The 123,623-nt window shown below is 32.6% G+C and overlaps 8 protein-coding genes across 8 annotated transcripts; 4 read left to right on the top strand and 4 right to left on the bottom strand.

Moving 5' to 3' along the window:
- Nucleotides 1–26,934: 26,934 nt before the first annotated feature.
- Nucleotides 26,935–30,009, top strand: LOC106720493 (BTB/POZ domain-containing protein KCTD9). Its single transcript, XM_014515209.2, has 6 exons — nucleotides 26,935–27,575; nucleotides 27,889–28,088; nucleotides 28,848–28,983; nucleotides 29,191–29,265; nucleotides 29,459–29,577; nucleotides 29,861–30,009. Exons 1-6 carry the CDS (start codon nucleotides 27,011–27,013, stop codon nucleotides 29,975–29,977), a joined length of 1,212 nt encoding a protein of 403 aa, XP_014370695.2. The 5' UTR covers nucleotides 26,935–27,010; the 3' UTR covers nucleotides 29,978–30,009.
- A 647-nt stretch (nucleotides 30,010–30,656) lies between these two features.
- LOC106720478 (methenyltetrahydrofolate synthase domain-containing protein) lies at nucleotides 30,657–41,003 on the top strand. The gene is made up of 12 exons (XM_045684013.1): nucleotides 30,657–30,851; nucleotides 33,996–34,218; nucleotides 36,384–36,544; nucleotides 36,898–36,984; nucleotides 37,445–37,533; nucleotides 37,629–37,703; nucleotides 38,023–38,138; nucleotides 38,647–38,764; nucleotides 39,398–39,559; nucleotides 40,216–40,305; nucleotides 40,384–40,434; nucleotides 40,770–41,003. Exons 1-12 carry the CDS (start codon nucleotides 30,812–30,814, stop codon nucleotides 40,986–40,988), a joined length of 1,431 nt encoding a protein of 476 aa, XP_045539969.1. The 5' UTR covers nucleotides 30,657–30,811; the 3' UTR covers nucleotides 40,989–41,003.
- Nucleotides 41,004–45,484: 4,481 nt separating this feature from the next.
- LOC106720479 lies at nucleotides 45,485–47,502 on the top strand. The gene is made up of 4 exons (XM_045683898.1): nucleotides 45,485–45,553; nucleotides 45,757–45,930; nucleotides 46,356–46,511; nucleotides 47,326–47,502. Exons 1-4 carry the CDS (start codon nucleotides 45,485–45,487, stop codon nucleotides 47,500–47,502), a joined length of 576 nt encoding a protein of 191 aa, XP_045539854.1.
- A 476-nt stretch (nucleotides 47,503–47,978) lies between these two features.
- On the bottom strand, nucleotides 47,979–56,537 carry LOC106720499. Its single transcript, XM_045683897.1, has 11 exons — nucleotides 56,445–56,537; nucleotides 56,056–56,285; nucleotides 51,575–51,809; nucleotides 51,205–51,416; nucleotides 50,647–50,829; nucleotides 50,258–50,413; nucleotides 49,927–50,099; nucleotides 49,399–49,470; nucleotides 49,022–49,045; nucleotides 48,625–48,648; nucleotides 47,979–48,286 (listed from the first exon to the last, which is right to left on the bottom strand). The coding sequence occupies exons 1-11, from the start codon at nucleotides 56,488–56,490 to the stop codon at nucleotides 47,989–47,991; spliced, it is 1,653 nt and encodes a 550-aa protein (XP_045539853.1). The 5' UTR covers nucleotides 56,491–56,537; the 3' UTR covers nucleotides 47,979–47,988.
- A 783-nt stretch (nucleotides 56,538–57,320) lies between these two features.
- On the bottom strand, nucleotides 57,321–60,600 carry LOC106720480 (the record flags this gene model as incomplete). Its single annotated transcript, XM_014515195.2, has 9 exons — nucleotides 57,321–57,456; nucleotides 57,605–57,682; nucleotides 57,865–58,037; nucleotides 58,295–58,486; nucleotides 58,733–58,900; nucleotides 59,266–59,483; nucleotides 59,711–59,793; nucleotides 59,960–60,111; nucleotides 60,478–60,600. Coding segments are annotated over 9 exons (1,323 nt in total), but the record flags the coding sequence as incomplete, so codon positions are not given.
- Nucleotides 60,601–61,893: 1,293 nt separating this feature from the next.
- On the bottom strand, nucleotides 61,894–66,435 carry LOC106720482. Its single transcript, XM_045684038.1, is given in 9 exon segments — nucleotides 61,894–61,985; nucleotides 62,221–62,393; nucleotides 63,053–63,205; nucleotides 63,563–63,733; nucleotides 64,160–64,377; nucleotides 64,733–64,798; nucleotides 65,124–65,289; nucleotides 65,712–65,857; nucleotides 66,377–66,435. Coding segments are annotated over 8 exon segments (1,041 nt in total). The 5' UTR covers nucleotides 65,715–65,857; nucleotides 66,377–66,435; the 3' UTR covers nucleotide 61,894.
- A 1,377-nt stretch (nucleotides 66,436–67,812) lies between these two features.
- Nucleotides 67,813–72,339, bottom strand: LOC106720483. The gene is made up of 8 exons (XM_045683896.1): nucleotides 72,294–72,339; nucleotides 70,760–70,854; nucleotides 70,393–70,544; nucleotides 70,064–70,140; nucleotides 69,648–69,874; nucleotides 68,966–69,139; nucleotides 68,566–68,721; nucleotides 67,813–67,989 (listed from the first exon to the last, which is right to left on the bottom strand). The coding sequence occupies exons 1-8, from the start codon at nucleotides 72,337–72,339 to the stop codon at nucleotides 67,813–67,815; spliced, it is 1,104 nt and encodes a 367-aa protein (XP_045539852.1).
- Nucleotides 72,340–72,940: 601 nt separating this feature from the next.
- Nucleotides 72,941–111,887, top strand: LOC106720502 (T-cell leukemia homeobox protein 3). Its single transcript, XM_014515219.2, has 3 exons — nucleotides 72,941–73,554; nucleotides 96,878–97,106; nucleotides 111,451–111,887. The coding sequence occupies exons 1-3, from the start codon at nucleotides 73,011–73,013 to the stop codon at nucleotides 111,743–111,745; spliced, it is 1,068 nt and encodes a 355-aa protein (XP_014370705.2). The 5' UTR covers nucleotides 72,941–73,010; the 3' UTR covers nucleotides 111,746–111,887.
- The last annotated feature ends 11,736 nt before the right edge of the window (nucleotides 111,888–123,623 follow it).

Below are 123,623 nucleotides of genomic sequence, written 5' to 3'. Positions count from 1 at the left end.
ATTTACTTTATTCAAAGCTTTCGGCAACGTAATTATACAACAACAAAAATTGACCCATTGATAAATAAATATGTTTATAAATGAATTAATTAATTCATTGACTTTCCAAGTCAGGTTAAGATAACATATATTTATACTATGTTTGAGTTACAGCTATAATTGTAATATAAATGTAATAGTTATTTTATAAGCATTTTGAAAAACAGTATGCGTTATTTTTAATCTAAATCTTTTTTTTTTTTTTTGTAAATCTGTACAGTTCTAACGATTTTTGTCGTTAAAAATTATTTCTAATTTTTTTTCTTTTTTGGTGTGAATTTAAAAGCTGCATAAAATGTTGATAAGTGATAAACCTAATATAACTAATATTATGTACGGATAAATTGATGGATATTTGATAGAATTTATCTCCAGAACGGTTCACAAATGTAGAGTATAGTCTGGAAGAACATATAATGCAACATAAGTATCACGGACGGAGTCGCGTGCAACATTTAGTAAAAATAAAACTTAATGCTTCTTATAAGCCAGTTTAGCTTATAGTCCAAGTTGCTAGTAAAAATAAGCCAACGTATTAAAGTTTTGAGTAATTTTTAATTATAAAATTCCCAACGCTGACGTTCTGTGATAAAATATGAAATATCTTAAGTTTATTGCATACTTAGAGCAATATTAGTGTTGTTAAAATAATACCGTTAGCAGAATCCATATAGTGAAGAGTTTAAAGTTTTAATTTAAGGATAATATAAATTATAAAACCTTATTATATTAGTAAACGAGAAATCGGCCACCTGGTTCTACTAAAATAGCAAAGTGACCACTGCCCTAGACTTGTGGTACAAGTACAAGTTAAGAGTAGAGGTTACAGATGCGTTTTACATTACAAATAAGTTTGACAATCACTGGTTAAGTGATTGTCAATTTCAGATTTCTTTCACCGCCCCCTTTGAAAATCAATTAAATTTCAGAGCCCCCTAATTTTTATTCAGTCCTAAAACTAAGAAACCACAATTTCATTACTTTAATTAATTTCAATGCCCCCCATTTTTTGGGCCCCTTATCGCCCCCTCCTAGGTTTCAAACGCCCCCAAGGGGTTATCGCCCACTTTGGGAAACACTGACCTTAACGGACAGAGGACGTGCAGAAAGGAAAGTGAATATTTCCCATATTTCCCTCAGAAAAATAACTAGAAAACGTAGAGTACAGAAAGAATTTAATTTGCCCTTTTTCTACAAAAAAAAAACATTGAAAAGAAGAATATGAAATACTCTTTGAATGAAACAAAAGAAAAATGTTATTGACAAGTCTTCAAAAAGTTCTCGGCAAACATATCAGAAGGACAAAATTATCGTTGTTTTTTTGGTGTATAAATTATTAGTGTATTTAAATATTTCAAAATGGTTTTCGGACTCGGAAGAAGTAAGTTATTAAAATGATAAATAACTATTGAAAAAGTTGAGCTTTTTAAGAAGTGTTGTATTTTTAAATTTGTACAAAAAAAATTGTCTGTATTTGTTTTTTATCGTTTTTTATTTTGCTTAGTAGGTATCAGACGACAAAATATATTATATATCATAGTAATTAATACTTTATTATAGCTAACAAATCCTTCCAAATTCATCAGGTTGACACAACTTTGTATGTATGAAATATGAAGGTGTATATAAGTGACCCTCTTTATCCCAAATGTATAGATCGAGATCTCCATTTTCTCCTAGAATATTCTTCGCAGTTATCACCTGATAGTCTAATTCAATAGAAGTCATATTTGTTTTACTGACTGACATTCTCATTTATTGTTTACGGATTTATTTTGTAAAGTTTTGTTGTAAAAATTGATGATACAAAAATGTCAGTTTTCAATAAGTTTACAGCGTCATAAAGGTATTTTTTTATATAGGTTGTGATGATTTCGCGTTTATATTGAATTTGATTATAAATGGAATGTCATCTTTTTAGCACGTTTGTATGTTTTTATGTATGAGAATTTATATGCAAGTAAATTCCAATAAGTTGTCTCGAAGCCTAACCTAAACCGATTTTGAGAAGTGTCATGGGGCTGCAGTCTGTCGTTTTTTTTTATTTAAATTTATAACCTTTTTAAAATACTTTTTTTTTGTATACGTAATTAATTCTTGCCTTTATTTCTAGCCAAATCGGAGCCATGCAAAATGATGGCGCCATCACCAGAAAAGCTGAACTTAAATATGTCTGTATTCAGTGTAATATCTTCCCTTTTACTCTGCATGTGTGATATATTAAATGGAATTTGCTATGTACTAATCTTTCTATGCAGCGTTTGTTTACAACTTCTTTATTGTGCACTGGCTTGTTGATATCTAAATTGTGTTTCAAGAATAATTTTAATTGTAACTTAAAGTTAAGACAAATATGTGATGTATTGTAATAGTTCCACACTGTCTTTAGTATATATTGATAAAAATATTACTTTCTTTTATTAGTAGTTGAAGAATGTTTGTTTTTTGAAGAAATCAAATCGAATATCTACCAAAACTCTTACTTTAAGAATAGCGAGGCGATAGGTTACATAAAGAAAAAAGGTGATTCGTGTCATATTTAAATAAGGCTATCTGAACCGGTGGGAATAAGTCAAATTACAACAGCGCACTAGCGCCCCCCTGTCAGCATAAAAAGTTACAAGATCCTCTTTGTGCAGTTGCAGTATCATTTTCTGTATAAATAGGTTTTATATACGTAAATGGGTTTTTTTGGTGTAAAGATACACATTTGACTTGAGAAATTTATTGAACTTTTGCAGACTCATGTAATATTATAATCAACTCTTAAACTAACCAGACTCAAAACTTCTTTTTCATCTTTCTTTTTCCGATGACACCTGTCAACTATCTTGTTCGCGCGCTTCTCTAATTAGGCATCCCACCAATCAGAGAGAGCAAGTTTTTTTACTCTGTCGCTTTTACGCCACACGTAACACGTAATTTTTTTTTACATATGCTGACAGAATCAAACGCGATAGCAGCGCCACTTACCAGTTATGACTTATGACTTATCCGCCACAGCACTTTATTGACATTATCAGGTAAACGCTAGAGAGCTGTCATAATTTAATTTGACTGGCCAACTGGGTCAAATAACGTTATCTCACTATATATGTATTCGCATATTTTATTGTTGTCTCTGACAAGTATCACAGCAGTTGAAATCCACATTAATAATATCTACTCACGAGGTAAATATGTTCTGAAAACATACTATAGTGATCATACGTGTTTCTAAGAACACTTTGTTTTCGACAAGAAGATATACGAACACAATCCAGTGGAATTGTTAAACTACGAACAGACAGCAGTAAATCGACAATGTTTATGTTAGTATGTTTTTCTAAGAAGCGTTAGACGTTCCACTTTATATATTATCTCAGTATTGACTCGTTGCTATACTTTAAAACGTTACAAGGATAATTATTTGAGTTTTAGTGTTTATTTACTTATTGTATTTATAGATTTTATATATCGTAAGCTTCCACTGAAACACCTGTAAGAACATTTTTATTTACATTGTAAGATGGTAAATGAGCAAGCGGACACCTGAATTTGCCGAAATTGCGACCCGCTGCTTAGACATCCACAATTGAAAATGCGTTGCCTTTAATTTCTACCGGACAATTCGTTTAACAGATGTTGTTGTTGTTGGCATCCATCACTGTTAAAAATCTATTTTTCCCAACAATGATACACAACATGTGTTTCGGTAGAGAAATCTGTCGGGTATAGCCATCACAGCTCTAACCTACATTTGAGCAACTAAACTAGAAGGCTATTGTGACTGATGGATCTTGCTAAATTAATGTGAATGTTTAGATGGATGTTTGTTTGAAGGTATCTCTGGAACGGCTCAACTGACCTTGATGAAATTTGGTACAGATGTAGAACATAGAACTGAAAGAACAGATAGGCTACTTATTAAGCTTTTTTTAAATCTCGCGGACGGAGTCGCGGGCAACAGCTAGTTTTGAAATAAATATAGTTTATGCTCTAGTAACTTTTAAACTAGATTTTTTTTAAAGTTGACCTTCAACGGCTTTCATTATAAATGGGATACCTAATAGTTTCAATGGTGTTAGACTATGGCATATTTTATTATCTATAACAAGTCTGTGATCACATAATCTATGATTTATGATATTTTAACAGCGCGTCCTAAAGTGAGTTATTGTAAAGCAATATGAGAGTTATGGTCGTTTCACGATCGTTAGATACTATTTTATTGACCATTATATTGTTACAGTAGTGAAACAATAATATTGTTATTTTATTACTCCTTTACGAATATATTGCTTGTATTAATCACAAACAAACAGACCAATTAATCAATTCAAATAGAACCTACATTAATTGTAGAGCGGACATCCAAAAACTTATTCTACAATTAACTAGCAGTTGCCGGGGACTTCATCCACGCGGAATTTAAAAAATCTAGTAATAAATATAGCCTATGTCACCTCGGAATAGTGTTGCTTCCCAACAATGAAAGAATATTTCAAATCGGTTTAGTATTTTTGAAGTTTACTCAATACAAACGAACAAACAATCAAATCATTCCTCCTGATAAAATTACTATAGATGGGTTAATATTGATAAGCGTCGTTAAGTTCATTACAAAATGAAACGTACTTTTTATTGCGGATTTTTTTAAAAATGAATTTAATAGTTATTAGATTTTTCCAGCAAAAAGAGTCAAAACTTTTCACTTAATAATAAGCACTGAAAGTATCTGTTATAACTATGAACAACTTTTTTTAAATAAAACTTACTCCTCGTCTATGATTCGAATGTAAAATGATTTCTGTGAGACGGCAGATTGTAAATTTGCAATTTGCCGCAAAGTTGAATCTTTACCGGATTAAATTGTGCCGTCAAACAATTTATTATAACTACAACTTTATTTCAATAGATTTATTACATTTTTATTTTATGTGGTTGAAATAAAAACGTTTAATTGTTATATGCGAAGTCGTACAATCGGACTACACTGTACTATAATGTGCTATAAATAAGTAATTATTGGATTTAAAAATATTATCTTATTTCCTTGTCACCTTATCGCCTTAAAATCTGAAGCGTAAAAAGATAAAAAAAAAATTTGAAACACGTGTCATATCACAGGTAACAACTAGTTATTGTATTTTGAGTAAGAAAATCCTTAAGGTAAGGTAATCAACAGTCCCGTTTATTTGGTTAAAGTGAATAAAGAATTAATAAGAAAAATTCAATAAAATAAAACTTATCCTATGTCTTTATATATAGTTCGGTAAATAGCGTGGATCTGGGATCAATTTGTATAATAACACGTGTGTTTATTTCGTAATCAGCCTTAACTCGTGATCGATTGATTAATGATCAGATTAGACAATTTAATTAGCTACCTTAATTAATGTGAAAATAAATATAATATCACGTTCATAAATGCGGATGAACATTTATAAAACCAAAATAATTATAAAGTCTTTGCATCTCTGACAACTCTATTTAACTAAGTTTAGTTATAAAAGTTGATCACAGTTATTAAAAATTCCTTCTCCTTCTTAGTAAGCACTTATCGCTTCATCAATTTGAACGTTTATTTTAAAAAAAAAAAAACTTTTCCCAAGACCACGTCTCCACTAAGCTTCCTAAGCTATCACTTTTTATCGCTTTCGTCAATTTAAGTGCGCTCTAACATTTACTTTGAAAGTTTTCCAATGTCTGGATGAAATAAATTTAATGAACGGTAAAATGTGATTTATTTACAAAGTTCAAATACTTCAATGGTTGACGACTCAAGTTTTTGCTAATATTTTTGCTGGGAAATTAGTACTAACATCACTTAAAATCTAGCGGCATATTATACTCGTATTTGAGTGAATGTCATATCATCTTAATATGTTTAATTTCTTTGAATCTAAACAATACCAGATTTTTTTTATATAATAAGGTGGCAAACAAGAAAGCGGCCTCCTGAATAAAGCTGAAATAGCGAAGGAACTGCTGCGTTGCCTACCTTTATTTAAGAAAGGAGGGTATGCGCATAAAGAAGATATTTCCCCTTACAGATGTTATTGTTGCTGACTTTACCACTATCTAGGTCTACTCCAAATACCTATCGTTTAATCTACCCACTAACATTTCAAACTTTAGCTTTCCATTACAAAATGGAACACGTTATATTTTTGTGTTGTTAGCAACGTAATGAACAAATAGACTTGCCTAAAATCTTACCTACACTAAAATGTAATTTTCCTATTTTCATTTCGAAGGAAAAGATGTAGTTAATAAATCGCAAATAAAACTGCACTTCTGTATTTATGTGAATTGACGGAAATATATGTTTCAATAAAGTTTCGATGCGCTGACTGAGATGTTTATTTTTAAATCCGAACTCCACTTAAGTCAATGTAGAACGCACGATATCGATTACATGTATAGACTAGGTACTCGATCTGGCATCGCACAGGAAGCTCACAATATCTAATATATAAAATTCTCGTGTCACAGTTTTCGTCACCGTACTCCTCCGAAACGGATTGAACGATTCTCATGAAATTTTGTGAGCATATTCAGTAGGTCTGAGAATCGGACAACATTTATTTTTCATACCCCTCCCCCCATTTAGATTTTTTTTTAAACGGCGCGCGGACGTAGTCGCGGGCGACAGCTAGTATTATTATACACGACTGACAAGAGAGTATTTTTTCCGGTATGTTTATACCTATTACCCGAATAAAAAAAATACTTATGGGTATATGGTATATATATCACATGTAAATTCTATTATGAAGTCCTAGTCCTAGAGCCTAAACAACTGAAACTATAATATTTTAAAGAGTTTGGTAACACTTGATTCGTATTTTCCACGGAGTTTTATTGGATATGATTTGCCGTAATTACCCGACTTGATTAGAACCTCTTGATAACCCGATGAGCACGAAAACGGCAGAATCTTCTGCAAAATTTCTATAATAATAACGATATCAAGGAAAACATTGTTTTCTAAAACGCCGCAATTTAAAGACAGTTTCTATATTTTCTATCAATTCTTTAATCCATTTTTATTTTTACATTTTTACATGAATCACAGTACAATGAACATGAAGCGATCATTTAATCAATTTATTTTTACAATAGCCATGTCTTTTAAAATTCTGTCTAAATAAAAACAGTTTTATATTTCCTCTGTGCATCATTAAATTTTTACGATACGTTAACAATTATAACCAGTTTATTTAGAACCCTATGTGATGGCGCTTTGAGTGGACAAAAAGAAGAAAATCTTTTGCTACGCGTGTCATTATAAAGCATTTTGTGGTCTGTTGCTGCTATAAAAACGTTATTCTGTTATTCAATAAGGAAAAATACATTTTAGGGAACGTAAAAAAACTCGTTATTCTGTTGGAAATTAAAATGCGAGATTATATTTTTATCTATACAGTTAACAAAATTAAAAAGTAGGGAAACCAATTTTTGTCTATCCGCAGGTTTGCGTTTGGTCCTTGTAATCTCTGAAACATTTGGACCCATTTTGACGGGAATTATATTGGAAAGAACCTTTTTTATGGGGGAGTAACATAAGCTATATTTGTAATTGTAATATACTGAAAGTCGCGAGAAGAGAGAAACCGTGCCTTGTGAGTAAATGTTCATTTTTTATTAATAAAATTTGAAAGTTAAATGAAATATTACTGTTTAATTAACTTTTAGTATTTAAATTAAACCCATTACCTTATCATAGATTGATCAATGTTTCGGTAGACATCTTTAATTAGTTTATGTGAAAAAAAATCTTGTTTCATTTTATTTTTGAACAAATTTGATATCACTGTGTTTCCTTGTAACATTATGTTGCTATCGCTAAAGCGTAAATTAAATAAATAATAGTGATATAAACTTACCCTCTAAAGCAGTGAATATAATACCTCCAACTATACTATAAGCTGACAAACACACGAGCAGTAACAAATGAGTGAACCATTTCTTAGACAACCACTTTAACTTGTTATAAAACCAAAACGCAAACTTTTCGCCGACACTCAAACTAGTCTTAGCCGTATCCATAGTAAAGTCTTTTAAATCTTCAAATTGTTTAAACATAAATTTCGATGCTTTATTTTGATATATTTGCATGAACTCATTATGAGAAATATGAGGTGCGAATTTTGCATTTCTATATATGATCGAAGGATTATATTGCGGCATTTTAATAGATAATTCGGGATTTCGCAGTCTCTTCGGTAAGGACGGTCTTAAAGTTTCTAAAGTGGCCATTTCGTTTATTGAGTACGGATATTCTAGTAAACGCGCACGTCCAACTATATAGATGAAGCTTCCGAAACTCTCGTGTGTTTTGACTTCGGATAAGCAAATGTACAAAAATATACTGCGGTTGAAATGTACTGGTTCAAACTGCTATCATAAAACCTAGGAGTATAATGATGTATTTTAATCCCGTGATACCAAAAAAGTGCTTTAATAAAAATATACCAAGACCATATGTTATAACATGTAGTTTTTTAAATAATTTTCGTTAAATCTCTTAAGCCCGCTATACATGTTTTTTCATTGCACATTAACTGCACATATTTAACTGTATTTTCAGTTAAGTTGTACAGTCCTCAGTTTTAAATATAAGTTATAAATCGAACTTGTGTTACCGTCTTTATTCATTGGTCTTCTGATATAAAATAAAATCTTAAATAAACTTCAAATGTAATAGAACATATCTAATCACTTTTTTACAATTGCATTTTGTTTTTCTGTTATCAACTTCCCATAAAAGGTTTTGCTGATATACGATACTTGACTATAATGTAATTTAGAACATTCGATAACTTCCTGATTAACGGAACTCAATCTTACTAATATTATAAATGCGAATGTTTAGATGGATGGATGTTTGTTTGAAGGTATCTCCGGAACGGCTCAACCGATTTTGATGAAATTTGGCGCAGTTGTAGAACATACTCTGGAAGAACACATAGGCTACTTATTAAGTTTTTCAATGCCGAGCAGACGGAGTCGCGGGCGATAGCTAGTGTAATAAAAAACTATACGTGCATGATATAGAACTAGCGTGGAATGATAAAACCGTAGTGACGTCATCGGGTCGTCAAACTAGTAACACATGTATTAAAACATATTTTTTTTATTTAATAAGAGGTTTGACATGGTTTCATACAATGGAAACCCATAATAAGTGTGCATTGCGTACATACAGTAGGTTTTTATAAACAAAGTTTTGATTATAAACAACGAGACAAGGCATATTTTCTTTTAAATATTTTCTTTAAAAGATAGTAGAAAGTATTACCTGGTATTTTAAAAGATTTTAACACTCTTCTGGTGTAGTTTAGTGCAATAAATTCCAACTGCGCTTTGGAACCATAACTTACATGAGACGTAAGATTTTAGGATGCTAGCGCTTAATTTTTTTTTAAATCATCTTATTTACTATTAAGTTTAAAATTAAATAAAAAAGTTGTTTTCGTAAATTTTATGATATTTTTAGAAATATTAAACTTAACTCATAAATAACACACACAACTCACGCCTGTAACCCAGAGAGGTCGGCAGAGATTAAGGACCACAATTTGGCGAATCTAAACGAACCTCCGCAATTTACTTTTCGCCATTTCGTGAAACTGAACGTGACGTGTGACATTTTCTCCAGGGAATTCACACATATGAAACTTCTTTCAATGTTCAATCACGATGTTTTCCATCACCGCAAGAACGTGGGATAAATGTAAATATGTAAATCGAAAATCGGAAAATACATTGGTACATGGCGGGATTCGAACCTAGGATCTTCAGATTACAAGTCAAGTGCTTAACCCTTGAGCCACCGACGCTCTAACAATTTTTTTTCTTAAACTTTCTCACCTTAAAGATTTCAATTAAAAACAAGACATAAAACGACTTTATCTAAGCCTAATAAAAACTACACAGCCTTCAAAATTTACAGTTAATATATTTAGTATCGATTATATAACAATAATTCACTGCAGTTATCAAGAGAAAATAAGTTCTGTAACGACGTAAATTATTCAAACTGAGAAAAATAGAGTTTAAAAATGTGGAGTGTGAAATACTTATTTAGGCTAAGTACATTTTGTTATTCTTTTACCTTTAAAAGAATTACAGGTTTAAAAAAAACGCATTCTCTACTAAAACGTTAGTTTATGAAATTACTAGCTTTTACCCGCGACTCCGTCCGCGCGGAATACAAAATAGAAAACGGGGTAAAAATTATCCTATGTCCGTTTCCTGGTTCTAAGCTACCTACCTGCCCACCAATTTTCAGTCAAATCGATTCAGCCGTTCTTGAGTTATAAATAGTGTAACTAACACGACTTTCTTTAATATATATAGATTATTATTAGAAATAGAAATATTATTAATCGCATTCATATTATGAAATTAAAGGATTATAAGATAAATAATCGTTAAAAAATATACAATAATTTAAATTGAAGATAAATTTTGTGTAATCCTCGCAATACACCACGCATGTCTAAAAATACCATAGAGTTAAACACATGTCAGAACAAATTGTGAAGCGAAACTATTTCTTATTAATAGCAAAATGTTTATAAAAGGTTGATGTACTGATGAACTCTGAGATTGTTCCTATTAGCATGAGTTTTCACTGACAATAACACTAATAATTACATATTATTGTCTCAATTTTTTCGAGAAGAATGAAAGAGATGGCAGTTTATTTTTATTAACGCTCGTTTGTGGAAACCCACTGTTATTACACTTCATAGAAAATTATGATAACAACAGTTGCATGATTGAAATAATAAAGGTGTTTTTGCTGTGCCAAGTCGGAAACTAATGAAATTGTATGGTATAAATATAAATGCAATTTTGAAAAATTAAATGAATTTCGAATTCTATTCTTCTTTTAGAGTCATGGGGTTTAAGGTACGGTAAGTTCATGATTTTCTTTATAATTTATGCATATAATTATCTAATATATAAAATTCTCGTGTCACAGTTTTCGTTGCCATACTCCTCCGAAACGGCTTGACCCATTCTCATGAAATTTTGTGAGCATATTCAGTAGGTCTGAGAATCGGCCAACGTCTATTTTTAATACCCCCCCCCATTTAGTTTTTTTTTTTAACTGCGCGCGGACGGAGTCGCGTGCGACAACTAGTTTCTTTACATACATACTGATGTAATATGTCAAAATATGATAAAGAATTCAAATGATGTATGATATATGTACGAAAGTAAGACACAAAGATAATCAATCAAACAAAAAGAAAAACGTTTTTATAAATTACTTGATGTTAAAAAGTAGTAAACATGTTTTATATTACTTTATGAATAAAGACATGTAGTAAATAGATTCGCTGTCTCATGCCTTGCTCTCTAAATAAATTATACAATGTCTAGCTTTCAAAATAAATGAACTTTATACTATTTCGATTTGAATCTTTTCTCGCTTGAATGTTTCTTGCTTCTTGCTTCGACGGATTCACTAAAACGTATTTCGAAACAATATAAAATATTGTTCAAATTGAGATTTAGACAGTACTCTTGTTATCTTACTTCTGTTATAAAAAATATTTGATAGTTTTTTAACGATTCATTCAAAAACTACTCAACATATTTTGAAAATTATTTCACTGCTTTGAATTTTTCTTTAATGAAATATTTAACAATTAACCTAATTTATATTACCTTTATGACACTCCGAGAAAGGATACAAATGTAATAGAATCTCGTATAACAAATTAGGTCAAGGTCAAAGTTCAGGTTACAGGAGCTCATATGTGTGATATACCATTGAAAAAGATCTTGTTTTAATAACTAATATATCTTTTAAAATATTTTTGAGTTTATTCTAAACAAAAATTTCTTCACTCATATGACGATTCCTACGTAAACTATTGTAAGTGTGAAACTCAAATGCATGACGAAACGTTAACACGATTAATTAAGACATGTTAAAAATGAACATAAAATAGACAACAAAAATCTACAATTCTTCTTTTCAAATTTACACAGAAGTTAGTTTCTATTAAATTAATTTAATAAACATAAAGCAGGGGTAAATCGCATATATGTGACTTACGATGGTCTACGTAGGAGCCTTCGATGTATTAATTAAGCTATAGATATAATTTTACATAATTGTATATGAATCCACAGTAAAATCGGTTGCTTGTGGTAACATGGAAACCGTTTTAGTCCCGTGACCTATAAAAAGTAGGTAATACGTTTTATGAATGTGGACGAAGTAAAAACATCGTTAAATTTCTTTTCTATGTTCGTTTTCTTTACGAATTATTTCCGTTCCCAGGTAATGATGTTTCTGGTACTGTTTTACAGAAATTTTGTTATTTCTTTCATTGTAATGCGCGGTTTAATTTTTACGTTTTACAAAATAAGAATTATTTAAATATAATATTTCGAAACTAAACCAACTAGTTGTCGCAAGAATCAAGAAAAAAAAAATATTTGATTGAAAATAGCTTGTATGCACTCCTTCCGCACAATAACTTAAACTATGTCACATTTCTAGTTCATACGATCACGCAATTTCCTTCAAATTGAGTACGAAGTTTTCACTTCACGCATTAATGTTATACTAAAGAATCAGAATAAGCGAGAGTCATTGCTCGGTTTTAACAAGTAAGCGAGAATTTTGGGTAAGAGAGAAACCTTTTTAAGCGAGAAAATATTGCGGTCCCTTCAACTCTCGCTTCAAGTTCAACTGTATATAGATTTCTATACTTCGCATTTATAAATTAATCTGGTTGAAAATTACACCTCTAAAAAGGTTATATTACCAGCTCCTACACATGAATCCCATCTGGCTCTTATTAATGTATTGTTCGGATTATTTCTAACAAACAATGACTCGCTAAAATTTGTTACCGATGTACGAGCTTACCCTTGTCACGTAAAGGCTTATTATATAAGATTAATGAATTGTGGATTGTATTTGTTGTGGTTCTAACTGCAAAAGCGTGAGATTTATATTTTAATAATTCTTTTTTTTTAAATTAAGTTAGAAATACTAGTGTTAATAATTTTAAGATTAATTCAACTGTTTTTATAAAATATTAGCTATTGTCCGAGTATGCACAGAATCTAAAAAAAGGAGAAGTATCTCACGTATTAATCAGGACTATGTTTTATATCTGTGTCATATTTCATTAAAATATGTTAAACAGTTGCGTAGTTATCGAGTAAGTCAAATATATAACTCAGGAACCGTACACATTTCCGTAATAATCTGTATTCTTCCACGCTTCGTTCTACATCTGTAACAAATTTCATCGAGATCAATGCAGACGTTTTGGAGATGCCTTCTAACAAAAATTCATTTTGTTTTAACTTAGAATTAGATATTTTTGATGTAAGAATTTTGTAATTTTAAAGTATCTTATCCCAAAAACATGTTAGGTGGAATGAGAGGGCGGCCAAAGTGCCCATAAAGAAAACGAACAAACATCCATCAATAAATCCAAACATTCGAATTTATGATAGTAGTAAGATTACTATTTATTTTAGCTAAAGTATTGCTTGACAATGTACTAATGTTATAAAACATTTCTAATAATGTAAAAGATGACTTCATAGACTTTAGGGATCACCAAACATCAGTTGACCTGTTTGTTTTTAGCGTTAGTCTTTTAAAATATATTACTTAAAATACAGAGTAATGATTTGTTAGAAGCGACAGTCAACGGGTGGTCATTTTTAAAAATAACCTATGTAGAAAATAACATACTCAGACTGTGAGTCAAAGGAAATTCCTGTAGAGATTTATTACCTTGCCAATATTATTTACTTTTATAGTTTACAATATGACAGGTTTTGGCAGGAAAAGGATGTTTGTAAAATACGAATGGTCCTCGAAGAGCGACTGTAAAAGATAGATATAGCAAACAAAAGTACTTAGGTTTAGCATTTCTTAGTCACCGTTTCTTACTTCTCTGTCATAGTAAATTTAAAGAGTAGCAATAAATAAACATTTCCCTGACCTTGTCCTACTTACGAAGGATCATTGCAACAGGTTTCCCTCCTCCAAATCATCTCCATTGTCACCCCCTTCTTGATCATGTCACCTTTCGCTTTTCACGCAATATAGATTAACAATAAATGTATTAAAAAAATATAAATGTTTCACTTGTGGATATATTATTTCTTTGGGTTTAATAACAAAGTAGCCGTTCTATACAAAATGTAAGCCTACATTTTATGACGTGTTAAAACTCGATGTTGTCGGCTCTCAAGCGATGAACGCTTTAAAATCACCCTTGTTTCCTTCGTCTAGTGCTCTAAGTGCTCGCGTTTTAAAAACGCTGCCTTATGAACATAACACATGGAAATGCATTTGTTTTATGTAGGTATGGCAAAAGAGTTGGGCAATGCAATGTTCATATATGTAATTTTTTTTTATGACAAACAACCTATTTAAAAAACAATTTCTAATATCTCCTTATCTCTGATTACGAAATAAATAACAATTGAATAAATCAAAACATTTTATCTATCTATACAATAGATAAAATTGTATTGTCTGTGTGTTATATAACAAAAAAAAAAACTATAATAATTTTTTTATAAAAGAAGGGGACAAACGAGCAGCGGGAACACCAAGGTGTTCATTGAGGCCATAACATCCGATTTTTTAAATTTCTGACTATCTATCCGTAAGTCCGGTATTGTTTAGGGTAATATCCGAAACGGCTGTACCGATTTTGAATGGAAGGAACCTAATTATAAAGCTACTTTTTATTATAGGCCATTTTTTTTTTGTTTTTGATTCCGCGCTGACAAAGTCACGGGTGACCTAATAAGCCATTATTTGAAATACTATACCCGAATATTTTTAGATTCGTGAGAGTTGTAGGATGTGCTATGGAATTTGTGGACAATTTTATACTACATTTTTAAAGTTGTTGACTAAAACTCATCTCTGAATATTATTTTGTTACTTACAATTTCTTTTTTAGAAATAAAAGCTACTTAAATGGTTTAGAAACTTCTATAATTGAAGAAATCTATCCTACACTTTTTTGACACTAAAAATATTACTGATTCCGCGAGTTCCTCCGTGAAAAAACTCAGTAAGTAACCTATATATAGGTAGATTCTATTTAGATCTAACTATTTAGCCATTTACGAGTGCCAACAAACATTCTCTTTATAATATCAGTAAGATTTCAATTCCATTCGTTTGCTTAAAACGGTATTAACATTATAAATATCAAATTTATTTACATTTATAAAGCCGAAATGCTTAACGATAAAATGATTACAGATTATAAAAGCTCCTTTCCCTCAAATAAATGGAAGAACGTTGTTCACTGCGATGGATTTACTCAAAGATTGCAAGCATTAAAATTTCAAGGGTCTAATCCCTTAGAAAATATTGCTTACGTAATACAAACACGCAGAGAAATATTTTGTGACATATGAATAAGAAAGGAATTTTGAAAGAAGTTTTTAATGACTATTTTAAAAAAAGAATCGACTATGGTGTTGCTGGCTGTTGCTCGCGACATTGTCAAGGTGAAATTAAAAAAGTAGCCAATGTTCAACCGTTTCAGAGATGATACGGGAAAAAACGCAGACTCGCGGACATACAGACAAAAACTAATTAAATTAGTTTGTCATTACAAGTAACGCAATTACATCATGTGCACGGATTATATGATTGTGTTTTCGAATACAGATATTCCAATTGTTTTACTATATACATAGACTAGCTTTTACCCGCGACTCTGTCCGCGCAGAATAAAAAATAGAAAACGGGGTAAAAATTATCCTATGTCCTTTTCCTGGTTCTAAGCTACCTGCTCACCAATTTTCAGTCAAATCGATTCAGCCGTTCTTGAGTTATAAATAGTGTAACTAACACGACTTTCTTTTCTATATATAGATATACATATTTTATTCCGTCAATATTTTTATAAATAAAATAATAAAGCGTGTTGTTACTGGTGTAAGTATTTTTTAACTTAAAGTCAGTAAAATTTTAATATCTCGCGGTATCTCAAAGAAAGTCGACTGCGGTGTAACAAGATTTATCCATTTGGTGAGAACTGAAACAGGTCGCTGAAAAGAGCTTTTATAACCTGTAATGGTTTTATTCAATAGACTTTGAGGCTCGTTATTACTTTAAAGGTGTCGTTAAATAAATTTATCAAAATTTTCAACATATTTTGAATAATATTAAGGGTAATTGTATATTTTTTTTTAAAAGTAACGTAAACACAAATTCAGTTTTTTTTTTTAATAAATACAAAAAACTTATAACAAAATACCAACACAACGTCAATTCAACGATTAGGTTCGCAATGTCCCTTCTATTCATATATTATGTTGTGGAATATCTTTATTCTTAGTTAGATTCTTATAATAGTCAACTTCTTAACAATTAACTCATACAAAGGTGATTCGAAAAACCTTCTTATTTCTCTCTTTGGCTTTTTTAATCAATACAAAAGTAAAGCAAATGGCTCACAGCTTTCACGAAACAATACGGTAAGCCGTTAATTTTCATTGGTGTCGGCGTCGACCAGCGGTGGCGTGTTTTCCATTTATTTAAGTCTATTTAACGAGTAATTTACTTTTACGTAGTGCTACTGAGATTTTACGACTTTGACCGCAGTTATTACATTTACGTGCTTGTTAATTTATTAAAAAAAAATTTTTACGTCTTAAGTTGGCAAACGAACAGCGTTCGCTCCGCTTGATATCACCACAGATAATATAGTACTATACTTGTATCATTAAAATATAAATCCAAAAATTATTCGGAACAAACGTGGCCTTGCTGACAGACATATAGACAGGCAGATATATTTTTTTTAATTTGTTTTTCGTTAAAGGTAAAGTAAATATATCATGTACACGAAATATTAATTTTCTTTTCCATATTACATACAGACACTCCAATTTAATTAAATGTATAGATGAATTATTCACGAGGGGTAGGCTTAAATAATTCCAAATCAAACTCTTTCACAACTTACACAAAGTACAGAACAAACACACCTTATGTTTGTTTTCAAATTTTGCACAGTAAGGGCGAAGTGTTAATTAGAGCTAATGTTCGTGAAACTTACGTTGTTTAAATTGTACGGGCAAGTTACTGAATTTGCCTTTATTAGGAATATGTTACAATGTCGCAATGTTTAAACTTTATACAGCGAATTCATAAATTTACAATTAAAATGTTTACAATTTTATTTATTATTTTTAAGTCACTAGACTCTTCTGAATACAAACGTAACGCATTGTTTACGTGTTTTTGTCATTGAGAATTCGTTCATGCGGCCCGATTTTAATTTGCCCGGGTATATCCCGTTGGGACGATCGAGCCAATGGCAAAAAAATCATACATTCATAGAATCAATCGAAAGGTCGATTATCCCAACAGGAAATCGTATTTCCAAATTTTTACATTTACAAATACGTAATGACTTGGTAAAATAGATATCGAATGAATGAATTAATAAAATGACGCATTTAATTTTGGCTATTTTTAAATATAGCTGCTGAAACAAGTACAAAAATATAATTCATTCTCCCAGAAAAATCAGAGAATCAAAACATTTTAGTGATATTGAATGGACAATATTATTCTGACATATGTAAAGTTGTTATAAAATGAATAGAAAAAAATTTTTACTGTCCACATAAAATGATGACACCAGTAAAATATTGATATTATATTAATACCACCTTGAACTAAATAACGACACGTAATTACATAGTTATTTTAAAATTGTACAGAAATATAATACGCAAGGTTCAACATTTTATTTATAACATGTACGTAATTAAAAGTCGCACGAAAATAAGTTTGTAGAATGAAAATAAAGTTGTTAAGAAATTATATATTCACGATAGATTCGTAGAAATAATAATTTAAAAAATAACACTACATTATTTTTAAATATAAGTACGCAAAAAGTATTAAATAAAAATATCGTTTATTCTAAGTGAAGTACCTACTCCAAAAAATACAGTTAGAAACTGTTTAGTTAAACACGGTTTAACCCTTTGACCTCCGATGATTGACACTACTGCCGTCAATTTATAACAGAGTATGTTTTACTCATAAACATGTTTCACCAAAATTGCTTCCAGTATAAGTAATTTGTTATTTATTTATCAAGATCGCATTCTTACGCATAATAATCTTACTAATGTTATAAATGCGAATGTTTATATGGATGGATGTTTGTTTGAAGGTATCTCCAGAACAAAGGATCACGCTGAAATTTGACACGAATGTAGATTATAGTCTGGAAGAACACATAGGCTGCTAGTTTTGTTTTTTTTTTATTCCGAATAATTTATGGTGAGGCCCTAAAAGTTTCGTGGAAATTTCAATACGTCCATTTGTCTAATTATTTTATTTAACTATCGAAGAACTGTAATACGAACATTATATATAACTTAGTATAAAGTGGTGATGTTATTATACTCGTAGTAGTACAGTGGAGGAGCGTAGGAACAAAAACTGATGAATAATATTTTCAAATTTTTTTATGGTGCCAATTGGTTTTGAACCATGAACTTGGCCATATTTTTTACACTTTTCCACAAAAACCAAAAATGAGACTTATTAGTTTTTGTTCAGACGCTCCTCAATTAGTAATAATAACATTTACACTAATACTGGTGCTGTAACTTCTATTACAATATTATTTTTGCGGTCTTAGTAAAACAATCTGGCAGTCTGTAACATTAACCATTATTTAATGATGTTATAGTACGACAAATTAAACTGGCCCGGTGAGAGAGGCGCTTCGGCTAGGTTAGGTTAATTCTGTCGGAAGATATTTAAAATCTTTTTATAATTGAACATGGGAAATAGCACACAAGACAGTTACAAACGACAATATTGTCTCATTTTTTGATATTGACAGGGGGTGTCTATGAACTAATTAAGAGTTTTTACTTAGTTTCACCTGTCTCGATGGTTGCCATCAAATCTTGCGAATTAAATTTGATCCACTTACCAGTTACCGATTGAGCTGTAATATTGATTATTGCTCTTAACGCGCAACACTGCAATATTATGTTGAAGTGGTAATAATCTGGTGTGATGGGACTGGAATGACGGGCCATAGGAACTTTGCAATGAAACGTCATCGAGTTTCAGCTTACTTGAATCGTCTTGAGTCGCTTGTTTTTTATATTTTTAATTCTTTTAATTAACAAGAACATAATAAAAGCTAATTTAAAAAAAATCTTTTAATTTTATGTTTAGCTTCTCTTATGCCCACCGGGTCAGATAAGTTTGTTTTACTATACAACTCCATAACGAACTTGTAGCTTTCAGGCTAACAAACGCTGCCTATTATCATCAAACTTTGTACGGTAAAAGCCAAAGAGGTTCAACTTCCCGGCATTAAAACTTTTTGCCGATAAAGGGGGATTCCCTTACATTTTGAATATCGAAAACTTAAACGAGCATTGGCTTTAATTAAGAGTTTACTTAGCTTTATATTGATTAAACATAAAACAACTTTATTGCTTTTAGTTACAAATTTTGTTTGTGTTATAGTAAAACTTTTAAATAAACATCTATTTGTCTATTTCTAAGCAAATCTACATTTGAATATAAGTGGACTATAGAACTTTGTCAAGATGGAGGCCTTCGAGAAGACCTGTAAGAAATGTCTTATGAAGTTGTCTCACACTAATTCTGTTGAATCCTCCTAAATCTAATGACATATTTCCCCAAATTTGTTGTTCTTCTAACCATGAATTTTATCGAAACACCTGAACAAGTTGCCGGGGCTATCTTTATTATTAAAGCACCTTACAACTTGGCCTTTAGATTATAGCAAACGTAGAGTGACTAGGCCGCTTCACCACTAAACATCAGTTAGAAGCGATTGCTTGCGACTTGATCAGTGCGGAATTAAAAAATAATGTAGCCTAAGTTACACCCACACATATTAGTTATCACATCATTCGGAGAATACCCGACATAAATTCGGATTTGCAGACAGATAGAAAAAAAAGTATTAATTGGATTTCATCTTTCTCGATATGTGATTTTTTTGCAGACACTCCAATTTTCGCGCCGTCGAGGGCGGCCAATGTGAACATGTGGCAACATGTTCACATTGGCCGCCACGCGTTTGAAATCAAATCAGTTAGTTTAACTTAACATTGCAAGTGAAGCGCGCGCTACGCTGCTATTTCAACGTGAACTCTTGCGTAGAACATCATCAAGTTTAAAATTAATAACCGTTCCCGCGCCCTTGAGTCAACGTGAACAATCACTTATAGGCCCAGATAAACTTGTCGCAATATACTTTGTTCAGTAGTTTGTAACAGTGAAACTTCACAATAATATTTATACGTGGCGCCTCTCTTCTCGTAATAATTTGCCGAACAATATTTTTAGAAGCGTGGGCGACACGTAGAAGACACTGTCATCGAAATTTCGTGAACGTTGACAATATTATTCGGTTAAATGTCCACGTCACTTTTCCAAGAAATGTGTCACCTTAATTATGTCATTAATGTAAAAAATAAATATTAGAAAATTGAATGAGGATTTGCAGATCTATAGCAATGTTTAAAACTATAGCATTATTTCTTGCGCAATATTTTTATTTTATTTGTTATAAGTAATTTTTTGTTCTATATATGTTTATTATTAATAAATACTCGTATATAACGATATCGTCGTAAAAACAAAATAAAAGCTAAAGAAAACAATATTATTTTGTCAGAAACAAACATAAGAAGTATACAAAATTAAGGTTGAATTTCAAAGAATCTTCGGAAAAAGCGTAAAATTATATGTGACGTTAATGAAAATCAACGACCAAGAGAGTTTCAAGGAAACGTGTGAGTCAACCTCTTATATTCAAAACTTTAAAGCTTACACGTCGTTTCATACAATTATTTTAAGTGACCAATTTTCACTAAAACGAATTTACAAAGTCACGAAAAATCTTAACTTATTTACTTTTATTTTATATTAATTTAAATTTAAAAATAATTTTTGATCCTACAGTCAAATTATTTTAAATAGTTTCGTGGGACGCAGTTGTATTTCCAAGGTCAACACTGTCAATCTATTCATAATATCTTTTTATATTAACTATTAAATTTGTAATAAAAACAAAACAACTGTGAAAATTCTGCAAGAAAATAATATTTTTAAAGTTCTTCTTCTTTCATTCATTCATTCATTCATTCATTTCATTATTTATCGCCACAAAAATAAGAGCGTCTAAATACAGACTAAGATACTTTTTTGTCTCCTAAAGTATCAAGTTTAATGAAAACCGACTCTTAATTAACTTCGCTATTAATGTTAGCGAAGCTTCCAATTTTCTCATTATTTTATTTAAGTAATCTTCTATTTACATTTAAGATATTATAACTCAGCATATTTATTGATATTATATCAATACTATTTAAATAAACTTAAAACAATTATTATTCGGAAAGTCTAAAGTAAACTTATTAACTTCATATATAAAGTTTAGTATCCTATAAATGGCCCAATATCTTCCCAAATAAAACTATAATGTTATCACCTCAACAACTTAACGTTAATTTTAACAATCATACCGTTTTATTTTTAATAATACTCAAACTCGTCTGGCATATCACTTAGAAAATTTCATCACGTAAAATCCAACCATAAAGTGCAGTTTTATTTTCCAACTTAATGTTTTAGGAACGTCAAATGTTGACGTAAACTTTTGCACCATTGAAATTCGATGATACTTTTATAACGGAATCTTTTTATACCACTGACTAGAAATTAATCCCAAAATATACCTATAAAAAGTTCATTGACTTTATATCTACCCATATTTATACGATAACTAACATGAAAATTATTTTTATAAACAAGTCACGTTTATTTCGTGTCATTCACTTCATATTAAGTAGCTTCTTTTATACTGTAGCGTTATAAAACTGGCCGGAAATAAAGAATAGAGGTGTAGTGAGCGTTAGTTACACGGAACGTTGAATCAAAATCCTTATTTGAAATATAATTGTTATCTCTGTTTTGTCAGAGATAATGAGAGGGATGTCGATATGTTTTATACAAAAATTTTAATCTTAGAAACCCACAATAAGTGAGGCTAAAAACGAGCAAGAAAATAAAAAGATATAAATGTACAGATAAGTAGAATCGTGCTATGAAATTATTAATTTAACACATTTATTTTATTTATCCATTTATTGTGTAGAAACTAACAGCAATTTAAAAATGTAACAAAACACTTTTCGATTTTCATGTCACTGTGTGGGCGATATTTTCCGTCAGTTTTCCTTTCGCTCAATTTTCGTGTATGGCCCTTGAGTATTCCGAACACCGATAAATGTTTGTTTAACCGCATAGCAAAAACAAGGTAAGGTGAAAAGGTTGAATTAGATTATCCACAAACACTATCCAAATATTTTTATGAAAAGGTAAAAGGAAAAAAATTAAAACAATGTTTCCTGTATTCTTTTCTTACATAGAAAGTAATTACTAAGGAAAGTAAAAAGCCATTCGTAAATACGGTGCAAATGTTTGTAAAACAATTCATTACCGTAGTAATAGACTGTTTACTAGCAAACTACAGTATCGTAAGTGCATCACATTATAATTGTTTTTCGTAAAAGAAAATATATTGTGTAATAAATTAAATATATTGTGCAAATTTATACTCACCTTCTAAAGCTGCGAATATTCCAGCACCAATAAGAGTATACAACGCCAAACATAACGTCAAAAAGAAATGAGTAAACCACTTTTTGGATAATAACTTTAACTTGTTATAAAACCAAAAGGCCGACTTTTCACCAGCACTTAGTCCGCTTTTGGCCGTATTCATAGTAAAGTCTTTAAATCCTTCGAACTGTTTGAACATGAACTCTGACGCTTTATTATGGTACATGTGTATAAAAGGGTTATAGTAAGGATTGCCATGGGGATCTGAGATATGAGACCCGGGTGTTGTTGGTGGCTTGTAATACCTAGGACTTAATCTGTATAAAGACGATGCTGTTTGTGGACCTCGAACAAGAGTCGGAGTAGTCGCATCTGGTATTTGAAGGGTTATTTTAGGTCTTGACAACCTTTTTGTAGACGGACCCATAGCTTCTACAGTAGCCATTGATGCCCGAAGTACGATGTTTGTCAAACGATCTTGGCAAATGTTGTAGCGCCGGCGTTTTGTAGCGTTTATGAAAATTCGTTTTCACAAAATTATCACTGTGTAGACGTCCGCGAGTGGATGTCGAGACTAGACTGGTATAAATAACTAAGGGAATGCTTCCCGTTATGTCATCCATTCGGGAAGTCACCACGCTCATGAAGTGTTCCAACAAAATTATTTCAAGTCTTCAATGAGATTATTGCACGGATGGGTTATTGTACGTTGATATACAACGTGCTAATAGACCCATTTACATAATTTTATCTTGGATATAAACCGATAACGCGTCCTATAAATATTTACGTTTGCATGTTCATCATATCCGAGTACTCTTGCTATCTAAAAAGTTAACATATGAAATGTTAGATTTTGGAAAACAATTGCACGAAAATCTAGTGACGTCAAATTATAATAAAGGCATAATTTACTATTTTAAAATATAGTTGAATAATAAATAAAATAAACAGCCGTCAAGTAATTACGCGTTGCGTCTAATGAGCGTGCGAGTCAAAAGCCTCTTGGAAGTTCTTCGCCAAATCCACTTCCCCTTCCCATGATTTCTTTATAAAAAAAGATGAGAAGAAAACGTAGTCTAAAATTAGGTCTCCACTCCAGCAAGCACACTTATCAGACGAAACGCGAAATTGCCTCCACTTCACGCCTGTCCTCTGTGTGTTCATGGTATTCCACCGGTCGATCCGGCCTATACACAACAAATATTGCTGTCGCTTGATCGACAATTGTTAAATAATTATGCATTATAAACAACCCTATAGAGTTAATTTATGTATTTTCTACATCAATTAAAACTTCTATTATAAGTGCTTGTTATTACACACCAGAATTTTAAGGCCAAAAATACTAAAGCCAAAAAAACCGGCGGCTGGGAAAATAAAACGAAACATAACAAGCTCGGATCTCTCCGTTTTCTAACTACGATTACACCTCAGCTGAAAATTTTCTGTTTAACTTCACCAATTAACTATTATTTTAACTAAGCAGTAACGTAAGCGTGCCAACTCGTCAGAGATACCGAGTTAATTGTCTTTTTTTATACTAAGCATAGTTGCAGTTTAGGAATTTGGGTCAAAGTAGCGGTGAGCGCCAGAAATTCTCTCGAATGCCAACAAGTTATATTTGGCTAGACGGGCTATTATATACTCGTCCATCAATGGGACATCGCCTTCTATTTGTTTGAATTATTTATTTTAATTATTTATGTACATAAGTATATTAGTAAATAATTCGATTTTTTCAAGCATTTTTTTAGTTTCACCTGTTCCGATGTTTGTCATGTCTTGCAAATTAAATTTGACCCCCAATTTTTGACATCCTGGTTACTGATTGAGCTGAAATTTTGCATACATGTGTATATCGCGTGACACTGCAATATTATAACGGCATGGTGCTGATCTGAGGAAAGATAGGAACTTCGAATTGACATCATACAACCTCATCTAGTTTGGGCTTATTTATACGACTAATTAAATTTTTAGTTCTTTCTAACAAGAGCTAAATAAAAGGTTGTTTGTTTTATTTTAGTAAGTTTTTAAAATTATTATAATGTATTTCAATAATACTTTTGATTCATTCGACGTTTCCACAGATTAAGTATGTGTTCCGAATAATTTTCATGATTCACAAATTGAACAATAAATTATCGCTCGGTTCTCTTTGATCTTTTCGTTAAATTAAAGGGAATTGCTCCAAACATTATGGAACACTATATTCTCCTCGTAAAAGTACAGTTGTGACAATTTTTTACGTTGGCATTTATTTTTAAAATGTTGATTCATATTTTACATTCGTAACAAGGGCATAATTATTTTTATCAAGGGCATTTAATTTAAAAATATTCAACAATAAAAATCATTAACACACGTACTTACCGTATTCAATCACAAAAGTTTCATAAAAAAGGTAGTGTAATTTCTTTCGTTGTACGTGAAAGAAATTAAATTCTGCAGTAGAAACCCGGAAATTTATTCGGAAGTTAGATAAGTTAAGTTAAGTCCTTTTATCTATTTATCATCTCTTTTGTGAATTAGAGCTGAGCATTTTAAACTTTTTGCAGATGTCTATTGAAAAAAAAAATAACTTTGTGTAAAAAGCATCATATAAGTTGTAATTTTATGTGTAAACTAGCTGTCGCCCGCGACTCCGCCCGCGCAGTTAAAAAAAAATGAAAAATAGATGTTGGCCGATTCTCAGACCTACTGAATATGCTCACAAAATTTTTTGAGAATCGGTCAAGCCGTTTCGGAGGAGTACGGTGACGAAAACTGTGACACGAGAATTTTATATATTAGATATATAGTGAAATATTCTCGGAAACTATGTCAATAACATTTAAATTAAACATTTATCAGATAGATCAGAGGGTAACAATTTTACGAGGGCCATCTGCAGTCACATTTTGTACGATGCAAGGTATTGAACGGTTTACGACTGTTATTACAATAGACACAATTCATGTTAAATGTTTATAGTTAGTTTATAATCTAACCAGCAATGGAATACTTATCCGAATGTTTTATTATTTAGTTAGTAAAATTGTGAAATTGGTGATAAAATAGTTTGCCATGATAACTTCGATTGTTCTTCTAATGTTGGTTACACTATGGTAGGAAATAGGAATAGGCGATATTTGCACCATATTGGAATATAAGAACATTAAAACCTTCGTGCTAAAAGCTGCAAATAGTCATAAAAAATCATTTTGCGTACTGCCAGTATAACCTGCCGAGCCCGTTTGTAATAAAAACCTTTTACTGCGGACCGACTAATTGGAATTGGACCCTAGCGCACAATAACCAAATGTTGTGTGTGTATTAGAGGTTTTATAAATATACAGAGTACTGTACCTAGTAAGTTACACCACCTACAAAGCCTTTTACAAATACATACGACGTAGTTTACTACTTACATATTTCAGTACGTAATTAAATCATACTAATATTCTATATGCGAAAGTTTAAATGGATGGATGTAAATTTGGCACGAATTTAGAACATAGTATGTAAGAAGACATACTAATTATTAAGTTTTTTTTTAAATTCCGCACAGACAGCCAGTAAAAACTAAAATAGCCTATGTGTACTTCAGACTATGTTCTACATCTATGTCAAGTTTCATCAATATCTGTGGAGCTATTCTGGAGATACGTTCAAACAAACATTTTAATAATATGATATATAGTAGTAGTAGTAGTATAGATATTTAGTATGATAAATTCCGCGTGGACGGAGTCGTGGGCAACAGCTAGTAAATAAATATTGCCAAAAATAAAGTGATACAACACAGGTAACATTATATTATAGTGCTAACAAAAGTAGGTTATAAATAATTTAATTCAAACAAAGTCAATTATATTTTTAATATTAAAACTTAAGCTTTGTACGTTTAATGTTTTCTAAACTGTGTTTCTTGCTAAGGAATTTTACATGAACCCTACTAAATGTGTAAATGATTATACTAAACACTAATAGAAAATAAATAAGTAAAACTAGCTTACTTACTTACTTAGCGTACTTAAACAGTTAAGTCAAAGAAAATTCATAAATGTAATTTGCAATATTTTTAGAGCTATAAAGATAAACACTTTAGTTTCCTAAACAATAAACAAGATTTTTTTTTAAAGGAAATTTAGTGGAGCGTCCAGAGTAAGCTGTAGGTTCTGATTGCTTTTGCCGATTGTTGAAACGTCAAATATGAAATGTCAAATGTCAAAAAAATGTCAAATATCAAATGTTTTATTATTGCCTTCATCTCATCATTCCGTCAATAGTCTATTTGATCATAAATTTATATTCCTTACAATCGTAATGCGACGTGTATATGTTTATAAAAACAAATGTGAAGATGATGGAAAACTTATGGCTGTGGAAGATTCGATCGAAACGTTCAAATCGCAGATATCCTTGCATTTCAATATCGGGAAGGAAAACTTAAAATTATACTCGTCAAATGGTTGTGAGATTGTAGACCTAAGGGTAATAAGAGATGAGGAGAAACTGTACCTTTCTTTAGATACAAACTCGTCTGAATCGTGCGAGACTGTTACTAATTTAGGTTATTTTAGTCAATCAAGTATTGACAGTGAACGCATAGTGTCCGATTGGATAACGCTTAATGTTGGTGGAAGACATTTTACAACGTCTAGAGGAACACTTCTAGCTAAAGAACCTTTATCTATGCTTGCTCGTATGTTCGCTGATGATAATAATGTATATTTGATGAATCCAAGTGCCACAGATTCTACAGGCGCGTTTTTAATAGACAGAAGCCCGGATTATTTTGAGCCAATACTTAATTATTTGAGACACGGTGATGTTATATTAGATAAACATATTAACCCTAAAGGAGTACTGGAAGAAGCAGTATTTTATGGTACTTGAATTTAATATGTTATAGTAAGTAGAATATGGAGTCAATTAAGTCTTTTATGTTACTAAAGTTTATTGCTGTTTATAATTTTTCATTACTAATTTTTGATTGTGATCATCATTTTACATAAATGTGTATATAATATGGATAACATTATATACCTAAACTGAGTAACTTTCTACTGATGGCACACTTACAGCATTCTCTCATTCTCTGCGGAAAGAAGACAACATCCTAGGCAGGATATTATAAAATAAAAATACTTATTTTTTTAATATACATATTTCAATAACATGGATAACAATAAACTTTTCAGGTATTGATTCCATGATACCACATTTAAATCAGTTGATAGAAGAGTCTACATCAAACAGTTCCAGTAATCATTGTCTAACACGGAAGGATGTTGTACGGTCAATTATATTGACACCTACAACTTCCGAGTTAAGGTACCAAGGTGTTAACTTGGCAGGAGCTGATCTAAGCAGACTGGATTTAAGATACATTAATTTTAAGGTTTGTTATTTATCTAAGACTAGAGAAAATAAGACTTAAAAAAGCAGATCTTGTAAAGAAGGTTTTCTTTTTGGATGATAGTTTAGGGAAAATTATAGATTTAAATTTAATCTAAGGTTTTCTAGTTATTTTTATTAAATCAATTAAAGGTTCGAATCTAGATCTAATCACAAAAAGAGAGTTGGTGGTGTAATTGTTAAGTGCTTGATCAAATTGGACTTAAATCTATATTAGTACATGTGGGATCAAATTTGGATATATATCCTATGGTTTTCCATTTACAAATTTAATATGTAAATTTATCTACATTCTTACAATGAAGGTAAACATTGTGATGCAAACAGCAAATCTCAGTGAAGAAATTCAAATATATGTGTGAAGTTAATCAACCTAACAGGGCTGTAGTTGACCTTAGTCACCCCTAATTAGATTTGGCTCCAATCCCTGAGCTGATGACACACAAACACATATTTCTATCAAGCCATGAAAACAAACTTAACTCCCGCACTCATTGTTGGTTTCCGAGACCAAAATCCCTATTTAAACATATAATCATCCCTGTAACTACTTTTGACAATAGCAAAATATACAGGGATTTTATTCTTAGAAACCAATAATCACTCATTTAATAATTACTTAAATAAAACCTACTTATTGTAATAAATACAAAGCACTTCATTCACCACCAATAAATTAATTAAGTGTACAGACTTTTTGAACAGTGTACACACTATATACATATAAATATAACATTTCTAGTATGCATGTCTGTCCGGGTGTAACTTGAGTGGAGCGAACTTATCGCACTGTTGCTTGGAGCGTGCTGACTTGTCTCATGCCAATCTTGAGGGTACACAACTTTTAGGCGTAAAGGCATTATGCGCCCATATGGAAGGTATATTTATTTTAATTTTTTCTTTTGATTTTTAAATAAAATAATTCACTTCACTATCCTTTCAGATCTTGATGTTACAAATAATTTTCTAAAGCCTTTTTTAATAAACTCGCTGACTATGTCCTAGTCACTCCTAATTTAGGGTACGCTCCGAGCCCCTCAGTGAGGATGAGTTGTACTGATGAGGATTTTTTTTTTAAATTTCAGGTGCAATCTTAAGAGGTTGTAATATGGAAGATCCTGCTGGGTCGCGGGCTGTGTTAGAAGGAGTTAACCTAAAAGGTAAATTTACTAATGCCACACTGACAGTTTCTTAATGCTTACTTAAACAAACCTTAAGTATAGATTTCTCAGACAAAACCTACACTAAGGGAGGACACTTAATGACTAAGTGCTTTAGTAAGACTATGAATTTGAAATTATATTATTTTTTTAGAATTGTATAAGTGTGTTGTATCATTATTGTTATTTTCAGGTGCAAATTTAGAAGGAAGTAACATGGCTGGTGTAAATTTAAGAGTGGCAACACTAAAAAATGCCAACCTTCAAAACTGTGATCTCAGAACCGCTGTATTGGCGGGTGCTGATTTGGAGGTATTTTATTAAAAAAAATTAACACTACTAAATAACAAGTCACCTTTGATATCTACTTTCAAAACACTTTTACAAAAATAGATCACTATCCCTCTTAATATCATTGATAAATATGAGATGATTATCTTTACAGGTTTTTGTTACTCAAAACATCAAATCTGCTGCTGAATTTTTACCTAATAATTTCCTAATTTAACACAAGACGTTTTTGAAGTAGTAAAGTTTTATTTATTTAAATCAAAAATATCTTGATTTATAACAGAATTTTTGTTATAATTTTCAGTGCTGTGATTTATCGGGCAGTGATCTTCATGAAGCAAATCTCCGAGGGGCAAATCTAAAAGATGCTGCCTTCGAGTTAATGTTGACACCACTACATATGTCGCAGACTATACGCTAATATGTATTTAAGATCGTAATTAAGAATTGGTTATACACTTATTGTATTTTATATTTATTTGAATAAAATTTTATTTGCCTTGTTTTTTACTATTTAAATAAAACAATATGTTCTTCTATGAGAAAACTACATCCCAAAATTATACAAAATCCTATATTGGATTCAAATCAAATCTCTTGCTGTTTAAATGACATCCAATTTAAATTTAGTTAGATTGGCACTCACTCCAAACATTTTGTATTTGATCTCGACGTAATTTTGTGTGTTATGAGATTAGTTCGACACGAAATCACACTGACTATATTGAAATATGTATAGTCATTGTGTTCATATCTCCACCAACAGCTAACTGAATTTATGACTTACAAAATAAAACAACATTAAAAATAAATTATAAACCTGGCTTGGAACTTCTCGCCAGGTTAGTTATAATTAATAAACATTAACAGATTTTTATGGTCCGAATTATAAATCAAATATTAATTTAAATAGATATAATAGATAATTTTATAATTATGTATATTAATTTAAATATTAATTAATTTAAATAGATATAGAATACATTTTCTTTTTAATAACAATAAAATAATATTTTGCATTCAAGTTAGAATATATTGTGAAATCAAAACGCAGCTTTTTACTTTGATGGTTGGTACCACTGCAATCTGACTGAAGCCGCGAAGTTGGTTGCAATTGTTTTTTATTCGCGTTCTATTTTTGTGTGTGACGGTTCTGTCCGGCAAAAGGATTTGATTTTCCATTTAATTTTGATGATTTCCCTTTAAATATCGCCGGATATACACCAACATCCTCCCGATTGCGAAAAATATTAAGATGCAGAACGGAGAAGAGACAGCGGCGCCGGTAGAAAACAGTAAGTTTCATATTTGTTGTCAATATTTCAATGTCTTGTATACACTTTTCCTTTGTAATAAGGTGGAAATATTCATTGTTAGATGCTATTTTATTGGTTTAATTACTTATTAAAGCGCTCAAAAAGCATTTAGACAACTTTTTTTACATATACCCTCGATTAGAAAAGAAAACATTGAGAACAGCGAATATTTCGCAAGGCGTACACAAATAAATGTATTTAGAATCTAGTATAGCGCGGTAGTAATTTTACTTGCGTTTAGTGTTTCGTGCATCGGTTCAGTAGTATTTGGGTGGTTTCTTCGCTTATAATTATTGATAAAGTGGGCATCTTAATTGGAGTGTGAAACATGACTCACATTCCACATTTCTACCCACTATTATAAAAATGCAACTGATTTATTAGGCTGAATTACGTCGGTGCCGTTCTCTTTTCTAGATTCGCAGGCTTACAAAAAATATATATATATTCATTATAAATTGGACAGTATTAGTATCATACTCAATTATTTTATCTCATTTAAATCTCAATTAAAGATCAGAGATGTATGATATGATGATGATGAGAGGGTACATAAACAGCTGCTTATTGTTGCATTTGCTTCTTTTTTATTTTGCTTCCTTAGTGACCCCCTAACAACTCGTGTGACAATCTAGAGACTAAACTAAATATTGTTATCCAATAATATTTAGTTTGTAGCTTATATTAATTTAGTTTATATTTCTTGTAGTTTATATTACAGGTTTATGGATTGTATATTGATGGTTTACTTTTGTAACACATTAAATTTAAAAAATATATCTACCCTAAACATTCATACACAACTTCTAGATCTTTTACTTAAGCTTTACATAAAAATATTATGGTTTATAGTATTCATCCACACTCTACTACAATCTTTTCAACATGGTTCATGTCTACAACTAATAATGTACATATACATTATGTAACAGTGATAAACAATAAATATTTACTATCACTAGTAACCAAGTAAAATAGAAATTTAATTATCAACATGTAGAAGATAGAAATTAATACATAGAAATTAATATATTTGCTGATAATGTTGTAGTAACATACATATACTTTAATATATTTGCTGATAATGTTGTAGTAACATTGTAGAATCTTATAATATGAAATATGACTAATTACAAAATATGCTATATTCCGATAGATTGCAGATTTCTTGGATTACCCTCACTAAAAGGTACTGTTTAGGGTCAACTTTTCAAGATAGTGGAATAGTTATTGCTATTGTTAATGCTCGGTTTTCATATCTTGCAATCTTTCTAAAATAATAAGTGTGAAAGTTTAGATTGATAGATGTTTGTTAATTAACTTAAAAACGGCAAAATGGATCCATTTGATATTTGACACAGACATAGATTACTTTGTAAAATAATGCATAGTCTACTTTAAGTTAGTTTTTAAATTTCGATTGGAATTAAAAACTCGGGGAGGCTTTTTTTATAAAAGTTAGTATTGATATAAGTATGATGATGAACAACTTGATGAAACTTGACCTTTTAATTCACTCTTACTTAGTTATTTAACTAGCTATTGTAGGAGGCTATAACCACATGAGGTGGTCCTTACAATAAAAAATAAACTAGAAACTTTATATTTAAAAATGTTCATTACTAAAGGTTTTTTGTAATGATGAAGTTAGTGCATATTTTATATTTAGCATAATGTTTAGTCACAGTTAACTTTATGTTTAATAATGGCACATATACGATATCTAAAATTAAATGTTTTATGTTCATAGAATACCTATGTAAAACTTATAAATTGTAAAAAATCAATAAAGCTTTATTATTTATTATTATGACTAGATTAATGTTAAGAAACATTTTTCAAACTATAAAGGTGGTAACGCACTGGTAATTTTATATATTTCTTGTAGGTTGAGTTTCTAGTACAATCATATTTCCATCCCTAACATTCTCTTTGAATATAACAGAGATAACAAATATGTTCTCATACAGGTGTCATGTATTTTGTCACGTTTTATTGTGGTTCTGCGCTAACATTATGTAGTCACCTGTGCATATATGAACAAGTGTTGAATTACTGTACGCGACCTTGATACTAACGCTTCAAGTTTTTTTTTTAAATTCTTAGTGTAATGAGGCAATGCTCCTCTTTATGAAGTACATATTATTGAATTTTCTGAAATAATTATCTGTTCACATAAATGTAATTTATCCTTTTTTACTTCGATACTTTAATATTGGTATTGTAAATTATTCCCTTATATAACGAGTATGCTGAGAGTTAATTTTTTTTTTTAATATTGGTACTATATAAAATTTATACCAACATGATGATAATTTGTCAGGAGTACTAATGCAAAATATTTGCATGCATGTAAAATTACCTACCCTAATTTGCAGTGAAAATTAAATACATAAATCGCGATTTAATTACAATTTTGTATGCATTGAGTGGTATGCGATAAATGCAATAGTTACGCGTAGTAAATTGAATATAACACGTTGAATACCTCACATTGACTGTAATCATATATCAAACAACTAAAGCTCTTATGCTATACAAAATAGAGTTGAAATTAGCGATACAGGAATGTCTTATAAGAATTACTTCCTACGGATGTTGCGAATATTTTTTAATTACACCTACGTAGTGTTGCGTAGAAATCTTTAACATACAGTCACTACATATTTGTTCTTATCTATGTTTTGAACTGCAATGTTATAATGTCACGGCTTTAAGGTGCGTTTTCACTGATAGTGGCTTTTATCGCCTTGAGATGCGTGTGCGCCGATTACTTTGCAATAAATTCACCTTTAGAGCTGTGGCTCATTATAATATCTGACGAATAGATTAATTTAATGACCTCATCTGTACTATTTTTAATGTTTACTTTGTATAAAACCTCTTATAATTTTTACCTAATGTTTTTCGCGAATATATTTTAAAATAATTCCTCTTCCTATGCGTTCTCTCCACTGCCAAATCCACTTTCCCTTCCCATTATTTTCTTATAAGAAAAGGATGGTGTAGGAACATGGACTAAAATTAGGCCACCAGCTTGAAAATTAAATGGGTTCGGTTGCAAGCATTTGGCTATGGGCGTATACATTTAATGCAATAAACTATCATATTTATTAATTCCAGTTCCGGCAGTAGTTCCCGAAGAGGTGACGAAGCAATCTTTCCGGATCAAAGTATGGCGTCACTTGGAGAACAATGGTCTGGCGATGTTCCCCCGCCCCGTCTTCAATCGGATCCCTAACTTCAAGGGAGCACCCGAGGCAGCAGCGAGGTTGGCTGAACTGGACGTTTTCAAGAATGCCAACACTGTAAAAGTGAATCCGGATAAACCACAGGAGCCCGTCAGGTAAGTTATTTATTAACTGTCTATTTTAAGTGTAGATTTTTCTTAGAATTTCAATTTCATACATCGAACTCGTATTATTCACCGGAGATACATACGCATTTTTTTAAACATCTAGTTACTATGAAATGAAAGGTTCTGGTTTTTCTAATTTTTCCGAGTTTTTTATTTTCATAGTTAATCCATTTATAATATGTATTAATAAATATATTTTTTTTTATAAAACTTGATATTTGTCATTTGTTTTTATTAACATGCCTTATGTAGTATACGTATTAAAGTTATAATATAAAGGAAGTGCATTGGCCAAGAAATTAGACGGTATTTTCACAACGCGGGTCGGTGTAGCACGCTATGTTCACTGCATTGCTACTGAAAATTGATCTATTCTATTATAATAGAACTAGCAGTTGCCCACGACTTAATCAGCGCGGAATTAAAATCCTGTAATAAAAATAGCCTATGTCATGTGGGGATAGAGTAGCTTCCGAACAGTGAAAGAATTTTTCAAATGGGTTTAGTAGTTTAGAAACATATTTAAAGCAAACAAATAAACAATCAGATCTTTTCTATTTATAATATTTGTATAGATAAGTATAATTTTGATTATAACAATAGGAAAATAAATCGTGTGAATAATTTACAATTACTGAAGTATTTAATTAAGTCCTTTTTCCATCAATTTGGTTAATTGGAAGAATGAATAGGGCTAGTTTAGTGAATTTTAAATAAATTAACTACTAATATGATTTTCTCTTTAATTAAAATAAAACCACATAAATAGAGATAAAAATAAGAAATATGTACTTTTACGAGACCTACAACTATGTTACTATTTACTTAGCTTACTAATATCATAAATGCGAATGTTCAGATGGATGGATGGATGGATGTTTGTTACAAGGTATCTCCAGAATGGCTCAACGGACCTCGCTGAAATTTGGCATAGATGTAGAACATAGACTGGAAGAACACATAGGCTACTAATTGTTTTTTTTTAATTCCGCGCGGAGGGAGTCGCAGGCGACATTTAGTATTTTGTAGTTTTAGAAAAGAGTTTCTAAGTTAAGATTTAAAATTAGGACAACCTACGCGTTAGTAAGAATTACGTTTATAACAATTATATAATACCGTATATCGCGTTATATCTAAGCGTGTTAGCTGAAGCATATTGTTTTTTCTTCAGTTTAATCCAACCGCTACAATACGTTTACTGCTTTCTATGTCTCATTGCCTTAAATTAAAAACACTAAGAAATTTATATAAAGATGCACGAAACGAAACTAGACTCTTAGTAACTACTTCGTAAATTTTTAGTAAGTGGGATCTCGTTTGTGACGTCGTAAGACAGCTCTCCTTTTATTGCATGAGCAGTATTTATAATATAAATAAAAACTAAAACAACTGTGTAATTTCTATTTATATGGCAATATTATAAAACATTATATTTATATGATTACTTATGTATTGATAACCTTAATGTTACGCAAGTGCACGCGTTTGTAATTAATTTTATTTAATAATTTAAATACAGCTTAAGTTATGCCGGCAACAAAATATTTACCAATTTACTTTGGGAGTTCCTTAGAGTAGGTTTAGTATGAAGAACTGTTTCTAAGGAATTCTTTCTTCTTCTTCATCAAACAACAGTTAGTGATGACAATTTTTTTTCAAGTGTTAATAGAAAAAAAACAAGACGCTCTATTAGGAATACATTTTTAGTTAGAAAGTTCAGTAGTTCATCCATTACAGTTAGAAGTTACCTTTAGTTCTACAATATTAGAATAGGTTTATTTTAGTCGGCACTGTCTAGTCCCTGAGGATTGTGTCACAATAAATGAATTCAAACAATCGAATAACAACCTTCGGTAGCCGTAAATAGTGTTGTATTTTCCTCGTAAGGTGCCAAAGTAAAGGCCGCATCCCTAATTTGGAGACTTACGTTCTGCCCACTGATTTGATAAGTAGGTAAAGTCGAACAGTCGCGACAAACAATGTTTGATACTTGAATATATTTTTGAAATGAAATTGCGATTTGCAATACATTAAAAAACTTAGTATTTTTAGATAAAATTGACGATCCTAACTTAAGAAATAAGTCATTAAACAGTAAATGGTGAATGCCAAGAAGTGGAGAACAACTAGTACGTAAAGGCATTTATCCACAGAGTGATGTGTCTGGAGCAGCAAAAGACTCTATACGTTCCCGTCCCACGGCTGCAGACGGGCTTCCTCAACAGGATCGTACTTCCGGAAGGTGAACCCGGCAACGCGGCGTACCGTAAGGCCGTGTCACGTAACGGCATGGAGGTCTACGGTCAGCCCATAGGTAAGATAGCGCAAACATCAAAACTATTTGAACAGAATTTGCACCATTAAAAAGATTTTTCAGACAAAGTAAATTGTAGCTTACAAAAGTATTAAGATTGTTCAAATTTCATAACTTATCTGGAAGCTTGTACAAGTATCAAAACAGTTGACAGACAACATAATAGTAAGCTGGGAAAGTATCAAAATACAGACTTCATTACAAAACACAAATATATTTTTTACGGGACAGTTTAAAGCACAGCTACGTTAAATCATAAACAATCAGAATTTTTTATTATTAACGTGTTAATAGAAATAAGAGGGATGGCAATATATTGTTGTCAAAATTCTTTCGGTCTAATATTTGTTTAGGTATTGAAGACACTGTGACTTTGGACTTGGTGGTAATGGGCTCCGTGGCTGTCTCCAAGGAGGGTTACCGTATTGGTAAAGGGAGAGGTAACTAACACTATTATCTATGTATTTATTTATGTCTAGCTGCCTGCGACTCCGTTCGCGAGGTATTAAATACCTATTAAGAAACCTATGTGTTCTTCTAGGCCAGTGATTGTCAAATTTATTTCTTTCACCGCCCCCTTTGAAAATCAATTATATTTCAGAGCGCCCCTAATTTTTATTTAGCCCTAAAACTTACAAACCACAATTTCATTACTTTAATTAATTTCAATGCCCCCCATTTTTTGGGCCCCTTATCGCTCCCTCCTAGGTTTCAAACGCCCCCAAGGGGGCATTATCGCCCACTTTGGGAAACACTGTTCTAGACTATTCTACATCTGTGGCAAATTTCATCAAAATCCCTTGAGCCGTTACGGTGATACTTTCTAACAAACATCTATCTATCTAAACTTTCGCATTTATAATATAAAGTAAGAAGTATATTTCTGTGTCGTATCACCAGGTTACGGCGATTTGGAGTTTGGTCTCATGATGCACATGAAAGCCATCAAGCCAAACACATTGGTGGCGACCACTGTTCATGATTGTCAGGTGATCATTTTATTTATTTAGATTTAAGATTTTCATTATTTCGATTCTAATTTATAGACTCTACAAGCTAGAATAATAAATATGTTTTATTGTAGGTATTTGACACACTTCCAGCTGAGTTGTTTGGTCCTCATGATGTGCCCATTGATCTTATTGTCACGCCAACACAGGTAACTATATAGCTTTATTATTGAATTTGTTTGTATTTGATAATCTCTGAAACTAAGTGTTGAATTTCATTCATTATTTTTGTATTTTCTAGCTATAATAATAAGGAAGGTTATTGGTTATTTAACAATACAATTTGATGTACTAAAAATGCAAAAAAAACAGCGAAACTTAACTTCGCTTTCCCCATTCTAGCACTATTTCGCTCATTCAGCGGTCGCGCGGCATATACTCGTAATCAACGCGTGGATTCCACGTTATATCCACAGATTTCCAGAAGTTTACAACTGTGGCGTGTAAATATATTAAGATGTTGTACAGGTGATAGAAACACAGCGCATGAGCCAGCGGCCGACGGGCATTTTGTGGCACTTGCTGTCTAACAGACGTCTGGAACTAATGCCCATACTTGGACAGCTCAGAGAAATTGAAATGCTGTGAGTTTTTTGTATAGTCTGTCGTCATCTCCATTGTCACCCCCTTCTTGATCATGTCACCTTTCACGCAATCCATTTATCTCTAGGTTTACCTCTACCGGTGTACTTCCACACTCATACTTAACATTCTCCTTGCTACATGCGATTCTTCCCTCTTCATAACATGCCCATACCACGCTAACCTTTTACTTCTCAATTTTTCTACTACCATTGCTACTTTCAGACTTCTTCTAATATACTCATTTCGTCTTTTATCCACTCTTGTTACTCCACATATCCATCTTAACATTTTCACCACATGTACTCTCTGTTCATCCGTCCCTTTAATATAGTATTTTTCATATGTGTTGTCTGCTCAGAATACAATGTAATGTGTAGTGGGATACAAAGGAATGTGGGGGGAAGGCACTGTGCAGCACATGACCTTGACCTTGATGTGACCTTGACATGGATAATGGGTATATTGGGTTGTGTTTGACATGGTGTTAGATGAGTTGTGTATGTGCAGTGCGGGTCGCTCGTGTACGCTGAAGGAAGTGGACACAGATGTGGAGGAGCGCAGTCAGGGCCGGCCACGTCGTCCACGTCGTCGTACTCGCTCCAGCAAGAGTCACAGCGAGGGCGAGGTAAACTTATTCAATAAACAAGATAAAAAGTATTAAAACGTTAATTAATAGCCTATGTTTTCTTCCAGACTATGTTCTACATTTATGCCAAATTTCATTAAGATCTGTTGAACCTTTCAGGAGATACCTTCAAACAAACATACAACCAAAAAACCATCCATTTAAACATTCGCATATAATAATACTATGATTAACGTGATTAGCGATTTAGAGACTATGTTATATAGATGTCCCAAATTTCAATTAAAAATATGTTGAACTGTTGTAGATTTATCGAGTAAATATGTGAATCAAAGGTATCCTACGGGAACCGTATACATTTCCGGAATTATAAGTAGCCTATGTGTTTTTCCAGACTGTGTTCTACGTCTATAACAAAATTCATCGTCATACATACAGCCATTCTGGAGATAATTTTTAACAAACATCCATCCATCCATCTAAACTTTTGCATTTATAATAGGATTTTTTAGATTTAGTAGGATAAGATTGACGGATATGATTTTTATAATATTTTAGAGAAAATATTCAATTTTTTTTGTATTTGTATTGTAATGTATTTTTTTTTTGTATTTTGCGTTGTAAAATTTATATGTGTTAAATCTTATGGGTTTTTATGTGATATACCTGTAGGGTGGCAACACCACCGAGGGTGAGGAAGCAAAGACCGGCAAAGCTCGGCGAGCTGCTCGCCGCCGTCACAGCACCAAGTCTAAAGACGGCAAAGAGGGCAAGGACAGTGAGAAGCCGCGTCGCCCGCGCAGACCTAGACCTGACATTGAATTCTCTGTCAAGGTAACTGTCATACAGCTACAGCATCAGCTCGACAGGTGAAATACCACCACCACACAGAAGACTGGCGTCAAGTGGAAGTCATTCCAAGTACAGTCTGATGAGTGTGGTACTGGAAGTCTTATTTTAGTTCTCTTCCCCTTCAAATCTTTTTCTCATTAGGAAAGGATGAGAAGAAGTGGATTTGGCGAAAGAGGGGACGCATAGGAAGGGGAAATATCCTCTTTCTGTGCGTCCCCTTCTTCGTTGATAAAAGACGCATTTGCATTTGCGAATGTCTATGAGCAATGGTCGTCTCTCTATTTCGGCGAATTCAGATGATCGTTTTCTCGTTTGCCACCGTTTAAAATAAAAAAATGGTACCACGCGGAATTCACGACGGGTGAACGCCGCGGTCATTCCGCGTAAACAACGCGTCGATGCTGCGACGAATGCACTGCGCATAATGTTTTCATTTAGCTATTATATCTTTTTATGGATTTTTCTTCCGAATTTGTTTTTTTTTTTTTTACTTTCATCTTGTTTGAGGTGGCCGGGCGCAGATGGCGCTTAGCATAAAACTAACTAGGTTTTAACTAAGTAGTAACTAGGTTCGATGCTCTGCTCGGACTGTTACTTATTTGTGAACTTGTGTAAAATCTATGTATTAATTTGTCTAGATATCTAACATCAGTCCAACAACGCGTGTGCGGGATCTGAAACAGGCGCTGTCTGAGCGCGGAGTCAAGCCGCAGATCATGGTGTGGAAGGTACACTTGCTTCTCTTCTATCATCTTTATTTATTTATCACCAAAACTAGAATAAAACCTTTGAAATGTCATTTTCAGGGCTTCCGTGGATTCTGCTACTTGCATTTCTTTAAACCGGTTCCTCAAAAAGTAAGTTATTTTTAAAAATCTAGGTAATAAAATAGAAAAAATACACATCGTGGTGCATACCCGTGGTACACGTTTCTATGTGTGTTTATTTATAAATCCGAATTTTTTATTTTTTTTGGGGCGGCGCCATGCCGCCCTCTCGTTCTCCCCCTGGCGTGTTTTAAGCCAGAGACTTTAGGGTTCTTTATTATAATCATAACATTCTTACGCTAGTTTCTTATATATATTACATGTTTTCTAAGTACCAAATTAAAACATAATGCTATATAAAATAAAATAAATGAAATTGCTATCTATTTACAGTTTAAAATTTCTTAAAATCCGATGTATTATAGGGTGAAGGTGACAGTGCGCCTGCAATCAATATGGACAGTGTGCTGAGTGCGCTTGCACAGATGTCACTGGGAGGTAGTGGAGGAGCTGCTGGTGCAGCTGATGATGAGGACAAGCCGCGTTTACTGTGCGTTGAGCCCGCACCACCCCGACAGCAACCCCCGCAGCAACCCCCGCAGCAACCCCCACAGAAGGTGACGTACAAACAAACATATGTATAGTTAAATAAGTGAGAGATAGAAAGACTGAGAAATAGAAAATGCTATGAAAAAAAAAAAAACAAGAAAAACTACAGTTTATAACTAGGTTTTCTAAACCGTCATAAGTCAAATTATGACAGCTCACTAACGCCCCCCTTGTTTTATATACAAATATAAGTATTTGATTTTTTATCAGGTTTATTTTGAAAAAAAAAAAAATAGTGGTTAAATCGAAAAAATACGGCTTACGATAATCTACGTAAGAAACTATTGGTATTATAAGTTATAGAATCTTAATTTATTCGGATCAATCAAATCTTTTCTCTTTATTTATTTCCGACAAGCATTTCCTCGAATGCAAGAAATGCTTGTCAGCAGAATTAAAAAAAAAATCTAGTAATAAATTTTATTACTAGATTTTTTAATTATATTTAACTAACTTTTACCCGCGACTCCGTCCGCGCGGAATAAAAAGTGCACACAAGATAAAAAAAGTTCCTATGTCCGTCTCCTAGTTCTAAGCTACCTCCCCATCAATTTTCAGCTAAATCAATTCAGCCGTTCTTGAGTTATAAATAGTGTAACTAACACGACTTTCTTTTATATATATAAATTGTCTATGTCAACCAGAGATGTGTAACTTCATAACGGTGCAAAAAAAATTCAAATTGATTCAGTAGTTTTGGAGCAAACAAACAAAAAATTTGACGGGTGTTAGAAGCGAGAGAAACAGTTTGTGTTATACTTACTAACAATAGCACTGTATGCTCACCAACAGAGACAACAGTGATGTGTAAAAAAACGCATCACGAGTTAACTTGTGACCAGTCAACAAAGTGTTAAATTATTATATGAAAGAAAAAAAAAAAGGAATTATTTTGAAGGAAATTAATTTAGTCGACGACATTTTTTATCGTTGTGTTTGCGTTGGCGTGCACCTGTTTATCTTCACCGGGTCGTTGGCATCGCGTTCATTAGAAAAATCTATTTGGAGACATTTTGATTTCACGTAAACTACATGTTCACGACTTTTAAAAGAAACGGTGTAGATTGCTTTATTTGAAAATATTATCAACAGTTTTGATATGAGATGATGAAAGTATAATGTTTATTTAACCCCCTTAGTGTACATTTCTCATTTTAAAGCTAAACTAAGCGACTCACTTAGTGGCGAATTATAATTAAAAGCCTATTTTATTTGAACAGACGACAAAGATGATACAACTACCCAGTGAATTACCAGAAGACTTTATGATAAACTGAACATCAGGTAGGAACAAGAATTATTAAATACTATTTTTAACTTAATTCCTTTAAATAGTGTACTAGCTGTCGCCCGCGACTCCTCCGCGCGGAATTAAAAAAAACTTAATAAGTATTCTTCCAGACAGTTTGATATCTATGCAAAATTTCATCAAGATCCGTTGAACGTTACGAAGATACCTTCAAACATCCATCCATCCATATAAATATTCGCATTTGTAATATTAGTAAAGCGACTAGTCAAATGGTCTATCGTTTGATACACATTGAAGGAATGGTAGTAATGTCACCCACCATTTTGTAGAGGCGGCCATCTTGCGAAATGATTGCGAGAAGACGCAAATCAATGATAAAAAATACTATCAATCCTTTTGTCTATAAAGGGTAGAAATGCATATGCAACCTTTAAATTTGATGTAGATGTCTAAGGACAGAGGTCATTTTGCTATTTTTAGCCGACTTCAAAAAGAAGGAGGTTATCAATTCGACTGTTTTTTTTTTTACACATGTTACCGCGAAACTCCGCCCCTGGTGGTCCGATTTTGATAAAAATTATTTTAATCGTAAGTACTACACTTGCAGATGGGTCCCATTTTTTTGATAATTTTTTTAAAATAACTAGAAGATTAGTAGATTTTGAGTTTAGCTTCAAAATACGTTGCAAAAAATTAGGGACATTTTTGCTTTCAGCGCTTACGTAGGCTAAATATATAACCTACATAAAAATTATCATTTATAGTTTTCTCACAATAACCATTTTTAGTAACATCAAGTCACTCGTTTGTCACCTTTTGCTATAAAAAACTAAGAATATATACTGGTTTCGTTTATTTACAGGTTCATTGAGTCCGCGGCCGCGTGACGTCACGAATGATACGCACACGAACGTCGCTTGTTGGCACGGTCTCTGTCGCATTCCGACACTTATTTCTATTAGTTTTAGGGTTCATTTTGCCGAGCTCACGGCAATTTGTGACAGCTTATGCTTTCCGTGCAGTGTTGCCAGCTGACACTTCGTAATTTACTTCCAATGTTTTAACTTTTCGTCATCAATGTATGTTGATATTAATAAATTAAAGCTAATACTAATTTTATTTAAAAAAAACTAAATTTCCAGATTTTTTTCGATCATAATTGGAATGATTCTGCCAAATTCCCTCTGTTAACTGGTAACACTGAACTCGTAGCCGATTGGTGAAAAAGCCATCTTGTTTTGAATCTCTATGATTTTGCATTTTTTTTTAATTATTAAAGATATATAGCGGTGTTAAAATTTTATTCGATTTTATATATAGAAGAACAAATCGTTCTACTATATTGTTGACTAATTTTAGACTTTAGGGCGATGGGATTACGGACGCTTTTTAACCGTAGAGGCTATTTCTTTTTAGTTTGCTCCTTTCTTAATACGCTTTGTCCCGGTACTGTGATCTTTAATTGGATATTTAAAAAGATACGCCTAACAGAGTTGTATATTAAATGTTTTTTTTTTTTCTCTAGTCTATTAGATTTTATTAGAGATGCATAATATAACTTTGTTTCATGTTTTAATAGATTTTTTTTTAAATATATTCTATGCATTCTTCCATAAAGTGACTACATTTTAGTGATTTTGTAGTAACTATTGGATATAAATAACTTTTGAGGTGCTTTTGAATACTGGAGTCCAAATCTAATTTAAAAATTGTTTTATAATGGATTTGATTAGTGTATAAAAGTTATTTATTTCTCTTTTTTTTAAAAAAAAAGTAATTTGGACTCTGGTGATCTTTCTCGTTGTATATTTGTGCCAACTCCGAATATGGATTAAAATAGATTACTATAGTATTTGTAGTGTGGCAATTGTTGATTTAAATAAACGCATGGGTTTACTAATGTATGTCTGTCTGTCTGTCTGTCTCCCGTTGGTATTTATATATTTGTCCTTTTCAGTAGACCAATGACTTGTAGACCGAGTTGTTGGTATGAAATATGTTTGATGGATGCTAAATTAGTTTAATTATAAATATCTTTGCTCTTTTTTGTTTCTTTTTTTTATTTTATTCTTCTCTCTTTGTCTCTTTGTCTCTTTCATCTACTTGTCTATGGTATATCATCTATGGTTTTGTCTTTGATTCTGTTTTAAAGACGCATTCATTTTCTTGTCCGTTTCATATCTACTTTTCTGAGCCTTTGTGTTAGTGTTTTCTAAAGCGTTTTAAGATTTTTTTTTGAAAAAGAAGGAACATTTTATAATATTTTTTTATATACAGAGTGTCATTTTTCTTAGACAAATTTAGACTGCGATTGATTTATCTAGAATTTATTGAAGTTGGAGAGAGACGACATATATTTAGTAACAACCTTTTGCGCATATTTAAATCTTTGTTTAAATAAATTTTAGAGCTAAACTTTAACATATCGAATGTGTGAACGGATCTTTTTTATTTTTAAAGCCTATTTGAGATTTATGTCAAATTTATTTTTTTAGTATTAAAATTAGTTAAGACTTGAAAAATTATAACTTGGCATTAAGATGAAATTGTTTAAAACAATACAACTAGTAATTGTGTAATTGAGAAATTTGGAAAAAAATTATATCCAGATTATGGAAATATTTTTCGAAATTTTTCCGTTGTATTTTTGCAATATATTTTTTTAATAAATACCATTTACTATAAGCTTTATTTTCCGTCACAGTCGTGTATTTGTGCACATTTAAAATAATTAACATATAACTTTGCGTTTAAAGCTACTTACGTTGGTATGGCAAGCGTGGATGAGCGTTTTTTTTTTTTGGTTTTGTATTTTTTTTTAAATAAATTTATTTAACACTTTTTTTTTTGTTTTTTGTTTTTTTTTTTTATTATACCTTAGGTAACTTGAAGAAACTAAATGTTGTGATGAACCCTTGCCGTTAGATTGAGATTTTAATTAAATTCTATTTTTCTAGTGAAAGGCTGTTTTATTTTTACCAAAAAAATATTTTTCGCACTAGCAACACGTATATTGGTTGGTAGAGACGACACTGTTATGACATTCTTCAGATGGGAAAAAGAGAATATAATTATAGTTAGTAATAATTATTAATTTCATTTTTCACTTAACAAGATGTTGATAAAAATTTATACATAATTACTGTAATTTTTAGTGTAACTGATTGTTATCATTTCATGAACATGTTTTTAACATACGTAGCAATCAGATGTAACACGCGACAGTTGATATAAATTGAGTAACAAATGTTAGTCTTCATCCAATATATCAACGACAATATGATTGTCTATTTAACATTACTTGTTATTTTTAGTTTGTTCCAAGTGATTTTGACTGAGGATACCGAGGTGAGAATTTCTACTTGTGTCTACTCCAAGTTTTTTTACTCCAAATAAATTGGAGTAGAAACAATTTAGAACAGTTGTTTCTACTACAACTTGTTTCTACTTGTTCTAATCGATTCTACACCTGCTAGTTATACTATTAGAAATTAGTTGAAATATTTCATCAATTAATTTCTACTCCTACTTGGTACTTCTATAACTTTTAGGATATCATCGAAGAATACGTATTGAACTTCGATTCTGGTCTATACGTGTGTGGTGATGAACAAAGTAAGGCTTACTTCGACTGTTCGCGGGTTGAAGTGAGTCGATATAATGAAACTACAACCGCCATGTCCGGTGTAGCTAGATTACTTAAAGGCATGGACGAAAATACGCTTGTAAGTATAATATATGTAGCTATTTTATATAATAAAAGGGGGCAAACCAGCGGTGGGAACACCGATGTAATCAAGGCTACCCATGGACATCCGCCACACCAGAGGAACTGTAGATGCGTTACCGGCCTTTAAGGAAATGGTATGCTCGCTTCTTGAAGTTCCTTAAGTCGTGGTTTGGAAATACCGCCCAGGACAGACCGTTCTACAATATGGCTATGCGAGGCAGTAAAGTTCGCGAGAATCGCATTGTTGTGGAATGCTAGCCATCCAGGTGGTGTGGATGGTACCTGGCAGTCTATCTTATCGTCCGACCGTGTCAATGACGAAAATTTTATGAATAAATTAATCATACAAAATACCATACACACCACATACCATAAAATAATCTGTATACAGAAAGTAATAATATTTCTATTACATTCTAGGTCGAAGCATATGTGGAAAAAGATGTTTCAGGTCGATATGAACTGGTGATGTCTCATGAGATTTGCAATATTTGCGATGAATTGGGCAACGAAGAGAGCAATTACTATTCATATATTAAAGACATCGAATTGCCGGACTCTTGTCCTTTTCCACCAGTAAGATAATAAACATAATTATTCATCATCAGCTCACTGATACGTCCCCACCGAGTAGCTCGTAGCCTATACTAATTTAGGGGTGACTAGGACTGCACACATATCGTTGAACTACTCCTCAGATATGTGCAGGTTGCGTCACAATTTTTTCCTTCAACGTAAGAACGTCGGATATATTAATCGAAAAATACATTGGTACATGGTGGGATTCGAACTCAGGACCTGCAGATTGCAAGTCAAGTGCTTACCCCCTGTCCATATGTATATTCAATATGTAGATATTAATGAGGGAGTGATGGCTCTAATGACGAATTATAAATCGGCCTTAAATAAGTGAAAAAAGGAAAGGAAGATGATCATTTGCATGAATAGCTATAGGCATCTTTATACATGGGAGTGATGAAAAAAAAAACAGTACCCACTGTACCTGGAAAGTCCAATGGACCACGATATTTTTGTCGCTTTTACAGTTTTAACTCAAATTTCTCGCTTATAGAAGTCGTCCCTCGGAACCTGACAACGACTCTCGCTATAGAAACATCTCGCTTATCCAAGTTCGATTGCATATTTCTATCTACGTCCCTTCTGAGAACTTCTGTCCTTCAAATCTGAGTTACTTGTTGGAAAGAATATTGGTTTAAAATTTTACGTTGATATTAATTTTGTACGGACTATCTTTTTCTCTATTCCACTGTAGTTGCACTTGTATTACTCGTATTACCTATTGCCGTCCCTTTCAATCTCTGATAAAGTAGAGACTACAATGTGTCAAGTATACAATATCTGTAACCAAAATCTATAATATTGTTTTCAGGCAGAATATACCATCACCGACTTAGTCATCGATACAAAATACCTTCCAATGAACAAAGCAAACGAAGGACGATACCAAATGACTCTTAACTTCTACGACAGTCCCAGTAGAGATTGCACTGGACCGAAAACTTTTAATGCTTGTCTTAAAGTCGATATGGTTATTGAACCTAAATAAACCTTTGACTTATGTCGTGATAAAGACTGTTTTATTTCATTAATATACTAGCAGTAAACTAGACAGCAAGTTATTCTTCGCTTCGATTTTATGGTTTGTGATTTTATTGGATACCGGTATAGTCTTCACGCAGCGCGTCTTTACCACTTAACTCACTCTGAGTGGTTAAGTGGTCTCCCTCAGTGTAGTTTTAGTATGAGAAATCTCGTCTTTAAGGGAAAAAGGTCTTCTCCCTCAATGAGTTAAAGATTTTGGTGTAGTGCTGATAAAGTTAAATTTTTTTAAGGTAGTAAAATTAATGACAACCATTTGATTTTTCATTGGCTTTTCCGTCTCAATATCTTTGGCAAAACAGAGATAATATGTTTTATATAAGGATTTTGGTCCTGAGACCTGATTTCTGAAAATCAACGGTTTGTGGTATTAAATTAATAATATGCTAAAAAATAAACTAAACACATCTATTACACTTTCATTTTATTTCTTTCAAAGATCTTCAGGATCATTGACATTATCATCACGACTGGATTCATAGAATGTATCGTCTTTATTCTGTCTGTTACTAGATTTGCTATGTTTTGACTTTCTTCTTTCTTCCTTTGTCTTTTTCGGGTGTTTGCTTGTATGCTTATTCTTAGTCTCTTTCTTCTGCTCCGTCGCTTTCTCATCCTTCTTGCTTCTTTCTCTTATATTCTTTTGTTGTCTTGATTCTTTGCTATCGTCACTATCACTGGATTCATCGGAGCTTAATTTTTTGTCTTTACGATTAACGACTTTAGGTTTACTGAAAGATTAAAACATTTCATTATATTTATGTTAATTTTAGGCATTGTTCGCCACATTTTATATATTGATAAAAAATTTGATAATTAAAGTAAAGTAAAACAAAAATACTTCTCTCTCAAGGAACTTGGTTCATCACTGTAACAAGTAGAATTAATAGTGAGCGTGAGTATAAAAAATATTGCTTACCTCGATCAAATAAATAGAACTAATATGAATTAAGTTTTCATAGTTTTGTGTATAATAATTTGGCGCATAATATGCTTTTTCTGCATGGTTTAAATTTTTCAGTTCAGAGAAAACATAATAGATTTTATTTTATTTTTGTTGTTCTCTTACCTTCCTTCTGATTCATCCTCTCCGCTGTTAAATGAAAAATGGACAAAAAAACAAAACAATCAGTATTCAATGTACTTGTTCTATGATTAACTATGATGAAAAAAAGAGGGAATGCACAGAAAGAGAAAATTTCTCCTACATATGCGTCCTGACCTCTGCCAAATCCACTTCCCTTCCCTTTCCTATCCTTTCCTTTTGTGGGACGAAGAAGAGGACTAAAATTAGGCCTCTGGCGTGAAACGTGAAATGTCTTCCACTTCCCACCTGTCTTCAGTGTGGTCGTTGCATTGCACAGAGCGGCTCATCAGTTCTAAAGATGTTATTGCGGGCTCTAGCATTGACAAACATTAAAAGAAGCTTAAAAATATTACAGTATTTAATTATATGCACTAAATACCTTTCGTCTCTGTTGTCATCCTCACTGAAAAGATTAATTAAAGTGATGAATTAAAGAGTTGATATGGTAAAAAGTTGACTACATCTTACTAATATTATAAATGCAAATGTTTAGATGGATGGATGGATGTTTGTTTGAAGGTATATCCTGAACGACTCAACGGATCTCGATGAAATTTGTCATAGATGTAGTACATAGTCTGAAAGAACACATAGGCTACTAATAAAGTTTTTTTTTAATTCCGCGCGGGGCAGAGTCGCGGGCGACAGCTAGTGGTCGATAATATTAAACTTTGATAGTTTAATATTATCGACACACAGCTATCTGATATCTAGTAAATGGTCCAGCTTCTTAAAGTTAATAAATAGTTTTCTTACTCCACATTATCCCAGTTGACCGACCATTCTTCGTGAGTAATACCTGAGCGGAAAACACGACGACAATTTTCTCTGAAAAATTAAATTACCTTATCTTACTTATAATATAAATTAAAAAGTTTAGATGGATTGATCGATGTTATTACCTATCTCCAGAATAGCTAAACGGATGTCGAGGAAAATTGGGTATAGGCGTTGTGTAAGTATACATAATGGCTTGGTGTCCAATTTATTTTTTTTATATCATAAGGTGGCAAACGAGCAAGCGGTCACCTGAATCTGCGAAGCGACCGCTGGCCATAGACATCCGCAATTGCAGATGCGTTGCCTACCTTTAATCGACAGAGGGATCGACGCAGAGAAAGAGGATATATCCTCTTCTTATGCATCCCCTCCTCCGTCAAATCCACTTCCGTGGAACGTGAACTAGAATTAGGCCTATTTGTGAAATTCTAAATTGTTTAAACTAAAAGATTGCTCTATTAACTATAAACTAATTATAAAGAAAGTGTTCGTCTAAATCCTTACTCTATATCCTTGGTGATGGCGCACGATATGAACTGCCTGTTTTTGAAGACGGAGGTGTAAAGGAAGGGTCCATGGCAGCTGTGCGACTTGGGGTCTATCTTGCAGGCAGATATCACACCGATGACACGCTCCTTGCCTTTATACTTCACTATGAATGGACCCCCGTGGTCGTTCTGGATAATATACACTCGTATAAATATATATATCAAAAGGTTCATGGGTTTAACAAGATCGCACTAACAAATTATAGGTTGAACCTTGTTTATACCAACACCGATGGCAAATATACCGATTTTGTTCTTTTCTGTTTTCTACCTTTGTACTACTTTACCTCACAGAATCCTCCCAAGCTGGTCCTCCTAGCGGTATAGTCGTCGGGGTCGCGCAGATGTCTGCCGAGGTCGATAGCGAAGTTATCACTGTTAGCTACATCATCTACATCTACATTTCGTCTGTTCTCCATGTCTGTGCAGTTTGCATATTTTTTCTGCAAACAAATTTACAGATTCAGCTGCAACTCGCACTAATGGAATCGAATGCACCTCACAGAAAGAAGCGAAGGTAAAATAAGACGGAAAATTTAGTAGACTCCTAAAACGTTGGTAAATGTTGCATTTAAATTTAAAAGTGTTATTCCTTAAAATGCTTCTTTGTTTTTTTTTATTAGACACATGACTGCAACTTCACGAGCCGGATAATTCTAAATTCAGTTATACTTACATCGCATACCGCGCTGATGCGTCTCATCACATCTTTGGTGCAGACCATGTACTGGTTGATGATGGTGCGGAATTTCTGTGCCCACTTCTTGGCGCATTGCTCGTTGTCCATTACACATACTTTGGCCTCTTGCAAGTATTTCGCGTTCTCTGGTATGTGCACTGATTGACGACGGTAGACTCCCTATAGAAAGCAGTTGTTTTAAAATGGATCAATTATGTTTTGAGGTTACATTTACGTAGATCGCGTCATGCAGTGTTCGTTCAAACTTTCTTATTCGCCTACGAATACTAAGCAATATATTTCATTAGCTTACACAATCTACCCTAAGTTAGGTTAGGCGACTAGTCCTACTCAACCACGCTGGCTTTCGGATTGTTATAAAATCATGTCGATCGATTTCTGCTTAGGATCTAACATCGTTCAGCAAATTGTCACCATAAGAGCTACAATTTACCACATATAGAAGTATATTATGACTAGTTTTCGACCTAAATGCATTCCCGTCAAGTGCCAATGTCACCGTAATGGGTACTAAATAAACTTCCTCAAGTATACCTCTCTAAAAGTATTGCCGCTGCCCCAACCGGCGATGTATCCTTTAGTTCCGGCCTTCTCCAGTTCCCTGCTGACGTTGTTGTAACAGACAAGGTCGGTAGCGAATTCGCAACCCGTCTCCACCACACCGAACTTGAAGGGCTTATTAACTTTCACTATTGCGATATCATTAGATGACCACTTAATACTGTCTTGGAAGTCGAATTTGTAGTCTAAGAAGAAATAAATAGAGATTAATTCTTAGTACGTCGTTAATGTAATTGATTATGAAGCTATTTTGATTTGTGCTCAGTTATAACAAATTTCATCCTTTCGTAAACATAAAACTGTCTAAAAACTGTATTAAAACATTATTTAACTGTCTACTTACTTTTAGGTATGCACTTCCATACGACTTTACGACGATGCTTACAGACACAGTTGTCGGATTTATAATCGAAGCTATCTACGAATTTTGTAGTACCCGACACGATGTAAAAATGTTCAGCATCTTCCACACAGGCCGCAGAGGTCAATACGTAGTAGTTAGACAGTATCACACCGCCACACAACCAGCCTTTGTACTTGTGTGCTTTTGCTGATTCTTTTGTTAGTTGCAAATAAATCTGTATTGATTAAGAAAATCGTACAGTAATTTGAATTAATATCACCATGTTTCAATTGTCTTAACACGTTTATAAGAAAATATTCGTATCCAGTCTTTCAAAATGTATGAGAGAGAGTAACATTGGTGTATTACAAAAAATATGACAGTGAAGACTAAAAAAAAAGAAACAAAGGAAATAAAAATTATGACGTTGATAGAAGGGAAGGAAAATTTTAGAAGCAATTTCATAAGGAACTGATTTATAGTAGGGGAGCCCACGAGGCTAAATGGGGATTTACTCGAGCATCAAATTTCAAATTCAAATTCATTTATTACATATTTTTACAAAAATCATACAATTTTCACAAAAATATATACCATGCAGAAACACATAGATTTATCATAAGTCAACCACACAAAAATTCCTCTACGCTATAGATACCACTTCCAAGCAATAAATTATACAATCCCCGTTTAAATTGTCTGGCATTCAACATCTTCAGGTCATTTGGTACCTTGTTATAAATTTGTATACACATAAACAAACAGCTATTAGTATATTTAGTAAGTCTAGGATTATCTTGTAGTACTAATCTAGAATGGTCACGCCGGTTGCGAACAGTAAATAATTCTTTATGCTTCCGTACAAACATACATATCTCATAAATATAAAGTGCTGGCAGTGGTAGTAAACCTAGGTTTTTGAACGCGGGTCGGCAGGAATCTTGTGTGTGCAGACCACACATCGCTCTAATACATTTTTTTTGTGCTACAAATGCTCTATTTCGATCAGTGCTGTTTCCCCACATTATTAATCCATACCGCAATATTGACGCAACATATGCATGACAACACATGAGAGCTGTTTTTATGTTTGTTATATTTTTTATTTGTTTTAGCGCATAAACGAACTTATTCATTTTTATAGCTACATCATTAACGTGTAACTTCCAATTTATATCTTCATCTATGGTTACTCCTAATAATTTTGTATGCGTAACTGCTTTTACTTTTGGTATATTTAGTTTTAAATTATGTTTATTGTTATTACTTTTATTAAATTGTATATATACAGATTTACTAAGATTAATTTTTAGATTATTATTGTCAAGCCATTTTATTAAATTATCTATTGTCATATTTATATTAGTCTCGTGGTCCTTTATTGTGTCGTGTTTTTTATTAGAAGTTACTATAATTGAAATGTCATCGGCAAACAATACACATTTGTGATTAGTAATATTTATAATGTCATTTATATATAAAAGAAACAAAATAGGGCCAAGTACGCTTCCCTGTGGGACGCCACATTTATTATGTCTATATCTAGATGAGTACGGTACAAGGTCCCTGTTTCCATTTATTTTCGTGATAATAACTTTTTGTTGCCTATTGCTAAGATAAGAGGATATCCACTGGAGAGGGGGTCCTCTAACACCAACTTTTTCTAATTTTTGTAGTAAAAAATCATGTGAGACTAGGTCAAACGCTTTAGATAAGTCAACAAATAAGCCTGTAGTCAAGTAGTTATTATTTAGGTTTGATATTATTAATTTTATGAGTGTATAAATAGCGAGGGTAGTTGATTTGCCTTTTTGAAAGCCAAATTGTTCATTACTTACAATGTTATTTTTATTGCAGAAATCTATAAGTCGCTTATACATACACTTTTCATATATTTTGGATATAATCGGAATCAAAGTTATTGGTCGGTAATTGTTAACATCACACTTCTCGCCTTTTTTAAATATGGGTTTAATAATTGATAGTTTAAGTGCATCTGGAAAAATTCCGCAGGCGAAAGATAAATTTATTAGATGTGTTAAAATTTTAGTTATATCGTCAACGCATTTTTTTAAAATGTTTGTGTTAATTTCATCGTAACCTTCAGAACTTGTGTTTTTTAGTAATATTATCTCATTTCTAACTTCACTCTCCGTCATAGGTCTAAGAAACATCGAATTAACATTTTTACTGCTGCAAAGCAATGCTTCTTTTGTGTCATGTGGTGTTTCATGTATCGAGTCTATATAGTGATTGTTAAAGGCCGTAGCTATTTCTTGAGGATCTGTGACAATTTTATTATTAACTATGATCTCTTCTATAGTATTTTTGGTATTTGGATTATTTATTTCATTTTTAATAACGGCCCAAATGGCTTTATTTTTATTTTTATTTTCAGAAATATACTTTATGTTGGCAATCTTTTTCGATTTGTAAATACATTTTTTTAAAAGACCTGAGTAGACTTTGTATTTTGCTTTATAAGTATTGTTTTTATTTTTATAATATTGGTATCTCAATATTCGTTTATTTTTGCAACTTATTTTAAGACCTTTACTTATCCAATTTTGATTCTTTTTAGCATTAAGATCTATCTTTATACGTAATTTTGGAAAGCAGAGATTGTAGAAGACACGGAAGAGGTCATGAAACTTACTAAACGCCGCGTTAGCGTCGTTTTCCGCGTATACATCGGACCAGGATAAGTTTTGAAGGCATTCTTTAAACCTTCTAACATTGTCTAAACTATAATCTCTTTTATATAAAAAATATATGGTACGTTTTTGAGCTAGGCGATTCAATGGGAAGCTTAACAGCTGCGCTGTGTCATGATCAGATAGATGAAGTGGTAAAACCATAGCATTCGCATTTGGGATGTTACTTAAAATATGATCAATGCAAGATGCTTTACGTGTGGGCACATTGATGTGGAGCTTTAAATTATAGTTGAGGGATAAGTCTTTTAGATTATTAGTTACATTATTTTCTTTAAGTGTATTTATATTGAAGTCACCCGCTATAACTATATTTATTTTCGATTTATATTTTACGTAAAAATCATGAAGCAGTTTATTTAACTTTTCTAAGAATTGCATGGGATCTGATTGTGGTGTTCTATAAACGCAGATAATTACTAACTTTGTATTTGTTATTTCTACGGCGCAGACTTCAAATGTATTCGGCGCAGCATAGTTTCCTACAAAAGCTATTTCCTTAAAGTCCAATCCCTTTCTAACCAAAATACATGTTCCTCCTCTTTGTGTTTGTCTAGAGAAATTTGCTGCCATATTATAACCCCAGATTTTTATATACATCTCATACCCTTTTTTTATAAACGTTTCAGAAAGACATATTATATCAGGTTCATAGTCTTGTTCTCGTAATTCCTGCATAGTTACTTCAATTAATTCTTTTTTCGATAATACACTTGCAATGTTTTGATGTAAGATTCTAAAGTTATGTTTTGTTTTTGCATGTATATTCTGAAGCGCGAAAAAACCTACTTCTATTTTTTATAACAGAAAAATAATAGGGTATAGTCCCCTTTTTAACAATTGGATTTGTTTTGGATACGCTTTCTATAGATTTTTTAAAGTAATAAGGTATCGTGCCTTTTTTTGGTTTATTTAAATTTTGTTTTAATTGTTTACTAGAATTAGTATTAGCAATTTGCTTTCTTATTTCTTTTGGGTTTAAAAATTTATCAGCATAGTCCCAGCTATCGATTGTGTAGTTTATATTTTTGATAGTATCCGGTAGTAGTTTAGAGCTTTTATAATCTATATAGCAAGAGTTTCATCGTAGAGACCTATTGGGATGCAAAGCTTAGATGATAAGAAGAAAAAAATGTTATATGATATATACCTTTACATCAGTGGGGGAAGCGGCTATAGATTTTTAAAAATGTAAAAAAAAAAATTTTTATCGAGCGCGTCAGATTTTCTAAGGGAGTGTTAAGTGCACCAAAAAAAGCTCTCATTCACTAATCTGACGATTTCGATGGGACGCAAACTCGCGGTCATTTTTATAATGTGCAAAAAATTCGCCATTTTGAAATACTCAAGCGCGTCAGATTAAGATATATATGGTTTATCTTTATGTTCTAAACGTAATGTCTCATAATCTGACGATTATGTAGAGGGATTCGCCTGATTTGACAAAAAAAAATTAGAAAAACGGTTCGGCCTTATACATGGGCCCCATGTTTTGTGGAGGTACTTAACCGGGTACAAGGTATCCCCCTGTATATTAATCTGCCGTGCTTTAGGAAATCCCGAAATCCCCGCTTGGGCTCCCCTACTATTAAATATTGTTCGTCTTGACCATCCAGCTAGAAGATCCAGAAAACATAATCTATATACCTTGTCTTGCAATTTCGAATTTATAGTCCGTCGGTCGTCGGTTTATTCTCAACGGCCAGTCAATGATCAAGATTATAAAAATAAAAAAAATACAGTCGAATTGATAAAAGATTATCTTACCATATAAGGTCTTTTTCCGATTGGAACTCGTTTGCTGTACAAGATTCTTCGCGTGTCTACAACAGTTGTATTTTCATACTCCCATCCTTCGTCTGGTATATCATCTATTTCATTTATAGAGTCATTGGCGTTTTCAATTGTCTTTGTTATCACGGGATTTCCAGTTGTAGTGGGACTACTAACTTTAGTCACATTTGTGCTGTTAGACGTAGGTATTGGTGATACCAAATCTGTGGTAAAAGAAAATTCATTAGACATTTTAGTGTTGATAATTCTTAATTTTTTGGAATACCATTGTGTAGAGGATTTTAGAAGTTTTTCCATCAACTAAACAGATTGACATATATTGATTACTTAATAGTTCGAATAAAAATTTAAAAACATCTTACCGAATATCCAATAACAGGAAACCAGGAAGAAATAAAATTTAGACATGTCAGGTTACAAATTCAATCGTAAAAGGGATCTAAATTGGAAAATTGTTATAAGTTATTTTTTCATTAAAAATATAACTAATTATTTGCACAATTTAAAATTATATGCATCAATAACTTTAATTAATGTAACTATTTTTAATTAAAAGAAATTAACTTCTGACGAATGAAACACTGAATCGAAAGATAAGATTTTATAGAAACTTATAAAATATCACACAAAGATTGAAGTTTTTAAATTCTGTCTAATTTCAACACAAAAAATCTTAGTTCTAGTATCAATCTGATCAGCAAAAACAATAGCTTGTTTGGTGAAAAGATTATAAGCAAATACCGTCGATGAGTAAGCTAATAGTAGGAGTTGGTTAAGGCAAATATAAAGGAAGTGATTGACACTAATGTAAATTAAAACAATGGACTCAAAATTCTGATGAGAGATATATTTTTTATCAGCGAGAAACGTAGGCTGTTTTTTTTTTATTTATCAATCTAGTAGGTTCGCTCTAGCGCAAGTCATTCTAACTCCAATGGCTATGGTATTGATAATTTTAAGTTAAAACATTTTGTTAGTTTGCTTATTCCGTTAAGAAATCTATATATATAAAAGAAAGTCATGTTAGTTACACTATTTATAACTCAAGATCGGTCGAACTGATTTAGCTGAAAATTGATGGGGAAGTAGCTTAGAACTAGGAGACGGACATAGGAACTTTTTTATTTTGTGTGCATTTTTTTTATTCCGCGCGGACGGTGTCACGGGTAAAAGCTATTTTAAATAAAATGTATGTTTTATTAATAAATTTTATTTATGTGTAGAAACATTAAGTAGATTTATTCGATTGTTGTTTCGTTTGCGGATCTCAGTATGAATCCTTTCCTGGGGAATACTTTATCATCTTTGTCTTGAATTTTAATATTCGATACTTCTATGTTAGATATATTCTCTGTTAATTCGTTCTTTGCAGGTCTGAAAATTTTAGAAACAATACGAGTTAATTGTTGCCATTCTAAAAAACTAAAATTAAGAAAGGAGTCTGTGACACTTGTTTCAAAATCCTAAAATTCAAATCTTTAGACAATTCTAAATACTTCTTTATAAATGCTAAAAAATTTACCCATCAGGATGGTCTTTCCAGGAAAAATATTGCTCTTCATGCGTCACTCCAGATCTGAACTGACGTCTGCATTTCTGACTGTGAAGTTAATATGAATTTTGAATATCTTACAGAAATATTAGAAGACAATCTATGGGAATTATTATGTCCATTACAAAACTGTACTAGGACAGACTTCAACGTAACTTAGATAAATTGGGAGGAGTACAAGAAAAAATAAAGGGGGTGAAAACTGTAAGAGATTTTTAACTTCAACTTACTCAACTTCCTTGTAAATGGCGCAGGATATAAACTGTCTGTTTTTAAAGACACTCGTATATAGGAAGGGGCCATAGCATTTATTCGAGTTTTCCTTCACCAGGCAGGCGGATATGACGCCGATCACGATAGCGTTAGTACCTGTGCCGTAGATCAAGGGACCGCCATGATCGTTCTGGAAAATATGACGCTTACAAATTAGAAGAAGTGTAAGCAGATAAGATAAGAATATAGGTTGTACAAGGAAAGCTCTTTAGACAAAAATTATTGTCTAGAGCTAGATATTTGAATCATAAATGATATTAGAAATATATACACGTTTTGGGTATAACCTTTCAAAAACCATCTAAAAGCAATAGACTTTTAGAAGACTGTTTGATAGATAGGCTTAGTATCAAGTGTTGAAATGAATTTATTAATAACGTGTTTTACCTCACAAAATCCACCTTCGAGTCTCCCATTATGAAAACTTCTTCTATCCACAGAACTATTGCCTACAGTTTCATTATGCAAGGCCGAGTGCATTGAGAAATTAGTTGGAACTTTGCCGGTTCTTAATTTAATATCTTTACGTCTCATATCTTCCTCAGAATAGTCAATATCTTCGCAATCAACGTACTTCTCCTTAAAAACAGAAAACAAATACAATTTTCATTTAGACATTATGTTAGAAAATATTCAAACTTAAATCTAAGATCTTCACATGATCATTACTATATTTAGTAAATTATTACGATTGAAATTTGAACAAGGGACAACTAGATTACAGACTGAAACAGAACAAAAACAAACCTAATTTATTTTAAATTCCACGACAAGAAGTTAAGGGCGACTGCTAGAATTTTATAATTATCTAACTGTTTAACTTACGTTGCACATCTCAGATATAGACTGTCCGATATCCTTGGAGCAGATCATGTAGTTTTCGATGATGTTGTGATATCGTGTGCCCCAGCGGCGTTTGCATCTCGATTTTGATATTATCTCAACATTAGCTTCTAAAAGTGTCTGTTGATTGTAATTTCTGCGGTTCACCCACTGTTAAAAGGCAAAAAAAAAAATATACACATTAAAGATTTAACAAAATATGATTATAAACCATAAAGAAAGGTATTGTCAGGATAAGATATACCTATACTAGTTGTTGATTTTAAGAAATCATCAAGCCAAACTGTAATTATCGTTACGAGATTCTGCAAATTAGTAAGAGTCAATGACACCTTACTTGCCAAAATTAAATCGGCCGTTTAGGCTATTAGGAGGTCAAAAACACTACGTTCCTGAAAATACCATGCTTATCCTGAGCCAGAAAATTTAAGCGAATCTTAGTTACATTCCTGTCATAAAAACTTCTATTTCTACAGCTGCTTGGCTTTAAAGCCATAAAGAACAAAATATTTTACATCATTGTATTTTGAAGTTGTCCCCCAGCCCGCAATTTGGGCGATGAGACCAGGATTTTCCAAGGCGTGGCTTTGATTGTTGAAGCTAATAGGCCTCGGTGTAAACTCGCAGCCGCGAACTCGACGCGTGAAGTCAAAACCTTCCTCGATCTTGACGATCGCTATGTCGTTATTCATCCATCTAATGTTGTCATTTTCGTGGCCATCGAAGACATAATCTGAGTACAATATTACCTTATGAATAACAATGGTACTTTTAACAATGAATGATTATGTACCAGGAAAGCTAGCTGACGTGCGGGTATGCGTACAAGTATTAATATGAAGCGACAAACGCCAGGAGAACTTCACATGGAAGAAAATTAAGTCTTCATCTGAAGAATGTCTCTCATGTAGCAAAATACCAAAAATCCACTCGTTAATTGTATTTTAATACTAAGCTTACTTTTCGGTATACATTTCCACGTTGCCTTTTTAGCACCATTTTTGATACAAGAACTGCTGAATCTATCGTCTTCCTCTGAATATCTGAAAAAAAAAGGTCTGTACTACTTTCGTGAACCGAAGAATGGAAACGAATTTAAGCATCTGTCAGTGCTATCCGAGCGACCAACAAAAAAAAACTGTCATGTATTACTGAACTAGTACTTGGAGGAACTACCGTATCCTAGTCCTAACGTAGTTAACTTATTACCTGTAAGTTCCAGATACGACATAAAAGTGTTGTGCGTCTTGAATACATGCGGCTGATGTCAGAATATATTCCTCGTGAAGTATCACACCACCACACAGCCAGTTGCGGTAGTTTGCTTTTTTCTTCTTAGTTCGTGGCATCTTTAGATACACCTACAAATATAGAAGGTTTTAATATAAAATCAAAGGTTGTTCTTCATAAAATACTCCAGTATAAGCTGGCATCAAACATTGTCTTTACTTGCTCTTAAAGATCTCAATATTTTTTTAAAATATTCTTTAACTTGTTTAAATGTTTTAAATTTAAAATGAACTTATTCACTACTATATTGGTAGGATAGTCCTCTTAAAAGACAAGGTAGCCTATTTAATTCATAGATATATTCATCCTTGATTTTTTTTTCAATTGTGTATGCTTGCTTTTCTTTGAATCAGCTCTTTCTGTCTGTTCAGCTATTCTGTCTTTTGTTGTTATTTTCCTTTCTATGTAAGACTTGAATAAATATGTTGTAAACTTACCATGTAAGGTCTTCCATCTGTAACTTCTGTCCCTTGAATAATTCTTCGTGTATTATTTAAAATATGTTGTACTTTTTCTGGTAATTTCGTCGCTGTTTCTATACATTCAACATGTACAACTAAAAAATATGAATTAATTATTAATTTTTAATGTAATATAAATTAAATTGTTTTAATGCAAATTTAATTATCTTACCTAATATTAAAATAATAAAATAATTGAAAAGATAAAAAATCATATTTGTTTTTCCTACATTCACGATGTTTATAAACGAGTTTGGTTAGACTTTTTAAAATAATTGTTAATTTAACGCTATGAACATGACTTAACTAACGCGTGACCATTTTTCATTAGTTTTAGAAATTAAATACTAGAAATCTACACTGAGAATCTTAGGGACTAATAAACAACTGCATCGCAGCTAAATTTTTAATCTATAAAAATAGCTTTTAACAATTTTATGTAAATATATGACTTGGTTGTTTATTTTGAGAATTTACAAACTAGCTTTCGAATCGAAAATAAACTTAATTAGTAGCCTATGTGTTTTTCCAGACTATGTTCTACATCTATGCCGAATTTCATCGAGATTTGTAAAGCCTTTCTGGAGATACCTTCAAACAAACATCCATCCATCCATGTAAACATTCGCATTTATAATATTAGTAATATATAATAGTAAGAATAATTTTTCTTCTCCCTCTTTGTACGTTCTAATTTACTAAGGATTTTTAGTTTTTGTTCAATTTTAGGCGAGTTAAAAAAAATCGATATCGAGTATTTTTTAAAGTAAATAATACAAACCAACAATATTAACATTTTTATTTTAAAATTAGTTCTCAAAACGTTAATGTTAACCATTGCCGAATCTTTTATCGTTGGTTTCTGAGATCAAAATCTCCGTATAAAACATATTGTTATCACTGTTTTGTCAAAGATAATTTGAGGGTTGACGATATGTTTTTTATAGTTATAGTTTTTGTGGAGGGGTACACCGGTACAGGTAGGCCTAGGAAGAGATGGATGGATTGTGTGAAAGGTGACATGATCAAGAAGGAGGTAACAATGGAGATGATGGCAGACATATTGATTTGGAGGATGGAAACCTGGTGCACCAACCCTATCTAAGTGGGACAAGGTCAAGGAGATGATGAGTTATTTTGGTGTCAGAAACCAACGATTAATTACGCAAGAGTTACGTTATTAGTTTTTCTTAGAATTTTTTCTCTTTTCCGTCGCATTGGATTTATTTCTGTTTCATAACTGGTAAGAAAACAACATAATAAGATTTATTACAATAAATTATAAATAATTTCATTCCAAAAATGTATTAAGTTTTAGTTGAGGAAGGGATTAGAGTTGTAGAAGATCCTCACGACTTAAAAAATAATCATTTCGAAGTATTTATTTGTTTGATTACCTTTTATTTAGTTCTGTGTCTTCCTCTTCCCACTTTAAGTCTATCTCAAGATAGGTATCATCAGTTCTGAATACTTTGCAGTTAACGCTGCAATTTAAATTGTCATCTCATTTTAGGATGTCCTCAATTGTGCAAAAATCAATAATAACTACAGGTAGAAGTTAATTTTTACAACGAATACATAAAAAAAAAAAAGTGAAATACTAAACAAAAATCAGTAATTAACGAATTCATCTAAGCTTACTCCAACCAGAGTAAGATTACAAGCTAGGAAATAAATTTCACGACAGTCTAAAATAAAATATGAAATCCAAAAATTTACTTGGGATCCTTAAAAAGGGCGCAATTGATAAGCTTTCGGTTCCTATAGACGCTGGTGTAGAGGAAAGGGCCGTAGCACTTGTTGTTGGTCTCCTTCACGAGGCAGGCGGAGATGACGCCGATTACGACAGCCTCGTTCCCAGTTCCGTAGACCAGTGGGCCGCCGTGATCGTTCTGAAGTAGAGACACACACAAATACAGTACAAGAGAGATATGAGATAGATAATAAAGGTCATTCAGCTAGAGAAGCATAATAAGGTAAATATATATTTTTTTTTTATATTAAAAGGGTGGCAAAGGAACAAGCGGCCACATGAATTCGCCGAAATGGTGAAGCGACCGCTGCCCATAGACATAGTTGCCTGCCCCCAATCGACGAAGGAGGAGACGCACAAAAAGAGAATATTTAACCTTCCTATGCATCTCCTCCTCCATCAAATCCACCTTCCCTTCCCATCCTTTCCCTATAAAAAAGGGTGGGAAGGGAAAGAGGACTAAAATTAGGCCTCCGGCAACACACTCATCATTACTTTCTCTTCTATTTCACTGAGCGAGGACAATTCGTGCAACTGATGTTGTTGCTGGCGTCTACTACCTACTGTTAAGAATTGACTAAAAAGCTGTAAAATGAAAAAAATCTTAAAACTTTACTTGCAGCAAATATAAGTAGGTCACCTAAATTAATTAAATATCTATTCACGACCAATTATGAAGTTAAAAAATGATTTATAGTATTAGAAGTTTATTCATCGTCAAATAAACAATCGGAGTAAGTATTAGAAACCCATAAATATTATCTTTAACCTAATATTATAAATATGTAATTAAATTACCTCACAGAAACCACCGCTCCAAGATTTCAATCTTTTTCTTCCGTTAAAATTGTGAGAGGCTGAATGCACTAATAAATTTTCACTTGACATGTCTCTTCGTTCACCGCCATATTCCCCTAAGTACATTATATCAGTGCAATCAACGTATTTATCCTGAAAATCGATATTAAATTTAAAACAATGTATTTATTTTCAATCAAATAGATCGGAGATATTTTTCTGATGATTTTAAGACTGAGCTGGAAGACCTTACTACATTTAAACACAATCCGATACAAAGGCACGAAACTTATTCCAAACTAGCTTTTGTCTACGGCTAAGTAAGTGTAGAATTAAAAAAAAACAACTTAGTATCCTATATCCTATTTCAGACAGTAACGTATCTCTGTGCAAAATTTCATCCAGGTCCGTTTAGCCGTTTCGGAGTGATCTGCTAACAAACATCCATCCATCTAGATGTTAACATTTTGCATTTATAATATTAAGATTAATAAGAAAAATTCTACATACGTGGCACATTTCGCTGAGCTGGGCGGTGATATCTTTAGTGCAGATCATGTAGTTGTCAATGATGTTGTGATACCGCGGACCCCAGCGACTCTTGCACAGAGCTTTGGATATCAAGATCACATTGCTTTCTAACAGTGCTTGTCTGGTACTGCCACTTCGAGTGTTGATCCACTACGAATAAGTTATTAAAGCAACTTCATTTTTTTTAATAAAAAATTTGTTAAAACGAAGAAGTAACCGTAATTTAAAAATTTGCTGTTATTTGAATCTTGTAAATCTTAGTCGTTTGGATGAAAAGTTAACATATTCCGTGTAGAACTTCATAATTACAATTTGTGGGTTGGAGACAAAAGCGGGAAAATATCATTATATAATCTAGTCTACGTTGCCTCAATAAGTAAAACGTCGTATGGAACAATAGGTCACCTTTTACAATGTGTTATCGACTAACACGTGTTCATGTTGTTAACCTTTTTTACAAATTGTTCTTTGTTACAGCCAAAGTGATTCTAGACGAAACTTATATATAAACAGTCATCCCACTCATGCTCATAGAAAAAATAGAGAGAACAATATTTTTAAGTCTCCAGCAGTTACATCACTATACTTATCCGTGCTACCCCAACCAGCAACCGAAGCGATGTTACCAGCACTTTCATACTGTTCACTACGGTTGTTATAAGCGATAGATGCTGGGATGAAATCACAGCCTCGCATGCGACGGTCGAAGTCAAACTCGTCTTCCACTTTCACGACTGCCAGATCATTGTTCATCCAGCGAACGTTGTCGTTCTCGTGACCATCGAATATGTAATCTTAAAACAGATACAAGTAATAAATTAAAGCAACAATTAATAAGTAAAGAAGAAGCAAAGATACCATAGATAAATATTCATGTAAAGTGCTACGTTTAGAAATTTATAATAAGACTAGCTGTCGCCCGAGAATCCATCCGCGCGCAGTTAAAAAAACTTAATAGGAGTATGAAAAATAGATGTTGTCCGATTCTCAGACCTACTGAATATGCTCACAAAATTTCATGAGAATCGGTCAAGCCGTTTCGGAGGAGTTCAAGTTCGAACCCCGTGACACGAGAATTTTATATAATAGATGAGATCGCTTGAGTTGGAGTTGATGGATGGATGAATGAAAACATCACTTAATCTTTACTTCTTGGTATGCATTTCCACACAGCTCTCTTTGCTCCATTTTTGAAACAGGGATTAGTGTACTCCTCTTCACCTTCGTAAAAGCTGTAATGGAAAATAAATACAGTTTTTGATTCAAAAAATTCACTACATATGCGCTCTCCGTAAGGTAAGGCTCTTCAAATGTGATAAGTAGGTACTTTATGACCAAGCTATCTAAAATATGATGTATAATTGCTCAAAGAGCCGAATAATTTTATACTCGGTTTAACACAACGTAACAATAATTTTCGGATTCGGATTGATCATAAGAATGTAACATTGATTTCGGCCGTTCTACTTTATTCTTCCAGTAAAATACGCAAATTGTCTTAAAAGACTAAATACAGCGACCTTAAGAGATCAATTTAAACTGGTTTATTCTTACGTATATGTTCCAGAGACGACATAGAAATGTTTGACATCCTCAATGCAAGCGGCGGAGGTCAGGATATACTGTTCGTGGATGATAACACCGCCGCACAGCCAGCGACGGTAGTCCCCTTGTTTCGGATACTTCTTTGGCAGCTTGAGGTATACCTACAACAAAAACATTTAACTTTTGGAACGAAGTTCCTTATCGCGCGTTGTGAAAGGGGGCTAGACGGAAAAAATTCTTACGAAAAGTTGTCACGACACTTTTTGCTATATCACCATGGCAACGACGTGACAATATATAACGAAAATTCATAGAAATAAAATGTACTTCTTGTGAAGACTTAAGTTTTTTATTCATAGAATAAACATTGGTTCCTTCACTAATTAATTGAAAGGAACTTCGTTCCATCCGGGTGTCCCTTGACACCTCTAAAGTTTTTTTATACTAGTTATTGCCCACGATTTCGCTCGTTTCTCAGACCGTAATACTTATATAAAATTAGCCCTTGTTACTTATTTATCTGTAAAGATGACGTTACTTTAAGTATGGTCAAGTTACATTTAGTATTTAAATAAATTATTACCATATAAGGTCTATTTTCACGCACTTCCTTGCCATCTAATATTCTCCTTGTTACATTGAAATGGTCTAATAAATCAATTCTACCTGTATTCCTTAATAATTCACTTATTTTAATTGTTTTTGTTGTACCCTCAATTAATTTCGAACCTGAAACAACTGTAAAATTATATCTCTTCCCAGTTTATATTATGGAAATAAAAGATTGACGTCTATTTTTTTTTGACGAAAACGACAATTTTAAAATGAACCCTTACTTAATAAAATACAAATTGTGTATAAAAACAAATCACTTGACATTATAAAAAAGAAACATTTCATCATGGAATTTGACCCATGTGCGATTCTAATGAAAACAAATTATTAATTCAATTTCACGGTAAAATTAATTGCAATTCTTTTAGTATAAAGTGATTTACGTGAAAGTGAACACAACCGTACAACAATGGAAACAATACAACGTCTATTTCAAACAAAACATATCTGAAAAAAAAAAATCACATCCATCAGTTCTCACTACCGAAACAAGGTTACAAAAACATATCGTCATCCCTCTCAATCTCTTCTAAAAAAAGAGAGCAGTATGTTTGTGTGCAATTGTTTCAACAGAAACCTTTAGTATTTGGAAACAATGAACGTAAATTATATAATGTTTTACGAGATCAATACCTTACTCAATTACATTGTGATTTGTTGATTACGTATTGCTTTAACGTTCCAGTTACTGCAAATATACTATACAGTGGTAGGGTTCTAGGGTCCTTGCAGCATGACGTTGCTGCACGAATAGTCCGGTGCAATACCACGACCACACAGAAAACAAGCATCTAGTGAAAGTAATTTCGCTCTGCAAAATGTGCGTGACGTAGGTCAAATTTAAGTACTCTTCCCTTTTCTATCCATTTTTTTATAAATAAGTGGAAATATTCTGCTATTTTTAAACATAAAGCAGACATCTCTAGGCCGCAGTCACTTCGCTATTTTAGCGAATTCAGAAGGCCACTTGCATGTTTGCCATCTGATACTGTAAAAACACTAAACTCTTGACTACTATTGACAATACATTATGTTAAATAAAGGGCTAAAGATAAGTTAAATAAATTAAGCAAGCATGTTTTTTTTTATTGTAAAATATATTTTTAATTGAGGAACTCTTTTTCACTAAGATTTTCTGTTTTCATTTGTTTCTCTTCTTATTTTTGTCACAAGCTCAGGCTTTGAAGGGCTGAAATGTTTCAAATAGGCATTATAAACTTAAATGAAAGACTACACTAAGTCAAACCTAAGTAGCACACTATTTAAACTATAAAAGCTAGACTTATAAAAGCTAGCTAGACTAAAAAAAATAATTCAATCAAGATGTAGTTTAGTATACATTAGAACCATTGCTGGTTTGTCCAGACACTTTCTGTCCAAACTACCGACACTGACACCAGATGTTATACAGAATGGACCAGGGGCGGAGCTTCGCGGTAACACACATTAAAAAAACTAAAGTCGAGTTGAAAACCTCCTTCTTTTTTGAAGTCGGCTAAAAATGTAACAGTACGTAAGTAAGGTAGAAAAAATTCGTCATACATCAGGTTGTAATAGTTTTTAAACTATACATACCCATCAGGGTGTCCAATCCAGGAAAACGTTGTTTCGATCATTTTGGTATTTGTAGTTCTGAATACATAACTCCGACAAGCGGGGCTAAAAAAACATTCGTAATTGGAGATGCGTTGTCTACTCTTAATCGACGGAAGCCCCTCTTCCGCACGCACAGAAAAAGGATATTTCCCAACCTATGCGTCTCCTCCTCTGTCAATTGCACTGGCATTTTCTTTTCTTTATATAAGAAAAGGATGGAACCGTTTCCCATTCATTCCTAATAAGTAAAGGATGGAAAGGGAAGGGAGTCTTAAATTAGGCCTCCGGAACGTACACTCATCAGAAAACGCGGAACAGGTTCCACTAGACAGTCTTCTGTGTGATCATGATATTCTACCGGTCTATTCTGTTATTGCTGCTGGTGTGTAAAAATGATGGTATCTACTAAGTAAGTACTAAGTAAGGTAAGGTAAGTACTAAGAGTACTAAGGTAAGTACTAATAGTATAAAACTTACGAGATTTCTTTATCGACAGCGCACATGATCATGAGACGGTTGTTATATACGCTGGTGTAGAGAAAGGGGCCGTGACACTTGCGGGTGATGTTGGTTGTGAGACAGGCCGCTATGACACCCACCACTGTCGCACTGTTGCCGTGCCCCACCACCAGGGGACCGCCGTGGTCGTTCTAACATAAGTAATCAGTAACTTTTGATAGATGACCTTTAAGACCAGTGGGCCTAGTACAAATATTTGAGGCAATCGCCTTCGTATCGTCATCGTTAATTTTTTGGTGTACTATACGCCTGGGGGCACATATTTTATTGATGACGATACGATGGCGATTGTCACAAATATTCATGCTAGGCCGACTGAGTGGTAATATATAGGAGAATATTAGGAAACATTTAATCTTAGTGTATTTTTTTGTTATGCCTTTTTTTAGGAAGACTAAAGGTAACTATATTGTCTAGTTATGAAGACCTGATAGACTTTATTAAGCGTTATTTAATTAGCCAAATGTAAGTTCATATTCACTTTCATCAGTCATTTAATCTTAATCAGTTCCTGGTCTAGTTTAGTAAAAACAAATCTCTTTCAGTGAGTATTAAACGCATAACGCTATCAACATCATTGAGCACCGCACAAAGTGGAGAAACACCACAAGAGATGGTCTCCCTACAAGAGATGGTCGAGAGGAGAAGTCGGTTCTCCAACGAGAGAGAGAGCATTAAACTTCTCTTCTTTCGGCAGTCATACTTACCTCACAGAATCCTCCAGTAGATATCTTAGCTCTTCTATGTCCAGTGGAGTCAGAATGTGCTGCATTATGTATCTCACTCTCTCCTATATGCTTTTCCGATCTTCTTATGCCATAATCTTCCTGAGAGTCTATCAGTTCTTTGCATTTTATTTTATCCTGGAATTTTATCAAATTTTATCGATTTGACGATCTGACAAATTACAAAAAAATATTATTAGCATCCGATATCTGTCAAAATAAAGAGCATAGGAGTCCATACGTTGCTGCCACTAAATATTACGATAAAAGTTTTTGTAGGATTTTTTTGGTATGTCCGCTCTATAACTTATTTGTTTCTCTTTGGTAGCCATGTTGTTGGTGACGTGAACATGAACGTCAACGCGAACAAGAGTATACGTACGTTACAAAGTCCGGCAAGTTCCCCTCCACTAATGGAGTCCTTGGCACAGATCATGGACTTATCGATGATGTAGTGGTATTGCTCCGGCCAACGCCGCTTGCAATAAGACTTGCTCAGCAGCATTGTGTTCGTCTCCATTAGCACTGGAGAGTTTATCGTTTGTCTCTCCAGAGCCTAGATAAAATGGTTTGTTAGTTAAAATGTTAGCTTGTTAACAATTTCGTCGTCGTCCACATATTATGTGCCAGTAGTCTACCTAAGTTAATGATGACTGTCTAGTCTCTACTAGACTGGTTAGGTAATGTCTATTACCTAACCACGCTGACCCAGGTTACGTTGGTAACTCATTTAATACCATTATTTTAGAATTTTCAAAGCAAGAAGACAAAAACTTAAGGTAACAGAAGAGATAAAATCTGTACCACTAATGTGTTCATTTTACAATACTTTCAGACTCAATCAATTGCTTCGCTTCGTTAAGCTCTCAGCAGAATATCGGTGCACAGACGGCTGAACCGGTAATACCACGACCAGAGGAAAGCCATGCGTCAAATGCAAATAATTCTGCGTTTCTTCTAATGAGTGTGTTTACCAAAGTTCAATTTTACTTTGTTCTGTCAACCGCGAGAATGTTTATTCATATTAATAGTAGCATTTATTGAAGTTTGCAGTAATCACTTACCTGTATTGGATCTCCAAAGCTACTCTGTGACCCCCATCCAGCGAGAGTCCCGATAGTCCCCGGGGCCTCTAAATCGATACTTTTGTTGTTGAACTGTATCTTCTTAGGCACATAGTCACAGCCGACTACACGTCGGTGGAAGTTAAACCTGTCCTCCACTTTTACCACTGCTATGTCATTGATCATCCATCGAATGTTCTCGAACTGATCACCGTCGTATTCGTAGTCTAGGAGCGAAGTAACACATATTCAAACAAGGTGAAAAATTATTACATCTCTTTTCAATTAACCCCTAACTTAATTGATCACATCCTTAAGCTCCTTGGTTAATTAAAATCATGCGCTTTCTAATCACAAATGTTTTTCTTTGAACAGAAGTTTCGGTTGTATATGATAACGATGGAAAGATTACTCACTTGCAGGTACGCACTTCCAGACCGCTTTCATTGCGCCATTTGTAATGCAATCGTCCTGGATACCGGGCGGAATCCATCTGTGGTATTTGAGAAATTTAAATTGCCATAAATATATTAACTTACGCACTCACTCTGGGTTTCTGACACCAAAATCTTTGTATTAAATATATAATTATCCCTCAGAGATAAAAATACGTTTTAAACGGAGAAACCCACGGTAAGAATCTTTATAATTTTAACTAAATTCATTTCAAATTTGAAAAAAGCTCCATCTATTGCTAAATATAAAAACTAAGTTAAAACTTGAATTTTATTAAGTTCTAATACACCTGTGTGTACCGGATACGACGTAAAAGTGTCCTATGTTCTCAATGCACGCGGCTGAAGTCAATACGTAGTTCTCATGTATTATAACACCACCGCACAGCCAGTTGCGATCAACCACTGTATTCTCCAAGTCCCGCGCTGGTCTTAAATATACCTGAATTAAATGTATATGAATTATTGCGATGGGAAAAATTCAATGTAAAAAATACTTTCTCTTTATCGAATCTTAAGGTTCCAGACAATTTCTGACCGATTTCTGTATGTCTTCTGTAAGTGCGACACATAACTAAATAAAAATTGTTACAATGCCTTTCTATCTATTCCTATCTATAATTGTTAATTTGAAAATATATTTAAGAAACTTCTTACCATAAATGGTTTTGAATCCCCAGCTTCGGTACCTCTGAGAATCCTTCGAGTTTTGTTCAGAACTTCAGCGGTAATTTTCAAACCTGTTATTGTTTCTGTAATAAATAACTCTTTATAATTATAGTTTTTAGTGTATCGTAAAAATATATACTAATTGCTCTTAGCTTTTTTGAGTACTAAAGTATTTTTTGAAAAATATGTCAAGTTTAAAATTTAAATCAAAAGTTACAGAAGTGAATAAAACATGTAAAAATTCTTACCTATTTCATTTAAAACAATGAAACTTAATAAAATATCAACGAATTTCATCTTGTATATAATAGGAAAATAAAAAAATATTTAATTTAATTTTAAATTTAAAATCAAATTTCATGCGTGAGCGCATTTCATGATTGTAAAAATTTAATGACATGAACTATGATTGGGTTTAAAATATTAGTTTGTTTTTAATTATTTACGTCAAAGCTTCGTTCGATAAATGTAATGAAAACTGAGATTATAAATAAAACATTAGATGGCGCTAGATTTATCAATGCACTGTTTGTTATCTTTATAACTATTTTACATTATTATATATATTAAATTGAGTTACATCACTCAAGCCAAATTATTATTTTGCTAGAACGTCTCCTCGAAGCTATACATTCTGTTAAACTTAATAATTAATTTTTACAATCAAATTAAGTGTGAGTTATCCGCTCAACAATAGATGTCGCTGTCAAAACAAAACTCAACGTACATCTTTTCGACACTAGATGTCGGGACACAGGAAAAAATACAACACGAAAGATTCATTTTCCGATTTTTTTTTAAATATTAATAACTTTGATTATTAAAATTAAGTTAGTTAAATTTACATCAGATTGTTATAATTTTATTTCGTCACTGGATCGTTATTTTTTAATCTCGACTCTTATCCCTGATTTAACAATTCTCTTTCGAAAATGAGACAAATAATAATTTGCTTTCGTATTTTAAATGTAAATTAAAATCTTACAACTGTAATATGTAAACTAGTTTGTTATATGAGTACCTACGAGTACTAACGTTCATATTACATTAAATTACATACAACTTCCAGAGTTATTGTATATAAGGCAATCATAGATAAAGAAAACTATGTATGTAAGAATCAATTACATTAATTCCGTCCACGTTTCATACTCGTAATAAATCTTATCTACATTTCAAATTCAAATGCAACCGACAATTACTATAGAAGCCATCGCCATATTGGAAGGTCTTTTATCGTGCTCAGCAATAATCTAACACCCTTTACCACTCGAACTGTCGCTCTCAATACCATAAAGAACCTATCTTCACCAATACATTATCCTTACTTATCTGTGACCATAACACGAAACTTGGGATCTATTTTATTATAAAGTGCATTGTCTATGCCCGGGTCGACCGCTGAACGTAAATAATTTAACTGTCTTAAAAGATTCAAAAATAGTTTCCTAACATTGCTCCCCCCTTAACATGTACACCATTTGTCAGGCCATAACTGGATTTAAATGATGCCTTACTGTACCGAGCACGCCCTTTGACAAAACGCTACCTGATTCTTTCTGATGCATTATTACCTCTGTATCATGCAGTATTGTTGTCTCTTTTGCCCAAAGGTTCTTGCTGTTTTGGTATTTGTTTCAGGTTTGATATTAAAATGTGCTAATATTATTACACTTGCAAGCAAAAACGCACTTTAAAACTTAGTGATAAGGTTGAAAATACATTGTTATGAAACAAATATACAAGGGGAGATCAAGAACTCAAGAAGCTAGTAGAAAAGGACGGAGCAAGCCATTCTGTTAAAGTTGGCGAGTCTAAGCGCGTTTTTATGTTCGGAAATCGTATTAAGCTTTTGTCGGAAACTGTACCACTCAACGGGGTATAGTTGAGGCGTTTTGTGTGGTTATAGTATAGTTCGATTTGAAACGGTGGGGGTGCAACTGATTGGGCCGTTTACTGATATTGTACGCGACGGAACGGCCGCGGGCGGTCGAGCGTGGCGCCAAAACTATTTCGAAAAAGGAATCGCGCGTTCGAACTGTCAAATTAGAAATCATAGACAAATTTAAAAAGTATTTAACTTACCAATCACAAATTAAATAACTCATGATAAAAATCACTAATTATTAGTATATAATTTTAATAATATAAATTAACATTAAAGTGATTTTTAACGTACTATGGTGACAAATAGATACAAAAGTGCTAGTGTTTAATTAAAGACAGAAAAAAAATCAAAATGTCATCAATGCATTCAGATGACGATCAGGAGGAGATCAACGTGGACTCTGACAGCAGACTGTCGGGGGCATGTGACAGGAGCATGGCATCCGAAGACCGAGACTCCGAGCATAGCTACCATACATACCACAACTCTCCCAACGAACATATGACTGATACTCAACAAAGAGTCAATTTACCATTCAGTATATCAAGACTCCTTGGTAAGCAATTCGAAGATATAGACAAGAGAAATTCTGGAGAGAGTGATAGAAGTGACCAGGACACTGAATCAGAGAGTGCTAAAGATGAAGCCAGAGACAATTCAGGGTTACCTTTAAATTTCTCTCATAATCCGGCTCTTTATCCTAACTCCGGGCTTTTGCTGAGGCCAGGGCTGGGCTTGGGTGGTGGCTATGGGTTCTCAGGGAGCCCAGGGGTGGTCCGCGTGCCAGCGCACAGGGCGCTAGGGGCTCTGGGCGCATGGGGCGTGGCGCTGGACCCTATGAGGCAGGCGGCAGCCGCGGCGTTCGCGCATCAGGTTGTCAAAGATCGACTTAACGGTAAGTAAAATATTATGAAATTATTGTTACTCTTTGGTATGTTATTTTCTTATAAAAACACTTTTGTTACTATGACTACATCAAACTGCAAAAGACAAAACATATTTTTAAATCTATGTAAGCTACGCGCGAATAGAGTTCACCTAGCCCATAGAAATATACTAAAATAGAGAATGAGAAATTAAAACATAATAAGAAATATTTGTATGTTCCTATATAAAAAATAAACAATATATGGTACGTACTAAACGTAGCGATCAGCCGTAGATGCATTTCCCAATAAGGATTTGTTCTTTAATCGCCTGATATTTTCTAGCAACTTTTGACGCCCTACTCTGATATTCAGTGAGGTTTTGCTCCACTTCAACTCCCATAACCAGAAAATCACCTGTATTCTTTATTTTTATAAAGTAATATGAAATTTTTGAACATATTATTAACTCGTTAATTAAAACGTCTTCAGTCAGAAAACAATAAGCATGGTATCTTATTTTAGCAATGCGTGATTTTTCGTGATTTTTTTTAAACTCTTCACCGCCCCTTCCAGAATAATCCCTAAAACCCCTGTCCATAATAATAATAAAAAACCATACATATATGTACCTAATGTTGAATAAATTATTAAATATAAAATATACTTAAACTAAAATGGTGGTGTCCAATATTTCCCACCAACCGCACATTTTAAGATCGTAAACAATTAAAAAACGTGGATGATTTAAGTTACAAATTATTCAATTTTTCAAATTATACTGTGGGTATATAAAAACTCGTAACAAGATTTAAAAAACATTCATTAAAATTTAAATAATGAGGGTATTATTTTAAAATTTAAGTTACATTTTCAAATCTATATGGCGTTAATATTTACTAATTAAAATATTTACGGATCAATTTAAATTGATAGAGATTTTACTTTACTATCTATCTTTACTAATCTCTTATATCTATTTTTAATAATTAATATTTTTCTTACTTCGAATTAAATGGCGTTGCGTTTTCAAAAGCGCATTGCACTTGTTTTATTAGATACTAGCTTTTACCCGCGACTCCGACCGCGCGGAATAGAAAAAATGCACACAAGATAAAAAAGTTCCTATGTCCGTCTCCTAGTTCTAAGCTAATTCTAAGCCCATCAATTTTCACCTAAATCAGTTCGACCGATCTTGAGTTATAAATAGTGTAACTAACACGACTTTCTTTTATATATATAATATAGATTGTCATCCCTTACCTACATTATGTTTGATAAAATAGAAACAACAATATATGTTAATACAATTATCACTGCATTAAAATCTCGTAGTTACACAAGTGCAATATTGTGACAAAATTATGACGTCATAATTAACAAAATACAGATTCAGATCTTACCTTTTTAAAGTCTCTTGTCCGGTGAGCAATGAATGTCCAATTTAAGAACCATTACAGATAACGTTCAAATTTATATTTGATTCATTAAAATATCGACCTGCACGTATCTTTTAGGTTACCCTTTGATAAGGTAGCTTTGATATCAATATAGATATCATCTTCATTTAGATTTAGTTTGAATATTAAATTATTTTTCTCAGATAATTTTCTAATGCAACGCACTGATATCTATCTATCTTAAATATAGATTGTGTAGTTTTAAATTTCCATTGACAACTGACCATAGATAACGTAAGGTAGAAAGTCTTTTATCGTGATTGTTCAGATTAAAAATCGAATGACATTTTTTTAAAAAGATTTATTTATTTTATTTTATTTTTTTTAATAATAATAAGTTAAACATAAAAATTGTATATTAACAGATTATGAATTTAAAAATATTTTGATACAGAAAAAGCTGTTTACATAAGTATTTGGACTTGAATCATGTGACTTTGTTATTATTATATATTACCATTTCCTAATATGTTATTTAACCTCCTTAGTAGTTTTTTTTTATAATCGGAGCTTCGATGACACACAGCCAGTTTTTGTGTTGTTTTTTTTTATCGAGTCGTGATTATAGACGGCTAGTGGTCGATAATTTGTAGCGCCGCGCCGGACCGCCGCAGAAAGCTTTGAGGGCAAATATTTGTTTCGGCCGATGTTTAAAAAAAAGATAAGAGCTACTTCGGTTAATTAACCGTCTTACTAAGACGGAAATACACTTTTGGGAGTCTAGTGTTACCTGTACAAATATGTTTTTTTTAATTAATTACAAGAATGTTGATTAGTAACGTAGGTCTTAAATTGTACGGAATTTTTTTTTTGTTATGTTCTGGAGTATGATAGTCATAGAAAAAATACTAAATCTATACAATAAATAAAAGGAGAATTTCTTTATTTAATACATATCGAAAAAAAAACCTTTTTTAACATATAATATATTTGGGTAACCAATAACGAAAAATCAATTTTTAAAGTTCTCGTCTGTCTGTCTGTCCACAAATTCGCGTTTTTTTCGGGTAATCACCGAAACTGGACGTGAAACGTGGACTGGAAGGTAGCTGATGTACGTGAAAGAAACTTAGACCATTTTTTATTCACGCAAACGAAGTCGTAGGCAAACATCTAATTTCAAATGAAATTGTAAAACAGTTAACGACCAGTTCAACCCAAGACCACAACAGTCAATTGTCAATGTTATGTAAATTAGGAAATTGAACGGACAAATCGTAAACAAAATTTCTCGATAAATACGAATAATCCATTCAAAATTTTACGACTTTGTGATTGCTTAGGTTATTTCCAATTTATCAGTGCATTACAGAGCGTTTTAGTGTTTCTGGTAATATGCTTAAAATATATGTAAATTAGAACCTCAAACGGTTTTTTTTTTATAAAAAATACATTCGCAAAATTCACTGCAATAAAAAACCTATTCTTATGTTATCTGTGCTTGAAGTTCTTTTTTTCATTTTGTTTTTTTTTTTTTTGCGACCACCGAGGCAGAGGAAACGCGGACGTGCAGCCTATAATTGAGACAATAGACTGTCCCTTCCGTGCGTGTGTCGGAAATACTCAAGAGATGACGAAAAAATAACCTTACTCATTTTAGCGCCAATAATTTGACAGGCGCATTTTTTTCCTGCCACTGATTATCGTCGGCGTTCTTTTTGTTAACACTTTTATTTTTAATACAAATGTAACCGTATGTGTTAGAAATATTTTTTTACTGTCTCCTTTTATTTGTTTTTATAACGCGTTCCTTTTATCAAATATAATGGGGTATTCAGAATTATTCTCATATTGGCGGATAGTACCTATTTCATATTTTAATTTGCTACATCTTTTTTCATCAATGTAGTACTTTTTAAATTAGTTTAGATAAGGAATATTCCTTACGTTGTTTTACTGTTTTTATAACATCATTGATAACCTATTTGAGGTACTTTTGAACATTTGTGGTTTAGTTCTTCCAAATGCGAAAGTATATGATACTTGGACGATTTTTTTTTATTTTTTGCAATATAATCCTTACAAACACGATTTCCAACGCAAATAAAGTTATTAACCTAAAATTTCCCAAATGTTGAAACTAGGTAATTAAATTTGCATTTAAAATACCCTGAAGATATCATAAAGCCACTTTTATCGAGAAATTGGATTTCGATGCCTAATCATGATAAGATGTAAAAGATAAAAGTTTATGTGATTCGAAAAAAATTTAGACGAATCTTTTCGAAAGTAATGACTTTAAAATGATTATTATAAGATAAAGTATTTTAAGGAGCAACAACTTGTCATAGAGTAAAAATGTTGTACGCGTTTTACTTAAAACATTACATAGAGTGTGCAATTTCTATACACTAATAATATAACAATCAACCTCTTTGGTGCCATCATAGAAGTTATACCAACAACAAAAGTACTGGCCAAGCGCATACGGCGTCATAAAAAAGAAAGTGAATATAGATGTAAAGTCGAGAATTGTTGTGCAAAAGTGATGTGACCATTGCAAAATTAACAACGCATTTATTGTGTCAGTGTAATTATTTTAAATGGATTTATAACTTAATACACGAAAATTCATCAACAACGGTTGTGATTAAATGTTTACGAACAGGATGTTTATTTTCGCTGTCAGTAAAAGGTAAAATTTCTTTTCAAAGCTATTTTAAAGACAGAAATGAACAGAAAATATGTTTATTTATAATTTTTACAAAATAATTTTATCAAGACCTTTTGATTTTTCAAAATGCAGTAAAGATATAAATCGCGGAAAGACGTGGCATAATTATTTTATTTGTGTAACTGAGCGTTTTGGAGCGTGTCGCACGGTTTCCGTCGGTTTGCGGTTGTCGCGCTTTTTACGACTGTAGTAGTCAGTTATGCTAAAGAACTCTTTTGTTACCTAGATGTTACACGATAAAAGAGATTAAAGTCTGAAAAAGATACCTGGCCCGTTGAAAATAGCGTTACCACAGTTAGTACATCAGAAAATATATATATATTTACTAAGGAATCGAAGGGTCGGCTCGCACGGTGCAATACGAGCCACACAGAAAAAAACGCGTCAAGTGGAAGTTACTCTACGTTTCGTCTAAAGAGTGTGCGTGCCGGAGGCCTAATTTTAGTTCCCTGTCCCTTCCTCTTTTATTATAAGGAATGTGTAAGAAGGTGAAGTGAATTTAACAGAGGAGTAGACGCATAGGAAGGAAAAATATTCTATTTTGATTAAAGTCTAGCAGCAGTCGCTTCGCTATATCTAGGTATATAATTCAGGTGCCTGATTACTCGTTTGTCACCGAATGATATAAAAAAAACTAAAACGACAAAGAACTTTACGTACTTTTTTCACATTGATTGGACTATGTGCCATTTTTCTCAAGTTTACTTTTGTCTACCGGACCAGATAAGTTTGTCGCATAATACCTTATTTTATATTAGATTTCTTAACTTTGTTCTAAAACTTGCATAAATAAACAGTGGAAACACACTTTAAGTATAACAAAATCATTGGAACGTTTCAGGGAATCAATAGAGAGTGTAATTGGGCGCTCAATGATCTCAGCCGGTAATGGCTGGGTCGTTTCCGCTTTCAAGCTATTATAGGAACCGCAAAATTTTACCTAACAGCTAACATTTTGCTTTACTTTCCTGATATAGAATGACTTCGTTAAAATATTTTATCTGTGGAACATTTCTTAATAATTTTTTATTTGTTTTTTCAACTATCAATGGGCCTATCACGGATTTATCATACTAATTATGACATAATTGAAGATGACGATTCGAAGGCGATTTAAAAAAAATATTCGTGCTAGGCCCAGTGTGCTATCAGTCAGCAGTGGTAAGTGCTATTTAATTTTCGAATTTCAAAAACACATTGTGGTTACGCCGTTTTTACGTTTGGTCGTTGCATCCTTTCCCGTCCTTTTCCCGCACAGTACAGGTGAGCGAGAAGGACGCGCCCCGCAATCGCGCGTTTTTGAAAGTTATAATGGCTGAAATCGTCGTCGTTGTGCGTGTGCCGCTCCGCAACTTTTATTCGAAAAAGTCTTTAAAGTGTGTGCAAGTTCGAGCTGGAGGTGTCCAGAAGCAGGAGAAGACCGGTGAAAAGAGACAAGGTACTGTGCTTCCTTCCTTTAGCAGAACTGCCTCAATTATCGTATTCCCGCAGTTTTGTATTCGTCCCACCGTGCAACGACCAACTATAAGAACCTTTGCATTACCGCGTTTACATTTTGGTCCAAACGAGCCGTGATTATTTGTTAAAATTTGCGCTAGCCATTATCTAAATTCGTTTTCGTTTCGTTTCGTTTCGTATTAAAACCGCGTACAAAGTAGTTCGTACACCCGTGGCATCGGTTCGCGCGGTTACCTACCTACTTGTATAAATTTTCGTTCATCCCGCTATATCGTAGTCAATTCGCTAACATATCGATTTAGTTCGCTTATATATTGATTTAGTTCGCTTAACCCGCATTTTAAACTCATTCAAGTACTTAATATTTGTCTCTTAAAGTCGTATAAAATAAATTAAATTGCACTAACCCGCCATTTTGTCGTTTGAAATTACGTAATAATATTATACTTGCTTAAAGGTGTATATTTAATTTCAAGTCGTTTTAGTTAAAATTGTGTTCTTTAAATCGCATTAAGTATACAATAAGTAGTTCATCCCGCGTATGTATCGTATATATCGTTTTCGTTTCGTTTAAATTATCGTTCGCACACCGGCCGGGTAAGTTATTACAAGCCCCGCGCCGCCCGCTCGCCGCGTTAGTTGGCGGTATTCGTATATTTCGTACCGCGATTATAGAATAATTAAATTGAATAGAATAATTAGAATAATTAAAAAAAAAAATATTTGTCGTTAACATCGCTTGCTCGTACCGGTACTTGGTATTTCGTTTCTCCGTCGCTTCTTATTGTTTTCGCTTAAATTGTTTAATTTTTTAAACATTTGCTTACATCTATTTTTCTATAAAAATGGCACCGGCCGATACCAGTTTGCAATTGCAATATGCTAAAAGAGATAGGATATTCTCCCGCATGCAAAATATTTTTGATCGCGTTAAAGATATTGATTCAAAATCATTTGATGCAGATTCGTTTTTGTGCGAGTTCGAAACTGTTGATTCATTGCGTGATGATTTTGAAAATGTGCTGGATAAAATAGCTACCTTAGAGTTGAAGGCAAATCCTAATTACGTTGTCGATTATCAACCGCTTTCCTCGTTCGAAATTCTATTAGGAAGTGTGAAACGAGCTGCCAAAAAATTGCAATCGCAATCCTCTCACACTAGCGTTCATGTCGGGCCCACATGTCAACCTAGACCTCCGAAATTGCCTCCGATGGAGATTCCCGAGTTCGATGGCGACATAAAAAATTGGCCTTTGTTCATTGCAAGTTTTCAAAACGTCGTACATAATAATGTGTCGTTGTCGGATTCGGAGAAACTTTATTACTTATTAGGCAAATTAACTGGCAGGGCACGCTCCATATGCTCGGGGATCACGCCTTCAGCTGATAACTATTTATTAATCTTCGATTTGTTAACTAGTAAGTATGAAGATAAGCGTCTCTCGGCCACTTCATACCTCGATCAATTATTTGATTTTAAATCCATTACTACTGCAACCCCTAATAGTTTAGAATCATTCTTAGACAAATTCGCTTCGTCAGTAGCCGCTTTAAAAAACATAAAAGTCGATGACCTCTCCGATTTAATTTTCTTGCATATGGCACTTAAAAAACTAGATACTGATACGGCGCGTGCATTTGAATCCAACCATTGTCATAGTCAGAGTTGTGAAATTCCAAAATTTTCAAGCCTGGTTTCTTTTATTCGCGAACATATTAAGGTATTGGAACGCACCTCATCCGTCGTAAAGGTTGCTAATAACAACAGAAAACCATTTGATCGTAAACCATTGACTATGCACGCTTATACTAGTTTCGAGTCGTCCCCATGTACTTTGTGCAATTGTAATCACGACTACATTTATAAGTGTAAGGTATTTAGTAACTACAAACCGAATGAACGCTTTAAATTCGTCAAGTCGAAAAATTTATGCATAAATTGTTTAAGTTCTGGTCATCGTGTTTCCGCTTGTGCCTCGACATCTTCATGTAAAAAATGTAACGCTAAACATCATACTTTATTGTGCTTCGGAATCGAACCCGCTGCCGCGAGAAACGCTCAGACGGCCGCACAACAGAACACACGACTCACGGCCGCCGCGGCCGCACGGCCCGCTCTTACAAGCGAGTCGAATACGCTCCCCGCTCGCTCCGCAGGCACCGATGACGTCACGCTTTGTGCGCTGGCGAATAGTCGCAGTATTACTCGCAGCGATTTTCGTGGCCCTTCCACGGTATTACTAGCAACCGCGCGTATTATCATTGTGGATTCTCGTGGTAATGAACATAGCGTTCGCGCATTGTTAGACAGCGCTTCTCAAAGTAATTTTATTACTCGTTCTTGTTGTCAAATTTTAGGTTTAAACACAAACATAAGACCCGCTTGTTCAGTGGTTAAGGGGATAGGAGGTTCGAGTAAAGCCATTCAAGGTTCCGTAAAACTTAAATTTCATTCTCGTTTCGATCGCAACATTTTTTATAATATTGATTCGTTGGTTGTAGATAAAATAACAGAACGGCTACCGACCGCAACAGTCGATCCTTCGTTATTGTCGAATTTTAAAGATCTTCCACTAGCAGACGATACCTACTATTGCTCGGGCCCGGTTCAAATGTTGATCGGTGCCTCTATTTTTCCGCATCTTCTTTTATCGAATAAGGTTCAAGGACAACCTCCGCATGTCTCACCGCTCGCGTTAGAAACGGTCCTCGGCTACGTCATTGTTGGTGACGCTCCGGTCCGCGTAAATAGTCACGAGTCCGTTTCGTATTGCTGCACCGCAGATCCATTAGACTCCGTTATACGGAAATTCTGGGAGCTGGAGGAAGTCGACGTCCCTCCAGTACTTAGTCCCGATGATAAAGTGTGTGAGGAGTTTTACTCGAGTACTACCTCGCGAGCTAGTGACGGTCGTTACGTGGTGGCGTTGCCTTTCAAGGTTGACGTCAGCTGTCTCGGTAACTCGCGTCAGGCAAGTGAGCGACGGTTTTATTGCCTAGAGAGAAAGATGCAAGCTTCTCCACAATTAAAGATCGCATATGACAATGTAATCCGCGAATACTTAGAAAAGGATTATATTTCGCCTATAAATTGTAATTCTTCACAAAGTTCGTATTTTATTCCGCATCACGGTGTGATCCGAGAAGATAAGGTCACAACGAAGTTACGTGTAGTTCTCGATGGTAGTTGTAAAACCAGCACTGTTTTTTCTCTTAATGACCTATTATATAGAGGTGAAAATCTTCAAGGTAGTTTGTTTAACATAATTAATAATTTTCGTTTATTTTCGATCGCTCTTTCCGCTGATATTCGTCAGATGTTTCTAAGCATCGGCATAAGAGAATCTGACAGGCGTTTTCAACGCATTTTGTATCGTTTTTCCCCGCAACAACCTTTACAGGTTTATGAATTTAATCGTGTAGTATTCGGTCTCAAATCTAGCCCCTTTCATGCGCTGCGCACTATTAAGCAGCTGGCGGCCGACGAAGGCGCTTCGTTCCCTCAGGCTAGGGAAGTCATCGATACAAGCCTATATATGGATGACTTCGTTTACTCGGTCCCATCTGAAGAGTTGGGCATTTCTACCGCTTCGGAGTTGATAAGTCTCATGAAAGCGGGACAATTTGAATTGGTCAAATGGTCTAGTAATTCACAAGTGGTTTTAGATTCGATTCCGCCATCGCACCGTCTACCGGAAGTAAAAGAATTTGACGAGTCAGATCAACATAAGATACTCGGTTTGTGTTGGTCTCCCACGTCCGATTATTTCAGTATAAAAATTAATACTCCCATAAAAACTTGTACTAAACGTTCGATATTGTCGTGTGTCGCTAAAATATGGGACGTCATGGGATTTGTCGCACCTGTCGTTTTGTACGTAAAATTAATTATCAAGCAGCTTTGGCTGTGTAACTGTGATTGGGATGACACTCCGCCTGAAGATATAGTTAAATTATGGACACGTTTAAGAGAAGAACTTCCCTTGTTAGGTGATATAAAAATTCCCCGTCACATTGGTATCGTCGCTGATAGTGTAATTACTATTTTAGCATTCGCAGACGCCAGCGAGAAAGCGTACGGGGGAGTAATTTATTTTCGCGTTCAAAATAGGGACTCTAATACAATCAATTTGATAACAGCTAAATCGAAGGTTTCTCCAAAAAAGGTTGTCTCACTCGCTCGTCTTGAACTCTGTGCTATTCTTTTATTAACTCAACTTATTAAAAGGGTGGTAGACGCATGTCAAAGTCGCGTGGTTTTTCGTAACATATTCGCATTTTCGGACTCAACTGTCGCTCTCTGCTGGGTACATTCCTCGCCTCACCGATGGAATACCTTTGTAGCCAACAGAGTTTCAAAAATACAAAATAATTTAGCGCCGCATAATTTATATCATACTTCGGATACAGAGTGTTTTATAAACGCTTTTAAACGATTCCTTTCGAGACGTGGCTCGGTAAGTAGAATTTATTCAGATAACGGAACCAATTACATAGGCGCCAAGCGCAAACTTTCAGAACTTCACGAATTTCTTTGTTCAAAGTATTATAATACGGACTTCGGTCATATGTTATCGGAAAATCGAATTGAATGGTCTCTTAATGTCCCGACAGCTAGTCACTTCGGTGGGAATTGGGAGGCCAATATAAAAAGCTTAAAGTCACACTTATATAGGGTCATTGGTGACACCACTCTTTCGTTTGAAGAGTTAAGCACTGTGCTTGCTCAAATTGAATCGGTAATGAATACTCGTCCTTTATGTTCAACGCTCTCTAGTGATCCTTCCGAACCCCTTGCTTTGACTCCAGCGCATTTTTTAAATCTCTCACCTTTACGGTATTTGCCAGCGGAAGAAATAGATGAAAGCCTTACTATTGTGGCTAGGCACAACTTATTAGATAAATTAATTCAATCGTTCTGGAAGCGCTGGAGAAGGGATTACCTCCATACGTTGCAATCGCGTCGTAAGTGGAACACGCCGGTGGATCCAGTCGTTGTGGGTTCAGTCGTAATTATCATAACTGATAATACACCACCGCTACACTGGCCATTAGGTGTCATAGAGGAAGTTTTTCCCGACTCCACAGGAGTCACTCGCGTCGCCCGGGTTAGGACTACGACTGGATCGTACTTGCGTCCCGTTGTTCGACTTTGTCCGTTACCTAAACAGTAGCGCGCTTAAATTACATTCGTTTTTTCATTAATCTTAGTTATTAGTCGTATTAGTTATGTAGGTACTTAGTTAGAAGTTAGATATCGCGTTATTTTCATCTAAATTTTTTGAAGGCGTTCCTTCAAGCCCGGGGGAATGGTTACGCCGTTTTTACGTTTGGTCGTTGCATCCTTTCCCGTCCTTTTCCCGCACAGTACAGGTGAGCGAGAAGGACGCGCCCCGCAATCGCGCGTTTTTGAAAGTTATAATGGCTGAAATCGTCGTCGTTGTGCGTGTGCCGCTCCGCAACTTTTATTCGAAAAAGTCTTTAAAGTGTGTGCAAGTTCGAGCTGGAGGTGTCCAGAAGCAGGAGAAGACCGGTGAAAAGAGACAAGGTACTGTGCTTCCTTCCTTTAGCAGAACTGCCTCAATTATCGTATTCCCGCAGTTTTGTATTCGTCCCACCGTGCAACGACCAACTATAAGAACCTTTGCATTACCGCGTTCACACATTGCTTATTATCATTATCATCTCTTTGCTCTTTTCCCTACGGAGAGTCGGTACAGTATGTACTAGTATGTATGGAAGATACATCTCTATTAGCCGTCATATATGATTTCACTCATTTCTTACACATATACTCTTTCACAAAATCCTTCCATAGTTTCTTCAGTATTCCCCTATCCTAGCCATCGACATGTAATTTTATGTCAAAACTCATAACTTTCGTTTGAGTTAAATTTCATTTAAAGTTGTTTATAAACCAGTCTGTTTGTTTGATCGGTCTACGTGCATGTTTGAAGTCCGCCGACCGGCCACCTGATTGTATAATTAATAGCGGTTTGTAATTGCTCTTTTACAATAGTTTGTTTATTTTATTAGCGCGAACGACCGCCATTTGCCTCAATAAAATAATGAATCAACGGAACTTTAAATAAAATTTTAAATATGGAATCCGATTGTAAAGGATGATTGTCAATTGAAATCTTATCTTGCTTCTTACTAATAGTATAAATGCGAATGTTTAGATGGATGAATGAATGTTTGTTTGAAATTATCTCCAGAACGCCTCAACGGATCTGGACCTTGTTTTCATGCACCGCGGACAGAGTCATGGGCAATAGCTAAATCATAATAAGTGCGTAATTAAGATCGATACGTAATAAAAGATCTTTATGAACTTGCAACTTCATTTTCGCACTTTTACTAGCTTGATACAGATACAGAAACCGTATTCAAAATTATTATCCAATTTATTGTAACGTCCAATAGATACTTTTTATTCCGTCTCCATCTTCACACGGTATAGCACAATCTTATCACTAATTAAGGCATAGATAAAATAATCAGAAGATTCTATAAAATGAAGATTGTTTTATCTTCTAAAGCCTTCAAAATTTATTTAATTTAAAACGTCTCTTATCTTAGGAAAGCTACAATCATATCTCTAAACGTTTACAATTTACGCCTACATTTTATTGGTTCGTTATCAATAGAGATTTTAAACTTTAAAAACTGTTAAACTATCAATAAATTTGATATCGAATTTCCGATGGTGTCTTCGTAATTATTTACTTTAGTTAATTATTGCCTTTTCATGTAGCACTGCTTGCTTTAGTGTTTTTATATAAAAAAAAGTAGAATTAAAAAACCCTGTGTTTAACGGTTTGAAATACCAGTAAAGTTTAAACAAGCGTAATATTCACTATATCTATTTTTTTAACTCATTTCTGTTTAAACTTTTTACGTCATAACTCTAAAATATTATAGTTTTCTTAGGTGGTACATGTAGAAAGTTATGATCATTTAAAATTAAATTAAAATTTCATTCGATTTAAAACCTTGTGTCTTTGTTGCACGATACTATTTGCATTGCTAATGCAATTTTAATTCAGTGAAGTAGGGCCAATATACAAATTGCGAACAGATGGCAACTTTACGCTTCTAAATTATATAGCTGAGGCAACCTTTTATCTTCATTCAAGAAATAAAACAGGATTCGCGGAAGGAAGAAAATGTTCAACTAAACCTACCAAAAAAAGCATATCTTTGATGCAATAAATGTGAAATGTTTGCTAACGTGTTAGTAAAATTATATTAATTGAAACTATAAATTTGTTCTTTAAAACACAAATAAATTAATTATTCTCGGGCTACTTATTGTTATCTACATAAGAATTAAAAATTGCTTTGTAAATTTAAATTTGATATTATTTATCATTACTACGTGTAATATTATAAATGAGAAAGTTTAGATGAATGGATGGATAGATGTTTGTTAGAAGGCATCTCCGGAACGGCTCAACGGATCTTGATGAAATTTGGCGCAGATTTTGAACATAGTCTGGAAGAACACAACGTTTTTTAATGCCGCGAGGACGGAGTCACGTGCAAAAGTTAGTAAATAAATAAAACGTAACGTAATAATACTTTTAACGTAACCTTTTTCACAACACTAATGTCGATTGAATAATCTGCGAGCGTTACCCTTATCGTAAAATATATTTCAACACATTGTCTAACATATTTAAAGTGAACCGTTTTACCTTCGGCCCCCACGATATGAGCAAGAAAATCATCGATATAGTAAAATACAGGGATAAAACGGCGCCTCTCCGTTGCCTCGCGCCCGCATTTCCCCCGGGAAAATGGGAGAGCGGTTATGAAAATTTGACGCGCACCAATATGCGATGATACGCTCTCGGGCTATGCTTAGGGATGTACGTGAAATGTATCGATAACAAGAAAATATATTTATTTATTTAATTCAGAACAAACATCAATATAGATTATCATATTAGATACAACGTAAAAATGAAATAGAGTGTTCTATAAAAACAGTATAAAACTATATGTCACGTTATGTTGTTTCTTGGCCAGAGCTACGGTATGACTAAAATCTTGTAACGGAATCTATTAGGCAATTTGCAAATTAAATCAAACGGCCGACTAGACAGTGAAAATTATCACCACTCGTGATTTATAGGGTGTCGTTTAAACAAGAAACTATTAATTCCGTATCGAAAGAATGTAGTTTTAGCGATTAAATTAAAAGAAAAATAATTTTATCGTTTTTAAATGTTGCAGACATTAAATATACTATATTTTATGAAACCATAAAAATTAGATAAAAGCTTTAACAACAAAAGTCAGAGCAACTATAAAGATTTCTAACGTCGGCGGCTATCAAAATATACCTAATCCTATTTTATTTCTTTAGGTCTAGTAATTTTATTAAATCTAGTAATTCAAATAATACCCACTTTCTGTTAATAGATCGATCTAAATTTTGGTACAATTCTTTAGTTCTGGTAACAATACATCATAGAAACACCGTTTTATTTTTTTTAAACTTATTTGTATTAGGAATAGGATTAATACAAATTTTAATAACAAGAATTTATTGCTTATTCTTATTTAGAAGGTGTCATCAAAACAAAAGGCAATCGAATGCAAATTGGAATGAGTTAATTTTATTAATTTAAATAAAATAATAATAAATGATCTATTAACATTTTCTAGACACAATTTATGATACTATATTTTTAATGATAAAAAAAACTGATAAACAGAAGTCACGGCCATTAAAAAGACGAATGACAAGAAATAGTCTTTATTTTAGTTTTTTTCTCTACATTTATAGACAATAAAAATCAATCAAACCCAGTTTACAAAACCATCAGAATAATAAATAAATATGTTTTCAATTATAAATTGTAAGAACCGAACATGTGTTGCGTTGAAAAATCAATGTAATGTCCAAATTACAACAAGAATACAAATGAAATTATTAAATCTTTCGTGAGACGACCGACGCGACGTACGTGTCGGCACCGACTAATTTTGATCCCATCGGAGGCTCTTCTCCAGGCACAGCAACCGCTGCCCATACATTCGCAATTGCAGATGTCTCTCTATAATATTGTAATATACAAAGCAGTATTAAAAATATAGGATTTATATGTCTAATATTCCTTTATATTTGTATTTTGTATTTTTTAACACAATATAAGGTACAGGGTAAACTCCGATATATTTTATCGACAATCCATAACTTGAGAGGTTATAAAAAGTGCCGTATTTCAAATGTGTAAATATACGAGAAAGCATTTCCTTCGGGAGACACGGCTCGATGTCCATAAAATATTATATTGCTGTTTATATTTTTCGCTTTAGAGATTAGAAGATTGTGAATATGTTAAGTGGTATTGCATATAAAATACTGGAACGTGACAAAAATGTTACTTTGAAAAGGGACAGTTTTTTTTAATTGTTTTAAATCATGAAACAAAAATTTCGGACTTCTTAACATTAGATAAGTTAGAGATATTGAGATAAGTTTTTATAAAAATATACAAAAAAAATGAAGAATCTCACTGGCTGGAAATAATTTTTCCAGAAAAAAATGAAATTTCAATATGGCGAATAGCTAGGGTAAATATTGCGCGCCTAAATCCGAATACTTATGTTTCAATTTCATTTATTAATTAACTGGTTAATAGTTCCAAAAATATTACAAAATGACAGATACAAGTGCATTTTTAAGTAATGATAATAATAATGGGGACATCTCAAGAATATTTAGTTAATGATGGTATTTTGAGTGCGTGCGGATAATCTTCTTGAACCATGTGAGTATCTCACGGTTATCATTAGTTTTTTACATTACATAATTATTTAGTGTAATTTTATGTGTTCCTGTAAGTTTCCACTGTTGAAAAACTTGTATAAAAACATTGTTTTTGTATTATTTTCTCACGGCCTTATTTTTGTATTTATATTTAATCTTAGATATTTAATTTTTTACTTAAAAACTATTAATTTCTTTTAATGTAAAATAATGCACATAAAATCTTTTCAATCATACTTCAAACATGACTCAATAGTAACATAACATCTTAATTAGTCCATTATTAATCTGGAAAAGTAGTGATGTGCTCGGCAATAAATACTTCATTATCGATAGATTTTAAGTGGTCGATAATTTTATGCGTATCCGCGCTAAAATCGAAGTATTACAACATGAGTTGTGTGGAAAATATGCATATACATAATTAGATGTTTCCAAAAAGTAAATTTGCATCAGAACATCTATGTATGTACGTGTTTATTGATCGCTTAATAAAGAACAATTAGAATTTATTGTGTCATAGAAATTTCATTTTTGAATGAATCGATATTATATATAGATCAAAATTGGAAACTGCTATTATAATTCAAAATTTGCATGAAAAATTATAGTTAAGCCAATTTAATCATTTCTTTTCTTAATAACTTTGGCTACACTTATACATTTATAAGTGTCGCCAAAATCTGTTTTACTGATTGTTATCACTTATTGTTAATCCATAGGTATACTATATTTTTATTTGTTTGCCACGTTTTACCATAAAAAAACCTTAAATGTTTAGTAAGTTCCATACCAAAGAATCTCAATGTCCTCTTGACTTGAATGATGTTAGAGTAGCGAAGTGGAAACAGATGTTTAATTACGATTAACTTATCTTATTAGTAACTTTTAATTATTGTATTTGATTTAAGTTTGCTTTATTTGTGTCTTACATTTAACTCTATTTCATTTAATTTGCCATTTTAAAAAGCTGCCTAAGTTCGATTATCTGTTATAAGTTTTGAATTAAAAATAAAGATTGTCTAAATTTATGCTGTATAAGGTTAAAATATTTGATTTCCATCCAAGGTTAAGTAATTCATAATTTGCTAGAAAATAAAAAAAACTAGATTAAGATCAAAGTGATAATTAATCGAAAATATATAAGATGTCCTTAATTAAATATGAAACATTTAATTTAATTTTTTTGCTCATAATGTTAAGTAATAAAATATTAAATTAGGCTATAAAATGGTCTTATAATATTTCAATGTGTCCATTATCAAACTGGTAAGTAATTTGAGGTAAGCTTAGTAATAAATAATCTTAATTAATTAATTATCTAATAATATGGACTGTTAACATGTTCGATCATTTTATTCATGATAGAAAATCCCGAAATCTAAGCACTATTAATAAGATAATTTTTAACTAAATTGTCTAATGATGACCATTAGTAGGAAATTGATTTTAAAAATATTCTAGTTCCGCTCTCAATTAAAAATAGGAGTTCTCACATAACTGTATACCAACAAAACGTATTTTTAGTTCGACTATTGGGTAACTAACTTCGCTGTTTTGATATAGACTATGTACAACTATAAATTCATGTTACCTGGGATAAATCAAATAATGTATGTCAATTATATTCCCGTGTACTGTGTTTTATGTTTGTATACTAGAATAAAAGAAACTAAATTAACAAGTAATAACCTATTATACGATTGTTGTTTCTTGGTACTTTTTATAATCCATAAATTATCGACATGATAGGCATTACGGTGTTACACAACACTATCCATAGTTCAGTTTCGAGGCACAGGTATAAGCTAATTATGCCTCAACTTGATTTTGGCGCAAATATTGGAACCAATTGGTTTTTCTGTAATTATGCTTAAGCCAGTGTTGGGTATTCACAATTCAGTTATTTGTGTCTACTAAAGGAGTAATGGAGAACCTTTTTTAATAAATATTCGATCGAATTTATTTTAATTAAATATAGGATCCAGGAGACTTTCTTATTAATATTCAGATTATGCATATGAGAATCTTAATTCACAATAAATGTAAAATTTCTAGGTTAAATGCGTCTTTCGGCAATAAAACTTTTTACGATCGATGCTTTGGATTATCTATATCGATTGCAATAATTTCAACCATAGATAAAAATATGTTTTTATGACGCTTTTTTAGAGTATATATAAATAGCAAATTGGAAATTAATGGGTAATTTATGTATAGACTAATGTAAGCGCTACTGTAGACAATATTTTAAATTAGATGGATTAGATTAAAAATATTATTTGACTCGTATTTCGTATGATTAAAATCAAACTGTTTCTCAAAGGTCGGTATCGCCTTTGCAGTTCTTCTAGTGTTGCGGATATCCATTCTCTTATAAAAAAATTGACAGGATATACAATTTTATTTAATTATAATAAAAATCGATTATTTACGGCCAATACTAGAATATTTTGACATGGAATTATTATTATTTCTTTTAAACAAAAGAAAATAGGCAATATTGCCGATAAAAAAAATTGCGTCGTCATTTTCCAATTATATGCCACATTGGAAGAAATGAAAAAATACCGGACAAAGTTCTCATGCATTTTGCATTCCGACAACCAACATACAAAAGACCGGTGGTTACAAAACGGGGTTACGCTGTCTCATGGAAAATTCAGCTGAAGGCGGAATGCAATCGGCTCACTGCTACCAACATTGCAATTGGGAACAAAGGCGAAACATTTACAAAATGGCCGCGCTTATAACGCCAGGGCTGGCACAAAATAATACACCTGTAAATACTCATGCGATATAATGTGTTGTGTTAAGTTATCGATTTATTGGTCCAAATAAAGAGAAAATGAAAATAAAATAGAGAACATATCTTTCTAAATTATCTGTGGTGTCTCATAGATTAGTGGAGAGTTTTATGAACTTTTAAAGACGAACATGAGAGTAAAATCTTGCTGCCATTTTTCCTACACAGAATTCGGTACATACTTAAAAACTTTCCTATCTCCACTGTCACTTTAAATAATTCACTCCTCACCTCTACATATTGTATTTCAGAAAAACCATACTTCGGTACAAATGTGACGATGAACTACGTAAATTAATTGATTTGTTTTGTCATTGTGACAACCCTGTGGCTAGGGTTTTTGGCTTGGGCGTTCCGTAATGCATGTAGGACACGGGATCGTACATTCGGTTGCATGCTCGGTGCCCCGTTTTGTTTTGTTTTAGTTCGCTATCGCTTCTTGTATTTTACACTCGATAAAGCTCAGAGTTTGTAAAAGTAGTTACAATTTATGTTTTTCTTTAACAACCATGTAATATTTGTTAATGGATATTACGAGTGGAGACTCATAATTTCAGCTGCTCGGGACCTTTTCGTTGACAAATTAATTATTTAAAAGACATTAGGCCATAATGTCACGTACTACAATCCGAGTTGTACTAGCCATGCTTAAAACATTTAAAAGCATAGGTGAAACGAAAATTTACTATAGTATTAAAAAAATTTGGTCATAAATAAAAATATTTTTTTACATAGATGTTTCGGCAGTGTAAACCCACGCTTAAATCATACAAAGTATAATAGCCAAAACTCGGAGGCGCTGACAAATGCGGTGATCGGAGTGATGGAGAGGCGCGCTGTAATCCCAGGTGACGTCACATTCCAATTAGACGTCAGGTATTCGTCTTCTCTTCTCAGCTCGTATTGAGGATACGAGAAATGTTTGCAAGAATTTTTAGCATTTTCACGGATAAAATACATTTTTACGTCATAAGAGTTTAGCGTAGGTACGTACCTACTTATATTTGTATTTAAACAAAACAAACATATTTCTAAATTGATGTAAAGGCATGGAACAAATTTATAAATATATTTTCATATGTAGGAATGCGACTGGCAAGAAATCTTATTGATTGTTCTTTAAGAAAAGAATATGAATCTTGAATTATTTTAAAGTTATATTGATTTGATCTCTTAATTCATAATTATTTTTATTACCTGCTATTTTATGTTAAAATAAAACAAAAACAAAATATAAAAATAAATTCAAGATAAGGTATGAAATAAACAGGAGTGACGTACATAAAACAGATCCATTTAAAGTTCCCAAAACTGAAAGGGGCGCAAGGGTTGCGGGTAATATCATAAAAGGATTACTCCCCGACAGTCTTAAACCTTTCAGTGTTAATTTGCGTTTTAATTTTTCTAACTCATCTTCACAAAATTATCATTTTAATTTGATGTCCAAATAATTTATTAAAACGCTTTACTGACCTCAAAATGATACGACTTAATAAAATTGCCGTAAAAACCAGCAAAGCGTTTTTCGAACATCCTATTGGAATTTTAAATTTTTTAAATAATTTTAATATAAAGATACAAGACATTTAGATACTAGTGCTTTTATATTATAATGTTTCGTTACAAAAAAAACTTTTTTGAATCAAAACTATAAAAAATCTCTGATACGTTTAATTATCTTTTAACATTTAAAAAAACAGACAGTCATAAAATTTTAATTCTAAATGCTTGCTGATAATTTTACCTGAATGGCAAGTGGGTAATGTTTTTAAGTGGTAGGAGGTAAGATTTGACTTGACCAACATTGACGAGAAAGGTTTCAAGCGACAAGTCATAATAAATTACCGACATAAACTCTAGATGCTCTTAATATATTAGAGTTAATTTAAAAACGAATTTAATAAAATAAATTATAATATAATACAATGGAAACACGTATACCCGAAACTTAACAATAACCATAACGCGCGCGTTAAAGCAGACTTGGAGCCGCACGCATGAATCATACGGCCTCTAAACGGATTACGACCCTCAGAATCGTATTATACCACCCTTTTCCACCCTGACGACCAGTGACGTAAGTGAAATATTTGGGCGCTGTTAATCTGTATTGTGGATACAATTTCAAAAATTATATTACAATGTTTTTCACATATATAGAAGTATTTGTAGGAAAAGGTACGTTTTATTATTTTGCCTAAGTAATCAATTTTCTTCATTTTAGCATGGCTTTTTGGTGCCTTATATTATTTTATTAGCTGTCGCCCGCGACTTTGTCCGCGCGACATTAAAAAAAGCTTTAATTAACATGTTATGCTTAATATAATAAATAGCCTATATGTTCTTCCAGACTATGTTCTACATCTGTGCCAAATTTCATCAAGATACGTTGAGCCGTTCCGGAGATCCTTCAAACAAACATCCATCCATCCATCTAAATATTCGCATTTATAATATTAGTTACTAAGATTCAACTTTATGAATGTAAAATGTATTGAATATTATTGCCGAATAGTAATTTACTATCTACAATTTAGTCTCAGGTAATTTTTGGATAAAACTTTACATTTTGCTAAAGAACGCGATAACTTTAAGTTCACTTATAGCAATGGTTTTCTGAACATTGCTACCAATTTTCAGATCTATGTGAATTACTGTAGCTTTAATATTTAATATGACCGAAAATCGATCATTTTACATTTGAGCTTCCTAAATTTTTTTATTTGATTTACAAGAGGTGAAATTCCAAAACGTATAAAAACAATCGCGTTATACATCCAATAGTAGACGAATTAATAATAACTTAATTAATACTGGCCATAAAAAACAAATACCACGAATATTTTTTTCCGAAATTAGAAATCCTGCTCTAATATCAGTATTAATTTAAATATTCACGATATCTAAAACAATTATCACGAAATTAATTTAAAATTATAACGAAATTAATACAATTTTCATGCATTATTAATCAACGGGGATTATATTACAAGTTCCAATTTTATTTGGCAGTTAATAATAATTAAAATACGATAGCACGCTTATTATTTTTTTGTTTAGATTTTAAAGAGCTTACTCGCTTGCTTCCACTTTTAACAGGCGTAGAAAAATGTTAGATAGAAGTAGTTCAATTATAAATAAATTATATTAACTAATTAACTAATATTAAATATTATAAACAAATCTATCTTATATATATAAAAGAAAGTTGAGTTAGTTACACTATTTATAACTGAAGATCGGTCGAACTGATTTAGCTGAAAATTGATGGGAAGGTAGCTTAGAACTAGGAGACGGTCATAGTAACTTTTTTATCATGTGTTTTTTTTTATTCCGCGCGGACGGAGTCACGGGTAAAAGCTAGTTATGTATAAATCAATTACCAGATTGTGAAATGTTTGTATAGCTGTCAGATAACAGTCTAAGTGACAAATGAAATATTTGACGCAAACAATACAGTATTAAATAAAAAGCAGCATTGTCTTTCTAATAAAATAAATAACAAATGACAACAATAACTAAACAGTGGGGAGCAAAGGTCACAGGCTCTCTTTAACTACAGCCAAATTACGTAGACGGCCGCAATTCCCGCGCAATTTGCGGTCACGTAAAGCGGCCATTACTGTTGGCAAGGGCCAATCGGAGTGCGCTCTTTAATACGATTCCATTTTACAATAAAAAAATACTCATACTGCCACGGAATTCATGTATGCAATTTCTTGCATTATGGCAAAGATTAATTATTATTATAGAATTAATAAAGAATTATAAAAGTTGTTTAGATATGATGTGAGATAAATATGTTCAGATATGTCTTTATCTTGAGAACTGATGTTATTTTATGATGGACTTGCAGTGACTTATACTCCATTCGCAATTAATATTCAAGAACAAGACGCAAAAAACACAAATATACTGTAGCACGCTAATTTATGTAATGTAAAAGTACTTTACTTGACTACAAAAAAGTTGATACCGACACTCGACTAACTTTATGTAAATTTCGCTTTTTCAAATATGTCATAAAACTTCCCCCTGTTTAAGACAAAATACGATTTTCAAGATACATGCATTAATGTATTAACAAATGTTTTAGAGTATGGATACAAATAGATAAAAACAATCGTATAATAACCGTCCAATCGACATTGAAGGCATCCCAGTTACCAACATGATCTCATCTCATGGATCATTAAACGCAAATCGATCTATTACGCAGGCCCATAGACGACGTGGGCCAATCGCGACCCGTCATTAAATACCATTTCATCGAATTATATTGTACGTACACGGCCGCCATTTGCAACGATTTATAAACGTAATTGCTTACATAATGTTATTGTAATTTTATAATAAAATTCATTGAAAAGGTTTGAAACTATCGTTACAGATAAAATTCATTCTATGAAACTTTTTTGTTAATTAGGCTACTTCCGTTTGTACATTGAAGAAGCATAGTCTGTATTTATAATATAATAATTAAGAGTAGATAAATAAATCCAGTTACCAAAAATTTTTTTACATCGCCCTCTATCTACAAATTAAAAGATAGCACAATAATGTATGAATATTAATGTAATCTATTGTTTTTATGTACGTATTCAGAAAATTATTCCAAACATAATAAAGGGAAAAATACATTTGATTACAACCTTGCGGAGCTAATCTTTGATAGTTTCGCTTTGTACTATGGGTAATACCTATAAGAATTAATGAAGTTTTTATTTATTCAAAGCATTCTGTATTCGGGCTTGTATTTAAGATGATTACATAGTGATTTCAATTACAAAGATAAAGTCAATATACGTCTAGAATTCAACCATTCTCGTAATTGTTTTCGATGTTATTATTTGATAAAACAAACGCCTGTGAATAGTTTAATGAGTGTTCTTTGGAATCGTTTTTTTTTTTTTCATCCAATCAAAAAGAATTTATATTGTTATTAAGCTTGGGAATTTCCACCTACAAAACACATATATAAAAACATATTGCCATCCGTTTCATGTCATGAATTATGACTGAAAACTGTCGCAGGCCTCACCTAACCAAATCAAAGGCAAAGGAATTCGTACTATAAATATTTGTTGTGTACATAGTGTTTTATTTTTACAGCTTTTCTTGTATTGCGACATTACAGTATTCCACATATACAGCATGTTATCTTTTCCAGCATCGTTCCCCATCACGAGGCGGATTGGTCATCCGTACCAGAACAGAACGCCCCCTAAGCGGAAGAAACCGAGAACGTCATTCACGCGGCTACAAATCGCTGAATTGGAGAAAAGGTTCCACAAACAGAAGTATCTGGCGTCAGCTGAACGTGCATCCTTAGCGAAGACACTGAAGATGACTGACGCACAGGTTAAGACCTGGTTCCAAAACAGAAGGACGAAATGGAGGTTAGTCTACAATTTTATACTAAAGTGTTTAACGTTTTTTTTAGATTATGTTTTTTTGAAGGCGAATAACACAAAAATATGAAAATGATTAATAAATATTTATTGACTTACCGTAGGTTTCCGAGTTCAAAATCTACGTTTAGAACATATTGTTATCTCTGTTTTGTCCAAGATAATGGCAGGGATGACGATATGTTTGATATAAATATTTTTTCCTCAGAAACTCACGGTCAATATAATCTATATATATATAAAAGAAAGTTGTGTTAGTTACACCATTTATAACTCAAGAACGGCTGAATCGATTTGACTGAAAATTGGTGGGCAGGTAGCTTAGAACCAGGAATAGGACATAGGATAATTTTTACCCCGTTTAATTTTTTTTTTTTTTTATTCCGCGCGGACGGAGTCGCGGGTAAAAGCTAGTCTATATATATAAAAGAAAGTTGTGTTAGTTACACCATTTATAACTCAAGAACGACTGAATCGATTTGACTGAAAATTGGTGGGCAGGTAGCTTAGAACCAGGAAACGGACATAGGATAATTTTTACCCCGTTTTCTATTTTTTTTATTCCGCGCGGACGGAGTCGCGGGTAAAAGCTAGTAAGAAATATTTAAAATACTAGCTGTCGCCCGCGACTCTGTCTTGAATTGAAAGAAATACTTAATAAGTAGCCTATGTGTTCTTCCAGACTATGTTCTACATCTGTCCCAAATTTCATCAAGATCTGTTGAGCCGTTACTGAGATACTTTCAAAGAAACATTCATCCATCTAAACATTCCTATTTATATAACATTAGGAACATAGTGAAATATATAAGTATAAATATGGTAATAAATTTGGAAAACTGTTCTTTTAATATCCGTAGATTTGAATAAAAATATAATTTCTAACACTTTTTTATACTTCTGGTGTTATCCAGTATATCAATTAAAAAAGAACATTTATCAACGTCTGTTTTAAATTCATAAGAAGCAATATGTCTTGTATTTTAAATCTGTCTGTTTGATAACATAACAAATGTATTAACGTTGTGATTTATAATCTGTTTCTATGTGAAATATTCAATATGTACAAAGTTCACATTATAATGCACTTACTGAAATACACTCTTCAAAAATAAAAACAACACTTTTAAGTTAAAAGTTAAAAAAGTAAGTTTCTATTGAATTTCTTACAAGCAATAGTTTGTTAAACATTAGTATGACAGCAAAATCAAGTCATTGCGCATTCGACATGACGTGTCAAAGTAAAAACGAGTACGGTATCATTCCAATAGGAAAAACAAGATTTCCAATAGAAAAAAATGTCCTCGGTCCAAAGCTAATGTAGTGCTACAAATTTTTTTCGCCAGTGAGAGTGGCGCTGTTGTCGCGTATACTTCTGTCAGAAAGTATTTTGACATAGACAACAACATTACGACAATAATCTTGCTACACTTTTTAGACATTGATAGGGGCCGCTAATTATACTCAAATAAAGATATTTGGACTGATCTTTTCGCGGTTGGTTCTGTGGAAATATATATAGAACCTAAACAGACGTGGAAAATGCAGTACAAAGAGGATCTTGTAACATTTTTGACGTTGCAAGTAGGCGCTAGTGAGCCGTCGTAACTTAGTTTAACTTATGCCCACCGGCTCAGATAGCCTTGTCGGTCTAAAGCTATTGTAATTTCGTGTCAATTATGTCCACCGCGTCATATAAGTTAGTCAGTTTATACAAATATGTTTTATTCCTCTCAACATTACATGAAAGGTGAATCACTTGATCTGTTTAACGATAACTATCCTTTTTTGACACTTATATCTTACAATATACAATGTATTGTTATATTTATGAATTCGGCATCATTTAAAATAAGAATTTAAAATTCTAAAGAGTTTAAAAATTAGAACACAACAAATATTATTAATTCTATTATTTTATTATTAATAAATATTAACATTATTATTTCTTTATGTGACACAAGTGTATTCTATTAATATTTTTCTAGTCTTCAATAAAATTGGTTCCTCTTCACTAGGCTCTTTGTCATAGTTAAGATATCGAAAGATGCCTATAAAATGGCCTCAGATTATAAAGCACTTATTCGTGTAGACATGTCAATAATAAATGGTTATTCAAGTGTTTACTGTCGACTTAAAAACATATAATTAGTGAAAGTACTTAATATTCGTAGCATGCTTTATTTCAAGAAATCGACTAACATACATTTTGAAGTTGTCAACAATATATAAGATTGTGGACATCTCTACAACTGCTATTTTTGCCAAATCGAACTTTACCCAACATTGATTTGAATGACCTTTAAATATAGTTTAATGTCAAATGAAAGTCTCCGTATCTTAAATTGTAATACTTATGTTTCATTAATGTACGCATAATTATGTTAATTTGACAGTTACATATTATACCCTAATGATAATATAATATCGATCTTTTTAACGCATAATATGTCATGTTTAAATTCAGGAACAAACTACCGTTCGCCAATAAATTATTACGTGTGTAACCTTAAATTATACACGCGTTTGATTTTATTGATAGCTTGTATCATTATTATTTATTATATTAGCTATCGACCTGCTTCTAAGTGGGGCCATTTTAGAAAAATGTGTTGTACATTAAATCGATTAAAAGATAATCGAGACACTAAAAAAAGATGAACAAAAAAGTTATTTTAATTTGTTTATAGATAATACTTCAACATTTTATTCCGATATATGATATACTAGCAGTTACCCGCGATTTCGTCCGCGCGGAATTAAACAAAATTTATCAACAAATATGCCTAAAAACTTAATTAGTAGTAGTCTATGTGATCTTCTAGACTATGTATTACATCTGGGCAATATTTTATTACGATCCATTCGGGAGATACCTTCAAACGAACATCCATCCATGCATCCACATAAACATTCGCATTTATAATATTAGTAAGATTCGATTAGTCTTATTGTCTTGGAATTAGAAAATCAAGTAATAACATCACTAAAACCGTTTTATAAATCTGTTTCTACTTATATTTTTATTATAAGGTCACAAACGAACGAAGCGGTCACCTGAACTCGCAGATATGTAAAGCGGATCAACTTCTGCCCATAGACATAGAATCGACGGAGGAGGAGACGCACAGAAAGTGAACACAAATTACTAATATCATCAATTAATTACATTAAAAATTAATCTTTTGTTAATTTCGAATTTTAAAATCTTCATAATCAAAACAATAGATTAAGAAAGCAATATAAATATAAAACGTGAGCACAGACTAAAAAGGGTGGTAGTACAGATCCAGTTTGGGTGTTGCGAGACAATAAGGCTATGCCGGTGGGATAGCGATTACTTCTAATGGACAAGTGGTGTTTGTGTTCGGAACAGATAAAGAGAGGCTCGATACGCGGCGCCACCGGCTTTTTACTATAACAAAAGACGACGAAAAAATACCGACTGCCGGTAAAATGGCGCAGCAGCCATGCAACGATTACAATATTTAAAAACTAGCTGGTGCTCGTGACTTCCACATGAAATAAAAAAAAATACATTATTTTTATAACAGGAATCAGAATTTTTTAGAGGTAAAATGAAGCTTGTGCATTCTGCATACTACGATCTATTTCTGTGCCAAATTGTATCCAAATTAGTACACCCGTTTCGAAGTATCTTGGTAACAATCATCCATCCAAATTTTCGCAATTGTATGGTTGGCCTTTTAGCCATCTAAGAATCATCAAAATAGTGTTTATAACATATTCAAGCACCAAAAATTGTTATTAAAAGACGAAAAATAATTTTAAAACAAAAAGAAGTCTTCAATATTAGTTCCAGTCAATTTATCAGACGTCTGTTTGTATTAAACAGCTTGTGTTAATGGAGGCTTATCTTGGACTTGGGCTTGTTTTGTTGTATTTAAAGTAAAGCCCTAACGAGGCCCGACTGTCCGATAGGGTTTCTGGTTGATTAATTTACCAGTTAATGTTACTGACGGCAGTAACCTTTTTACACTTTCACTCAGTTTGAGGAGTTGTTTTTTTAATTTATTTTTTAAGAGGCTCAGACTGTTTACTAATTAGTTTAGTTAAATTTCAAAACTTTATAAAAGACCCGTATCTACGAGATAACTGTTTCTTCATATTGCTATTTATAACGACTTCTTGATATTTAAGTTTGCTTTTAAATCTGTGAAAATCTGAGTTGTGAGCATTTCTTTCTTCAACATTTGATTTTTTGTTCTTGTTTTCTTTCCAATAGGCGAAGTTCAATAATTAAAAAGTGTAATTTATAAGAATTTGTTACAGTATATATTTTCCTTTAGAAACATCTTAATTTATTTTGATCTTTATCTTATCCTGAGAGTTGTTTTTATCCGAAATTAACATTCTCATTTAATAATGCACGCATTTGATTTTTAAATTGCCGTTCACTTAAAAATGCTCAAAACCTAATTTTACATATTTTTTACATATTTTGTCTCATGATTTATTGTAACGATAAAAAAATTAGCAATGATCATTTATAATCTTGATTTAAATAATTGTGTGTATTTATATACTACTAATTTAATACAGAGCGTCGGTGGCTCATAGGTTAAGCACTTGACTTACAATCTGCAGGTCCTGGGTTCGAAACCCGCCATGTACCAATGTATTTTTCGATTTTCGATTTACATATGTATACATTTATCCGACGTTCTTACGGTGAATGAAACATCGTGATGCAACCTGCACTTATCTGAGAAGAAATTCAATGATATTTGTGAAGTCAACCTGCACTGGGCCAGCGTGGTTGACTATGGCCTAGTCACCCCTAACTTAGGGTAGGCTCCGAGCCGCTCAGTGGGGACCTATACTGAGCTGATGATGATGAATTTAATACTAGCTATGCTCGCATTCGCACCGGTACTCAAAGTATAACGCTAACTTTGCTATCTCTAATTTTCGTAGTAATAGCGTAGCGTTAAGATACAGATGTTGACATCTTACTAATATTATAAATGCGAATGTTTAGATGGATGGATGTGTGTTACAAGGTATCCAGAACGGCTGCATGGATCTCGCTGAAATTTGGCATAGATGTAGAACATAGTCTGGAAGAACACATAGGCTACAAATTAAGTTTAATTAATTCCGCACGGACGGAGTTGCGGGCGACAGTTAGTTTGCCATAAATATTGGATTGAAGTAATGCAACCGCAATTTATATTATTTCAAATTTAATATGATTTTATTTTTAAATATCATCGACGATAGAAAACTATTCGATAATATTAATTTAAATGTCAACGAATATTGATTAGTGTGGCACAAATGAAATGTTCTTTTTATCTATGACGAATGGATGAGGTTTATCATCTCTGAATAAAGTAAAGTTATACAAACAACACCGCAGACCATAAAGTAATAATAGCGATAGGTCAAATCCTAGTCTTATACAAATGACTTTTAATATAGAAAGTTATCTAAAATTTCTATCGCGTTTTTAGATGTTAACATATGCACAAAAAAAAATCTCTTTGCCGTGTCTGACAGTTTTATGTGCATTTAAAAGCATGAAAATGTAGAGATGGTCACAGCGATAATAGTCTTATTTAAATGGTAACACCAAAAAACCTGTTCATAAAAATTATAATATCTATTTCATTTGTTCCGAAACAATATAGATAGAGTTTCGATAGTGGAAACGAACGTATCAACTGATTGTCAAACACTATCCTGTATTATAAAAATCTATCCTATCTTATTTCATGTTTAAGTCAGTCATGTTTAACTTATCTTGATTTATATTACTTTTAAGAGAAAATGATTCGTGAACAATAGAACTGTTGTGATGCTCGCCTATTCAACTTTATCAAGCTTATTGTTTAGCTAGATAAGGTACCGACGAGTTATAAATAAAACTTATGTCTATTTATGACATGTTTATCTCTTACTGTTACGTTATTAACACGGATTATTGCTTTTTATTTCACCAATCGTAGGTTTCTGAGACCAAAATCCTCGTTTAAAACATTTCCTTATCTGTGTTTTGTCAAAGATAATGACAGGGTTTTTGATTTTTTTACTTTTGCATTTATAATATTTGTAAGATTTAAGTTTCAAAATGACACTATTAGAATATTTTACTTATTTCCTATGCCTTTGATTAACAGTACAACTTTAAAAAAAATCGATAGCAACATTTTTATTTCCTCTTTGTATCTAACCTTTAAAATATACTACTTAAATCTCTGTACACTTCTGTACATAATTTTCATCGCACAAGAAAATAAGCTTCGATCTATAAGTTTATTTTTTGAACATTTAATTATTCACAATAGGTTATTTAGTTTATCAATTTGCGTCTGTGAAATACTGCAACAGTATGGTACAAAAATTCATCAACAATGTACAAGTGACTTGTTTTAAGTGAATACACTGAAGTATTTATACTTGTATGTAACATCAAGTAGGCGGCAACGTGGGGTAGGCAGGGATATTAATATTGCAAGCGTAACACAACTCGGCAGTTTGACTCATCAATTATTAACCGCGGTGGAAAGACGGACGGCCAACTTTTTTATATGCATTGTTCCCCGTTTGCTTTATTGCTTATTTTTGTGACTGCTACATTGGGCTCTTAACTTTATTTTATGGACTTTGTGAACGTTGTCTTGAATACAAGTGTTACCTTACGGTGTAATTGCTACTGTATTTTGTTCTATGTTCATGAATATGTACCTACTTTAAGAAGCGAAGAACAACTTATTTAAAATTCGAAGATAATCAGAATAGTTAATCCGTTTTGATGTCTTATAGTAAAACAATAGACATTACTTAGGGATTGAAAGCCTGAGTGAAAAAATCAAAGTTTTATGATTAATACATTTTATGCTTTTTTCTTCAAATCTTCGTTACTAGGAATAAGTCCAGTAACATATCAAAGTAAATTCTTAATGATTGAATTAAGAAAAAAACGAATGAAAAATAATATGCCTTTTGAAACCGATTTTCAAATACAACCACAGAGCGGCAATAACTTACCTTTTATAAAGCAACGTTGATTAGCTTCAAATCGTTGCCTGTTCCCGACAAATCGAATTTGAATCGTATAGCAATCTAACACGCAACTCCCCACCAATGGGGAAACAAGGAGGGTGTGGGCTTTATTTATTTACTGACCCTGCTTCATTTTCCCGCTGTAATTCTTTTCCCTTGTAAGTGAATATTAAAACCCCCTGTATTTAGATTCAATATACATAAACACTCTAATTACTTGTATCAAAGAGTCTATTTTTGTTTACATTTTTATCGTTAATAGCTTGATCATTTTCAAACGTATCTTAACACATGCCTTAATTTCCTTACACATTAAGTTCAAATTTGCTTGTTTTTGGTTGTTACTGTTACGTCGTTTCGTGTATTATGTTGTTGGAATGTCTTCGGGATAATTGTTTGCTTGTAGGTTGTCTCTTCAGGAATTAAGTAGGAAATCCTTTTACGGATTGATACAGGGACGTGTTGCGACGTGTCTAAGTAAATAACAGGGTGCAATATGTAAGGGAGTCATTTATTTGCAACGCGGATGACTCAATGTGATAAGCATTTTTGTATTTTTATGATAAAATAATGTTAATTTGGTATATTTGGTTATTTTATTTCCATTACCTAGTCATTTTATTGCATCCTACGAAAAAATACGGTGGTTTCTTTTTAATTTGTTATCCCTTAAGCGTTCAGAAAAGCCGTCTTTCTAATTCATTAGAAATTCTTTTGTTTCATTCATAATTTAGTAGCTTTTGTAAGAATTTTGACTTTTAGAAAGTTTTACAGATTTATTTGACCATTATGATAACTGTCAGTCGGGTTGAGAATAATTTTTACAGCTTTGACAACATTTTATTGTAACCATTTTTGGAGATGACATAGGAACTAAAACTTTACGGACTTTTATGCGAAAAAAATACGTTTCTTACTAATTCATATATCAATGTCTTAATCTGATTTAGCTGAAAATTGATGGGGAGGTAGCTTAGAAGTAGGAGAAGTGCTTGCAGATGGGTCCCATTTTTTTGTTTTTTTTAAATAACTAGAAGTCTAGTAGATTTTGAATTTAGCTTCAAAATGTGTTGCGAAAATTAGGGACATTTTTGTATCAGCGCTTACGTAGGCTAAACTATATGACCTACATAAAAATGATGTATGGAAGAATTGTAGCTCTTTAAATTTGCTAAATAAAAGTCCAAGATAACATATATCTATCTATTATAGTTTTTTTCACAATAACCATTTTTCTCTTAAGAAACATCAATTTTATTGTATCATAAAGTTGCACGCGAGAAAATGATATTCTTATGTAAGTATTATGTAATGTCAGCATATAAAGTATTATATTCCCTTTTTGATTTAAAACAAATATTTCTTATGACATTTTTTTATTAACAGGAAATGTTATCACTACCGTATATCTAGCAAATAAACATTAGTGACGTATTATGTAAATTAAAAAATATGTATTTTATTTCTTTTAAGGATAAAGACATTATAATATTTTATTAGTGTAATTAAATTAAATGGACTTATTAACATGATATAAAAAAATAAATCGGAGAAGAGCTACTTCTGCATTTGAGTTGCCAAATCATTATGTATTAATATCTAAATGTCTCAGAAATGTACCGTTTAATGGCGGTTTCTAAAGGTTAATAGTTATATTAATAAAATATATGTATTATTTTAAGCCTTTTTTATTTTCCGCTGCTCACTTTGTGAGTGATCTTAGACTATGAGATATAAAATATTTTTTCCATACAGAATATAAAAATTTTAGGGTCTGTAATATCAAAGTACAATTTTGATATTTCGAGCACATGATTTAATTGCGTTACTTAAAACAAAAGAATAAAAAAATGTTTAAAATTTTGACTGTACTAGTATATATTTCTGTCCGCAAGTCCACGTTTGGTTGGAGATTACCCCGAAACAGCTGGATCGATTTCCACTGGACATTTAATGGGAAGTAGGTAATTGTACACTGGAGTAACACAGGCTGTTTCTTGTTAATTTAATGCTGACAAAGTTGCGGGCAACGGCTAGTATATAAATGTATCATTTAAAAAAATCGTATCAAAATAACTTATGTAATTCTACGATACTTATGAATTATCACAACTGAGGGCCTAGCATGAAATTTCGTGAGAACGTTTTCGTAAAGTCAACAAAATTTTTATTAAAATTTGTGCAGTACCTCTTCTGGGTGTAAATTAAACTACAACTTTCATACAAATTTTGACATATCTTTGCTTTTAGTAGACCTAGCATGAAAATTTGCGACACTCACTATCGTAGTCATCGACAAAATTAAAACTTTAATACAACTTTTAGAACGTTACGAAAACGTTCTCACGAATATTCATGCTAGGCCCTCTGTTTACTTGTTGTTGTGTGGTCGTTGTCATCTGTCAATTAAAATGCAGTTTTCGATGACATTTATTAATGTGCGAATTAAGTAAACATGTCGTATTTGAAAGACGATGTGTAGTAATAAAACAGCGGGTGATCGAATAAAACGTGGGAAATGTACGATATCAAAATATCAAGATGTTTTAGAAAAAAAAAAACAAAGTGTTGTAAACAATATTATGAATTTATTTCAAAAATTAGCCTCTATAATAATACTTCGATATTAATTATTGCATACTTTTAATAACTAAAAATAAGTGTACGAAATTATATAAAATATCACCGAAAAAAAAATGAAACTTTTATTTTTAATTTAATAATCAATGTACATAATTGGCAACGATTTACAAAATAATTAGTCCGAAATTAATGCCAGGCAGTAAGGTTGGGCTTATTCAAGTTAAGTTTAATTGTACCTCCCTTTATCTAATTATAAAGACACGGCAGAGCCTCGCGGCTTCTTTAGTGTTGTACTTTACCTATCGATAAGTTTTATAAATGTACGATAAGTTATTTCAATGGCGCATTCGACGCGATTAAATGTCGCATTTTATATTTGTACTATGAAATAGGTAAGTATGTTCAAATAAATGAATTCAATATATGCAATTATAGATAGATAGCAATGAGACATTGTTGTAAAAAAAAAACGTAAATGAAACTAGTTACAATTTTAACTTTTGACTTTATTACATTTTTATTTTATCATTGAGTGTATGCTCATTGTAAAAACGTCGATAAATCTTACTAATATTATAAATACGAATGTTTAGATCGATGGATGGATAGATGGATGTTTGTTTGTTTGAAGATATCTCCGGAACGGCTTAACGGATCTTGACGCAATTTGGCACAGATGTCTTGAAGTACACATAGGCTACTTTTTAGTTTTTTTTTTTAATTTCGCGTGGACGGAGTCGCGGGCGACAGCTAGTATAATATAAACTAAAATACGGTAAAGAGAGACAAAAACTACAATAGTACAATTACTTAAGGTAAACTGTTAGTCGTTTTATCGACAAGCAATTAATTTACAAAGCACATCACTAAACAAAGCGTCGTACATTAACCGTTGTAATAAAGTTCTTGCTGCGATAATAGACTTAACGCTTTGTTCAATCATTCATTAGCACCCGGCCACCGTAATTAGAACCATCTCAACTCGTTACCCCACAGCTGTTTGTTAATAATTTCATTGTTTCCTGTAGGGGAGGGTGTCAGAGTAATTTGGACTGCCGCCTCCTTAGGGGTGGCCATATATCATTCGAAGTTTGAATTTGCGAATTCAACAAATGAATTAACTTCCAACTGAGCTCGATGTCTGTTTTAATAAAACGCGAATTAAAACGTTCTTCAAACGTGCAATATAAAACTATGACAAATTAAAATTCCGTTGACAAATTAAACTGGACCCAATTTATCGTCTCAATTACCTAATAAATATAAATAAATCCAGTTTAGTTTGTTTAGTTTAGTAGTTTTAACATATTATTCATAGTTTTTACATAATAATAAAATTAATTTACATTAAAAAAAAATCCATCCAAAATATTAATATTTAACTAATTGTCAATAGTATATTATACGTACATATCTTATTGGTTTTATAATTTCCTAACAGATGGCGTTATAAAGAAATCTTTACAATAAAACTAAAATTATCTATCCTACTTTTAACATAACATGTTTTCTGACTGATAGTTAACACGTCTAGAAAAAATTGAAATTATTGGGTCAAAGCCCAAATCTATAAAACTGGAAACAGTGTGTATAGAGTTCTCTTCGCTCGCAATGATTTCTTAAAATCTTAGCCAAGATAATAATTATACCATCTTTTAAAAGATTACATACAGTAATCTGTAGTAAAGTAAATAACACCTCAATCTTTAATCGACTGTAAGGCATTGACTTAAAATTTTCGATAACAATTAAAAAAAGACCTCACATTTAATTGAGACTCTTTAGGTCAGTGGACAGTAACGATTGCGCTTAAAAGCTTTATTTGCAAACCAGATATGATTTTCTTATTAATTAAAGCATTTTAAACTTTATTCCTTTTTGTTTTAGAGTCACTTTAAATGCTAATCGTATGTTAAAATATCTACACATGCAAATGATGATGGTTAAAGAGACCACTCAGTAAGTCGGTGGCTATCTTAATTAGTAAGATATAATGAGTCACGTACGACCTTTCGGAACGGGCATTAACGAACAGCCCTCAGATAACGACGGACAGAGGAATTACTTAAAAGTATTTAACAACGAAAATAACAAGTTAACATTATCGCTCGAAAAGTGTTTCAAGTCCTGGTTCAAGTGATTTGGTTCAGAAATCAAGGGTCTATTAAAATGTTATGTTTTCAGTAATATTGATTTTGTGATAAGTAAATTCTACGCCCCCACCGAATAACCCTGTAATAGGAAAAATCAAATTTTTCAGGAGAAAAAAAAACCGTATTTCTTTAATAACTTCATCAATGTACAAGAATCTTTTAGATACCAAAACATAGTTAATTTTTATAGCTTTATTGTATTTAATTTTTATTCATGTATTCCGGGCGTATTCTGTGCTATGAAGGAAAAATGATAATACCGGGAAAAATCTGTTTCAATAATGACTTTTTATCTCCGTAATTTACATTAAGAAAAATATAAAAAAAAAATCACAACTTGTAATAGGACCTTTAGATGCCGAATTCGACGGAAAAGCAAGAACCCGGTAAGAGTGCATTACAGAATTATTCGATGGGGGCGTCGAATTGATTTGTATCAAAAACGTAATAACAAACGTATCTAAGTAAACGTTTATTTCATGTTATTAAATTAATATTTCCAACAAGCAGTTTCACGCAAGGTTAAGTTCAAGAACGCCTTCTACTTTAGGTTTTTTAATATTTAATGAAAAGGTTCGCTTAGCCTAAGTGTGTTCACCCCTTTTAAGTTGATGTCTCTAAGAGTTAAGTTGTTATATTAACAGCCGTAAACAAGATGTGCCATATTTTCGCTATAGCAAAGTTTTCCTACATGTTTTAATTTCCGTCGACTTAAAATTGCCAAGATTAAATTTCGAAGGCAAAGTATAACAACTCTACTTTATTTGGATAATCTTATATATATATCTATATATATAAAAGAAAGTCGTGTTAGTTACACTATTTATAACTCAAGAACGGCTGAATTGATTTGACTGAAAATTGGTGGGCAGGTAGCTTAGAACCAGGAAACGGACATAAGATAATTTTTACCCCGTTTTCTATTTTTTATTCCGCGCGGACAGAGTCGCGGGTAAAAACTAGTCACAGATAAATGGATGAAGTGAACTAATTTAATTACTAACCATAGTTGTGATTTTTGTTTTATAATTGATAAAAATTTAACCTTTTGGTCATAAAACGATTTATTTCAATTTTATAGCATACTAGGAGTCGCTCGCAACTCTGTCCGAATTTAAAAAAAACTTAAAAAGAAGTCTATGTGTTTTTCCAGACTATGTCCTACATATGTGCCTTTAATCGAGATCCGTTGAGCCGATGATTTCTAACCCATCCATCTAAACTTTCGCATTTATAATATTAGTAAGATTTACCCGATATTTTTAATCGAACGTTAATTTACTTTAAGCATTTAATTGCTAGTATAAACACTAACTAACGAACTAATTCGCATGTCGTCGTTCATACTAATTGACGTGAATCAAATTAGAACCCTCGACTGCCTCTCTAAAACCTCTTACATTATTCACGAACTAGACGATTTAGTGAAAGCTAATATCGTCTACTGTTTACCTATTTGTACTTCATATCGGATACAATAACAGCGTAAAGTTTCACTCTCATCTATTAAACAAACAGATTTCATATTTTTTTATGTTCCATTTTTGGATGTGTATTTGTTTTATTACTCATGGGAAATGTAGATTCGATTATGAAAAAATCAGTTTTTTATCAGACTCTTAGCGTTATTTTAAAAATTTAATTTAATTTTTCATTAATATTTTCTGACAGATTGATCATTCAGGTTTGAAAATAACAACAGTGACTTGGAGGAGGGGACGCATGAGAATGGAACATCTCCCCTTTCTGTGCGTTCTATCCTCCATTGACATCTGCATTTGTAGATGTCTATGGGCAGCGGTCACTTTGCAATTTCACCGACTCCAGGTGGCCGCTGGCTAGTTTGCCTTTTAATATTATAAATCACACACACCCAACTTCGTGATGATACATATCTCACAATGACTTGACTACTAGTGAAACATTCACATAAAAACATATTAATATTACTGTGTTCGCAGCTGGTCCTTTAATACGCAATCTTGGGATCATGATTTGCTTATCACAAGAAGAGTAAAGATGGACGACGAAACTATATAGTTACGTTTAATAGATCATCGTTTAAGCTTGTTAATAATAAATAGCTTCATTAAAACGGCATCCACGTGTTACATGGATGGTTTGTACACTGAGTTAATGGCTGCATTGAATTATGTAGATGTCGCTGAGTGTCCGCTGATCGTGCGGTTAATTATTCAACTGTAATCAACTTCGGTACTGCGGTATAGCTCGATACGAACGGTTACAAATATAATAAGAGTGAATTTATTAATCGGATGTACATAGGTAGTTTCGGTTAACTTGGTACGTGGCGCTTGTCAACGTAGCTTAGAGTTGAATGAAAATGAATAAAATGAGATCGATATAAAGTTTTCTTTCAATGTTTATTAAAAGTGATTAAATTTATTCGTGTACTGTCATCGCCTTACTCATGGAATTTGAAGCCTATGTGCTATTCCAAACTGTAATGTATCTGTTCTAAATTCAATATCATCACCATACCCTTCATCCATACATCCAGTAAGATTTACATTGAGTATTTAATATAAATTTTATTATTGTTCCAGACGTCAAACAGCCGAGGAGCGGGAAGCCGAACGGCAAGCGGCTAACCGCTTGATGCTTTCCCTGCAGGCTGAAGCGCTTAGCAAAGGGTACATGCCGGAGCCGCCGCCGGGCGCTGCACCTTTATCAGCGCTGCATTATCAGAACGCAGCCAGTACAGCACCAGCGCCGCCAGCGAACACCGCTTTAAGCGCTTTACAAAACCTGCAGCCTTGGGCGGGAAATCAGGCGTTTCTGAACGTACCTACGACTAGCGCGCCACCGCACCCTCCGCCAGTCGCCTCGCCTATATGTTGAAATTCTAAATTTGAAATTGACATTTGTTTTTTTTACAAATTACGAAACATTGTATAGCAGTTGTCACTGCCATCTGAATTTAAATTGCTTGATAATCCCAAAAATTTTACGCAAATAATAATTTAATATTGTGATTATTTGAATGGCAGGCAATTAGATGTAACAGAGCTTTTTATTCTTAACAGTCAAAGATAAGTTACAAAATTACAGTATAGTTAAAGAAAAATGTATGGCCCTTTTTTGACAAATTCTACTTACTATAAAATTGTAATATAACTGTGTTGTAAATATTTATGTAGACTTTAACTAATACATTCCAGTTACGATTTTTTCGTAAACGAAATAAGCTTTATGTATTATTGTAAATAGAAAAAAATATGTTAGTTATAAGTTAAATAATAGTAATTTAATCTGTAGATTTAATAAAAATGTTGTGTAAGGTACTTTATATAAATCTCATTCCGTTATACATTTTCTTAACTATGCAATTTAATAAAATTGTACAAACATATTTAATTATTATTATCAATTTAGTTAATACAATAGATTGTTGTTTTCTATAATAATAAGCCGATAAAAAATCTTGTATTAAAAATACCTAACTGAAAAGGAAATTAAATTGAATGTTTTAACTTTCATGAGATATTACACCCTCGTTTAAACTCCGGTTCGATTAGTTTGAACTAATCGGTGCCGTAACTGGAGTTTAGTCAAAAAGTAAATTCTTTAAAGATTGTACATAACTTATAAATAAAAATACAGATCTTTTCTTAAATCATTCCAATTAAAAATACATATCTGTATATATTAGTGTTTAAGTTATTTAATTTTACCTAAAGCCACATTTGTTAATTTTTTCGGTATTCTTTGCTAAGCAAGGAAAATATTATAACCTCTTTGTTAGTGTACAAGTTACATAGTCACAACAGCGAGATCTACTTTACCATTTTGTGTTAATGTGAAAACGTTAAATCTTTTAAAACGAAGTAGGTTTGGAATTTGTGAAATCCTATGTTTTTTATTACTCTTGTTTTAAGACCATATTTTAATGACACAATCCGTCACAAGAACAATCTTTCTAGAATTATATAGGTAGGTATTTAAATGCGGCTGTTTGTTAGAAGATATCTCCAGAAAGGCTGCATGGATCTCGATGAAATTTGGCATAGTCTGCAAGAACATACATATAGACTATGGATAGACGGAGTCGCAGGCAACCGTTAGTCTAAAATAAAGTCTACTATTCTAAACAATCGAAATTAATTATAATTTGGCTACTAAACTACGAGAGAAAATTAAGTCGGATGGTGTAATCCCCGCGCATCTGACGTACGTTGTAAAAATGTGGCTTAGGTTATATAAAATAAGTCGAAAGAATATTATATCGCATTAGTTGATGTACAGTAAACATGTTTATTGAGGAAAACATTCACAATAAAACATGTTTTCTATATCCCACTGTAAAATAAATAAAATCATAACATATTTTATGTGAATGTTTTGACAATGGCAATTATAAAAATTAGCAAATCCAGTTGCGCTGATTAGCAGATGCAGAAGATTTTTTTTAATATAATATAAAATTATCAATCAACTTTGGTTTCATTTACCCTCCTGGCAACACTAAATGATTAAATAATAACTAGGCTAAAGGACACCGATATCCAATTCCTTAATAAATTAAAAAAATAATAATTTATAAGTGTCTTATAACCGTTGCTTTCTGTGACCAAAATCTCACATATCGTTATTCCTGTCATTATCTTTGACAAAACAGAGAAGACAATATCTTTTAAACGGGGATTTGGATCTCGGAAAACCAACAATAACATCATAACTAAAAGAAACTTATTAAAAAGTGATCCAAAAAAAATATATTGTGTAATAAATACGAAGGATTTTTTGAAAATCATTAATATTCTACGCAAATTTCAATTGAGTATTTTGATTGTTACTTTATTACTGAAATTTACTGGCCGGTTATAATTATTTGGGTCTGAAAAAAAAAATCAACTGTCAAACTGTACTACTTATTTGACAGTTGTGTTTAAAATTAAATAATGTTACATGTCACAATTGAACAGTGCAAGTAATTTGTAAATGGAACGTTATGAAGTTTTTTAACGTTGTTTGTTTTATTAGTAAACTATCAAGTGAATTACATAACATTTTCAGTTATTAAGTGCCTGCCAGGAGCAGAAATCATCCGCAGCAAACCCAAGGTAATGTTTAAATATTAAATGATAAAGCATCTCAAAAGATAAACCCGATCTGAGAGTGATTATTACAATCAACTATTAAAAAAACACGTAAACCATTTTTATCAAATTCGGTTTAGTGAATATGTATACTTAGTCATTATCGAACCTATGCGAAATTATGTCCTTATATATTGTCTTTACATTGAAGGTGTAGTTGAAATAACAAGCGGTTCTTGTGATTTTAAGTACACAAATATACATAACATGGTGGTAGTATGTTATAAATATGTTGATATGTGGTAAGTATGTTGATGGTGACTTAGCTATTATGTACGGGAAGGGAGTTAAATACAAATCGGGGAGATATCGAAAAGGAAGATAGGAACAAAGTCCCCTATTTCACAAAAAAAACTCCGCCATGTTATATGCCCATCAGTATCGAAGGATTTCTAGTGTTAGTTATTTCATTAATTCCTTTACCAATATTAAAATATTTTGCTATTTTTAAGAACAAAGGAGAACAACAGGTAAGTAAAAATTTTTATAAATAGAAAGAAAACAAATGAATCGAGTAGCAACAAAAACCGAAAATTGTCTCGATTACGACATAAACGTAATCGATTTGAAGCTATTGAAATAAAAAAATAACTATTTCCGTCCCCGAAAACGGTCCATTTATCCTTCGATCCCCGACCGCCATTACACTATAATACAACTTTAATATCATTGCGGCGAATGTAATAGCTTGGCATTATAAACAGACGTGACTTGTGTCCCGTCATTAGGACATTTCGTTTTAAAAAAAAACAATCATCCAACCATACCCTTTAAAGTGATCACTATTTCTAACTACGACTTACAAAGTCTTGTCATTATATAAATCTACCGCATTATAGTAAGTTAATCGATGTACGCTTCTTGCAAATAGATCCCAATATATGTAAATGGTAATTTTTAGAAGTATATAAAGTAGTCTATGTGTTCTTCCAGACTATGATCTACATGTACGCAAAATTACATCAAATCTGAGCCGTTGCTGTTCCGTTCCGTTCCGATGGATGTTTGGTTGAAGGCATCCATCCATCCAAACATCCGCATTTATAATATTAGTAGGTAAGATAATAAAAACTATTTCCACTTGGCGGCTAGCTATACTACTTTGGTGAACTAACATTCAATTTACTTAACGTAGGTTTTTAAGACCAAAATTTTTGACGATATGATATATGATATATTTTGAGAGATAACAGTATGTTTAAAACGGAAATTTTGGTCTTAGAAACCCATAGTTAGTAAACTTATGTATAGAAAAAAAAAATCCCCAAATAGAAATAGAGAGAGAATAAAACAAGCTTTATTCGTATGTAATATGTTACGAGTATGTATTGTTTAAGCGAATACATAACTAATGAAAACATTTAGAGCGCCTTAAAGTCTAATAGTTACAATTACTAATAAAGTACAGATGAGTAATCTTACTAATACGAAAGTTTTGATGGATAGATGGTTGGATGGATGAATGTTTATTAGAAGGTATCACCAGAACGGTTATAGTAAACTCGCTTTAATGTGTCACAGGTGTAGGACATAGTCTGAAAGAATACATAGGCTACTAATTAAGTTTTTTTTAATCCGCGCGGCCGGAATCGCAGGCCACAGCTAGTAGATTATAAATGTCGAATATATTATATTGTATATTCAATCAAAGGTAAACGCCTATTAAGTACGATTGAAAAGCAATCATAAAAGTTTTTTCATTACAAATCCAACTATAATTAGAAATTGGAATATAAAATTAAGCGCAATCATATCTGTAATCGATTTTGCATACAATACAACTTCTGAGAAATCGATTTAATATTTATGGGAATATTAATTTTTGTATCTATTAAAATACAATTTTAAATAACGCATGATCAAGATTTTTTTATTAAAAAAAAATTACATTTCGATGTTGCCTTCAATTCAAATAAAAAACAAACGAATAAAAATTAATAATAATTACGATATTTTTACTCGCCCCTTTTACGGAGTCTGTATAATTAAATAAGCATGATTTTGTTACGAGTAAAGGTCCCTAAAGGCTGTGAAATCGTAAGGAAAATACTGAGAAGTATTTTTCCCCGGGATCGCGTGACTGGTAACATCGAATTAGTCGTCAAATGAGCTGCGAGGGCGACTGGAACGGCTGACAGTGATCGTGGCGTGACAACTGACATCAGGTGTAGTATGGTTGCTGATTGTTGGTCATTGAAAAACATTCTTAATACTTTAAGCCTAGCTTTCAAGATTAAAAAGTAAAAAACTACATCCAGAGAAATTTGATGTTCAAATGTGAAAGTGGCCTTTAATTTATGTTAGCAAGATAATTAAAAATATGCGTTGGTGATGAGGTAGGTTATTATATAAATAGGAAAATGGTATAGTGAATACTCTACACAAATTTATACAAAAAATATATATTTTAGTTATAAATATAAAAGTAATTAATAAAATGAAAAAAATAGTCACTTAGTTCCAAATTTACCAATATGTTTAAATCCGACTATACGAATAAACGCTCACATGTTAAAAGACGAGTGACATTTCTGTGAACAAATTTTTTGTCACAGGCGTTGCGTTTAAATAAAAATTATAAGTTGCCCTAACAAACTAATGAAGATCGCAAAATATATACCACGGAGGATCTAATGATACAAGCCATTATGAACACGAAAGACCGTGTTAGGATTATTGTTTATACGAAACTGTTAATATTGGAAGTGACAAAAAATACACGAACACTCCTTTCAAAGATCCAATAAGTAGTTATAATGATTTAGATTTCACCAATATATTTGTTGTCGCGTTTTATTGTGTAGGTAAAATGTATTGCTTAATACTGGATGGCGAATCAGTGGCATGCGAATCAATATTTTGGGCACCAATATTCGAATATTAAGATGGAAACATGGATGGATGTTTGTTTGAAGATATCTCCGGAACGGCTCAACGGATCTTGATGAAATTTGGCACAGATGTAGAACATAGTCTGTAAGAACACATAGGCTACTTATTAAGTTTTTTTTAATGCTGCACGGACATAGTTGCGTTCTACAGCTAGTTCAATGTAAAGTACAAAATAGTGTGAAGTAGGTATTACATGAGGAACGAACGCGATTGATCCCTTACGGAATGTTCCCAAAAATCAGAAAGTAAAACTTATTTGATGACAAGTATAAGAACATTTCTTTAGAATACTGGCACGTTAATACGCAAAGGTTAATTAAAAAGCGACCTTAAAACACCAGCGATTTTACGACTGTAGCTGCGGGTTTCGACTGACGTGACATCTTGTGTTTACGCATATTGTTTCCTCTGTTAACACAAAGAGAATGAGAGGGACGACACTGTGTTTCAATACAAGTTTCACTGCAGTCGGAACCCACAGTAAAAAGTAAAATTCAAATGTAAATTAAATGTTTTGCATATCTACTATTACTTCAACTAAGGAAATACAGGAATTGGAATTAATATTTGACATCTATACAAATCTTTTTATTTTAAGTACAGTTATTATTGTTAGAAGACATTTGCACTTAAAAGAAACTTTTGGTATTTTAAATATATTTTCAACATTGAAAGTAACATAATTTTCAGTCATTTTAAAGTTTATCGTGACGTGATACGTCAACAGTGACGTGTCGTTGACGTTACGGTTGACGTATCTACACAATAATCGGTCGACACATCAATCATTCGCTAGTTTGTTCAACTTTGGGGACGGAACTAATTTCGTAGTACGATAGACCCCTGGGGTGCTGATATTTTAGGGTTGGAGTCTTAAAATAACTCGAGCGATTTAAAACGTTTATCGTAGTTTAAAAGTTAAGACAGGGTAATCATTAAGTGACAATTAAGCTACAGGCCTAATTTTTGCGCTTTGATATTTATAAAATATAGGTGTCGCCCGCGATTCCGTCTACGCGGAATTTAAAAAAAAAAACTTAATAAGTAGCCTAAGTGTTCTTCCAGACTATGTTCTACATCTGCGCCGAATTTCATCAAGATCCGTTGAACCGTTACGGAGATATCATCAAACAAACATCCATCTATCCATCCATACATCTAAACATTCGCATTTATAATATTACATTGTAAGATTAGTAAGATTACATTGTCTCAAATGTAAGATTTTGAAGGGTAATTGGTGACGTAAGATTTGACGTTTACGTAACAATTTTTTAGGATCCAATCTAGTTGATCCTTGGCATTTTTAAACTAAAATAAAATATCTAATTATCCTTCAATTGTTTTATTTTTAAAATAATTAATTTGTTTCTTAGTACAGAAATCTCTTATTAAATCTACACTAAGGACAGTCAACGACGATTAAAGGAATTTATTGTAAAAGTAAATTTTATAGATCAAAGAATTTATAGAAATTGATTTAGTACTTGTGTACCCAATACAAAAAGTAAACTTATTTATTTTGTATTGATAAATGTAATTTCCTTAATGTTTCGAATCAACAGTAATATAAGTGATGACCACTGAAGGCTCTCAGGCGAGATGTTGACGTGTCGTAAATATTTGAGAGCAAGACGCGTCCGTGCCTCATCATCCGTCAAAGTCAATTTGCCACTTTAAATTTTACAGTTTATTTCATTTTTTTTACCCTAGACGAGGGACATAAAAGCCTTATCGAGTAGGGATGGAAATAATACGAGGGGGTGGCGGAGAATTTTTTAACAATGCAAAAGTTGCTTTATCAATTATTTATAGTATGTCCATTTGATTGCGATGTAGCAGTCTAGGTTCGATTCCGACAAAGACATGGACATGTCCAATTAGGATACCCTTTAGCCAATAAATGTAAGGACAACAGCCTTTCGAAAATATGTGCGTATCTTTGTATTGAATTAGGGAATCCAATTTTAGGTTTTGTATTAAAACATAATGGATGCAATTTTAAAGGCGTAAAGAATTCTGGACGAAATTTAGAATAAAATTAGACTAGACCACCATCTGGATTTGCGCATAGCCTATGTTATTAACGTTGTTTTTACATCCACGTGAATGTAGCCGCGGGCAAAACAATAATCAGTCAGTGAAATCAAGGAAGATTTCTCGAAGTAGTGTTTCAGGACCGCTTCAAATGAAGGTGCTAGCTCTCTGCCTTCTTCTCTAGGTCATGGGCGTGAGCTATGTTGTTATTGAAATAAATTCTCGTCAGTCTCTTTTGTTAAGAAACAATAGCCGTGATATTCAAATACATTAAAATTAGTTTTATTATCTTATTAAGATATAATTAGCGAATCTTGTGTGTAACGTACTATGAGTACTATTACGTAAGTCCCCATTTGATGTGAATGCGGTCCGCTAATGAGTCGGCAGAGTTGGTATCCTCGTTTAGGGAACATAGAGCTAAGAAACATGCAAAATTATTTTTCGTACCATGCACTAAAGTAAGTAAATTACAATAACTTTAAGTTAACTGTAAGTTTCAATTTCTTTAGACTTTTTGACGAGCATTGTGAAATTCAAAAATAATTCTTACAAATACTGTAGTTAACTAGACTAGCCGTGGGTTTCTGAGATGAAAATCCCTGCTTCAAACACTCTATCTCTGTTTTTTTTTTCAAAGTTTATGACAGGGATGACGTCATGTTTTAATTTCGGTCTCAGAAACCAACGGTAGATTGTTTCTTTGTTGTTTATTGTTAAGTAGAACGATAGAGAATAATAAATTTATTTATCTGGTTTTTCTCATATGGTTGTTCAATTTATTCTTCCGTCGCTGTTATCTTCAATTTTTGTTTTCGTCTCCTCCAAATGTTTCGTGAATCCTGTGCAGGTTAAAATTACGCGGCGACACGGGATTATGTGTGAGACGGCGCTAATCAGTCTAACTTACATTGTTAATTGCTTTCCACAATGTTTCAGGCGCATTAAATTAAATCAAATAATACAATATTTCAATGGATTTTAGTTAAATTAATGTTTAAATTCTAAGTATTACTAGACTGTGATTTCAAGTATGTTCCACATTTTTTTAATTTAATTTGATTGCTTTAATTCAATTGCTTCTATTTACTATTATTTGATATGAGTTCCCAAAAAAAAAAACATTCCAAATCGACTTTTTATTACCGTGAAATTCCATTGCAAAAAAGCATTTGTATTACACATTGATGTCTGTTCTTTACAAAGAGTATGAAAGGGAAGAAAATACTTTTTATACATTTGTTTCGTTTCACCTATAAAGCTCAAACGCTCAAAGTAGACTTAATAATAATAATAACAATAATAAAAAGATATTTAATCCGTTCAAAGACATAACAACACTTATAATACAATTAAAACATTAAAACACTAAGGAAACGAAAAGTAATGTACATCCAAAAAAATAATAATAATAAACAAATTATAATTAAGCGTTGCAATGCAGAACAGATAGGGCCTTTGCTCAGCTGTATGTTTCTTTGCCATGGGGGCAGAAACACTGATATTCTGCAAAAGCCTTTGACTCTCAGCATGTCAGTTACAGCAGGCGGACTTCAAATGAAAACTTAAAATGTACATACATTTTAATAGTGTTTAATTTTACACAAACAAAAACAGCACAGATACACAAACATTTGCGAAAGGTCTAATACCTTTTGATCCTAGTAAATTACAAAATGATTCCAGTCTCTTGATAATATTCCAATCTCGCTTTACATCTAATATCCGTGCGAATATGCATCCAACATTTTATCTTGACATAGCCAGTGTATCCTGACCTCATACCCGAAGTACAACGACCCCTTATTAGTAAAGAATTGACGAAGTAAAGAGGGGAGAGGTAGGTCATTGTTATATGGTAGATTCGTAAAAGCTCCCAAAATTATACGATACTCTAGAGACAAATCATAAATGCTTGAGTCATGTGATCCACTCCCACGATTAAATTGTACCGTTTATGTCAACTATAGTTCACACGGTGACAATCTTGTTTGATACTAGCTGTTGCCAGCGAATTCTTCCGCGCGGAATTAAAAAAAACATAGCATAATTCAAAAACAAAGCCATGATTAGTGTAACTGCTCAACAGTGAAATAATTTTTCAAATAGGTTGATTAGTTTCGGAGCCTATTCAATTCAAACAAACAAACACATCTTTCCTGTTATATATTAATACAGATTTCTTTATATCATATTAATAACACTACTAAATGAAGTCAGTGAAGTTTTATTGAAAGTACAACTTTAAATGTTTTATTTTTCATTATTATAAAAAAACAAAAGAGCATCGCACTTCGAGATGAAATTTGTAACTATAACACGTTACATGTGAAAATGAACTTGCGATAAACAATGGCACTTAGAGTGTTAATACGTGATAGTATAGACAATGCATTCGTTCTATTAAAACTACAAATGAATCCATCAAAAATATGCATCGCTTTCAAAACACATTAAAAATACTATTCGCAAATGCATAAACAATTACACAACTCGATTAAACACAATAAAAACCAACAGACGTATACATCAAGGGCATTCCACCCACTTTTTATTAACACGTAAAATCTCCCTACTCGTATAAAACAATAACATTTTTGTAATCCCCACGCTACAAGTGCACATCCATAAAGTTTCCATCTGTATCCCACAAAGCTTTGGGGTTTGCGAGGCCCCTGGAGATTACCAGTGTTAACTGGCGTTTGATATTACTTTCACATCACAAACCAAATTACACCTTAAGGCTAAGTCAATACAGTTGGAAATCGATAAAACTTATAAAAGCAATTCCGTCCTTTCACTATTAAATAACTGAACACCATTCTACTAGTCATTGCACTTGTAAATGAAGCTTTATTGCATGGTGGTAAGAATCAATTTTTAATGGAATGTAATGTAGTATAAAGGATGTTTCAAAATATAGATGACAGGCGTGATTCCCATAATCTGTAATGCAGTAGTGAATTTTGCACTTGACTGTATAGAAGCGTACTCAATAAATGTGCGACATCTTGTTTCTAAATTAGAGGGGTCTATATTATGCGACATACCTCCTCTATTCATGTCTCTATTCTTTCAATTCTCACGCTTCGTTTGTTTTTATCTGACGTTAAATGTGTTGTGAAATTGCTAGTTGTTTTTTCAAAGGGGTGATAGTTTTTTTTAATAGTGATCAGAATTACATCTTTTCTGCCACCTAACAAAGGAGTATTCTTCATACAATAATTTGTATCTCATGCTTTTCTGTAATTTATCCTGCTTCAATGACTAAAATTCTACGCTTTATTTTCCTACTAGCTATCGCCCGCTACTCCGTCCGCTAAGAATTTAAAAAAAAGTTAATAAGGAGCCTGTGTTCTTTTAGACTATGTTCTACATCTATGCTAAATTTAATCAAGATCCATTGAACCGTTCTGGAGATATCTTCTTAAAAACATCCGTCCATCCATCAAAACATTCGCATCTATATATATAAAAGAAAGTCGTGTTAGTTACACTATTTACAACTCAAGATCGGTCGAACTGATTTAGCTGAAAATTGATGGGGAGGTAAATAGCTTAGAACTAGGAGACGGACATAGGAACTTTTTTATTTTGTGTGCATTTTTTTTATTCCCCGCGGGCGGAGTCGCGGGTAAAAGCTAGTTTAGAATATTAGTAAGATTCGTTGGTTAATGTTGGTTAAACAAAGTTTAATATTAACCTGAAAGAATTTATTTTTATAAATTAAATTAGACGATCAAACATAATAAATCATCTTTATAATTCCAACAATTAAATTTGGCACACTCTCCCAGCGCAGTATCAGCCATCAAACAATTAACAATCGCCGCCGCTACATCGTATTGTATAATAATTTGATCAAGCCCCCCCATTTTATTGTTATAGTCGAGATATAGCACATCCTGTATTATGTTACATACTCCGTAATACTTATTTTGTGTAACTAAATTATTTTAGATATCTTTTATATCTTGGATTGTAAACGAATATTGGTAAATTACACATTATTATTATGACTCTTTGACATGTTTGTGTCATAAATAATTGTTTTTTTTTTGCCTTCGATACAAAGTGTTTGATAAAAAAGGTTAACACAATTAGACTTACGAGAGTAAATAATCACTAAGGGAGCCAAGATTCCTCATAAGTATGTGTTCCGCATCTGGAAATCCTCTCATGTTGCAGATGTCCATGGCGGACGATCACTCTGTTATTCACGCCACTTGTTTTATAAAAAAATGCTAATGGCAACATTAAAATTTTTTATAGTATAAAACTAACACTTAAATTCAAACAATAGCGAAAGCTACCTTTAATCGCCAGCGAATGCATAAATATAAAACAGAAATATTCAAGATTCCTATATGGCCACTTCATCGCCAAATGCACCTTCAATTGACATCCTTTCCTTACAATTAAAGTGTGGGAAAGGAAGGAAGAATCAAAATTAAACCTTCGGCAAGCAATTTGTCTAAAATTTTCGTAGTTTGATATGACTACAGATTAGCTATTTATTGTTCAAAATGCAATCAATGTTGAAATCAATTTTGTTAAGAGAATTAATTTATAATTAAGTATTAAATATTTAATGTAATATACTTCTGAAATTAATGGATCTTATCATTACAAAAATTCCTATCACGCGAAAAGATCAAATGTAATTCGATCAGAATACAAATAAATATTAC

Source organism: Papilio machaon, chromosome 24, assembly GCF_912999745.1.
Source record: "Papilio machaon chromosome 24, ilPapMach1.1, whole genome shotgun sequence".
NCBI classification, from domain to species: domain Eukaryota; kingdom Metazoa; phylum Arthropoda; class Insecta; order Lepidoptera; family Papilionidae; genus Papilio; species Papilio machaon.
Note: the sequence above shows the minus strand (reverse complement) of the source record. Positions and strands in the feature narration are given on the sequence as shown.

What these genes read in the sequence shown, in the direction of transcription:
- LOC106720478 (XM_045684013.1), top strand. Translation starts at nt 30,812, where the DNA reads ATGCAGAACGGAGAAGAGACAGCGGCGCCGGTAGAAAACA. An exon ending in CCACTGTTCATGATTGTCAG is followed by an intron (nt 37,534 to 37,628) that starts GTGATCATTTTA and finishes GTTTTATTGTAG; the next exon opens with GTATTTGACACACTTCCAGC. An exon ending in ACATTGAATTCTCTGTCAAG is followed by an intron (nt 39,560 to 40,215) that starts GTAACTGTCATA and finishes TAATTTGTCTAG; the next exon opens with ATATCTAACATCAGTCCAAC.
- LOC106720479 (XM_045683898.1), top strand. Translation starts at nt 45,485, where the DNA reads ATGATTGTCTATTTAACATTACTTGTTATTTTTAGTTTGTTCCAAGTG. An exon ending in TTTTGACTGAGGATACCGAG is followed by an intron (nt 45,554 to 45,756) that starts GTGAGAATTTCT and finishes TATAACTTTTAG; the next exon opens with GATATCATCGAAGAATACGT. An exon ending in ACTCTTGTCCTTTTCCACCA is followed by an intron (nt 46,512 to 47,325) that starts GTAAGATAATAA and finishes TATTGTTTTCAG; the next exon opens with GCAGAATATACCATCACCGA.
- LOC106720493 (XM_014515209.2), top strand. Translation starts at nt 27,011, where the DNA reads ATGCGACGTGTATATGTTTATAAAAACAAATGTGAAGATGATGGAAAA. An exon ending in TAAGATACATTAATTTTAAG is followed by an intron (nt 28,089 to 28,847) that starts GTTTGTTATTTA and finishes TAACATTTCTAG; the next exon opens with TATGCATGTCTGTCCGGGTG. An exon ending in TGGCGGGTGCTGATTTGGAG is followed by an intron (nt 29,578 to 29,860) that starts GTATTTTATTAA and finishes TATAATTTTCAG; the next exon opens with TGCTGTGATTTATCGGGCAG.
- LOC106720502 (XM_014515219.2), top strand. Translation starts at nt 73,011, where the DNA reads ATGTCATCAATGCATTCAGATGACGATCAGGAGGAGATCAACGTGGAC. An exon ending in TGTCAAAGATCGACTTAACG is followed by an intron (nt 73,555 to 96,877) that starts GTAAGTAAAATA and finishes TATCTTTTCCAG; the next exon opens with CATCGTTCCCCATCACGAGG. An exon ending in AACAGAAGGACGAAATGGAG is followed by an intron (nt 97,107 to 111,450) that starts GTTAGTCTACAA and finishes TTATTGTTCCAG; the next exon opens with ACGTCAAACAGCCGAGGAGC.
- LOC106720483 (XM_045683896.1), bottom strand. Translation starts at nt 72,339, where the DNA reads ATGCATCAGAAAGAATCAGGTAGCGTTTTGTCAAAGGGCGTGCTCG. An exon ending in TTTGTCAAAGGGCGTGCTCG is followed by an intron (nt 70,855 to 72,293) that starts GTACAGTAAGGC and finishes TATTTATTACAG; the next exon opens with AAACAATAACAGGTTTGAAA. An exon ending in GTCGTATCCGGTACACACAG is followed by an intron (nt 70,141 to 70,392) that starts GTGTATTAGAAC and finishes CAAATACCACAG; the next exon opens with ATGGATTCCGCCCGGTATCC.
- LOC106720499 (XM_045683897.1), bottom strand. Translation starts at nt 56,490, where the DNA reads ATGTCTAAATTTTATTTCTTCCTGGTTTCCTGTTATTGGATATTCG. An exon ending in GCTTGGGAGGATTCTGTGAG is followed by an intron (nt 50,100 to 50,257) that starts GTAAAGTAGTAC and finishes TATATTATCCAG; the next exon opens with AACGACCACGGGGGTCCATT. An exon ending in GCCATCACCAAGGATATAGA is followed by an intron (nt 49,471 to 49,926) that starts GTAAGGATTTAG and finishes TTAATTTTTCAG; the next exon opens with AGAAAATTGTCGTCGTGTTT.